This window comes from Anas platyrhynchos, chromosome Z (assembly GCF_047663525.1).
Source record: "Anas platyrhynchos isolate ZD024472 breed Pekin duck chromosome Z, IASCAAS_PekinDuck_T2T, whole genome shotgun sequence".
Lineage (NCBI taxonomy): Eukaryota > Metazoa > Chordata > Aves > Anseriformes > Anatidae > Anas > Anas platyrhynchos.
Genome location: NC_092621.1, coordinates 53,984,418 through 54,127,500, shown reverse-complemented (window position 1 = coordinate 54,127,500; position 143,083 = coordinate 53,984,418). Strand labels below are relative to the sequence as shown.

At 40.6% G+C, this 143,083-nt stretch overlaps 3 protein-coding genes across 12 annotated transcripts in view; 2 read left to right on the top strand and 1 right to left on the bottom strand.

The window, feature by feature from the left end:
• Positions 1–8,372, top strand: part of LOC119714436 (transcription factor JunD) — a 10,852-nt gene extending 2,480 nt beyond the window's left edge. Inside the window, exon 1 of the mRNA XM_038170526.2 lies at positions 1–8,372. This exon is cut by the window's left edge and continues 2,480 nt beyond it. The gene's annotated coding sequence lies outside the window, so the exon portion shown is untranslated.
• A 21,373-nt stretch (positions 8,373–29,745) lies between these two features.
• On the bottom strand, positions 29,746–54,747 carry RNF170 (ring finger protein 170). Of its 7 annotated transcripts, none has more exons than XM_038170799.2 (9): positions 54,613–54,747; positions 53,643–53,699; positions 45,917–45,987; positions 44,340–44,483; positions 39,781–39,856; positions 38,565–38,676; positions 37,486–37,559; positions 35,094–35,198; positions 29,746–33,395 (listed from the first exon to the last, which is right to left on the bottom strand). In XM_038170799.2, exons 4-9 carry the CDS (start codon positions 44,474–44,476, stop codon positions 33,126–33,128), a joined length of 774 nt encoding a protein of 257 aa, XP_038026727.1. In that variant the 5' UTR covers positions 44,477–44,483; positions 45,917–45,987; positions 53,643–53,699; positions 54,613–54,747; the 3' UTR covers positions 29,746–33,125. The 7 variants fall into 7 exon arrangements, with proteins under 7 accessions (XP_038026727.1, XP_071887552.1, XP_038026729.1 ...); XM_072031451.1 differs by having other exon boundaries at positions 38,565–38,673; XM_038170801.2 differs by having other exon boundaries at positions 44,402–44,483.
• A 50-nt stretch (positions 54,748–54,797) lies between these two features.
• On the top strand, positions 54,798–141,717 carry HOOK3 (hook microtubule tethering protein 3). Of its 4 annotated transcripts, XM_038170794.2 has the most exons (23): positions 54,798–55,003; positions 69,712–69,797; positions 77,991–78,063; positions 86,717–86,767; positions 90,408–90,540; positions 92,683–92,750; positions 99,936–99,998; positions 101,063–101,146; positions 102,400–102,563; positions 103,159–103,299; positions 106,447–106,648; positions 110,039–110,149; positions 113,009–113,096; positions 113,704–113,773; positions 115,343–115,483; positions 117,506–117,593; positions 122,821–122,855; positions 123,682–123,764; positions 125,871–125,971; positions 128,741–128,845; positions 128,957–129,028; positions 130,533–130,669; positions 139,199–141,717. In XM_038170794.2, the coding sequence occupies exons 1-23, from the start codon at positions 54,947–54,949 to the stop codon at positions 139,212–139,214; spliced, it is 2,169 nt and encodes a 722-aa protein (XP_038026722.1). In that variant the 5' UTR covers positions 54,798–54,946; the 3' UTR covers positions 139,215–141,717. The 4 variants fall into 4 exon arrangements, with proteins under 4 accessions (XP_038026722.1, XP_071887548.1, XP_038026723.1 ...); XM_072031447.1 differs by lacking the exon at positions 110,039–110,149; XM_038170795.2 differs by having other exon boundaries at positions 130,533–141,717.
• The last annotated feature ends 1,366 nt before the right edge of the window (positions 141,718–143,083 follow it).

The window sequence follows — 143,083 nt, the reverse complement described above, 5'->3', positions numbered from 1 at the left end:
GTGCTAGAATGTGAAGTGAATTTCTGGCTGGGAAGAACTGACGTGCTTTATTTCTTTGTCAAGATTTTACTAGCCGAAGAGAGCGGCACAGGAACTTTTTGGGTTTTGTGTGTGTGTTTTTTTTTTTCCCTCCCTCTGGTCGATTAGACATAATCCTCAATAAGTTCTCTGAAAGCTGTAGATCCCTCGCTCGGTCCTGCTGCCTGCCTTGCTTCTGTGGCTCCCTCCCGCGTGGTTTTGAGCATCCCTCCCCGCCCGTGCAGCGCTGCTGAGCCCTGTGGATGGTGCAGAGGGAACGGTCTGTCGGAGCGTGAAGGTCACCCGCCGAGAGCACAGCTCCTCCTGAGCAGATCCGGCTGCAGCTCGGACAAGACGTGAAGCTGGTGAAAGCAGGGGGCTGCGTGGGGAAGCACAGGGGCTCGGGCATCCTCAGGTGTGTCCCGGCTGTGGCTCGGCTCTGTTGCACCTTTCTGCAGCCGCTGGACGTCCGCCTCGCTTCTCCTGGAAGGCTGCGCTCCGTGCTTGGAAATCCAAGAAGAGAGCCTGGGATGGACTCGTCATTATTTTATTTTATTTTTTCTATCTTTATTTTTGTGCTCTCGTTAGTGACAGGCGAGCGCTGCTGTCTGTTGGGAAGGTTCAGCCGTGGTGGTCCTGCCCCTCCAGCTCGCTGCCACCCCTGCACACCTGGAGGCCGGGGCGCTGGAGCCGAGATGCGCCGAGGAGGTTTCTTTTCTTAATGCATATGCAAATCAGGTAGAAGCCATATTAATCATTCTGTAACTGTTTTAATCACGTCACCGGAGCCTGTTTTGGGGGGGTTTAAATGGTCGAGTGTCACGGTACCTTCTGCTGGCTGGCTGGTAGAGCTGCTTTAGAAATGCTTGGTGAACAGGGACAAAATAATTCTGGTCTTAGCGTGGGTTTGAAGAGTTCTTGAAGGCATCCTGATAGCAGTGCCTGCTGCATAATGACCGGGTAGAAAGCAGTTTTTACTATGTGGCAGACATCACCTGTCTGCAAAGTTGCTGCAAGACTGGAGAAACTGATAAAGACTTTTTTTTTTTTTTTTGGCCACCCTTGATGTGCTTTCCCTGGTGGGAGAGGCAATGCCACCTGGGGAAATCCGCTGATGCGAGGTGCTTGTCTTTACTGCACGTGTAGCGAGTATAACTTTTTTTTAAAGAATCTCGGAAAACACATGAAAATTACAAGTATGGGCAGCGCAGTTTCAGTTCTTGTGCTTGAGGATGAGTCTGGGGCTAGGTAAAGACCCTGTGGCAGGACACAGGGCAGACTGTGCTTGTTCTTTGCTCTTTGGTCAGAGCAGGTTAGCGATGCCCAGGGAGACGTGGGTGAACCCTAAAACACAGCAGCCCCTGCTGTCTCCCTTCCTGACCCCAGGCAGCGTGTCGCTGCCAAAGCCAGCGAGTGCCACGCGTTGCCTCTCAGCTTTCAGCATGAGCAGCCCTCTCAAAGATCCCGCCCGCAAACTTTTTTTTAATAGCCTGCTTTACGCCCTGGCTGGCACGTGTTGGGCGATGGAAGTGCTGACAGTCCGGCCCTGTTAAACTGGTGGCTGACAGGAGGCTGCTGCTGGGGCTGCCTGCTCCACCCGGCCCTCTGCCAGGCTGGGGATGTGACCAAAAACTGAGAATAGTGTTTTCTTAATTCTTTTTTTTTCTCTTTCCCCTTCTGATTTTGCAAGAGGTTGGTGATCCCCAGCAGGTGGGCGAATGGACAGCCTGAACACCTAGCAGATTAAAACAATACAGCAAGGCTCAGGAGTGCTTGCTTTCTGCAGCTGCCAGGCGTCGTTGCTTCAGGTTTTCACTTCTTCAATTACTGTCCTCTAAAATGTATCAGTACTCTGACTGTCACCTTGTAGTGTCCCTATCTTTAATTATGTCTTCTTTAGGTTGTACTTTTTTATTTTCTTTAATTCAGTTTATTGCAGAGTTTTTCTTTTCTGTATCCTTGAACTTCTGTTTTGATATTCAGCCTGAATTTTTCATCACTGTGAAATGCTAAAAGTGTGATACCGGGTAAAATTTTTCCAGTCTGCTTGTTTGGTTTGGATCAATGTAGCTCATTTTCAGTAAGTGCAGGTACATAGGGTGCGTACAAGTCACTGTAAAAAATCGGTTCAAGTTCACTTGGACCCTCAGAGCTCTTCTTTTTAGTATTGTTTTCCATCCTTCAAACCTAGACCATGTTTTGCTACGCTTGTGTGTGTCCCTACAAAGACTCTCATAGTGCAGGTTACTCTCATGCCCTTCTGATCTGGTTTTGTGTTTTAGGTATGAACCTGTGACAAATGAGCATTCCTCTTGGTTTCCTTGCCCCAGGTGTAGCCTCTGCTCTGGGGACTGTGCTGTCCCTTCCTTTATCTGTCCTGGTTGTTGGGACCTTGCTGCTGTGTGCATTTGGCATGCTGCTCGTCAGCAGACTTTGAAGATGCTTGATGTGTTGGTCTGGATTTGAGTTGCCTTCCTGTTGAGGTGCTACAGCAAAATGGCTTGACCCATAAATGACTTTTGTTTCCTTGAATTGTTAGCAGATCCCTTCTGTCTTGGTGAATAGGAGTATTGGTGGTTAGGGTTCACCCTTCCTGGGGCAGAGGCTTGGGGCAGCTACCACCGGCACTGCGCCTCCTTTATGTCCATGTGGGGGACGTGCCCTGCTGCCGCCACATCACGCAATGCCATCGCTAGGAGGTGATGGATTTGCTCCCTCCCCGGTGTCCATCGGTGTCTCGAGCTGCCCAGGCAGGTCTGTGTGGTTGGTGAGTGGTTCTGACAGCTCCCACCATGGCTCAGGGGAATCAACCCGGCAGGCCTGGGGAGCAAAATCCCCAAAGATGAGTGCTTCACATGCCCCGAGAGGTGTGGGCCTGTGATAGTGCCGCATCCCCGTTACTGACTGGGCTGAGTCTCGTGGTGGTGGCAATTTTCTCATGAGCCTCTGGTAGTCTCAAATACCTCTAGGGATTTGGGCTCCTTGCCGCGCATCATAAAACGCTGTTGAATTTCATGCAGTCTCGAAGAACAAAGAGTGGCCATACAGCAGTCCTCTGTCATCTGGGTTTGCGTTCGTGTCATGACTGAGACAAGTCATGAGATGCCCTGTTGTTTTTCTCCTGTAGTTGTCCAGCTCGGCGTGTCCATCTGACTTCTGAGAAAGGAGCAGTTGCCCAAAGTTAAGCCTCAAGGCGATCTGCAGGAGTTTGAAGTGGAATTATAAATACCTGTTGTTGCATAGCGCTGTTCCGTGGCGTTTGAAGTGTGGAGGCACAGCAACCCGAATTGCTCGTAGCGCTGAAAATAGTGGCTTGGCTGCTGCAGTGTGACTCTGAACAGCCTGAGTCCTGCAACTTCGTAGGGAACCTTTCTCTGTATCCAAAATTAATACACAAGAAGAAAATCATCTGCTTGTAACATAAGTCAGTCTTCAATGTGCTTTTGTTGTCCTTCTGGATTTTAAGCAGAAAAAGCAATGATTTACTTTTTTGTTGTTGTTTATTCTTGTGCAGCTGCAACTGCTGCTGACCAGCTTTTGTTCCTTCCCTACTTGATTCTCTAACTTTCTATGTTTAGCAAGGACAGAAAGTGGAATGTGACATCTCTGCATATGCGTTTGACTTGTACAAAACCACTTCCATTTTCCAAGTAATTTATTTGCAATTTTACTGTAACCGGGAGAGCGCTGGGAGAATTCCTCGGCTGCTCTGCCCCTCTCTGCTCACTTCCTCTGGTCAGCGTTTTGTGCAGTGACTGCGTGCATTGCAGCACAGGTGGATGGTAACATCTGTCACGGGCCCACTTTTTAAAATACTTCTCTGCATCAGCAGAAAAAGCCTTGAACAGGAAGGTTTCACTGCGCATCACAATCCTGCACGTGGCTACTGATCTTTTGAAAGCCATAATTGCTTGCTGGGGTGCTGCATCAGGATTTACTCTACCTGGTTCCATAGGAGAGATGTAAGATTCTGGATTTTGTCAAAGGAACATTTCTTATAAACCTTATAAAATCTTGCCACGCACGGCGAAACTGTACTGAGAAGGTGCTGATTAATTAAGTCTGAATTTAGGAAGATTTAGGCCGCTGTGGTGCGTTATGGTAGATGAGAGGTCTTGTTAGTTCTCAGTTACTCCTGCCCGCTTGTTTCCAAGGTCTCTCTTTCCCTGGGCTGCTGACGAAGAGGCTTGCAGCTGTTTATGCTGTGACACCTCTCTCTTCACGGTGCCTGTTAGTAACTCAGAGGTGACTTCTGCATGGAGTGGCCGCGTGTGACAACCTAAATGTGGGTTTCAGAGAAATTTGGTGCACTGTGGAGAGCCTGCTGTGGTCTGCATGCTGCTAACAGTATAAAATCCTCTACATCTAAAATTTACAGCGAGGGCATCTTTCCAAGACGCCACCCTGTTGATTTGCAGCATGCGTTGATCCCCACTGCTTGCTTCAGGCTGGCAGCACCGTTGCTCAGCTCTGGCATGCCAGCAGGCTTGCTCTCCTCATCAGTGCTGTTGCAAACTGGATCTCAGATTAGAAGTTCACACAGTCCACTGCATGTGTGGCCATCTTCTGGCTGTTTCCAAATGCAGATTTCTTTTGAGTAGTCTTGTAAAAGTGTGTCACCGATGTGAGAGCGCTGCGTGAAAGCATCTTGTGTCTCCAGTAGATGTGAGCCCTTATGCTGGGGTCCTGCTCTCTGTGGTGTCCTCCCAGCTCCAATAGCAGCACTCATCGTGGTATGCCACGAGGCACCATCATTTTCATTGCAGGGGCTAAGTTCTCCCAGAAGAAAACTAAGCCACAGCAATGCGTGTGATCGCAAGGGGATTTTTTTAGATTGCCAGTCAAACTGGAGGGACTGTCAAATCCTGCCATGTTCAATTAATGCCAAAAGATCACCTACTTTTAAAGTCACATTTAGTCGTACCGTGATCTGAAGTGCTGCAGCTCGTGTGCAGTGATTTACTGCAAAGTGAAGGGAAGGTTGCTATAAATAATGATTGCAGGGGTTTGGCCCTGAATAATTACCTGCCTGCCGTTTGCTTTTGTGCCTGTCGAAAGGTCTGCGTCTGTATTGTGGCTAGCTGTACACTGAACTTTTCTGTGGATTCTCTACTGGAAAGAAAGATGGTCCAAAATACTGCCAAAAATCCTATGTGCTGGCTAAGTACCTTTCCTGGAGAAGTTATGATTTCTGGAGGAAGGCTTTGGAGTGATGGTGGGCTATGGATGTGACCAGTTCTCTGTGCTCCAGTGCGCTGCTGGTTCTGATATTTAGTGAACTACTGAGAAGACTTAACTTCTACTGCCACTTATTGGTTTAAAAACGAGTTCAGAGTGGAATAGGCTGTGCACTGATCTTTGTAAAAATCATAACCAGGAGCTTGCATGTGGTAGAAGTGTTTGGTAACATTTTCTTGTCCTCTCCAGAAAGCTTCCTGCACCTCAAGGGGTGCACGGCCCTTCAGCCTGACACAGGGGGTTGGCCTTTAGGGATGAAGAGTCTATTTAAAAAAAAAGAAAAAGCTTATACAGATAGCCTTGTGGCTCATGCTGAGCCTTTCAAAGGATAGCGTGTTGCGCTTCACAGCCTTTTTCCTCTCCTCTGTTTCATAAACCACCAGGTTTCCTTGCAGTGCTGGACACGGGCGGCATGGTGGCATAGAGTAAAGCTAATGGGCTGCTCAGGAGAGCGTGTTCAGGATATCCTCCCTTTCTTCCCTGGAAACTTGAAATGACACTGGTAGAAAACTTGCCTCTCTGAATGAACAGAGTCGACAGCTGAACTCTTGTTCTTTTTCCAGTTTTTACCATTCTGTGTATTAATATCCATCATGGAAAGGTGCATTGTAGAGAAACGGTGGGAAGACACTGACTTCCAGAGAGTTAAACTCATCTTGTTATATATAGCAGGTCACATAGGCCTTAGGGACCTAGGACACCTACTCTACTTACAGTCTGCAAGGTGACACCTTCAGCAGAGCAGGGCTTTCTAGCATGCTGCCCAAGTGCCAGAACGTCACCAGTTCGGCCCATTTTGTGCCAGTTACTGACATGGTATTGTAACTCCCTGTGGTGTTTTAAAGCCCTGCGCACACTGTGGCTGAAATCACAGCGCAGGCTGGTGTATCTGTGGTGTATTTGTGGTGTGCAGTGAGATGTCACACTCCCAGCAGGCCAATAGTACCTAATACCAAGTACATTTTTTATCCCTTTCCCCATGGTTATAATTAGAGATGTTAGCTGTAGAAAGCAAGGAATCCAGGGAAGGAATAAAAGTTAACTACGAGAGATTATTTAATGTTGATATCCATTGTATGTTGAAGTGGGGGAGAATTAATATTGCTCTTCAGGATGCTTTTCATCTTGTTTTGTTTTAATATTATTGCCTAAGTGTCTTCTAAACTCGTCTTCTCTGGAAACCGTGCCCCTCCCTGTTTTGCCCAATGAGTGGTAATTTCACACTTACCCTTATTTATTTAAAGCCATGGTAACCACCATACTGAAATGTCATCAAGTAAAGTCCAGGTCTGAATGCTGGCTGATGATGCAAAGGTCTGCTCTCTAATAAAATGAGGCTCACGAAGGACAAGTTCCAAAAGGCAGCTACGCCCTGGCTTCAAGCATTTGCTCTAATTTCAAGGCTTTCCCATGTGGTGTTGCTCAATATGTAGCAAAACAAGTTCTTGCGAGTCCCTTGAGCATTCCTCTCTATGTAACAGATTAGATATTCACGCTTCATTAATTTCTGTCCTCCGTCTTCCCCTCCACCCCCCCACCCCCCCAAAAAAAAAAAAAAAAGCGGAGTAAAGAAGCCAACACGAGCAAGCCTTAGGGATTTGTTTTGCTTTGTGACGATGCACAGTTTATTGAGACACCTGGCGCAGTGCTGGCACTGTGCTCTCTGTAAACACTGATTTACACGTGCAGTTTTGCTTTGGTTGCAGTAGGGGACAAAGAGAAGGGAATAAGTGTTGCAATGTAAGTGTTGTGCAATTCCTGGCTTTCAAACTGAAAATGATGAGCAAGCCTGCATAGGCCTCTCGCCCACCGAAATCTGGCCGCTGCTGCTTACCACACCCACTCGTCTTAATTAGGAATGGGTCTACGGGCTTTTTAAGGTCAAAAGGAGTGATGTGTAGAGACATTAAGAGAAGGCAGTATCAGGGCTTTTCTGCTGCGAAAGCAAGGAGCAGGCCTGCTGGTCCTTGAAACAAGCTCAGCTGTTAGATTACCTCCAGTTTATGCTGTCTGAAGGTAACCCTTAAGATCCCCGTGCAGGTTCTTACCAGCCGGATCTCTCTTTCTGAACAAGTCTTGCTGGTGGAGTAGCTCCGCAGCTTCCTTGTTTTTCAGTATGGGGACTTGGAGGTCATTCCTTCCAGGGCAGTTTCTCTTTTTTTCTGGAGCCACTTGTCTGAGGCTTGTTTCTTCTTTCCGCAATTTCTGCCTAGACTGAAAATCTGTCTGAGGTGTCGGAGACCACGAATGTGCCCTTGCAGTTGTGGTGCTCGTGGTGGCCCATCCTGTATCACTCCAAACAGATCTCTGTAAGAAAGGAGCAGCTCTGGACAGGTGCAGGCTAGGGAAGCAGAAATACATCCTTCTCTGAGCAATGTGCTTTCAAGACCACTTGGCTTCACCAGTTGTCTCAACCTTCCCTCAGCTTGGGCGGTGGAGCCCAGCTTTGAGAGCTCTCGGTGTTTTCTGGCGTCTGGTCCTCGCTGAATGCCCATGATGTAGAAAATGCTTAATGATGCACAGCGCCCTGAGCCTTGCAGTATTGCCTGCTGGGGTGGCTGCTGGGGTCACTCATCCCCCGTGGCCGTCCCTTGCATGATCAGCAGACCCCGGGGATCTCTTGAAAAGGAGAAGCAGCCCCTCCCTGCCGGTTAGCCACCAGCACCCCCAAGCTCCGTTTCTGTCCGAAAGGAGAAGTGTGAGCAAACTGCCACTTCCTACAGCGCTGAAATCCAAACTGGTTCTTCCGAGGCCCTGGGGCAGGGCACTGCAGCTCCCTCACTTGTCCAGGAGAGCTATTCAAAAACGAAAGGTGGAGACAGAGCAGCTCAGATTTTGCCTCCGCTCTTGCAGCAGCTTACGTGCAGATAGTTGGTGGGTGGCTGTCTGCCCATGTGCTTCGCCGGGTTGTTACGAGTTGGGTTTATGTGCACCTTCGTATTCTGCCTTATTAAATTGACTGGCACAGAGGAACCCTCTGAGGAGCCCTTCCAAAAATCTCTGCTTCAGGAAGAACTTCTGAAAATTAACAGTATTTGAATAGATGAAAAATAAATGCAAAAACCTGCTTTGTGTGGATTCAGAAATACTTCTGCTTTTTTCTTTTTTTTTTTTTTTTTTTAAAAAAAAATGATTATTTTGGGGAACTCTTCAAACGGGTGTGCTGGCCAGCATATTGCGTGCAGACCGAGGCAATAGTAGCGAAACAAAATTCAGTAGCTACTGACTGGCTGGATTTGGTCAGGAGAGGTTTATCAAGGACACCTCTGACAGCTTTTTTTCTTGGTGTGGTGATTACTTTTTTTACATAAACGGAAGCTACAGGGCTTAATAATATACTACAACTGAGGATTATGTCCATTGTATTTTTTTACGTTACTTTAACAAACTATGTAGAACTATAGTCAAAACGCTTATTTCTGAGACAAAGTGGACAATATTTGGTTGGCAACTTGCACTTGATTAAATGTAAAACATTTTCTTAATTTAGTGATGTGTTTAGGAGAATACTGTAACTTGCTGAATATACAACGGTGATAACTGTGTTTACAATAACTTTCCAATTCCTACTGTTCCGCAGTGGCCAACTTGTTTAAGAATTAAAAGTTAAGGCGTACTGCAACTGGTAATCTTGGAAAAATTAACGCAATCCTGCTACCACTAAATACTGTGGGGTGGATACCATGGATATAAACGGCAGCAGAATTGTATTCCAAGTCTCTGTCTTAAGTGCTTATGACTAAAAGGCGACTTGCCTTGTGCTCATTTATGTATTCCTGTGTGTAGTACATCAGTTATGAATCTGTTAATGGTTGATTTGTAACACTAGAACCTTTATGGGGATCACAATGGGATTTTTGTTTGTTTGTTTGTTTTTGTTTCTGATCAGAGACTTAGACATTTTGGAATGTACAACGTTTATCCTTGTGCTGGAATTGTTTACATGCAAAAAGGTATTTATGATTTTTTGCAAACTGCAATGTGCAATTTTGTACACGTGTTTTAAACTAAAGAGTTTATAAGGAAGATATTGTATGTACAATACTTGGACATGAGTATTATTTCTTTGATATAAATATCTAGAGGAAAATTAAAGTTGCTTTATATTCATATTTTTGGCTGTTTATTTTTTTTTCATTATTTCAGCAGCAACTTTGAAAGCCATCTTAAGGCATAATTCTCACTTTGATGGAAAATCAAAGAGCTGGTCCATCTAGGCTTTTCCTGTAGTGTCTTTTTATCATGCTTAATGTGCTGCTCCTTTCAATCAGCGTTTTGAAGTACAAGGAAGGAAGGATTTCTTCGGTAAAAAAAAAAAAAAAAAAAAAAGAAAATGCTGCTCTTTAGGACAACTTCCCTTTTCAATAGTGCAGACGCAGCTCAGAAAGTGAGCTTTTAAAAAGAGGAGAGGCAGAGAAGAGAAAGCTCCACTGCTGTGACATCAGATCCCAGGCCACTCTCTGGAGAAGAGAGCAGTGTCACAGCAGAATGAGGGGTGGTAGGAGCTTGCTCTGAAACCACATCTGCAACAAATCTGTTGAACAAGGCGGCACTTTTTTTTTTTCTTTTTTTTTTTTCCTCTCTCCCGTGACCATTCTCATGCCTGTAACTATATTTCGACATATTCCCACGGGAGGGCTGCTCGGCAAACACTGCTGCGTGCTAGAAACACCCCAGAGGTTCCGCTTGAGAACTCGGCTGCTCCGGGAGGGCAGCCCTACCTCCCGGATCTGTCTTCCCAGCTGAGTTACTCGGGGAACCACGCAGTGCCAAGCCTGAGCAGGAATGCTCGGAGGATGCCAAGCTCAAGCAAAAGCTGAGAAGCTCAGCAGTGGCCGTGGAGGTCAGGACACCAGCCCATAATACAGCTGGATCCCGGCTACCTCTGCAGAGGGGCGGGGGACAGAATCTGGTGTGCAAGAAGTTAGACGGGGGGGGGGAAAAAAAAAAAAAAAAAAAGAAGCTGCAAGCATTGTCATTCAAGCTGTTGTACATAGCCACTTACGTTTTATGGCCACATAATCTGTTTGGTGGGGGATTACTGTGACTTCTAAATGGGAACCATGCCTCCTTCAGCACACCAGGAGTTATTTAATGTGTTTTAATCTTCGTGTTGTGCATGGCTGCAGACTGTATTTCACACGTGCTAGCCAGACCACTCTGTACAGATTTCCACTCCACTTCAATACAGATTTCTTCCTGAGAGAGTCCACAGTACTCTTGCAACATCCTTGATGCTTTCCAAATAAGATACAGAGGGGGAGAGCAACAAGCAGGTGAGAGTCCTGAGTGCTTTGAAAGATGTTTGAGGGTACTGTTTATAATTTTCGATGACAGTTTGAGCTATAGAGCCCACTTACACAGAGGTATGTCTTTAAGCATAGTATAGGAACCACGCTCCTTGTTTGCTCCAAGCGCTCAGTTTGGGCCTTGGGTGTCTCACAGAGGTGCCCTCAGAATCAGAAGAGCTCAGCGAGGAAAGAGCTTCGTCTGGTTTCGCTCTGTTATCTGATGGGCATGGAGTAAAAGCTGGGTGCTTCGCATTACTTGCATGCTAACCTGCGGCATCATGTTAAATTTTATTTTGCCTCTGACGGCCCTTTTCCCTTCACCTTCTGTCACCAGAGACCTTGCAAGACTTCCAAAAGCAGTATCCCATGGTGGTAACTCTGCCTGTCTCTAGGCTTAGAGGTGCTGCCTGAGTCCTAGACCAAGTTTCTTCCTCAGTCAGAGCGACTCAGGTTGTGATGTACGCCCTTCAGGTGGATCTGGCAATTGCATCAGTTGCCAGAAATCAAATGGCAGGTGATGCACAAAAGCGGGGGACCTCTCTCAATGCTCCTGGTGTGGGCTGATTGCTCCCTGCTTCACCTTCAGATGCATGAGACAACCGCCCCTCAGCTGAATTACAATCATTTTCCAAAGTTTCCCCTTCTTTGGTGTGACGTAGCAAAGTGCAAGATATGACACAGAAGTTGCGTTGGGTTTCCCCCCACCAACAGTAAATGAGATCAGGAAGTGCAAATGGCAAACCCTCAGCACATTTGGGCAGATGTCTCACCATCCGAGCCACCCTGACACGTCTGAAATTCCTGCTTCCCTCACTTTTGCTCTCAGATGCCAGCTCGGTGCGGCCCTGGGAGGGTTTTGGCTCAGGGAGGTGGTCAGGCAGTGGCTGCTCCCCCACATCGACCTGCAAGTCAGGCAGGCATGAGGGCCAGATTCCTGAGGGTACAGGTTACAGGGACCAGCTGCAGCTCTTGGGGTGCCTCTCATGTCCTGTGGTTTGGCTGTGGGAGCTAACACACACACACACTCTTCCAATGGTTCGGTTTTGGAAAGTATCCAAAACCTGGGGTCAGCTGCCCCCAGAGCTGCGCTGCAGTGCCTGGCTCCTCTGCTCCAGCCTGCTGTCTCCTCAGAGAAACCACCACCACTCTCGCTCTGAAGGAGCTGCCCTGCACTGCCTGAGCTATGCCAGCCTAGGAGCACGCCTCCAGCTTTTGCTTGGCTTATTGGTTATTCTTTTGTACCAAGCAAGGCATTTCCCTTTGGGGCCCAGCAGAGCAGTCTGTCTGCTAGTAAATTTCCAGTACCCGCAGTGAACACCTGACACAAGTCCACCTGATGCTCTGCAAGCCTTGAGGCTTTACACACAAACAGAAACTCTTCGCCTCCCTCTCCACCTCTTTTCCACCCTTTCTCCATGCCGCATCTCTCCTTGGGGCCCTGTGTTCACTAACCCCAGCGCTTTTTCTGCTACCCCTCAGCCCTGCAGCGCTCTGAGCCCAGCCGCAAGGATGGGAGCGCTCACCTCCACATTTTTCATACAGTCATAGAATGGTTTGTGTTGGAAGGGACCTTAAAGACTATTTAATTCTGCCCCCCTGCCATGGGCAGAGACACTTTGCCTTAGACCAGGTTGCTCAAAACCCCATCCAGCCTGGCCTTGAACACTTCTGACTTTCACCTGTCGATTTGCAACAAAAAGCAGAAATTTTCCATTCAGTGAATTAGCAAACGGGCTGACAGCTGCATGTGCAGAGGAGAGACACAGCGCATCATGCCAGCACTGTGAGCATGCAGGGTCAGTGCTTCCTTGCTGCCCCATGCTGGGTAAGACCTGGGTACAACTGCGGCAAGAATGTTGCCCTAAAAGCTAGGAGGGCTTTGCAGGTTTGGCTCTCAACTCCAAGTTGCTCCTAGACAGCACTTCTGGCAAGGTTCATGCTCAGCACGATTCAAAGAGGGAGAAAATCAAGGAAGATCCTGGAGAGAGAATTACTCAAAAAAAAGAGAGCAATATAAATGCTTGAGCATAAAATAAATAAATAAATAAATAAATAAATAAATAAATAAATAAATAAATAAATAAACAGCATTAGGAATCTTGTAACACGAAACTTGTAACTATTCCCCAAAACACACATTAGAAAATTGGCAACCTCCAGACAAACAATAATACATAACAAAGGTGCCAGATTACCTCTACTGCCTTTCCCTGCTCTCCAGAGTTCACAGCTGGGGATTAAACACAAGCTGCTGGAGGGGAGGTCTTCCAGTTTGCCTCCTCACTGAAGGTTTTTGGGGAGAGTCGGGTCTCTCCATGTGCTGGCCATCAGGGCTGATCTCAGGACATTGAGAGCTCTCCCTCTTCACCTTCACCTTCTCTCTGTCACAGTGCAGGTGTTTGTAGTGGTAGGTCAGCAAAATAGTTCCTCACTGACTACCCCAAAATCTGTTTCCAGACAGTCTGAGAGCGTGCCCTGTGGGTTAGGTCACTTGAACACCTTTAACCCCAGCATCCCCTTAGGATCACTGCGTGCTGTCAAATGTCACTGAGGCCCCACTGATCACTCTTTCTGGGGGTGTCAAGGGACATTCACACCTGTGGGTCATGGGCTGAGAGCAGCCAGGTGGGCTCCCCGGCGCAGGCTCCTGGGGATGACTTGTGGGGAGAACTTCCCCAGTGCTTGCCCTTTGCTCCTTTCAGTTTCTTCGGATGAGGCACAGGGTGGGTGTGACTCATTGCTGCTTTCGGGAAGTGGCAGGGGCTCACGGCTGTGCTGCTCGTCATCAGCATCCTCCCCGATAAGGCTGCGCTGGCTGCAAGGCTGCAGGTAGGCTTGGCAGGCTGGGCATCTCTGGGCTGTCTCTTCTTCCTCCTTGCCTGCCAGCAAGGCACATGCATGGGAGGGTGGGATAAGGAAGCCTGTACCCCTGCAATGTCATGCATGTTCGAGAACCTCGGGGTATATGGATGGGGAGAGTGCGATGTTGACGGCGCTGAAGTAAGAACCTGGGCAAACAGGAGTGAGGTAGCGTCTGGGACCACAGAGCAAATATTTGCCTGCGAAGCACTTCGGCAGATAACTGAGAGGCAGCCAGCATGGGGCGGAGGTGTCCGGAGGAGACAAGGCGCTGCTTGTTTGCTCAGCAGTGCAGAGGACGGGAATGCAAAGCCCGGGTGACCCTGGCCTCTCAGGCAGTGGCAGAAGGTGAAAGACAAGAGTTGGGAGGGCACGTGCCCAAATGCCCTCCCAGTACTGTTCAGGGATGAGAAGCTACAGCCAGTCAGCAGCAGGAGTCCCCAGGAAGGGTGGCTGCCCCCTGCAGACCTCCACCAGACTGCAAGTGGTGCCTGCTGCCACCGGGACGTGGTGGGCCTGGTCTCCAGCCATACCCTGCCCTTGGTCGCAGGCCCTGTGTATAAATATCGCTGGCAGACAGCAGCAGTCACGTCAGGAGAGAATGAGGTGGGATAAAAGATCTTCCTCCTGCACCCTGCACTGCTGTCAATGACCATTAGGAACTTGTGGAGGGAGAGGTCGCTCTGGGACCTTACCTCCTCGTTCAGTATTTCTCACAGAAATGCCACAGATTTGTTTAGAAGCTTTTGGAGACAGAACAAACTCCTGACTTCTTCAAGAAGAAGTTAACCATGCACGATGCGGAACAGCCTGTCCTTGGGCTGACTTTCAGGCCTCTCCTCTGCGAACATCATGAGGTGCCCTCAGGCCTTGTGCTGCAGGGGGCTGGGAGAGGTGCTTCCCTGCGCACATCTCCCATTCTAGTCCTGGTTTCACAGAATCACAGAACCATTAAGGTTGGAAAAGCACTCCAAGATCACCTGGTCCAACCATCCCCCTAAGCCCTGTCATCCACTAAACCCTGCCCCAAGCACCACGTCCAGCCTTTCCTTGAACACCCCCAGGGACGGTGACTCCACAACCTCCCTGGGCAACCCCTCCCCGTGCCTGACTAAATGATGATGTTTCTTAGACCTCTGCCATTTCTCCTCTGCTCTGGGTGTTAAGAACCCTACTGTCTTTTCTGTTTCCTCATACGCAGCTGTTCCAGTCATCCTGCTCCTCAGCCTCCTTCCTGGTTCCCCTGCAGCCATTTGCAGGTGTGGAGACCAGAGCTACACGGAAGGCTTGTGGTGCGGACACACCAGGGGCTTATGTTAACAGCAATATTTCTGGTTCTTTATTTCATTCCTTGTACTACTTGACCTTTGATTTCCAGTCCTGACCCCTCCTGAGCACACCAAGCCATTCTTGGCACCTCCTGGGTCTCTTTGTGAGTGGGATCTGTCATCATGCCACCACAGCAAGGGTTGCTTGAGCCCTATGCACGCTACATGTATGCTGCATTCACCAAAGCTGGGTTTCATCTCCCACTTGATTGCCCAGTTACTTTGACATTGAGGAAGCCTTGTGCTGTCATCAAGTAAAAGGATAGCTTGCTAGGCACCTGGCTGCCAAGTAAACCTTGGAAATGTAAGTAAGGGAGCAAGGCCTGTGAGTTTTCAGCCTCTGAAACAAGTGTGTAAAGGGTATGCCTTACCTCATCCCCAACTTAGCCACCATTGCAACTTGTCAAAAAAGCAGAGAGGAAGGATTGATATGCAGAGATCTACCCTGTCCAATCTTGCCTGAGTTGTTTTCGTTTTGAGGCAGCCTTTGGAGCAGGTTATGCCTTTGGAAAGTCAAAGGCTGCTCCAAAGCCTGGCTTGCAGTTCAGCACCCGATGCTGTTTCTGGGGAATGCTGACTTTCCCCACGGCAGATGGAGCACTCATGTGACACTCTGTACACTATGTATCATCTATTTACATCTTTTTTTACATTAGCAACAGATGGCTTGGCATAATTATTTTTTTTTAAATTAAGGGTAAAATACATCTAAAACTTCACACATTTTCTGGAGCCTATGTTTTTTACTTTTACAGCATTGGTGCTAAGGTCTTCATCAGAAGGACGTCCCTTACCCTTCCATTAACTTCCTGAAGAGGTGTCACACTAAAGATGCAGGGAGAGGGTACAACAGTAAGTAAGCAGAAACTCTCTCCATTGTGCAAGGGAGACAGGAAAAGGCAGCAACAAAGCAAGAAAGACAAAAGTGAGAAGAAACAGACTTAAGGGCAGTAATAAGAGAGCAGGGGAAGAAGAGAAGCAATAGTGCTGACGAACACTAGCCTCAAAAGCTGATCTGACTCAGGTCCTTCAAAAGCTTGAGACTGCTTTATAAATACAAAACTTACCAAAGCAGGAGTTCAACAGTTGGTTTTTGTCTTGTTCCTCTTTTGGCATACAGGGCTGTAGGCATTGGTTCCTTGCTACCGAATATTCTCTGGAAAAATGAGGTTTGAAGAGGGGGAGGAGGGTTAATGTAACCCAGGACTTCTACATGCTCACATGACTCCCAGAGTTGGGGGTGTAAGTGAGCTGCCAGCTTGGTTTGACCATCAGCAGTGCTGATGCTGTCAGAAGAAAAGAAGAGGAGCTATACATGATAGACCAAGAGCAGCCAAGGTACTGAAATATCTTTATCAGACTACATTTGCCTTGAAAGCAAAAGGGCTTTGAACAATTAGGGAGGAAAAAAATCACCAAAGTTGCCGTGTGGAAACATGATACTTTTGCACAAAGTCCAGCCTTGCACATGGTCAATATGAAAAGCTGCTGCCATCTGTTGGGAGGTGGCTGGGGCATGGTGGGAGAAGTCTGCCAGAGAAGGACCTGAGAATCCAGTTGGGACACAAAGGATTTAACCTCCATCCTCACTGCAAAGGACCATATCCAAGGGAAAGGAGCTCTCCATGGGGTATCATACCTGCCCACAATCTCAGCAGGGCTGTAGTACTATGACTAGGCAAGGTCCTAGCATGCCTTGTGTCGATGGGCTAATAGGAATGAGTACAGAGCAGTTTGGGATGGAAGATTGTTTTGATTGTATGAAACATCTCTCAAGGGAAGGGCCATGCAGGGAACACCAAGATCTGCAGACAGAGTTCAGGGCAAAGGCTGCAGGACCTCTCGGTGGCCAATAGGCCAATGGTGCACTGCATTTATGAATAGGTGTGTCCCAGCTTGGACATGTACATCTTTTGGCTGAGATACCACTCTTTTGCTAGATTTTGCTAGATTATTTTGACCCATGGACCTTCAATGCAGAAAATCAGATGATGCGCCTACTGTTTCTTGCTTGATGTTTCTTAGCAAGCAAACATGGTACGGTGGGTGGATGCAAAGCTAGTTTACATTTTTACGCTAGTTTTACTCCTCTGTAAATCCTACTCAGTAATGACTAATCCCCAAGTTGATTCCCCTTTCCCATTCGGATTATTTTATTTTCACTAGATTTTGATACTTAATACAGTTTAACCATTTAGAGTCTACCTGTTATGATTTTTCAAGTGCTATAAGGCTGGCTCTAGGGTAGTACCCTAATATTGCTTACTTGTAGTAGTGAATACCAGGATTGTGATAAAACCAAAGGCAATGGAAATAATAAGACACCAACCCTCTAGAAAAAGCAGAAATACTTGAAGGAAAATGCACTGAAAAAGCAGATTGCAAAATAAACTGTGGCAAATGCCTATGAGCAGTTGAACAAGTAACCAAGGACAGAGGAGCCCACCCACCCTGGGTTTATTCATGAATCTTCCCATAACAGCAGGAGCAGCTTGGGCCCTGCAGCCTCTGCTTAGCAGCTCTCATTTTTTCCAGGAACAGCGCTATGCAGGACTCATTGTGCTGCACTGAAGCCAGGAGGATGCCAGCAAGGCAAAAAGCTACGCTACTTTGTGGAGAGTTGTGCAAGTAATTCCTGCTGGGCTTAGGCCAGTCTGCAGAAGCTCAAAAACGGCAGTGAGTCCCCTGGGTACTGTGGGGTACACTCACCAACACTGGGACAAGTTGCCCCAGCTGCATCTGCACCCTGCCTTTGCTTTTGGCTGCCTCACAGTGCTCATGGGATCACCACAGGCCCCTGCTAGGACCTGATCTCACCGCCCTTTGCAAGGAAGTGTGCCTCAGTCGGGGCTGTTCTTTCAGGCATTTTCTGGTGGGTTGGTGCTACCCTGCCTTCCTTTCTCCTCCAAAGGGTAAGGATCTACCCACTTCCTTCTCCCTTTCCTTGGCAATGAAGCCCCTGTAGCACAGTCTCCTGGTTTATGGGGAAGCATTTCAGCTATTCCCTATGTCCTTCTGCCCCCAAATCTACCATGGCATCTGCAATGCCCCCAGCAAGTCAGCGAGGGGCTCAGCAGGGTAGAGCAGCCCAAAACAGAGCACGAGGTAGCGCAGGGCTACTCTTTGGGGCCCATGTGGCTACTTCTGCTGGTGAGTTAACATCTACGCTTACTGCAATCACTTCATTCTTCTGAGCAAGATGAAACAAATCAATAGCAAAGATCCGAATCCAGGAAAGGGTTTGCCTAGCAGGACAGAAGGGGAAGTTCATGGGATTTCCAGAGAAGCAGCTCCGGTGACACCATGTTGACAGTCCCTGTGGTTTTAATCATGTGACTTATATGCCAATTTTATTTATTTTTTTCTGGAGCTCTTGTAGTTGTTTTACTGAGTTCTCCTTCTTTCCCTTTCTTATACAGAAATTTATTTATTTATTTATTTATTTATCTATTTGTTGGAGGGAGCTGTGAACAAAATGATGAGAACAAAAACTCCAGGGGCTCAAACTACCTGTATGCAAATAAAGGGTGACACCACAGAGCTTATTTTCAAAGCAATGCCTTGCTTTTCTTCAATAAAAGAAAGTTGCACCCAACAGCCTCAGTGACAGAGGAAACCAATCTTTCCAGACACGACTGAAACTTTTTGCAATAGCTCCTCGGTGTGTGGGCTCTACTGCAGCCTCCCAGGTGTGAATACAGCCCTGGCTGACAGCAGGTCCACTTCAGTGCCATGCCTCTGTTTTTTTCTTTGGTTTCAGTCATCAAACGAAGGGCATCGCTGAGAAACCTAAACCAAAAAGTTTGCTGGGATTCAGGTCCTTCATCCTTCATGGGGAAAGGCAGGAGGTGAAGGGTGCCCAGCTCCGTGAGCAGGGAGGAGACGGAAGAACGGGGCTGCCCGTAGCTGTCTTCTTCCAGTTGCTGCAGCTGACCTTTTAACGAGACACGTTTCTCACCTTCCTTGCCGATGCATGACATGTTGAGGGGTAGGCAGGAAGGTACGTCTGGGGATAAGGCGCTGAGTATTGTGAGATAGGAGCAAGTGATTCATCAAAATTTGCTTTGTGATATTTACTGTGCACCACACTAAGAAAGTGGGAGGGGAGAGATACAAAAATGTGCAAAAGAAGAGAAAAATGACCCTAAAACAACTTCCGTTTGTTTTGTTGGATTCTGAAGACTCTAGAGAGGATGAAAATATCAGCTTGACTTAAACCAGCTCACTCATGAGGCATAGTTTAATAGCTGGTTGGAGTCAGCTTGCATTAAACAGAATCCCATGAATTTCTGTGATGATCCCAGGCACGAAGGCAACAGCAGCAGCAGGTAACAGAGCCCCTGGCACCCAGGGGCTGAGACAGTGGGGGGAAGGCAAGAAAGATCCGAGTGTGACCTCGTGCTTTAGAGAGCAGCAGCACATCCCAGGGGAGGATGGGAAGCGTCTCTTTCACAAAGGTGGTTTACTTATAGGTGCTTGCTCTGCATAAAACGTGGTACAGGTTGTTTTCACGTTCTGCTGCCTCCCTGTTTTGATATTAGAAGAAGTAAGTTTCCAAAATGAAGGCAGAAATAAGGGGTACAGGGAAAAATATTCTTGACTGTGAAGCACAACATATGCTAGTGTGAAGCTGAACAGCTTTCCATGTAACATATTCCAGCCAACTCATTCGCAACACCTGATATACCCATGGCTCCTCATTAGTTACCTGCCAACAATGAGCAATTGACTTAATATTACCAATTGTGTTCCTTTCCCCTCTCCTTCCCTCCCACCAATTAAGCATCTGTTAGTCATGAGAACTAATCCTCTTCTTGGAAAATAATGGGACAAACAATGAGTTTTTTGTAATAAAATTGAATATTATTGTAAGTAGTCATTAAGGTGTCCTGAAATAAGGTGGAGCCACATTATTACCTCAGGGCTTTTAAGCACTGCAATTTAGCAAAGCTCCTAGGTAAAGGCATGCTGGTCAGGCCTGCTGGCTGTTGTGTACATGTGTACAGATGAGGCTCGTTAGAAACACAAGATAGACTTGGTCAGATCAGGACTTCTCTTGTCCCATGTCTATTAAGGCCCAGAGCCAGCTACCTTGAAAACAAACTTTTTTCATTCATCTACCTCTTCCTAAGGCAGGGCTAGCAGTACAGATGCCAGTCTCAACCAACGTGAATCTGAATTTGCCTTTAGAAGCCTCCCAGCAGAGTTCCCACCATTGTCCCAGACAATATCCTCTGCTGGTTCACCTAAGCAAGTTTGTTTTTCTAATCTAAGCCTAATTTGGTACAATTCAAGCTCAATGCCACTTTCTCTAGTCATACCAGATGTATAGAATAGCATTTCTTTTTAACATAAAGACAGTTCTCTTGTCATCCTCAGTCTACTTTATAGACAAAACACCAGTCTCTTCAATCTGTCTTCACTGTTGCGTTTTCTAGACTTTTTGTAATTAATGTGCTTTTTACCTAGTATTACATAATGAAAGAACTACAAGGTACCCACTTGTCCTCATAGAGGGCTATAAACTAAAAATAACAGTAGATCACAAAATTATATTTATTTATTTATTAGGCCCTTTTCCTCTTCACCCCAACCTTTGTCATCTCGCTGTCCTTTGATTTAGTCCACCCAACAGCGAGGCCCTAACTCTTGTCGTACAAGTTGCAGTGGAAGTTCCCAAGGCAAAATCTGAGATTACCGAGACACGAAGAAATCCGAGCTATGACTGACAGACTCCGTGTGTGGATGCTGACGAGACAGACGTCCTATGTAGCGCATTAGCACCCTAGATCTCAAAGAAACAGGGATGGGAGTGTGACTTTGTGCTCTGTCCCCTCAGAGCAAACGCCCATGTGGCTTCTGGGGTTGGTGACTAGCAGGCTGGTGGTTGGTAGCAGAAAACCTGCCTACAACTGCATCTGAATTATAGCTTCAGCTCTCCTAAAAGAGCCATCTACTGTGACAGCCTTGTCCAGGGAACACTCGTCTTCAGCCGAGCCTCCCACAAGCAAATGTAAATGCAACAGACAAAAGGACAAGTGTGTACCATCAAATTTTCAAGTTTATTTAATAGCTTTTTACCAGATACATAATTAAATGTGTTTCCATAAACACCGTGTTTCCATAAACATGGAACCGTGTACCAAAACAAGCTAAAAAGTTTATCACGGAGTTTACCCTTGGCAAGTTTGCAGATGACACGAAACTGGGGGCAGTGCCAGATACGCCAGGGGGCTGTGCTACCATCCGGAGGAACCTCGAGGGGCTTGAGAAGTGGGCTGGCAGGAACCTCGTGCAGTTCAGCAAGAAGCGTGAAGTCCTGCCCTTGGGGAGGAACAGCTCCAGGCACCACGTACGAGGTGAGCTGTTCCCTTCTGTGCTGCGTGGGTGACTGAGCACTGGCACAGGTTGCCCAGAGAGGCGGTGGAGTTTCCCTCCCTGGAGATCTTCAAACGCCACCTGGACATGGTTCTGGGTAACCTGCTCTGGGTGTCCCTGCTTGGGCAGGGGGTTAGACCAGATGGCCTCCTGTAGTGGGTTTAGGTGGCAAGGTTTTGGTAGCAGAGGGCTAAACGGGGTGGTTTCTGTGAAAAGAATCCAGGAGCTTCCCCAAGTTAGGTAAGGGCCAGTTTCATCTGCCTCCAAAAGGGACAGGCTGCTGACCAGAACCGAGCCAAAAAGTGATGTTGTTTGTGCCTCTGGGAGAGTAGATTGAAGGGAGGGAAAAAACAAAACAAAACAAAACAACAACAACAAAAACTGTTATGCCATAGCAGCTGGGAGAAAGGAGTGAGGCAGTGTAAGGGAAGCAGCCCTGCAGCTCCCAAGAGAAGTGCCGCAGGAGGGCAGGAGGTGCTGCAGGCAGGCAGCAGCAGTTCCCCTGCGGGCTGTGCAGGGAGAGGCCCCTGGTGGAGCAGGCTGTCCCCCTGCAGCCCATGGGTCCCCCATGGAGCAGATCTCCACGCTGCAGCCCCCCCATGGGTGGAGGAGCCCCCGCTGGAGCAGGTGGATGTGGCCTGGAGGAGGCTGCGGCCCATGGAGAGCCCCCGCAGGAGCAGGCCCCGGGCCGGAGCTGCAGCCCGTGGAGAGGAGCCCACGTGGAGCAGGGGCAGAGAGGGACCGAGAAGGAGTGGTGGAGATGAAGTGCTACAGACTGACCACAACCCCCAGTCCAGTCCCCCTGTTCCCCTGCGCTGCACGGGGGGAGGAGCTGGAAGAGCTCAGATGGGGGGAAGGAAGGTGGTTTTGGTTTCTTTCCTTTGGTTCTCACTTGTCTAGCCTGGGAGTAGTAGTAGTTAGGCCGGAAATCTTCCTGTCTCCCTATGCTGAGTCTGCTTTGCCCATCACGATCCTTGTTGAGCGATCTCCCTGTCCTTGTCTCAACCCTTGAGCCCTTTGCATCGTATTTTCTCTCCCTTTCTCTTTGAGGAGGGGGAGGGAGAGAGTGGCCGTGATGGAGCTCGGCTGCCCACCCACCGAAAAGCACTGCAGCTGCAAAGTACTGGAAAGGTTTTCAGAAGCAACAAGGTGTTTAACAAGGAAATGTATAGTTTCCTTTTTCAGGCTTCCTAAATAATTGGGCTTATTTCATATTCCCAACTCGGAGGAGGAGAATTGTTGATTTCACCTTCTTTTTTCTTCCTTGGAAATCAAAGGTGAACAGCCCTAAAAGGAAGGGGAACGTATCAGAAGCAAGCTTTTTTTGGCTTGTAATCCTTTCTTAAGGAAAAGATTTCTCACACACCTTCCCCAGATGTAGGGGGGCAGAGAATAATTTTGGAACTACTCCAATTCAAGTCAGCTTGGGGAGAGTGGTACTTCTCTACTTGTTTCTGAGACATTCGCATTAGCAACAGAGAGTGTTGTGTTGCCGCTGCCAGGGGCCTACGGTGATGACTTCAGAAACAGAATTGAATGATGTCACTGTGACACCTTGGGAACAGCTGCCTCTGAGCAAGTTGAGCGAGGAGGGACAGAGAAGTCTGCTGGATGAAACCACGTGAGGACTTGTGGATCCCACGTTGAGGTGCATCGAGAGGGCCCACCCTTCTGTAAGTGTTTGGATGCTTCATTTTAGATTTCTGTAGTTTGTGTCAAGTCCTTTCACAAGCATGAAGTTTGGTACTTTGGCTCAGTGATGTAGCTGCACAGAGTGACAGGTGCAACATGTGGCTGAGGGCCTCTGCACGTTCTCTCTTTCCCACACACGATCAAGAAAGAAGGGTAGACAAATAAGAGTGTGCTGTGGTCCTGCCATAGACCTCAAGTACTACAGCATAAACAAGAGACTTAAAAGTAGCCCATCACATGAAACTTCAGGACAGCAATGCACTTCATCAGCTGGGCTGGCCTGTTGAGTGGAGTGTCTCAGGATGGAGTGTATGAAGATGCACTCCATCTGCTTTCAGATTAGCACCTGCAGTGAGCAAGCTGCCTGGCCTTAACATTTTTCATTTCATTTTTCACCCGACTTTTGCTGGTTCTTCTTGGTCTAGGAAAATAAATAAATAAATAAATAAAAGTGAACTCAGATCAAAATAGAAGGATTTCCTTTTCATTAATTCCATGTTCTTAACTTGACAGGTTTGGTTATTGACGTAGAAGGGACATATCTGGCCTGACTGCAACACCCATGCTCGCAGTGTGGGACAGTTCTCATAAAGGTGATTCAGGGTAGTTTCTGGAAACGAAGACATCAGATGGCAAAGGTAATCTCCAAAATTTTTTTTTATTTTTTTTGTGTGCTAATGTGGGAAAGACAAGTAAGAGTAAAAGTAAGAGTCCAGATAGTGTAAAAAGCAGCAGCTGTGAAGGAAACTTCCTTCTGGCTGATATGGCTCCATATCTAGTTGTGGAGGTCATAGTGCAGGTGGAAGCATGTTCTCGTCCAAATACTTAGCTCTCTGTTTTCACAAGAGGTCGAGCAGCAGAATGTCTTTGAAACAACTGTGCCTATGACCAAGTTCATGCATCGTGGTAGACAAGGTAAAAGCTCTGGACAAGCAAAGGGGAGGGATGGATGGGCATGCAATACGATCACTTCAATCTTATCTCTCTAAGAAACCTTACTGAGAAAACAAAACAGAACAGAACAAATGAAACAAACAGCTAGCTTGCTGGAGACATTGTCTGGGAAACAGTGAAAACACTTGCAGACAAAAACATATCCAAGGACTAACTCTTTGAGCTTAATTCTAAACCAACATCCTCATCTCCAACTCTTGTTTATGTTCATTACAGACTGGTAGAATAACATGTCACATTTGATGACTTTGCAGCATAGATGTCAGGAATGCAGCTTGGGATCACCTGCTTCTACTTAGAGTTCAGTCTGAAGGGATGAGCAAGTAATTGTTCCTGGGCTGATGGAAATCTGTTCTAAAGTCTGTTTTCTAACACTCTTCTAGATGCTTCTCTGTCCATCGCTCTGACCTGCCAACTCTGGTGCAAGTGTGCAGTTGTGGCAAGAGGGATTTCCTAGTCCTGATTTGACCTGGTGGACACCAACTTTCCTAGTCAATTGCCGATGTTGCTGAGGAGGCAGCAGTATCAAAGCCCTTCTTGATGAAGATAGAACAAGTTTGGGGAGGCTTTGGCATTTCTGCACAATGCTGCTTCCTGATTGTGACCCAAGACGCAGATTCTGAACTAGGCAAAGTAAGCTAGAGTAAGCTAGACTGCATGTCCTGGTCATTTTCTTTTCTTTCTTTCTTTTTCATTCGTCGCTTGTAAGAAAATCTAAATCTTTCAACCATTTGTTTGAAAACACAGTTTTATGGAAATGATTGTGGGTGTGCTCCTTAACCTTGTTTGGAACCTGTTTAACCTCGCTTCAGTTAGAGGAGACCTGTGCTCAAATTTATGCTTACCATGATCAAGTGGCATCCTTTTTCCTTTTGGTATTCTTGACTTTGGCACTTGCAAGTGAGGTTGAAAAGAGTTCTCAGGATGATTCTTCTTTTCCTTTGCAGTATCCCAAACTCCAGATTACATCTGATCTTCATCTCTGATCTGAAAAGCTTCGCAGGCCAAAAGAGAATTGAGATGAGGAGTGAAATACAGAATGCTGGTGAATCTTTCCAGTTGCCACCCGTAAGTTTTGTGAGAGAAGCAGGTGCGTTGCTGTAGTGGTAGGAAGTCAATAAGATAACGATCATGCCCTTGAAGGCGAGTAATGGTAGAAAGATGAAGAATGCAAGGCCCTGGTTAAAGACAGTCTTTAGGCTGCTTCTGGATCAGCAGTTTGTTTGGTTCTTGCACAGCCTCATCTCCACTTGCTTAGAAGCTGTGAAGATGGGAAGAACACTTGGTGTTTTTCATCCACTCTCAACCTCATCTCCATTTCCTCCGAAGCTGTGAATATTGGAAGTACACTTGGTTCTTCCAATGATGTGAAGAGCCAAGTTTCTTGGGTCTTCCATCAACTCAGAGATATCAAGAGAATAAGGTATTTGCTTGATAGGACAGTACTTAATGTAGGTATTTATGAAGTGAAGAAGAACGCTGAAACCAGCCAAAGCCCTATCAGACATGGTAAGGCCATGCTTCTGTTAGGAAGTAATTCAGAGTGCTTCCATGGTGTACTTTGGACAGATGAACTCTGGTCCTCTGGACTAAGCACCCCCAAGGGACAATTCTCTGAAAAATCTCTCGGAATGATCTGTCCTTATCTCTTACACTGTAGTCTCCATGAGGAAAGGATAAATATTCATTGCCCATGTGGAAAGGAGCTCCTCATGTAGTTGTTTCTAAGCAAAATCTCCTTCTTGTGTTCTGTTGACAGAAACCACTTGGCGAGCCAAGCCAAATCACCGAAAATGGAAGTAGTGGAACTACTTCCAAACCGTGCTGCTGCTTCTAAACCAAACTGCAGTGTAGGTGGGGACAGAGCAAGGGGACACAACCCAGCCAGGGCGAAATTGAAAGTCACCTGTCTGAGCCGCAGAAGGAAGTCAGCGCTTCCCAGTTTGAGACTGTTCCCTGACTGGTCCCACAGCAGCTGGAACGCTTCCGATTGCTGCTGATGGATTCCCATGGATCAGCCAGTGACACAAGCTGCCAGAGCGACTGAAGCGATGTGGAGTTACGCTTCTCCCCCTTCTGCGTTCAGATCCGTGAAAGGAAGCAGAAGAGGGGAGAAGAAGAGGGGAGAAGAGAAGAGAGGGGGAAAGAAAAGGACAAGAAGGGAGGGAAAGGGAGGGAAGGGGAGGGAATGGGAGGGAAGGGGAGGGAAAGGGAGGGGAGGGAATGGGAGGGGAGGGCAGGGCAGGGCAGGGGCATGTAGGGCATTGTAGGGGAGAGTAGGCTAGTGTAGGATAGTGTTGGGATAGTGTAGGATAGTGAGGGGAGTGTAGGGGAGTGCAGGGGAGGGGAGTGTAGGGGAGGATAGTGTAGGGAGGGGAGTGCAGGGGAGGGGAGTGCAGGGGAGATGAGCATAGAGGAGGGGAGTGCAGGGGAGTGTAGTGTAGGGGGGTTTGGGGGAGTGTAGTGTAGGGGAATGTAGGGGAGGGGAGTTTAGGGGAGTGTAGGGAGGGGAGTGTAGAGGAGGGAAGTGTAGAGGAGCATAGGGGAGTGGAGTGGAGTGTAGGGGAGTTTAGAGGAGTGGAGGGGAGGGGAGTTTAGGGGAGGGGAGTTTAGGGGAGTTTAGGGGAGGGGAGGAGAGTTTAGGGGAGTGTAGGGGAGGGGAGTTTAGGGGAGTTTAGGGGAGTTTAGGGGAGGGGAGGGGAGTTTAGGGGAGGGGAGGGGAGGGGAGGGGAGGGGAGGGGAGTTTAGGGGAGTGTAGGGGAGTTTAGGGGAGGGGAGTTTAGGGGAGTTTAGGGGAGGGGAGGGGAGTTTAGGGGAGTTTAGGGGAGTTTAGGGGAGGGGAGTTTAGGGGAGTGGAGGGGAGGGGAGTTTAGGGGAGGGGAGTTTAGGGGAGTTTAGGGGAGGGGAGGAGAGTTTAGGGGAGTGTAGGGGAGGGGAGTTTAGGGGAGTGTAGGGGAGTTTAGGGGAGGGGAGTTTAGGGGAGTTTAGGGGAGGGGAGTTTAGGGGAGGGGAGGGGAGGGGAGTTTAGGGGAGGGGAGGGGAGGGAGGGGGTGGGTATTGGTGGGAAGTAAGGAATGGGCCTGGGAGGGAATGGGAGGGGAGGGGAGTGCTACCCTAAATAAAATGGCCAAAGAAGTGACATTTTGGATCTGGAGCCAAATATGTATGTTGTCATTCATTCCACAACGCGATTCATCACTGCAATCTGCGTTTTGCACAGTGCCATTAAGGGTTTGGCATGCACAGAGGTGACTGAGTATTTTCAGAACTAACTTTCCTTCCGAACTGATTTGAGACTTTTGCTGGTGTCATAAATGGCTCAGTCTTGCAAATAGGGCAAGAATCAAAGTTTACCATGTATGAAAGGAACGCATTTCCCTTCAAGCTCTCTATTGACACGAATTGCTAAAACCTTCCTCACACTGGAATGCAAAAGATCAGGTGATTGGTTAACGTCGGGTTGGCAGCTGAGCAGGGGAAACATCTTCAAAACTTCCAAATATTTCCCCTATGCAGAACTCCAACTCCTTCTTCTCTGCTCTCTGGTTGTGAAAGTTTCTGTCACCTGCTCAGGAAGCAGAAGCAGTCAAATGGGATTTCGAGGGATCCAGCTACAGCATCAGTGCCAGTTAGAGGAAGCAATCAATTCCCAGGTAGTCCAGGCTTTGAAGAGAGTTTAAGCAGCTTTCCAAGGAACATGTCCAAGTGCAAAGCAACCAATTGATCTGACTGTCCAGTGAAAGAAAAGGAAGTGCAGAGCAGCAAATGCTTGAGAGAGGGAAACCTTTTTGAAGCACAGCCATTTTGGGCCGAGACCTGTTCATGTGCTAGGCAGTCCCAGGAAGCGTCAAAGTGTGAGCCGTGCTCTCCATCCGGCACTGGCGTCCTGCACTTTCTGGAGGTTCTTGATTCTGTAATCAGAATTCCAACAAGCTCCTCAACAGCGTACAGATCCAAAACCCACAGACCCAGATCAAGCAGCCTCCCATCTGGTTGTATCATTGTCAGGCATGCATTCTTTTCTAGTATCTGGTCCTTTCTTCCTTAGTTCAGATCAAACACAAATAACAAAATTCAGATGACTCCTAAACTCTCCAGACAGCTCTGGTGTTGCTGTAGGATGGAATACAAGTGTTTTCCTTACAACCCCCCAGTTATTTCCATGTCTGTTCTGGACCTTGGGATCTCTTTTGGGAGCTACATTACGCAGAGAACTACAACAAGGCTGAGATCACCGCTGCCTCAATGTAATGCAAAGGTGAAGGCCTTTAGGACAGCCAGTTTGGAAATGAATGCAGCCCCATCTTGTCAGCATCAGAGCAGAGCCAGCTCCAGATGGCTCCAAAAAGGAGCTGCTGCTGGCCAGAACCGAGGCAGGGAGTGCTGCTGGGTGGGCTTCGGGGGAGCAGATTTAAGGAAGGGGGGAAAATACTGCTGTGCAACAGCAGCCGAGAGAGAGAGGATTGTGAAAGTGTGAGAGAAGCAGCCCTGCAGCTCCCAAGAGAAGGGCCGCAGGAGGGCAGGAGGTGCTGCAGGCAGGCAGCAGCAGTTCCCCTGCAGGCTGTGCAGGGAGAGGCCCCTGGTGGAGCAGGCTGTCCCCCTGCAGCCCATGGGTCCCCCATGGAGCAGATCTCCACGCTGCAGCCCCCCCATGGGTGGAGGAGCCCCCGCTGGAGCAGGTGGATGTGGCCTGGAGGAGGCTGCGGCCCATGGAGAGCCCCCGCAGGAGCAGGCCCCGGGCCGGAGCTGCAGCCCGTGGAGAGGAGCCCACGCAGGAGCAGGGGGTCTGGGGGGAGCTGCCCCCACCCGTGGGGGACCCGTGCTGGAGCAGTTTGCTCCTGGGGGATGGATGGATGGACCCCGTGGGACGGAGCCGTGTGGGAGCAGTGCTTGGAGAGCTGCTGCCTGTGGGCAGCCCCTGCAGGCTCAGTTTGGGAAGGCTGGCATCCATCGGAGGGACCCCACGGGGAGCAGGGGCAAGGAGGGACCGAGAGGGAGCGGAGGAGACGAAGCGTCAGGGACTGACCACAGCACCCATTCTCCATTCCCCTGCACTGCTCAGGGGGAGGAGGTGGAAGAAAGAAGATGGGGGAAGGGTGTTTTTTGGTTTCTTTCCTTTGTTTCTCACTTCACTAGCTTGTTATTAGTAGGCAATAAATTTTACCATCTCCCTACTCTGTTTTGCCTGTCACAGTAACTGGTGAGTGATCCTCCTGACTTTATCTCAGCCCTTGAGCCCTCTGCATCATGTTTTCTCCGCCTTTCTGTTTGAGGAGCAGGAGTGGGTGGTTGTGGTGGAGCTCAGCTGCCCACCTGAGTAAAACCACCACACCTCCAGAAATCCCTTCCGCCCTCAACCATTCTTTGATTCTGCAAGCCCAGAAGACCTTGGCCCAACTTGACCTTGTGCTTCCCAGCTAAGACTTGCAGGTAAGTTCTTAGCAGAACAGATCACATCTTCCCAATAGCCAGGGGCCACTCATGACATGAATCATGAAAAGCATGGGATTGCAGCATATGCTGTTCACATCCAGTTTTTCTTTGTCCCACAATGGCCTTCATCTTTCCCTTAAACCTACGGAGATCATTTTCTATTTGCTTTGATTTAGCTTACCACCTAGATTCTATCTGCCTGCTTCATGCTTGTGTTTGCCTGGAGCACTGACATATGAATGTGCTAAATAATCGTCTGTACTGGTTTGGCATCCTGAAAGCTCAGTGCCTACGGACCTGAAGGCACTAGTTGGACTGTTCAGTGAAAAGACATTTACTGTACCAATATAATTTTGGGACTAAAATCTCAGATTGTAATTCTCATAACGGAAATAATAAAGATGAAAAGCATTGAGTTACTGCCTGTGGACAGGATGCCCAGACATAAGTATCACTCAAGACTGGAGCAGAACTATTTTAGGCTTGTGGAGGGGGAAAAGAAGGAATAAAAAAAGTTCCCATCCAGAAAGCCAACAAAGTAAATCACAAGAATCTCTCACTTTAATAGCAATTTATTATTGTTAAAAGAAACAACAAGTAGGTTTAAATCCTTTTGTTTTAAAAATCTAGTGTAACACACAGGTCACTGTTACAGTTCTATGAAATCTATGGCAAAATTGCATCCCCAAATTACACCATTTTGCCTCATCTTCATAGGCGTCCATGGTGTGTGTCACAAACATAGAAACAGACTGCTTTGTACAGCGCTTGTGATAAGGGTTATCATTAGGCCTCGAGATGCTACAAGTTATTCTGTAAAAACTATAAAGTATAACTTTACTTTTCCTCTTTGTTAATATTGCTGAAACAATCAAATATTTCACAGGTTTTGGTGAAGCCATAAGAATCTAAGAACTGTCTTTCCCCCCCCCCCCGTATTGCTTCTCTTCTGCTGAAGGCTTCCTCTTCCCCCCCTTTAGTGATATGGCTGCCCCATTCCATGCGGCGAAACTGCAGCAATGTTTGCAGTTGCTCCCCAGACAGCATTTCTTTCACATTCTGAAGCTAGTGCTCAGGTCTAGCACTTACCTTGAATGTTGCTAACAGAATAACTTGGCAGTAGGTAGTTAAGGAATACTAAATGCTCATGTATTTATCTCCAGCTTCGTGGGAGCTCTGCAGTTTCAGATAAGCTCAAGATATTAGCATTACTCAAGACAGCTAACTTAGAGCTAATTCATATTTGCCTGAAGGAGCAGCAGCCAGACACTGCCGGACAGCTGCACCTGCACATTGCAGCTGCTCAAAAGAAAAGCCTGAACAACTCATAATACTGTTCATCAGTGCCTTGAAGGAGCAGAAAGAAACCCAAAAAAGTCTCCACATGCAAGCACACATGGTGGTGAAAAGGCAGGATGGTCTTAATTCTGTCAAGCATTTACTGTGCTGAATTAAAGCTTACAGTCTTACTCAATATTCAAAAGTAAGCTGAGGCCTCCGAGTGAAATCCTGCTGGCTAGCAGAAACGTGGTGAACAGAACACAGGTAAACTTTACGTAGTTACTCAGATGTGGCTTGTACATGATTTCAGATACAACAGAAGATCTGTTCTTTGGGAACAGACTCCTTAGAAGGGCTTTTCTGCATTAACTTCTTCACAGTATCATGTGGAATTTGGGAGCTCAATGAAAAATCACTAAGCAGTTTCTACACCAACTCTACATCTAGAGAGTCATGGGGAAAAGTATACCCACAATCACAGGATAAATGCATGTAGGAGGTACTAGATCACCAGATTTTATGAACAGAGTCCAGTTATCCTACAACAGCAGAACACACAGTTCTCTAAGCAGACCCACAAGCTAAACTCTAGGCTAAAAAGGAGGTGTTACATTTACTTGATTATAAATACTTTTTTGGAGTTTGCTCTCCGCTGAATCTCTTGGAAAAACAAACAAACAAACCATGCTTAAAGCAAAACTGCAAAATTCTGTTTATTCTAAATCACTACCTTGCTTCGTAAATATGTCTAACAGCTTATGAATATCCCACACTTATTCAATAATACCTTAAAGACTTAACTGAGGTAGCCACTACACCATCACCATACGTTAACAATACCAAAAGAGAGTTAAGCTCAACTAATGTGCTCAAGAATGGCTGGTTTGCCAGAAACAACAGTATTTGCTAATGAAAACATCATTTTCTGCCCTGCTCTTCTCCCCCTCACCCTTGTTTCACTTCCTGTTTCTCTTCTTGCCCATCTTTAACACACATAGCAACAAGGAAAAATTTAGCCTTCCAGTTCATTTGGAAAACATCGCTGGACTTTCAATAGCAAATTTCCTAATGAGGAATCAGTGGATTTACTTGTAAATGAATATAATTTCAAACACAGAGGGACAATCTCCAGCACCAACCATAGAACGACACATCAGGTGCCAGGTACATCATCTTCCTGAACATGCCTAGGTACTAGAAGCTGTGGAAAGATGCCAACATAGGCAAAACACACAAGTGGTGGAAAGGTCCCTTTCATTTTAAGTCTCATCCAATACAATGTAAACATGCAAAGAATGTTTAATTCTTTAATTCTGTCTAATCGCTATCTTTCAAGTACTCAGGAAGTTAAAGAAAAATGGCAATCACCTTTCCTCAAACTAAAAGTACATAGATATGGAATATTCTTGAGCTTTCTAGTGGCATTCCCTTACATAAAATGAAAGTACTTTCAAATGAATTCTGTAGCTATGATAGTCTATATTGAAATCCAACAGAAAAAGAATCAACTTGTAGGATAATTAATACTCTGGTAGGTTTGAAAACATTTCCAGATGTTAAATTTTTTTTGGTGGTCCCTATTCACAGATCTTTTTCAAGTTAATTCAGAATACCCTCTGCCCACATCCAAGTCAACCAGCCAATTAAACAAGAAATCCTCAAGTGAAAATCAAACACCCCCACATCTAAGTTCTTTAATATTAGTGTTGCAAATATACAATCAGGTAAAGTTCTGTAAACATCCAGTTCTGACTTCTTTTCTTTGATCACTTTCTAAAATTCGAGGGTTCTTTCTATTGGCTAGATTCTTGAATGCAGTTATAGGGATGCAAATGTCCAACACAGATATACTGCATTGACCTGAAGCGGCACAAAAATGCCACTTCCAAGATATGTAACCCACCAAATAAACAAGCTGAAGAGCAAAACCATGCTCCCATTGAAACACAGAGCACTAGCCAGTTTGGTGTGCATAATATTGGTTTCTCCATGTAGATCATCTGGTGTGTGCATATTACGAAATATAAAAATAAAATTGTACGAATTGCATGCAACCGTACATAGTGCAGCTTAAGCAATACTGAGGTGTTCTCCTTGTTTTTGTGAAGCAAGTGGACAGCAGCAAACTGCAGGTTGATACCTGTAATGCGGTCCTTGGGTTTCTTCTTCCACAGAGATATAACAAGCTACTTTGATTTTAAAAAACTCTAGCCCATAACGGTGAGACATTAAACAATTTAGTCATGGTAACTGTCCTCTGAAGAATTTCTGAAATTTCTTTATACATGTCTAAAGTACCCAAATGTATTTTTTCTTAGAAGTTCTTTACCAGAGCTCCCTTTTCACAAATCACACCCCAAAAGAGGTGTTTTCTGCTTTGACTACATACAATTGTTCATTAGATATAAGCGGATGAAGGTAGTTTATTACATTATAAAACTAACCTCATCATTATGAAGCTTTTGTAATACACAAAGATTCCAGTTAAGCATCACCACATACTAATTGTTCATATTTGTATAAGATGATCAACTAGAAGCCATGACATTGCAGTTACTGAAGCTGTGCACAGGCACCTCGCTATTGTGTACTTATAGTCCTCTTTTTAAAACATTCCACAAACACCTGTGCATCTGGGAGGTTTTCATCCATTTCATCTATTCAGCCGCTGTGTTACCACTTCTCGGTACATGATGGAGATGTATATCAGCAGAAGAAAAATGACAAAGAAATCATCCAAGAACCCCAGGATTCCAAAGAGGGCTTCAGGAAGAAAATCCAGAGGTGACGCCAGGTAGAGCAAAGCTCCAAGCAAGCAGAGAAATATTCTGATGCGAAACATCCAGAAGAGGCCCCCAACAGAAAACATCTCCCTGAATGCATGCCGCAGTAAAGTGGGCAGATCCATAATTCTTTCCATAATCTATGAGGAAACAAAACAAAGATTAATATTTTGCTTTAGCTACAGGTCCATGCTAAATATGTCTTTTTTTCAGTATGCAGTTTCTATTACTACATTACAGCTTTGGTATCTCTTCATTTATAATAATGAAAATAAACTAACAGTAAGATAACACTCTCTGGATTTAATTTTGCTAGGTAAGAAGTTAGTTTTAGAATATATATGTTTTCAGGCAACAGTCAAACTGTATAACTCTATACAGTAAAATGTACACTTGCCTTACCACAAAATACTTTATTACCTATTAAGAAAGGAAAGCAGTGACTATTAGAGGAAAACAAAATATGGAGAAATTATGAAACAGCACACAGGGTAATTGGAATGATACATTGATCAGAAGGGGAGAGAACTAGGCGTTCCTCGGAATAAAAGAAATAATAGCTAAATTAGAATACGTAGAATTTATTCAGAAACACATTGCTTGCCTCTCCTATGGCATAGGATGTATGCCTCTCCTATGGCATACAACCAGTGATTCTCATAAATCACCAAGGACCAAACTTTAAAGTAAAATAAAGAACCTTTAAATGAATCCATCCCTGACTTCTTCATTTTTTTTCTTTTCATTTTTTTGACTATGATTCTGTCATCTTGAGGGACTGATCAGCAGAAAATATTCAAGTGTTCGTTGTGAGGCTTGGGGAGGGATGACCTTTGAATTTTACTTTATATTTTTAGGTATTGATTCCATTTCTACTGTACACAGAGCCATGACATTAAAAGGACTTATAATCAAGGCTGAAAAAAACCTCTAGAAAGGAATGCTGTATGTGGTTAAAGCACAACATTGTGTATAAGTCAAAAACAAATTATCTAATTCAGGTTAGGGCTTTAGTGCAGATGTCCGGGATGACCCTGGACAGTTACTGAGGAACAGACGCAGAGCCCAGAGAGGTCCACTGGAGCCTAAAATGTAGTTTCAACCTATTCTGGATAAAAAGCATTACTGCTTTGTGCTTTTGAACATAAAAAAAAAACAACAAAAATCCCTTCTGACAATTTTTTTTCTTTTTGGATTGTAATTTTTTCTTATTAATGTTTTGCTACTACATACAAATCCAATGAACAGCTGAAAACAAACTGTGTGTCAGAGTTACTGCTATTCGTGTACATGCATTTCACTTTCCAAATCAGGCCGTGCACACAGAATAAAGGTGTACGAGGTTAATTTTTTAAAGTTCATAGAACTTCAACCATTTTAACTATTCATCAAAAAAATCCTGTTTTCTTCACTGAGAGGGCAGAATAAAGACTGTAATATAGTCTAGCATGAAAAAATACCAAAACATCATACAGCTTGAAATCTGAAGAAGAAAGGCAGAGTAGAACTTCAGCTTCTTCAAATCAGTTTAATGAGATTAATCAAGTGAGTATTCTTTCCTACAACTCACTTATTTCATTAAGTATTAAGAAAAGGGAACTCGAGATTATTAGCAGTTCTCACTCACAACAGAAATAGTAGTTTCCATATAGCAATTACAAAAATATTTCAAGCTTGTGGGCTTGTATTATCCATAAAAGCACAAGTTTCCTAAAAAAATCCTGCAGTCCCATACATCACAAATAAAAAATTCACATTCCATGCAAAAAATGTCACCAAAAATGCTGTTCATCACCCCTGATATCACTGACGTCCACCCAAATTTACCCCAAACTTACAGATCTAGGTTGTCCTGAGAATCTCCGATTGTAATCATTAACATCTTGCAATACTTGGGTTGCATCCTGCTGATCTTCACCGAAGAGTGGTAAAAACAATGTTACCTAGGCACAGCAGGGATTTTAGAACATATGCAATTAAGCACAGATATTGTCAATTATAAATGAGTCAACAGTGATGTTCAGTTAACTATATAGAACAAACTTTGTTTTAGTTGAATATCTAGTAGCAAAATAAAATGAAAAATATTAATATTTAATACGTGGATACTGCTTCTAAGTTTCAACAAATGTATTGCTTAAAACTATTTAAAGAATATCAATGCATTTTTTTTTAAGTTTGCAAAAAATGAGCAACAACAAACAACCCACCTTATAAGAGTAGCTTACAGCAAATTTTTCTCAACACCAAAATCTTTTATGTTTTATAAGTGATTTGGAGAATAAAGTTAATTTCACAAATTATCTAGTTTTGTTTCTTAAACTCAGAATCAAGTAGAGCATTCACTGCCAGCTTAAGAAGGATGTTGCATTTCAACAAACAAGCAACAACATTCATGCTTCTTGTTATGGGCGGTTGTAAGAAGACCAAAGAGAGTAACAGAAGACAGTGGAAAAAGATAATAGCCTTCAGCTCTCTGGTAAGTACTGAGAATTCCCTTATGTTCTTGGGTTAATTATCATGCAAACAGAAACATATGTGAAGTCATATTCAAATATATTTTATCTTTCTGCATAGGACTTTCTGGAAACCTAAGTCTTGCATTTGGAAATATGTTTAGTTATAAAATGCATATTATCAGAGCAAGCAGAAAAAGTCTTTATTTAAATTGTAACTGTTTTTGGAAGTTCCTTCTGTACCTGCCCAGTAAATATACATCTTCTAAGCTTCCAAAACCAGCGTATAGCTCCAATGACGGTTACTTCCTAACCCCATTTTAAATTAAATAGAAAAAAAATAGAAAAATCAACGTTCAGAAAGAAGTTCCCCTCCTTTCTCCCAAGCACAAAACCAATACTCTGTAAGTTGTACGTTGAGCAATATTTATTTCTGAGCTAATACTAGATTTAAAATGAAGCATTTATTACATTTCATGTCTAGATGTAGAAGCTTACAAAACAGAGCTTCTTTAAGCTTTCTCATATTAACTTGTCTTTATCTGTGGAATGCTTCAAGAGACTGGACTTTGAAAAGCTTTTCAGAGCATAAGGCAAGGGAGGATCCTGTAGGAGTTTTTACAGCAGTCACACTTGGCAAATAACAGCACAAGCAGATCTATATTCAACTTCTAGCCCTGCCACAAACCTTCTGCGTGACTCATGTCGTTCATGTATATACACTTCCATTCCCTGTTCAAGTGAGACCTCACTTTTCTTACCTCACAGGGGGTGAGAATGAATGCATAATCATGCAAGCAGTTCTACCCAATGTACTTATTACTCAGAGGAAGACAGAAGACCATCCATCTCCAGATAAACATTAAAAAGCACTTAAAAACATCTTATTTTCCTTTTTTCCATCTTTCTCACCCTTATTGTCTGCCTCTCTCTCTCGTCACTGGCTGTTGTCTAAACCAATTCATTCTCCCTCTAGCCATACATATTTTTCTTTCCTTCATCTCTCCTATGGTCACTTGACATGCTGATACACAGAATCAAAACAGGATTATAATGTATGGGCAAGGGGGTGAAGCATGTTAGTAACTTCCAATGAATTATATAACTCTGTAATTTTACTACTGTTGAAACACAGATGTACTTTTGTTAAAACAGACTGTGAGGCTCAGATTGAATGTTAATGAATTGCAAGGACATATTTCAAACTAACAATGTAAGTAAATTGTGTAGGAAGGAAGTAATATGCTTGCTCTATAAAACTCAAATTAATAAAAACTAAAAATAGGAACAGAATAAGAAATTGACATGGATAGTTTTTGTTTTGGTTTGTTTTTCTGGCAGGGAGAACAGATGTACTTCTTAGAAACCAGTCATATTTTGACTACTGGCAGTCTTCCAGAACAGCCAGGTCTTTCAGATTCAAGTTCTAGTTAAGAAGTTGTATAACATCACAACTAGGAAGCAGGGAAGAACTATAGTTAAGGTCTCATGATTTTCTGTTTTCATATACTCCTTTACAGAAAAACGGCTGAGTTATCAGTGCTGTTCACTTAAATTTGAATTGCAGGAACAGTCTTTATTTTTTTGATTTATCTGGCAAAGCAAAACATTTAAGAAACAATGTCCACCATCTACGTCTCACATATCCATATTCTTTCAGCTTCTCAGATTCCCTCTTCTGTCACTCTTACTACCGCAGTTCACACGTAACACTTTTTTGGTAAACTGTACCAGATGGCCAAACCATCAGGTCCACAATTACTTGAATTATTACCGTTTGTCTGCAGATTGGACAACGGATTGCACCAAGCCACGATCCATACCTCCAGTATGCAATAATGCAGGAACCTGACAAAAACAAGTCACAGACGTTGACACTTCTGATCTGAAACAATGATTATATGAAACAATAAGCTAAGCACCAAGCAAAACAACAAAGATGTGTATTTTTGTATATGGCACTCATCGAAGATACCAAGAACCATATTCAGCATGATTAATGAGAAAAATCCTGAACAGGTTCACATGCATTATTAATTTTAAGAAATTATTTCCTAAAATGACATAAAACTTCTTAATCATTAACTGAAGAAACAAATAATTATTATTTTTTCCCAGTTTAAAATTCGTAAGTGACAAAATATCAAGACATGTAAGATTTATCCTGAAAACCTGGCTTTATCATCAGAGTTTCAATGTATGAAAATCTTGCTCTCCTTACTGTTTTCCACATTTATAACTTTTGTCTTTTAAATGACCGGTCATGGTAAGCATGATACATTCTGTAACAGTAGACAACTGCAGTGAAAGAATCCTACTGGGAAAGTGAAGGAGGGGAAGCAAAATGATCACAGTGATCATAGAACACTGATAATATATATTTACAAATTTGATCAGCCGGGCCTCAAAGAAAAGAAAATATTTTAATCATTGTAAGCTAGTAGCAACTCTAGGACTTCTAAGAAAAACAAAATACCTCTGTAATAATGAAAACACCAAGCAGGTTTTTTTTGTTCCTTCTAAACCAGCTTTTTATATGGTACATTTCCAAGTGTATTTCAGCCTCTTCTGTTTTTCACTAACAGGAAGTAAATGATACTCTCTGTCCATAATATATTTAAATTAAATGCATTTCAAGCCTGATACCACAGAAAAAAATCCAGCATATTCTGAGAGTGACTATTTATTAACATTCATTTTTTCAACAAATTATATAGGAAATTATTTCTAATGAACTTATAGATAAGCAGTTAAAATCTAGCAAAGCTTTGCACTAGGTTAACAGTACTATTGCCAGAAGTTTGTATTTCTGTTCTGGTTTTATCTATGGGGTTTGGGGTTTTTCTTTCTTACCACAGAAAAGATGTCCACAGTTTGTTTCTATAGGAAATGTAGCTTGTTGCAAACAGACTGGACAAGACATATCTGTATAGAAGCGATGTCTATCACCAGCAGAGGCATCCTGCTGGGACAGAAGAGAAATGGAAAACATTAAAGATCCTATTTCTTATGAGAGAAGTCTGCTGAACTTAAGTACATAAATAAATATATATGTTACCAGAAGTCAAATACTCGAATTCAAAAATACGTGAAATAAAATAAATTAAAAAAAAACACTTAAATGCAAAAGTTATTTCACCAAGCAACTTTATTTTTATTTTTTTTTAGTGACAAACACATTATTTTCCCCTAATCTAAGTATGTGCTTCAATCCAATTAAAGACCACAAAAGAAGAGCCTCCCCAATCCTTCACATTAAGTAGGATCCCTTATATCAGACACACTGAAGCACGAGTAACACCTTAGATCTAGACTTTTACTTTATTATTCTAAATAGCTCTGTCTCAAACCAGGTGCCTGAACTGTATTGCTTACCAACTGCACTAATTAGGGTTCCCAAGGCCAAACAGCAACATCAGTTTGTTTATTTCACTGTGGTGAAATGTGTTTTCCTCCCCATTTCACCATATTTTTCCTCCACATAAATAAGCATTCTGGTCACAAATCTGTCATTATTTCAAGCACTACTATGATTAAAGACTCTTCTGAACAGTCTCCAAAAAGCATGGGTTCTCTCATTCAAGGGCTGGGACTCAAAAATTATTGCTAACATGGCCTAAACATTAGATTCTCTCCTACATGTCAGAATTGGGTGCAATTCCTGTTGCCCAGCTCCAGCTGTTGTGCCATTGTTCTGCTACACAGTTTATCAGTTTAAACATCTAACCCCTGTCCTGTGGCAGCAAGCTGTTCTCCAGATTCCTCTTCCTTTACCACTAAGTTCCCAGGAACATTGCAGGAAGCACACAACACAATCTAACATACTCCACCTTGTGGCAAAAGCTGGTTTGAAAAAAGAACCAGTCAAATCTTCAATTGTAATGACTTGATTTATCCATTAAAAAACAAAACCCTACATCACTTCATTCTTAGATAAATTTTAAGGATGCCTCTGAACATGAAGTAAGGTCCTGAAACTTTCAACACTAGCTTCTTCCAGACCTTCAGAAGAGAAGTCTACACTACCCCAAACCAGATAGGTGAACGATTTCAACACGTAGCAAAGTACCTGTTCAGTTTGAAGCTGCTGTCGAAGAGCTCTTACTAGCTCTTGATTTTCTGGGTGTATGTTCTGATGTTCGTTTCTGTAAGAGGAAATATAAGCAGTAAGAAAAAACTGAACACTGTGAACCAACACTGAAAAATAATTGAATGGAAAACAATGAAACATGAAAAAAGGAGGAAAAAAACACTCTTTCCTGCTATAAAGAATTTTAAAGGAAGTACACAAATAATTAAGGAAACAGTACATTTAGTGTAGATCCTAAAATTACTCTGGCCACTTAAAGCTCCACAGCAACAAAATTTTTCATATAAAGGCTCCATAATCAATCACTAAACCGTATTAAAACTCAATTTTGACATGAAAAAAAAATCAAGCCATTAACCTGCAAAAAAGTCAAGCTGCTTTAAAGATATATTCATCATGTAGAAAAAGTTTTATTTTTTCTCTCCATTCCAGTTTTTGTGTTGTTGTTTCACTTACAATTTCTTTTTCCCCACTAACTACATAAGCTATCATCGAGTTGAAAAATCCTTACAGTTTCAGATTTATCTGCTATATGAAAGATTAATCCACAAGATTTACATAAGAAGGGGTAGGCAAACTCTTAGCTTTAGAATGTTGACTTTATGTAACTATCAGCAGCTTGGATATAAAAAGAAATCACTGCAGACTCTACTGGCAAGAAAACTACAGGTTAGAAACACCAAGATAAAAAGGAATCAGAGGGAAGGGACTCACTGAAGAAAGGAGGCTGGATATATTAAGAATTCAAAAACACAATGGGAACAGGATTGGAATTAGAAATTATGCTGACAACATTAAGAGATGTTGAATTACAATAAATATGAGTCAACAACATGTTCAGAACTGCAAATTTCTGTGTTTTATTTATTCATATGGATTTAACTGGTGATAAATTCTGCTCAGCACTGTTGAAATCTCAGCTGGATTCTGTCTTCCATTTTGAGCTAAATGCATAAAAACATGTAGAGAAATTGGAGGAATTCAGAAGAGAATTATAAGAACTACTGCCCACATAGTTCAAGCATTAGAAAAAGATTGAAGAACTGGGAGTTTGTATAGAAGACTGCTTATGGAGAGAAGTGGGGACAGAATAAGTCTTTCGATCAATAAATACGAGCAATTATTTTCCACAGTTATCCAAGGTTGGTGAAAAAACATTTCTAACTACGACACGTACAAGGCCAGAAAGCTTTACCTCAGGGTACTGTGACCTATCTTTGACTAAAAGTTAAATTGCAGAACAGGTTACTCTGATTTAGGGATGATCTAGGCAGGATGAACCTGTATCAGAATTAAATGGCTGAATTTTTAAGACATTTTCTGGCTGCAGATCTATTTATGTAACTTCCTCAGTGGCTCCAGGCACATCTGCAATATTTTCCTTCATTTGATGTGAGCAATCACAATACTGCATGCTGCTGTCTTTAATGTTTTGTCTTCTTCATTCTTTTTTCAAAGAGGAACAGAGAAAACCCATGTTTTCATGCTAATAACAACCTGATTATCTGCAAAAAGTATATTTATTTAGCAGTTAAGTGGCTGTCGTATGAAACTTATATGATGAGAAGCTTACATTAAAAACTTCATTGTTCTCCCCTGGTTCTCCACAAATCACATCTTGTGAAAGTTGTCTGTGGTGCAAGTTATATGTTTAACAGTATTTTCCTGTTTAGACTCTATAAATTAGTGTGCTTTGCACCTTCACTTTGCCAGAACTTTGATATATATTGAAATTCAATGCAAATCACACACAAGTGGAAGGTGTGAATTATAAGCCAGTTTATCCTGAGTCCTTTATAAACAACTAATTGCAAATTTCTTACCAGATTGTTATCTAAAAAAAGTAGACAAAGTTACCAGGGCAATACTGGCATATCATCCTTATGCAAATATTACACATACGTGACTTTAGTCTGGTACCACACATTATGCTCAACATATGAGAGTGTTTGTAGAGGTACAGTGTCTGCTACCCATGCATAAGATGGTTCAGAAGCAGAATGCTATACAATGTCCAGGAAGAGGCAGGCATAGTTCAAGACATATCCCATTCACAGCTTCTGTTGTGCAGTTAGTGTGAGTAAGTAAGTTAGAATAAATGAGAAACAGTATAGTGCTTTGTAATTACAGGCTTTTTTAATATTTTTTTCTGGCCAAACACAAGCCAAAAAAAAAAAGTTTAGTAAGCACTTTCCCTCATTTCTGAGTGTTAGCACTCTGTAACTTGAGGAAAGAAATCCCATGAGGTGGCAAGATTTTACTATGCCTCATGAAGGACCACACCAACCTATCACTACCAGGAGAGGTAATGGTACCTACTCAATCAGTACGTACGTGCTCTCTTGTAGGCAAAGTGAAGGCCAGCACCTATGCAGACTGGAGTATCACTGCACAGTGATTGACATTGTTCTTTTTCCAAGGACTAAGATCTGACTTCTGCTGACAATACTTACTTAGTTTTATAAACAAACCTCAAGTTGGAACAGGAAAAAATAGACAAAAAAAAATATCTAAAACTACAGATTCATAAACATGGGTTTGCTAATTCATGTAGGACATGCAGGGAGTCTCTGATACAAAACATTGGAGGGTCAGACTCTCTTTAACATGTTTCATAAACTAAAGTTTCACAATCTCATTTGTAATGTGGTAATCTACTTATTTTTGAAAGATGATGAAAAAAACGGACTGCATTTTATCAAAATGTACAACCCAGAGACATTAAACAAAGTGTCCTAAAGAAATACTGAATTGGTATCTCACTGAACTAAACACCTGCTACTTGAGATATATGTTAGTTATCCTTAATAGATTTCAACACCAAAAGCTCAGAGACCTTCAGCTCATGCCCTGATGTGATGCCTCACTGCATTTTCCCTGCTACAAAAAAGTAGAGCAACCATATCCCTCAGCAGTTCTTTTCATATTCCATTTTTCTCCCCTCCATGTTTATCTGCTTTTTCTCCCCTGCCTCTTGTTCAATGCTAAGTATTACTGTTCTTTTTTACTGTACAGATTTTCCATTGTACTGTACAGATTTTGATGGCAACAATACAAAAGAGGTATGGGGAAAATGCTGCTTAATACAGACAATTTTCAAAGGTTCCAGAAGGCACAGTGGGTATCTAAGAAGATGCTGGTAAGACCTTCAGGAGTCAGTCATACTGTGTGAAAATAAGCTGTTTCTAGACTTCTAAACTATGAAAACTTTGTGTTCAAGTTTGTTTGCCATTCCAGAAAATAAACTGTCAAGGCATGTAACAGGATCCACAGATCTTATTACAGCTCATTCCACTGCACTGGTAAGATCCAGCTAGCCATTTTCTCCTCCCTCAAGTAACTCTTCATCATCAATGTATCATCTCCCTGAATGCCCATCCTGAGTAAGCCCCCACCGATCTTGCTCAATGCTGACCCTCCTTGCTCTACTCACTTTTTTTTTTTTAATGTTAACTTACTTGCCATTATGAAGTTCAAAACCAAAATGTTTAGTATTTAACTAAATGCTTCAAATTCAAGTCACATGTGCTATAAAAAGTAAACATAAGAGATAATGACAGCACAAGGGGGCAGAGAAAAGGCAGCTGAGGGAAGAGAGGAGTCCTGAAGTCATCTGAATAACTGAAACAGGCTTGGCAAGAAAAGCACTTTGATGTGCATTCAATCCTCTGAGGTTCCCGTGCTATCTCTTTGGTGGTGAACAGTAGCACTGCCTTGCACTTCAACCAGGCTTTTCCAGTCCCGGTGTCTTTCATGGCCTGCTCTCAAACACACCCTGCCCCACTAATACTTCTTAAAAGGACACATTCTCCTCGGTAAGCTTCATAATGCTGATGCATCATTAAAATTTAGTTCTCTCAGATATTAAAACTGCTTCTGTATTCAGAAGTCCACAGAAGTGTTAAAAAAAAAAAAAAACAAAACAACAAATATACAGCAAAACAACAAAAAAGCCATCGTGAAGCTCAGATTTATTCTCCCCAAAACACATAGGCTAAAATATTTGTTAGATTGCAAGAAAAAACATTGGAACTACAAACAAGCTTTTATTAATTGACCTTTAAAATTCTTTAATTTTGAACTTAGCATTTTCCTTTATGGACAGCATATTAAAGTCCATTGTTTTTCAAATATACTCATTTATAAATTTTATAAATAAATCAGTCTGCTCTTTTTTTTTTTTTCTTTGCTTCAACTAGCAAGCACATTGGAGGATTCCATCTAATCTTATTTGTGGAGTCATTATTGATAAATCTTCGCTCAGCAACCAAATATGATGCAACAACTGAATTCAGTCATTTTCAGTCTTCGGAAAGGATGAACGTATGGAAATTTTACTTTATTTTTGAGAAACGCATCATTTAACTCTAACTGTGAATTAAATTATGAACTCAGACAGTTAGTTAAAGAGAGGAAGTGATCAAACAATCATTTCCTTAACATCACAAAACAAGTTTTGTATATGCAACAATCAGTTAAGAAAGTTAGAATTTGATAAACTCAAGTACGTTGATTAATTCCCATCAACATATTCTCACCTTAAAAGCGTATATACCAGAGCAGCAATGAAAGTGAAACTGAGCACAACTGCCACCAGTACCTGGTCACTTATTCCTTCTATGACTGAATCATTATCTAGCTTCAAACTCTGAACTTCTGCCTGGTGACTGGCCATCACAGCTCTAAAATGTAAAAAGAAATATATATGTATACATGTATATAGAGAGACATACACACACATACATTTTAAACTGTTACAAATAATATGTATATGTATCTATTTATATGAACAATAAATTCTTGAAGCAAAAGGTTACTCATTGCTGGGAGAAAAATGGTGAAAAAGAGGAAACATGCATTTTACCAAACAGCTTGCTGCAGAGGACTACAAAACATTTGTCTTGCACAGTAGCAATGACTGCATTGTGCTACAAGGTCTTCTTTTTTAAAACAACAACAACAACAACAACAACAAATCAGTCAGATCCTTTACCTGAAAATCTTTACCAGATATCTTGCTTAGGGACAGGACACCCTGCTGCGTTTGACATATTCTAAGGATAGTCCATTTATAAAAGTATGACTCAACATTATCAAGGTTTTTTGTTATTATGTAACACATCATTGCTGCTAGGCTAAAACAATGTACATTTTAGAAACCTAATTTACTCCCCTTACCTACATGAATAAAGAAACAAGAATATTTGCATCACAGCTTGTTTTAGAGTGTTAAATGGCCATTTCGATGCACATAAACTATCTGATGAATTTCGTATTTTATCTGCCTCTCCTATGGTTTCAGCTGGAAATATGGGCAAAGCTTGAAAGAAAAATAGTACTTTCAGGCTTCCCTAGTTAGACTTATTTGGCTTATATTCGTTTCACATATACAAAAATCAGAATGACTTGCCAACATTAATGTCCATTAACCTACAGCTGAAGACACAGAAAATAAAATAGTCTGCAACATGCTGCTAAATCACTCCTGTTGCAATCAGGAAGTGAAATGAACTACAGCTGTGAATATTATGAAACCAGGGAAGTGAAACTAAGTCTAGGAAAAGGTAAAAAAAAACAAAAAGTCATATTAAAGATGTGTCCATACACATTGGAACTATTTTTCATACAGATTTGACATAAAAGCTCAGCAGCATTTTAGAAAGTCAGGGAAGACTGGTATCATTTACTTTACTTCCTACTCCAGTGTGGGTGCTTTAAGCCTGCAAAGTTTCATCAGTGTCTTTTCCTAGTTCATAGCTTGTATGTGATTTTTGAATTTGAACCCTGCTGTCTAACAAGCATCACTACAAAAGACATTGTCTGGTCCTGAATTAATTGCAAAAATGAAAGGGAACACAAGTCATGGGGATTTTAGAACCTTAATGTAATGCACTACCCTGGCAAGATTTCAACACACTGGTCTACTGATAACAGAAAAATGTCATCTTTTCCATAAGATGACTACTCTCACTCTCCAGATCTGTTCTTGTAGGAGTTGTAGAGCTTTTTCCAAGCTTTGTTACATTTGTGGCAGCCACCTCTGCAGCAGCAAGGCAAGAGAAGCTAGTATATTCTAACATTACTATAAAAGGGGTAAGTGGGTATAATTAAGTACCATAATAGCAGAGAAAACATGGAGCATGAAGGGTAGACTCCTTTCATTGTTCTTATATTTTTGGACTTCCACTGCGAAAAAACAAAATGAAATAATGAAGCATATATGAAGTGGAACATAAACCAAGTTACCGAACCTGCGTCTCAACCTGAACTGAGACTATTATTCCTGTAACTATAGTCATAATTTTTGCTAATGACAGCTTTTCACCCGCAGCAGTGTCATAATCTAACTACTGAAATGTTGATTAATATTTAGAAAGAATAAGTTTTCCTAAAGGTAGAACACCTATGACTCATCAAGAGCCATGTTTGAAATAGGTCAATATTGACCCAGATTTCATACATACTAATGAATAAACGGCTGTATCTTTGTGGAAAGGTCTTATGCAGGATCATGACTCCTACACACGAGGAGCTACAGCATTTCTCTGTGTGGCTACTTACACAATTAGATTGCTATAGTTAAAGCTGTGAGGCTAACGTGTTGTGAATGTCTTCTGATCGCCCATTCCTTGGTGCTGAGGGTCTGGACTTCTAGGCATACTGTCATGCCTCAGCTCAGCATTCCCAAACTGTACACTTTATTTCTTTTAAATATTCACTCTTGAAGAAGCATCTCTCTCTTACAATACATCATTCTGGGATACCCATTTTCCACAACTGTGTCTCAGGCAGAGTGCTGTTATTTTAATGTTTTCTCTCCTTAAGTACCATCATCACTGCAGTAACCACTGTTACACTGTCATTTCTGGGTTGACCACTCCATATACTTACAGACGTAAATGGCAAGGAACTGGTATGCGATAATTTCTCCAGCTCTGTCAGAATAGACCAACACACTAACAACACCACATTTTGTTAAGCACTACTCATTTTTTCAGAAATACATGCTGTGTTCGAGAGACATACAGATGCTCTGATTGCCCAGCACCTTTGGAAGGTAAGTGTTTCTCTCTCTGACACCTGAAAGGCTTCCTGTATCAGTGCTTGCTTCATGTACTCTGAATCTGACAAATACAAATTGTCAGTATCACACAAAACGAAAGGAATTTTCCTGAACAGCCTCCAAGGCTTCCACTCTAGAGCTCCCTCTCCTTCTCTTCACGCTCCTTACAACAACATATTTAATCCTTATCTGTTTATCATCACACTGGCTACATCTTAATTTCTGCTCGTGCACTTTTACTGAAATACCTAACTGTGGTGCCAGGGTTAGCAGGGGGAAATGAATATGGAACAGAGATTCTCACTTTCTCTTCCTGACCACACACAATCCAATTATTATCTACTTCGGATGCTCACTTATCACATATGACTTTCCCAATGACCATTTTAACACCAACTTACTGCCCAACAGGAATTCCTGCACAATTTTGCTTTGCTACATAAAAGGCCACTCCTCAAAACACGTTGTCTTCACTAATGTATCACTACTGTCAAGATATATGGGGGGAAGTGGAACCTCTGCCTCTTAAGTCTCTCCCCCTGCTGCTTCTATTACTAAATTACAGGAGTGTTGCCATGTCTGGCTACAGGCTCTTCAGAAGGGACAGGCAGTATGGAAGGGGTGGTGGTGTGGCTCTCTGCATCAGAGAGTGTTCTGATGTCGTGGAACTTGAGGCTGGGAATGATAAGGTTGAGTCCCTGTGGGTTAGGATTGGTGGGAAGGCCAACAAGGGAAGCATCCTGGTGGGGAGCTGTTATAGACCCCCGAACCAGGATGAGGAGACGGATGAGGAGTTCTACAGGCAGCTGACAGAAGTTGCAAAATCATCGGCGCTTGTTCTCGTGGGGGACTTCAACTTCCCTGACATATCCTGGAAGCACAACACAGCCCAGAGAAAGCAGTCTAGGAGGCTTCTGGAGAGCGTGGAAGATGCTTCCTGACGCAGCTGGTTAGTGAGCCTACCAGGGGAGGTGCCCCGCTAGACCTTCTCTTCACAAACAGAGAAGGACGGGTGGGAGATGTGGTGGCTGGAAACTGTCTCGGGCAGAGTGACCATGAGATGGTGGAGTTCTCCATTCTTGGAGAAGTCAGGAGGGGGATCAGTAAAACCACAATCTTGGACTACAGCAGGGCCGACTTTGAGCTGCTCAGGACACTGGTTGGCAGAGTGCCTTGGGAGGCGGTTCTGAAGGGCAGAGGAGTCCAGGAAGGCTGGGCGCTCTTCAAGAGGGAAACCTTAGTGGCGCAGGAGCGGTCTGTCCCCACGTGCCCAAAGACGAGCCGGCGGGGAAGAAGACCGGCCTGGCTGAACAGAGAACTGTGGCTTGAGCTTAGGAGAAAAAAGAGGGTTTGTAATCTTTGCAAAAGAGGGCAGGCCACGCAGGAGGACTATAAGGATGTTGCGAGGCTGTGCAGGGACAAAATTAGAAAGGCCAAAGCTCATCTGGAGCTCAATCTGGCTACTGCCATTAAAGACAACAAATGTTTTTATGAATACATCAACACAAAAAGGAGGACTAAGGAGAATCTCCATCTTTTACTGGATGCGGGGGGAAACTTAGTTACAAGAAATGAGGAAAAGGCTGAGGTGCTTAATGCCTTCACTGCCTCAGTCTTTAATGGCAACAGCAGTTGTTCTCTGGATACCCACCACACTGAGTTGGTGGAATCACAGAATCACAGAATCGTCTAGGTTGGAAGAAACCTCAAGATCATCGAGTCCAACCTCTGACCCAACACTAACCAGTCCTCCACTAAACCATATCACTAAGCTCTACATCTCAACGTCTTTTAAAGACCTCCAGAGATGGTGACTCCACCTGCCTTTCATAAACCCATGCTGACTGGGCCTGATCGCCTGCTTGCCCTGCAAGTGCCACGTGATGACTCTCAAGAGGATCTGCTCCATGAGCTTCCCTGGCACTGAGGTCAAACTGACAGGCCTGTAGTTCCCCAGGTCTGCCCTCCAGCCCTTCTTGTAGATGGGCGTCACATTTGCTAGCCGCCAGTCAACTGGGACCTCCCCCGATAGCCAGGACTGCTGATAAATGATGGAAAGCGGCCTGGCCAGATCCTCTGCCAGTTCTCTCAGTACCCTCGGGTGGATCCCATCCGGCCCCATCGACTTGCGCACATCCAAGTGCCGTAGCAGGTTGCCAAACATCTCCTCATGGATTATGAGGGCCACATCCTGCTCTACATCCCCTTCCTATAGCTCTCTACAGGTACCTTAAAGGAGGCTGTAGTGAGGTGGGGGTTGGTCTATTCTCCCTTGTACCTGGCAACAGGACAAGGGGCAACAGGCTAAAGTTGCGCCAGGGGCGATTTAGGTTGGATGTTAGGAAGAACTTCTTTACTGAAAGGGTTGTTAGGCATTGGAACGGGCTGCCCAGGCAAGTGGTGGAGTCACCATCCCTGCAGGTCTTTAAAAGACGTTGAGATGTTGAACTTAGGGATATGGTTTAGTGGAGGACTGGTTAGTGTTAGGTCAGAGGTTGGATTGGGTGATCTTGGAGCTTTCTTCCAACCTAGACAATTCCGTGATTCTGTGTGATTCTGTAAATTCTAGAGATGGGCTATTAATGTTTAGGGGTCATGTTCATGTTTTAAGTTACTTTCTGCCTCTGCACAGCAAATGAGTGCTGTGCACATTCCCCTCGTTACCTCTAGCACTTGTTCTGAATCAGACCATTGCACAAGAGGGCTGACACAAATCGTGTAGACTAAGAAATATAAAGAGAAGCTTTTCAGTTCAAAAGATCAATACATGCTTTCTCTGATGAGTCATTTAAGCCTCAGTAGACACAGCAACAATCTCCTCCTACTTTATCTCTGTGTGAGCATGTAATAAAACAAACAACAATGACTCCAAGGAGAACACTGCTGAAATACACAATGTGAAAACTGTCTGACTGAAGGAGGAAGGAATTTTCTGATCTCAAGCCTGTTTACAACATTTTCCAACAAAATGCACAGAACTGCAAGCTTGCAGTTCACGTTTCTTCGAGTGCAACCACAACAGCCCATGAACGCATCTGTAGTGGTTTGTATGCATGATAGACTAGCCAAGGCCTAATACAGCTGCTAAAGAGTCTTGCCTTCCAGAGAGTAGATCTAGAAGCAGTGGTCTTTCAGTCAGCACAATTAATTAGCAAGCTACAGGAGACTTAGTCTGAAACAACATAATGAAGTTACCTTTTGTGACAACCAATGCTGATGAGGACTAGCGACTGAAGTTCACAAGGAAGACTTCTGTAAGAAAAAACTTTACCTATCTCTCCCAAAATAATATGCACCAGTAAGTTGATGCCATATAATAGCAACTTGATGTAATTCGCATTTAATTATTTTCTTCAACCTGTTTACTTTGATCCATTACATTTGTCTGGTTGTGCAAAAATAACTGTATTTCCTCAGCCTGTTCAGATCAGTCTTCGAGACCGCAGGCTCTTCAGGCATTAAATAAAGTTGTTCATTTTTCTCTATAGATTTATGCTACTTCTTTTTTCCTTTCAATAATTACAAAGGTTTGAAAATTTTCATGCTGTGTCTCTGTTCTTTCATACAATAAGTTAGTTCTTGTCTATTCTAGCTTTCTATGAAAACTGTCACGTTAATAGAATGACTTCAGTTAAAACAGGCAGTAATAAGAAATAAATTCAATTTTAAGAATTGACCTTTGCTTACACGTGGAATTATTTTCCTCTTTTTAACCATTTAGCAGTGAGGTAGCTTTCTTACAAGAGGGCATAACCCCACCTTGTCTTCCAATTAAAGGAAGAAAAACAAACATCTAACATCTAGTATCATCTAACAATTCTAACAATTCCAATCCCATTAAAATTGGATGGTATATAATCAATTTCAAAATGACAAAAGTACAGGTTGCAAAGTTTAAAAATCCAACAAAAACGCTTGGCCTGGACATCAGGAAGAGGTTCTTCTCTGAGAGGGTGGTTGCACACTGGAACAGGCTGCTCAGTGAAGCAGTCACTGAATTTAAGAAGCGATTGGACTGTGCACTTAGTCACATGGTCTAAACTTCTGGGTAGACCTGTGTGGTTCCAGGAGTTGGACTTGATGATCCTTATGGATCCCTTCCAACTCGGGATATTCTATGATTTTCCTACATTCAATGCTACAACAGTAACAAAACAAACAACAAAATTTTCAGCTCAACTTTAAACTAGTGGCACTTACTTAAAGTAAAATACTCGGACTGCCTAGTAAGGAAAGAAAGATGAGTAGTTATTCCTCTCTTCCACTTGGCTTAGCTAAATTACAGCTGGACTTGGCAGCACAGTGCTTAGATGGGGATCAGATTTGGGATCAGATGAGAATCCTGATCTGCATCAGGATTCTTTATGGTTACAGGATGTAAACCACCTGAAATAGACTCATCTGGCCACAGAATGCTACAAAGTAGAAAGGAATGAAACTTTGTAAAATCATGCCATTTTGTTTGTAAAAAAACATTTCAGACTACCCACCTGCACATAAAATCACCTTGCTTGTCCTGTGTTTTGATGAGACTGATTACAGACAGAAAGCAACGCTAATTTACAAACATTTCAAATAAGAACCTGCAGGCCTTGAAAGGTACATTTCCTCCCACCTGATGGTTAAGTATGAACAATACATGCAATTTTATGCAAAAGAAGCAAAATCATGAAGAGCAACATTGCAATTATGGTGGTAACTTTTATTCTTGGAAACACATACAGATAATACTGAAATGTGGGGGCACAAAGACCCATAATTGTGTGGATGTATTACCTCTTTTTTTTTTTTTTAAGATTTTAAAAGTATTTTGAAGGCTTTTTTTGTACTACATACAGCACAGTTAGAGCAATACCTACACTACGGTTTGCAAACAAATGAGAAACAGTCCTGTGTTTGCCACAGTACAATGCATACTTTTTGTGAGCTAACCAAAATCAGAATATCCCCATAGATTTTCTGTAGGAATTGTATTTTCCAAGTTCAACATGGAAGTACCTAATATACTCCCCAAAAGACACAGGACCCACTACCAAAGGAATATGCTAACTTAGAGAACCGAGAGGCTCTCTTCATCTCTGAGAAGTAAACAATGAGATAACACACAGGCAATACTGCTGTGAAATACTGATTAGTAACCATGAGCAACATTGACTTTGAGAGCAGGGTACAATTTGCTCAGCATCTGAAAAATATGTTGGGTAACAACATGCCCCTTCAGGGATGGGCTGGGAGTGAACTGAGTAAGAACAACTGTTCTACTTCATTTCTATTTCTGCTATTTTCTTCTTGTTGCAGTACTGACAACCACCCTTGTCAGTTCATTTATAAATGAAGACACTGGTGGTGCCCACCACCATCAGAACCTGCAATACTGATTGGCTGTTTTCTTTTAGTAGTAGAACCATTATTCCCTTTTTCCTTGCAAATGCTTCTTGCTTTAGAGAAAATGTGCAGGATATGCACATTTCTGCAGGATATGCTAATTCCTAACTAGTAAAATACTACCATGAAACACAGGCTTATAAAATGGAATTCTTGTAAAGTACAGGTTATTCCTGTGATTCTCATTTCTGTTAAGTCTCCAGAATTTTCTTCCATTGTAAGAGGAACTAAAACCAAATAAATTGATTTCATTTGTATCACCAGTTTTCCAATAAGTGACCTGCTTTAATAACAAAATCACAATGTTTAATAGTTTAAAAGTAGTAAAATTGAGCATATTTATTCTGCAAAGCCCTCCCCCATGAATATTAGCTTATACTGAAATCTTTAAGGCATGAGTTTATCTCTTTTGGTTTCACTGAAGAGAAAAACAGACACAAGATAAAGACAAATTAATAATTGCTAGGAAGCAATTGAGACCTTTCTTGTCAGAAGTTACCCAACTACTTCCAACTTCATGGTAGTAGTAGCTCCTGGAAATTGTCTGTAGTTGAGAACAGGACTTTTCTAATGGATTTGATCTACCAAGCTGGATCCTACAGTTATTTTCACCCTCTTTCATGCAGGATCAAAGGGTATGGCTACATTGCATTCAGGAAGTGTAATGACAGCATGTATTACACATGTCCAATGAATGTCAGCGAACCTACAAATAGTATTGAAAGTACTTTAAAGTTAGTATACTGAAGCTGGACTTTTTCAAAGTCCAGCAGTGGACGTATAAAGTGTTTGAAAACAGAAATTACGTAATGACGGTGGGTGTAATCAGAAAAAGCTGTTTTGATGACGCCGGATTTATCAGCTTTCCACTTTTGTGAACGCACTCTTATTTGCAAAAAGCAAAGAATAATCTCTAGTACTAAGTATCTCCGTAAGCTTCAAAAATCAGGAGGAGACAAACCAAAAGGCACAAATGCTAAGGCAAATAAAAAATAACAGAAAAGCGACATACAAATTGACAAGATGTATTGTGAGAAGGTTAAAACAAACTCAGGAATATTTTAGTAGGACTTCATGCAGCCTGTTAATACTGCATTATTATGGGTTAGCAGCTACTTTGGAGTCATGACTCTGCTTAGCTGGTACAGCAAAATTATAGCCCAACTCAACTGTATTGTGTTTAGTTATGCTTTCATTGTCGACCACCAGTACTTACAGAACTATGCTGAATACATTTACGTGTGTACATAGCCATTGCAAAACAGAAAGAGAAAACTTAAACTGTCTTGATAGATTTAGTTTAATGCCAAAATAGCCGACAGGGCAATTTCAGGAGGGGAATAACACACATTTCTTCATTATACATTAAGAATTGCCCAACCAGGGCACTTGCCTGATGAAGCAGGTCTCTGCAAGGCTGGAGGTCAGCAGCGCCTGTGGCACATCTTTCCTGATAAAAAAAATAAATAGGTAATTTGCTTTTCCTGCTGGAATCCCACCTTGCAAGTTAAAGATGCAAATTCCATACAGGAATATACTCCCAACAGGGCCTCCAAACATTTTCGTCTGAGCCTGAAACTGTGCAGCACTCCTATTTGGAGTATGTGTCTGGATGACGCATGACCTGTGTCAAACAGTCCCAAACCACGTCTGGAACTTGTGCACCGGGCTAAAACAGACGGAAAGGTATGGAGCTCTGAGAAACACGGGGGGTTTAATTGGGTTGACGTGTGGATGGGAACTCGAGGAAGAGCCTGTGGGTGCCTTCAGTTGGACAACTAAGATTCCTGGATGAGAAAGGAAGTAATGTTGCTTAATTATAACACGTTACTGAAATATGGTATTTCAAATAAGGCTGGAATGGTGTTTTGTTTTTTTTTTTCTTTTTTTTTTTTTTTAACTTTAAATGGTTTGAAAGTGCCCAGGCACACTTCATGGTGGAAAGCAGTGCTTCTGCAGGCAACCTCACACCCCCAGCAGCACGACAGAAAGCGTCAGCCTGCCTGCTTGCGTCAGCGACACAGAAATCCGAAGTCGCATGTCGCGACAGCTGACAAACCGGGGCGGCACATCGTGGTGGGGGAGGGGGGGTCACAGCCGTGCAACACCGCTCGCCCCCACCTCCCAGAGCCAAAACCCCAAGGGGCAGACTCGGAGGATGCCAAAATCCCGTCACGCGGAGCCCGCTGCGGGCCGTGCCGAGCCGCGGGGCCCGCCACCGAGGGCTGGGCCGTGCCCCCCAGCCCGGCCTGCCGCCGCCGAGCCCCTCTCCGCGCTGCTCTCCCCCTTTTTTTCCCCCCCCTCAGGCACCGGCACCCTCCGCCCCCACCGCCCCGTCCCGCCCCGTCCCCTCACGGCGCTACCTCAGCTCCCGCCGCTCGCCAACGGCCGCCAACGGCCGCCAACGGCTGCCCCGCCCCGCCCCGCCCCGCCCCCTCGCGGCGCGCCGGGGCCCGGGCCCGTGTGGGCTCGGAGGGGAGGGGGGGGGTGCGCAGTGCGCATGCGCAGCGGGCGCTTCTCCCCCTCCCTCCCCCTCCCCTCCCCGTCAGGCGGCTCTGACGTGTCTGCGCCGCGGCGCGGCCCGGCCCGGCCCGGGACAGGAGCGCACAGGGCGGGGCGGGAGGGCTGAAGGAGGGAGGGGGTCGCCGCCGCCGCCGCCGCCGCCACCGTTGGAGCCGAGCCCTGCCGCGCCCCGCCATGTTCAACGTGGAGAGCCTGGAGCGGGCGGAGCTGGGCGAGAGCCTCCTCACCTGGGTGAGTGCCCCCGCAGCGCCGCGCCCGTCCTCTGCTCTCCTCTCCTCTCCTCTCCCCCCTGCCCCCCCCCCCCCAGCCCCTCCGCCATCTCCTCCGCCCCCGTCCCCAACCGGGCGCTGCGGGGAACAAAGGGCCCGGCGCGGCCTCCGGCCCCCCAGCACGGCCGCGGGCAGCCCTGCCTCGCCCACACCGCCCCCGGGGCTCGGGGTGCCCGGCGGTGGGGATGGGGATGGGCGGGGGGGGATTGGGGGGGGTGGGGGGCGAGCAGGTGGCCCAGGAAGTACGGCAGCGGCATGAATAGGGGTGTATACGGCGTAAATGTGTGTGTGTGTGTGTATAAAACAGCATAAAGGTACATTTATACGGCATAAAGGCATATAAAGCAGCATAAAGGTACATATATACAGCATAAAGGTGTATAAAAGAGGATAAAGATACATATATACAGCATAAAGGTGTGTAAAAGAGCATAAAGATACATATATACAGCATAAAGGTGTGTAAAAGAGCATAAAGATACATATATACAGCATAAAGGCACATATATACAGCATAAATATATGTGTGTATATATATAAAACAGCATAAAGATATATAAAATAGCATAAATATATATATATATATATATATGTATATACACCTTTATGCACCTTATATACACCTTTATATATATATATATGTATATGGTTTAGTGGGGACTGTTAGTGTTAGGCCAGAGGTTGGACTCGATGATCTTGAGGTCTCTTCTAACCTAGACGATTCTGTGATACATACAGCATAAAGATACGTAAAACAGCATAAAGGTTCATGTATATATATGTGTATATATATATACACATAAAACAGCATGAAGGTATATATATACAGCATAAAGATACACACACACACAGAGCCCTGGCCACACCGCGGCGTTACGCAGGTCAGAAGGAACAGCTAAACTCCTCTTCTGTTTCCTTCCTTCACGTCCCTGCCAGCCTTTGTGCGTGCACCGTGTCTGGCCCCTCGTCCTGCTGCAGGCTTCCCGTGCTTCGCTCTCGCAGGCGCTGGAGGTGGAAAGACCTGGAAGTGGTGGTCTTTACGAGGAGGTGGCTGTGGCTGCAAGTCCCAGACAGGAAGGGCTCAGAGCAAGGAGAAGGAGGTTGGCTTGCTGGGGGTGATGGAGGAAGATCCGCCGATGCGTGTTGCTAGTTTATCTGTGTGTTTTGAGCTGTTCTAGATGTGCTCCGCTGGTGCTCCCGGGCAGTAAAGCAGCTGTGCTCCTGGGAGAAGCATAAGCGTAAATGCGTGCCCAGCAAACGGTCACGTTCCCAACACCTCCTGAACTCCCCAGGTTCCTGAGTCGCCAGCAAACCAGGTCTTTCCTTTGAGCATGAGGCTGCTGTGCAGAAACACGTGAGCTGCTACAGAATTTTCAGTCAAAGAGGTTGAATTTTCTCTTGTATGGTATTGGTCTATGGTGATTTGGACTGTTGATCCTACCCCTTATCTAGACAAAATAATTAGACTTCAGAGTGTTTTTGAGGTGTAGCATCTCCAGAAATCTGTGTCAAGTCTGAAAAGACTTGAAAACAAAAAACATTCAAATTTGAAGTTATGTAAATACGCCATTCAAATTTCATCTTTAGGTGCAATTACTTCTAAAATCTTGTAATGCTAAGCTATTGGCTAGCTAGCAAGGGAAAGCATAAAATGCAGAGAGACAAGGCAGCGGTTGCTTCCCTCCTCCCCAAAAGAATTCTTTGTGCAACCAAATATGGTACCAAGCAGCGGCTCGTGTGTGTTTTGAAAGCTTGTCTTGTCAACTTCTGCACATGTTCAGATCTAGTGGGAGCTGGATTATTTACTTTGGTAGAAAGTAAAGCAAGAGTCACCAGCCCTTGTCTGTGGAGACCAGGAGGACAAGTATATCGATGCAAAGTCTGTGCCACATTAGTAAAAACTAATACAGATTTTTCTTGCGTTATGGTAAAAGCCTGTGAAAACTGCTAGCAATTTCTTTTTCCATGCTACATTTGATATTGCCACTTAACAAATCAATTGCCTCAATTGCAAAACTTCATTGTTACCCTTGAAGATAATTTGCACTTCCTTTAAAATCTAAGCCATGGAAAACAAAATTACCTTGGGGCAGAAAACTGCCCTGAAAATGTAGATATTTCTCTCTCTAACCTTTCCATTTGTGTTACTACAGTGGGGAAAAAAAAGGTCTTGTGGAGTTGACCATCTATAGGAGTTATTACTCAGCCTTATAGCCATATGACGTATTTGAGCAGTAGTTAGCATTTATTGTCTTTGGCCCTGAAGTTGCATCTATCAGTGAGGTCTATGGTAATGGTCCATGCAGATCCCTTTACGTTTCCACCCTTTCTACCCCATTAAATACTGGGATGTTCAAGAAACTAACTGCTGGCTTTTTGTTGAACAGAAACATTAGTAAATACTTCTTAAGAAGCACTGGAATTAGTCAGCACATTTCTTAAAGGAGTGTATGGGGTTGTGATATTTTTTGGTAATTTCAGTATTTTTGTATGAATGCGACACTTTAATTGGTTCCGTTTTGTTTTTTTTTTTTAAAAAAAAAAAAAGTAGTTTCACTTTCTTCCAAGACAGGCAAAACTTGCAGAAAGGAAGAAAAAGCGATGAAATGTTTAGCCCTCAGTGAAACTAGCTGTATAAACAAGGACTTTTTTTTTTGCCTGGCCTTTCTCTCAAGTCCCACAATGATTCTTGGGAAACCGCTCATTTAGATGGGAAAATAGATCTGTCTTAATTACCATTTACGCACTGGGTCTTTTCCATTGTGCCAGGGAAGTTGTCTGTTCTTAAGAACTGGTTTAACCTCCCAGATTGCTTGCTTCACATTCACATAGAAGTACTTGAACTGGTTTGTCTGTGTTTTAAGTAGAGCAGATAAGGCTTTCCACAGGCCTGAGAACCTGTTCAGCCTAAACTGGATGTTTGCTGGCACGGACACAGGTGAGATGAAACTGCTCCTCCTGCTGCCAACCTGTGATTTTAAAGATCGGTGATGTCCGTCATGTCTTTCACCTTGTGTATCTGAGATTCCTGTTGTGGTTTCTCTAAGCTGGACCAAACTGCTTACCTGTAAATATGTTTAGGTTTATTCTTTAATATTTCACTCCCACCCCCCTTTTTGTGTTGCAGCCTAGCTGGGCATGTAATTCTCAGACTTTTAGCTCTTTGAGAGCTTTGCCAGGTGTGTGCATGAATCATTTTTGTTCAGAATTTTAAGGCAGGAGAGGTTTTGCTTCCTTCCATTTCAGCAGGTGACCGTGATGATCCTTTGATGCAGCCAGGGCAGTAGCAACTAGGGTGAAGCCGAGCGAAGGACTGGGTCCCAACTGCTGGTATCTCAAAGTTGGTATTTATACTTCAGCAGTTTTTGCAGCCCGCTGTAATTGCAGAACTGTTACCCTACCAAAAATCTCCCAGAAGCCTCTTCTGAGACTATTCTAGGCACTGTGGTGTAGTTACCCAGGCAGTGCTGCAGCCAAAGCAGTCTAGAAAAATGTGGCTGTGAGGTAAAGCTGCAATGATTTTAAAATTGCTTCAGCATATCTAATACAGATTCACACCATCTTTTCTAGTCAAAACTTGTGACAGGTCCGCATGAGAACACCTGGATTGTTTTGCTTTCTGTGTAGTCCTGGGAGTGCTGTTCACTCCGATGCATCACTGAGTCATGTCTTAAAACACAAAGAGCTGTCAAACATGCATGTGGCAGTTGCACTGTAATATGCCTCTAGCTGAGATCAGTGATGGGTACAGGCTTTTTGCTGCAGAATCTGGTAAGTTTTCTTAAACACAGAGCTAAGGTCCGATACTGAAAAGATTACTTAGCACTGGTAGGTAAACAGCATGACTCCCGAAGAGGTCATTGCTGGGCAGTTACAAGTAGCAGGTTGCTGTAAAAGTATCATGAACTTTCTTTCCTTCAGGATGGTAAGTAACTCTTATTTGGCCATACACTGCCTCCACCAAGTTGCCAGCTTGCCTGCTTTCCTTCTCTTCTCAAGGCCAAATATATATGCTAGCAAATATATATATGCTATCTGTATGCTGGTAGACATGTTAAAACCTTATAATAAGTGTGAATTTTGTAGATACTGTACAAGGCCACTGTTTTTGTTTCCTATATTTTAAAAACACATCTGCCCACTTACGTGGCATCACTTCTTTGACCTTTCTCCTTTTTGGCTGAACAATCCTCTCAGTACAGCGTATCTCTGTCCTCTGCGTGTTGCCTTTTCCCCATCTGGAAGAGTTTGTCTGTGCTGGTTGGAAATTTAGACACCATGTAAACAAGTGCAGAAACAGATTTTGCTTCTTCAGGAAGGCTGCTGGTAAATGCTGTTTAGGCCTTCTTTTCAGAGAGGATCAAAGCTGCCAGAATTTGCTAGTGAAACTCTGTTTTCCCTTCCTGTTCAATTATCCCCTTTTTTTATACTATGCTGTCCTTGATCCTTGTGCATCTATGCTTTTAAGTACTCATCTGATTTCTTACGAATGCAAAGATTGCTGGAAACAAGTTGGGCCTGTTTAAACTCTCTTTCAACCCTTGATGATTGACCACGAAGCTGTAGGGTTTAATTTTCTTCTGATGATATCATCGCATCAGCATCACTTACCTGTTGAAGAAAAACCGTCATAGTTCAGGAGTGGTTGATTATTCTGGTGGTGACAGCAGATCAGGAAAACAGTGAGGTTTGGAGATGTGACTGTTTGGGCAGAGGATGGAAACACTGAGCTTGCCTTGCCAGCATTTGTGGAGCACAGGCCGAGGTATCTGGCAGATCACAGCCCCTCTATCTGCTGCAGCAGACCAGTAGGTTGGGCTGCCTTTCTTTCTTTTGATGACCTCTCACGAAGATGTCAAAGAGTGTGTTGTTGCACTCTTTTAGGTGTGGTTGTCTGTGAGACTCATGCTCTGAGCGTATGGTTTACAGTGTTTGAAGGCTCTGGGGTATCTGGCACTGCTGCTGGGTGATAGGGATTTTTGGCCTGTTGTTGAGAGATCAAGGAGGGGCAGAACAACTTCCCTTAAAGACTGCTGACAACTGATACACAGCTGATAATGTGTGAATATCATAATTAAAGATGATAAAATACATTTTGCATGTGTTACTTTTTTCCTCTTTAGTCTCAAATGTGTCAACAACAGGAAGACAGGGTAAACACAGCATCTGGGAACTGCAGACATTCTTCGTGCATGCATTTTAACAGTGTTAGCTTCTGGTTCTTCATGGCCTTGTCACTAATTCTGCCTTTTTTTCAATTCATTCCTTTCTGAAGAGCTATTGTATAGTGGTGGCACATTCATAACAATCAGTGGTTCTCTGGAAGGAAAAAAACAACACAAAACACACAGCATTTTGGTGTGATTCAGTATGTGCTCAGTTTCAGTTCTGCCCCCTCACTTTTCCAGGGGGATTGCGAGATGCTGCTAGGAGAAGAAGCAGGTTTTTCTGCAGAGAACCGTGAACCTTAAGCAGTACAAAGGACACAACTGTTAGCTTGTTAATCTTGAAGTGGGAGGTGAGGAGAGGAGCTCGTTTCCATCTTTTTGAAATAGTTAAACGGTTAATTGGTGAATATTTAAGCTGGGAATTTGGCACAATTGTCATTGTCTTTATTCCGAGACTGTTTTAAGGCTCTTGAACTGGATGATGAATATTCTGAGGCTGTGTTCTTCCTGAACAGAAAACAGAAAGAAGTCTTTTCTGTGATGTGTTTGATGTTGGTAGAGCAATTGCAGATAGAAATTGTGGAGCAGGGGAGAGGGGAAAAAAAGGGGCCCAAGACTCAAGTGCACTTATTGCTGCCTGTGTTTTTGGGTGGGCTGTGGCATTGTGACAGTTCAGAGAGACTTAACCAGCTTTGGTTGTCTTCCAACTTCAAAGTTCAGGTTTGCTTGAGCAATTTAATTCGCAAGTCCACTTTATGAATTAAAAACAGCAAAAAAAGTTTGGCCATACAAAAAAAGTTTGGCCATACAACAGCTTACACTAGCACAAGGTTAAGGCAAGAATGCATGGCTGGAAGCATGGGGAAGAGGGTAGCAGTGTCCTTTTTGTGGCTTCTGTTGCCAGCAGCCTGGTGGGCCCTGCCACACAGGGAAGGGGATTAACTCCTTCCCCAACCTGCTGGTGATGGCTTTCTGCCATGCAGAGCATGCACGTGCTGTTCTCTTGGCTGTCTTGCTTTGCCATATGTGACTTATGCATTCCCGTGAGTTCCCTAGTGCTTCTTGCTCATAACAATGAACACAAGATAACATGGAAAGGATGAGGAGGGCTTTGATGGAGAGAAAAGCTCTCTGAGGTTGGGGGATCTATCATTACACTCCTGCAAGTGGCAGGCAACAGCTTCTGAATTGATACAGAGCTGGAGTTTGAATGAGCTAGCTCAGGCTGTAAAGCAATGGCAGCTCCACAGTGGAGGCGTGCAGGAAATGGTTATGGGGTGCTGGGTGTAGTGGAGCAGGTATTGCACAAGTGGATGCATTATAAAGCTGATGATAATATGCTTCAACCCTGAAATTGGTAGGGCTTTTTCACATCATTTAGCTGCAAGATTATTTGCAGTGCTTCGTGTCCTCTGCAGAAGTCCTGTTGGCTGTTCAGAGCTACATTTCTCAGGGTGGCTAAGTTTAAGCTCCTCAGCTAGATACCAACTGTGCATCCATACCGTGCGTGAGAGGCATTAGAAGGTCTGGGAAATTAATTTCACTGATTCCAGAGCTGCAAAGTATTAAATAGGCCTTTCTTCTGTTCTGAGGTTGCATAAGACAATGCTTTGAATTACTTTGTTCGCCATGGTATCAAGGTATCCACAGTTTCGTTTCAGGGTAGAAATGAGCACCAATATGTTTATGTTTAGCTGCAACAGATTATGATTGTTCTATCAATTTTAGTGCCCCTTTGGTGCTCAAAAGAAAACAAACAAGCAACAGGACTTCCACACTGAGAAGTGTTTTAGCTGATTTTATTTTGTGGACAACACTGAAGGGTGGCAGCTTGTTCCACAGTGACTGTGGTCTTTCTTGAGGGATCATGGAACTGGTGCAACCTCTGACAATACTTGTTACGCATACCTAAACAATCTCCATGAAGTCCAGGGGAAAGTTTGCTGAAATAAAAATCCTAAAAACAGAAGAGACTTGAACTGTGAGATATGCCAATTTTAGTGGTGTGCTATACATCTGTGTTACCAGCTGTAGAATCTGTTAAGTCTGAAATTTTATCGTGATGAAAACTTACAGCAATTTCTTTCTGAATCCCATCTTTTAGGTGCTAAGTCACTCTTGTGATCCTGTGAAGACTGTGTGTTTCCACACTGATCAGAAAGCCTGTGCAGATGATATTTCAGTCCAGCTTGGTACTGTTGAATTCATCTTCTGTGCCTTTGGAGGAGAGCTTTTTATTCCACTTGTCAACAGAGACAGCACTTTTCATTTAAATTATAGCTGCAAGAAGGTGGAGTTGCGGGCTTTAAATAGGTATTCTTCTTTCCCTGTATTTTGCAAGGGGAAAGCTGTCATTATGTTCATCTATTTTTTTAAATAATACTAGAAATGTGTATAAATCTGGACTCCTAGTATGCTAAGTTCTTTTGTCTACCATTGTCCAGGAAGCTAAAGGACTTTGCCTTGCTGCCTGTGCTTTATCTTAGTAAGGATCAATTCGAGCATTTTTGCCTGGTGCTATTCAGGTCTCTAGTAGTCTATCAGTCTTCATTTAAGACAAAAGGAATTTTGTCTTTTGCTCATGGAACATTCTGCTTTTAGAGAACAGTTTCATTTTCCTTCTTTCATTAATCTTAAGATACCACCATTCTATGGCATGCATCATCACACAGGCTTCTTCTATAAGTCAAGAGTGCTAAATACAGAAGATATCCTGTGCTTCCTGTGCTTGGTTGTTAATGCTGTATCGCTGTTTTCAACTCAAGGTAGTACAGAAGTGAGCCTTTACGCTGTTTGCCAGAAGAAACTGGTGGCTGGCCTCCTTCCTATAAGCCTTGCCATCTATATTTCTCCATGAGAAGGTGTTTCTAGTTTTGAGGCACTTTTTTTTTTTTGAGTTGATAAGGTTCATTGGTGCTCGGTGGAGTGTGAATGTGTGTATCCTATAAATCTGAGTGTCATGGTCATGTTCTGGCAGTTCAGCATTTACTAATCTAATAGTAAATTAGATTGTATAGGTTGTATCTAAATAGGTTATATTTTGTGAAAATAATAAAAATCATAAATGGGTAAGTACTACTTTTAAGTAAAATATGATAAAGTTGGTGGAAGCTCAGAAAAAATGTTGATTTAGTGTACAATGTTAGGCCTTCATGCTAGGTCTTGTATTTTAGTTTTATCATCGCAAATGATCTCTAGTATTCTTTTTTTTTTTTTTTTTTTATCAGCTAGCATGTTTAGCTTTGAGCTGAAAACAGGGATATGTTCCTTTTTTCCCTGGGAGTTCATAGATCAGTTTTTCTTCTTGTGCATGTTTCTGAAATGGTTAAACCAAACATCATTCAGACCTGAGTTTCTGTTCACTGTGTCTTAATGTGTCAGACTTGAATGTTTGAGTTCACACTATTTTAATGTCAGTGGCAATATAGTGCAGTAAGAACTGTTTCTTGATATTATGGCTCACCCATCTCACAGTGCTTTAGTAAGTTAGCTTTAGTCAGGGTATCTCACCTACTTTCTGCACTGTCCCGTCCCCCGTCCCCCCCCCCCCCCCCCCCCCCAAAAAAAAAAATAGTTTCTGTGGAAAATGTAAGCTGTGTAGGGAGCATTTTTGGTGAGTTCTTTCAAAGCTTTGACATCTGACTTGTTCAAGTATTAGGCATCCAAAACTGTACATATGAGAAGTGATTTAATAAAAATAATATTCATCTCCCTGGAAGAGTCTTAATTCTGGCCAGTGTACTGGGTTTACATGGTAAGGTTTTGCTAGCAGGGGGCTGCTGAGCCCAGCAGCTGCCCCATGTTAGCTACAAAAGGGCCCCGCTGCTGGCCAGAGCTGAGCCATTAAGTGATGTCGTTTGTGCCTCTGTGAGAGCAGATTTAAGAAAAGGGGGAAAAAATGCTAGGCGACAGCAGCTGGGAGAGAGGAGTGAGAAATTAGAGCTATATCCCTGCAGCCCCCAGGTGAGTGCCGCAGGAGGTGCTGCAGGCAGGCAGGCAGCAGCAGTTCCCCTGCGGGCTGTGCAGGGAGAGGCCCCTGGTGGAGCAGGCTGTCCCCCTGCAGCCCATGGGTCCCCCATGGAGCAGATCTCCACGCTGCAGCCCCCCCATGGGTGGAGGAGCCCCCGCTGGAGCAGGTGGATGTGGCCTGGAGGAGGCTGCGGCCCATGGAGAGCCCCCGCAGGAGCAGGCCCCGGGCCGGAGCTGCAGCCCGTGGAGAGGAGCCCACGTGGAGCAGGGGCAGAGAGGGACCGAGAAGGAGTGGTGGAGATGAAGCGCCAGGGACTGGTTTCAGCCCCCATTCTGAAGGGAGAAAGTAGAGGAGGGTGGATGGAGGGAAGGTGTTTTTTGCTTTTAGTTCTTACTGTTCTAGTCTGCTAGTGACAGGCAATAAATTATATTAACCTCCCCATGCTGAGTCTCATTTTGCTCTGGTAGTGATTGTTGAAGAGTCTCCCTGTCTTTATCTCAAGCCATGAGCTTTTCATCATGGTTTCTCCCCCTGTTCATCTGAGGTGGGGAAGTGGGAGAGCTGTGTGGTGGAGCTTGCCATCAGTGTGAAATTACAACAGCCAGGACTGTAAAGACCTTGTTTAGCTATTTGAGTGCCTAACATAAAGTTGGTTTGCAATTCTTTGAGATTTTAGTAAATAGAGTTCAACAACGTAATAATCACTAAAAACATACCAAAATCTAAATCTGTGAATAAAACTGCTGCTTGTCTGAGCAGTCTGCATAAAGCAGACAAGGCTCTTCTATCTTGGAAAGCAAGAAAAGATAGTAGTGTATGGCAGAAGATAGCAGTGCTGCCAACTGGCTGGAGAAAAATGGGTGAATGAAGAAACCTTGCTGAGGTGCTCCTGAAGCACTGTACCAAGTTACAGGATAGGAATCCCGTTCCCCTTCTGACAGGTATGGCTCAGTACAGGAATTTGGAATTTGAGCAGAAGCTTCCTGTATCAGGTAATTAGCTTACCGTCCTGAGAAATATTGATCGTCTGTTTTTCTCCAGGCATCGAGGCTGAGTGAAAAGTGTTTAAGTGGGGTACTTGCAGATCTCACTGATAGTACTGGGTGAATGTGTGGGGAAAGAAATACGCAGCTCTCCTCCAATTACTCTTGGTACTGGCTTGTGGAGATCTGTATCCCTACCACTGAGATGGGTTCTTGTCTTCCTCTTGCTCATTTTAGTCACTTTTTCCATCTTAGTTGTGTGCTTTGTTTCATTTGTGGTGATAGAGCACTGATGTAGGCTGTATAGTGCAGCTAGTTGTAATCTTGCATAGGCATTTCCAAAAACATAGTTGTTAATGGATAAATAGTTCTAAAGCAGTGTTGGAGAGTACTCTGCTCTGAAAAATAACTATCTGGAAACTGGGGATTACCTTTTGTTGCCTTTATGTATAAGGTAACCAGTGTTTTTGTGAGCTAAGTACCTCTGATACAGATTTCAGGTATTACTACAGAAGAATACATGACAGATTTATTGTGCAGATGTACCAGCAATAAAAAACAAGCTATGGATAGACCGTGCAAGGAACAGGTCTTTCATTAACTCTAGCCTTGAGAAGTGAAGGGTCCTAGAGAGCTTTTTTTGTCTTTTTGTTTGATTTGGTTTGTTTGTCCTGTGTTCGTCTTCTTCCTGCTTCATGAGGTGCTGGATATCCCATCACAAATTTTATCCTGGTCTTCAGCTAGTGTATTTGAGAATCGAGTGTTTGTTCAGTTCTCTGACCTTCATGTAAGATTATTTTTTCATGAAACATGTTTCTCCCTCCTATCCCTGGTAGCTAACAAATCCTGACTAGCTGTGTGTGTAATGTGGAACTGCAACTCAGGTCATCCAGTGTCCTGAGTTTCTGCAGCAATTATTTACTCCCCAGTTACAGACCCCTTTGCACTGAAACATTCACCTGCTACTCTTTTTCAGTTTTGTATAAAAATTGACAGCACATGCTCATGGCCTAGTGAATTGGTGCCCTGGTTTAATATTTTTACCAAGGAAAAAACAACTACCATGTAACAAGAGAAAAGGCTTATGGAAAATGTGAAGGCCTTGCTGGGGCAGCTGCTGTGATACAAGTGGTGTTTTTCTGTTTGGTTGTTTTTGTTCATTTGTATTTTTTTTTGTTTGTTTGTTTTCCCCCTATCTGTCTTGGCAGTTAGTTCACCTAGTTTGTCAAGGTTCCTTAATAGTGGTACAAGATGTGCGAGGGGGAAAAAAAGAAGGATCGTAATAGGGAGTGGGAATGAATTTACAGCTTTGGGGAGTAAGAAATGAGGGCAGTATTGCAAACACTCAAGAAGAAGGAACAGTTCCAGCAGGCTGAGAGAGAAGTCTTCCAGGGGAAGCACATTACAATGCACAGGAAGGGCAGTGCGTCAACATCCATTGCTGAATAGCTCTTTAGAGGCACACAAAAAATTACTTGGTTCTCTCTCTCTCTGCAGTTGGACTCCGCTTCAGCATTGCCGCATTCTTGTCATTCTTCTCCCTTCTGGAAAATGGATTCTGCTGCTTCTTAAGAGTGCCTCAGCTTTTTGCAGAACGATCTGAGAATGGACTAGGAGTTTAAATTTGACACAAGTGTTTAAATTTTGTGTAGTTTTGGAGGGAAGAAAATACGTTCCTTTCATGTATCTGAAGGATATGAAAAAGATAAAGGGCTTTTTAGAGCCAAATACAGGCTTTGTAGTATAAATTTGACACCTGAGTTGAAATATTATGCAGTGTATTCCTTTCCTATGCAAGCAAATACATTTTAATTTTGTAAGAAATATATGTGAAGAACTAAGTTGGGAAATTATTTTTAAATTTTCTTTCTGTTCTGTGCCATCTAATAAAAAAGCATTATTGTCCTCAGTTCCAGTTATGCATGCATGAGTGTGGAATAAAGAGTTCGGACTGGAAACCTGAGCCGTTCTGCTCCTCACTGAGAGTTTTGACCTTTTCTTACTTATAAAGTATGATGATAAAATTAGTTACAAAACTGCAGAGATTATGCACCTTGTTGTTCTGTCTCTTAGAAATAGGCTTGGCAACCTCCCTTCTTGGCTCAGAGTGGTACTATCTCTCACCTACACTCCTTATTTAGTCAAAGAGGTATTTCATATGTCAAGATGCAAAATTAATTTCAAGAAACTAAATTCATTTGCAGTACTTGTGAAGACCACCTTAATGTCAGTATTTCTTATTTGAAAATATTGTTTTACTTTGTCTAGTTTCAAAAAAAAAAGCAGTAAACTTCTTAGGTTAATTTTTCATTTGGCGATTGTACAGCAGACTAAGGATTGAAATTTTGGTAATTTAAAGGAATAGTATAGAAAACTTGGAACAAGTTTACATGTTTATGCTTGAAATTTTTACCCTTATAAGATCTTGAACTTCATCAAGTATAATCATCCACACAGTCATTACAACCTCTTTCACTGGAGCGAAAGTGTCATTTCCTATTTTAAATTATTTGTGGATTTGGGCACAGAATTGGCTCTGTGTTGCTTTGATAGTGTTGACATAATTCAGAGACTATAGGTAAGCTGAAGTTTCTGGCAAAATAGCAGTTTGATTTTATATCCTATTGTGTGGTGTTTTTCATGTTGCCTTTTTTTTTTTTTTTTCCAACCCACCCACAATGATTTTTGCCTTATGTCTAGTTCGTCTATTAGGGCTTCTGGATTCTCTGGAGGAGAAGTGACAAAATGTGTACTTCAAATCAAGCTACATAAAAATTGACTTAGTCTGTTTTGGATGCCATACTGTAGATTTTGTTCTTGTCGTTTTGGACCATGTGCATCATTCATGACTTTTCACAGGTAGCTGCTTAGCCTGGTCACTGAACATGTTCCAAAAGTTCACTGGTTTTGGCCCTTGATGGACATGATTGCTGCTTTTTTCCTAATGAAATGTTGTGTTTTTTTTTCCTTCCTGAGCAAAGGGAAGAAAGGAACACACACTGAGGGGCTCCTTCTCCAAATTAATTTTAAATGGCAATGTTGCTAAAGTGCTTATTTTATGTTATGAGAATCTGGATATTGTGCTTTTGATTTTTGAGAGCTTTCTCCACAAAAAAAAAAAAGGTCATACATTATTTCTTGTAATGTGAATTGCAGTGTATTGTAAGATATGTATTCAGAGGGCTTTTATTGGGAAATGGCTTGTACCAACATTAGCATTTCAAGTACCACTGAAGTGGGAAGGTTGTACAACGTGTTCAGGAAAAATGGTCGGTATACCTAATGCTTATGTAGCCTGAAGTTGCAAGCTGTCTTGTAGGCTTTCTTATCTCTGACACATGCAAGTGGTGCTTCCTACGAAGAAGCCCAGGCTTCCCTGGAAGGAGAATAAAAGCAGAGAGCACTAAGCAGATATTCTCCAAATGTCATGTCACAAAAACCATTTCCAGAAAATCCATCTGCATCCCCAAAAAATAACGTTCATGTAAAGTAAACGATCAGGTAACTTAGACCAGTTGAAAAGACTGTGCTGAAGCGATGTCTTTTCCACATCAATGGAGAAAGGGAAAAAAGAGCTTTCCCTGGCATTTTTGTACACTTTTTGCTGCTGTGGTGGGGGGAGGGTTGCAGATAGCCTGTAGGCTGTATGCATGTAAATGGAGCAGAAGAATAGAAACCATAAAGAAATTAAGTGTATCGATGAGTGGGTTTTTTTGTTAAGAGATTGCTCTTGCTCCTGCATAATTCCTTACTTCTAGAATAATACACAGCATCCTTACAAAATTAGATTTGTCTCAGTAACTGTGTTCAGCGCACAGTCTGTAGGGGCAATTTGTTATGAACTAGCTCATCTTTAGGCGTAAGTAATTCTGTCATCGAACAGCTCAGTCATAATGGCCTTGCCATTCCCCTTTTATGCTTCTGAATAACAGCACTTCTGTATCATTGCTTCCATCTGAAGATCAGAGGCTTCTCATGATATGGACTATAATGCCTGTCACTGTGTTAATTAAATGCACTGAAATAATTAGAACGCTAGTACTCTATGGACCTGCCAGGGCTTAGCAGCATTGTGCTTTTCTCCTTTATCTGATATTAGGAGCAGTTAAGTTTGGAGTATGTGTGTCTGTGTGAATTTGGTCTTGTGGCTGTGGAGAACCTGGGAGAATTTTGCGTAATTAGGGTTACTTTTAAAATACGTGATACTTACGTATGTTCATTGGGAGGAAGTACTTGAATATATGCTCCAGAAGGACTTAAAGGGGAGACAGTCCAAGTAAAATGCTGTGGGAAAAATGCCTTTTGGGGACTGTCCTGTTGTCAAGCAACATTTACAGCATTTGTGCTTACAAAAACAAAGATGCTAAGCCATGTCAGTAGTTCATTTCTTTAATTGTGATTAAACCTAAAGTTTCACACTCTTTAATATATACACCAAATGTGTTGAGTTTACTCTGCCTGTTTGCTCTTTGGTAGCTTTTTTTTTTTTAGTTTTAAAAATTCCTTGACATTGAAGTGAAAGAAGATAACTTTTTTTGTTCTCCCTCAGATCCAGACGTTCAATGTCGAGGCACCATGCCAGACTGTGGAAGATTTAACGAATGGGGTTGTGATGGCGCAGGTTCTTCAGAAAATGTAAGAAATAATTTATCTAATTATTTAAATACACATGGTTTTATTTTCTACATAAATTTAACTGGTGTGAATGTATTTTAGTTCAAACGTGGCCGGTATTTCATTAGGACCTGTCTATTCCTATGTTTAGATAGTAATTTAACCTGGAACATGTCTAATATGCTTTTTTTTTTTTTGTTAGTTTTCAAATAACTATCTTAAGGGTAAAGGAAAATATATTAAGTTTTCTTTGAGGAAGGTATTTATTCAATTCTAATCTTACTGGAAAGTAAATTGGGTTAAAGGTAAGCTTGGAAGTTCAAAACACTTTTTTTTTGTAAAAGTTGGAACCAGTGCAAGGTAACGTATTGACTCTGATCCTTGCTTGAAAAGCAGTGTACTGGTAATGTTAGAGTCAGTTTCAAGCAAGAAAACTTCAGTGATAAACTGAATAAAACTGTCAATTTGGTTGTTTGCAGAGATTCTGTATTCTCAGGGGTAAGTGGAAAAAATAATAGTCGTTGCACTAGATAATGGTTTTGTTTTCTTGAACTGTAAGGTCACAGAGGATAAAACGTGTTAGTTCAGCATCTCGGTGTAATGTAGGATGTGTTGGGGGACTACAGGTAAGAATCTAAAGTGTAGCAATTTATATCCAGATTTACTTATTTTCACAGAAACACAACTTCTTATTGCTGATCAGAAGCTTTAGCAGCACTTACCAAAGACAGTAGTCCAAATTGAGTATGTCAGTCCTACAGACCTTTTTTTGTCTTTCAAAAAGATAAGTTTTATTTCCTTCAAATGTTAAGATGCTGTGATGGTTTCAGTCCAATGGACAACTAAACTCCACCACAACCATTCTCTCACTCCCCCCTCCTCAAAGAGAGAGGGCAGGAGAAAATATGATGGAGAAAGAAAAGGCTCATGAGTTAAGGATAATTTAATTACAGGGAAAAGAAAAAAAAAGCGAAGGCTTTGTGGGAGCAAACAGAGGAAACAATTATTCTCGGCTTCCAATCAGCAAGTGAGGTTTGTCTACGTCTTGGGAAGCAGAGCCTCAATCTGCATCGTGGTTGTTCAGGAGGAGAGATGAGAGCACCCCTTGGGTTACATCAAAGAGTCTGGAACAGGCAAAGTTGGAAGGCATCTCTGCAGTGCCTGGACCAGCCCTGCTTCTTGAAGCAGCATCTGCCAGAGGAGGCTGCCCAGGACTGTGTCCAGTTAGGGATTTGAGTGTGCTGAAGGAAGGAGACTCCACAGGTTCCCTGTGCAACCTGTGTAAGTGTCCAGTTGTCCTCACAGCGAGAACAGTAACAATAGCAACAAAATAAAATAAAAACTCCTTACTTTTAAATAGGAGTTACTGTCTTTCACTGCCTCTTGTCTGTTTGCTGGATGCCACTGAGAAGGTTCAGGTTCCTTCTTCATACTCTCACATCAAGTATTTATATATAGGATTGATGAGATTCCATTGACCGTTCTTTTCTTGAGGCTAAACAGATCCAGCTCACTCAGCTTCACCTCCCATGACAGATGCTTCAGTCCTTTAATCATCTTAATGGCTCTTTGCAGAGCTTTCCTCTGTGTCCCTGTCTCTCTTACTGGTGAGCCCAGAAATAAGGTTTCGGATGTGGCCTCACACTGTGGTTTAGCCTGGCAGGCAGCTGAACGCCACAGAGCTGTTTGCTCACCCCTCCACCCTCACCCAGTGTGAATAGGGGAGAGGATTGAAACGTGCAAGAACTTGTGGATTGAGATAAGGACAGTTTATTAAGAAAGAGAACAAAAAAGGAGAGAAGGAAAAGGTGGGAAAGAAAAAGCAATAACAACAAAGAGAAGAAACAAATGCACAGTGCAGTTGCTCACCACTGCTGACCAATGTCATAGCTAGTCACCATGCAAAGGCAGATCATTGGGCTAAATCCCCCCACTCCTTCCAAACACTCCTTCCAGTCTTGTGTTATCTGAAAACTTGCACGCTGTTCTATCATCTAGGTCCCTATTAAAGATGTTAGGGCTGACCCTTGGGTGTGCTGCTAGTGGAGTGGCCTCCAACAGGGATTCATGCTTATAACCATTAAAGGCTGGCTGTTCAGCCACTTTGCAGCCCACCTGACTTCCCACTTACCTATCCCATGCTTTGTTAGCTTGTCTATGATCAAAGTGTCCTGATCAGATGGTCTGTAGCAGCCATGCATAGCACCTGTGGTTGTCTGCCTGGTCATGTTAACCGATAAGCTTTTAGCTGGCTCATCATCCATCCCAAAGCAGAGCACATGCATTCCTGCTGCTCTGTCACATTAAAGGCATCGCCCCCTCTCTGCCTTCCAAACCTGTTCTTCCTAACGAGCCTGTTTCTATCCATGGCAGCAGTCTAGTAGTGTGAGCTACCCTACTGTGTCCCCATGATCCCAATGAGACTGTGGCCTTGTAATTTTCCTGTTTCCTCCTATTTGTTTTCAATGCTGCATGTATTAGACACTTCACATTGGCAGACAGTCAAGCTGATTCCCAAGAACAAGTTTGAGAGCTTTCACTGTAATTATTCTCTGTAGACACTTTATTATTCGTGTGATTGGAGTGACCTGCATTAGATGACAGGTCAGTCAGGAGATGGGGAGGGCCTCCATTCATTGCAGCAGGGGGTTGCACCTGCTAATTAACACTTATCACATCCCTCCAGAGCTGCTTTGTGGGCAATGTGTACAGGACACTCAACTAGTTAATGGTCAAAAGACAAATTTACTGCCTAGACTGGAGAGAAAAAAAATCTTAAACTACATTATCCTTGTTCCATTGAGAAGAATAAGCTGGTGCTTCTGTGCAGCATGATCCATGAAATTCAGGTGTTTTTCAGCATAGCTGCTCCTCACCTTCCACCACCTTTAGGGTTCTCCAGTAATGTGTATACATAAAGGGGAGAGAATTTTGGCAAGTTTTATAGGAAATGTCCTGATGCACCCAAAAATTCATGTTTAAAAGGTGACTGAAATAGCAGATTAATGCACCAAGTGAGAATTCCTCCCCAAAGTTCTCAGGGAATGAAGAAGATGCAGGTGGTGAAGAACACAAACTGAATGAGGCAGAGCATTGACAAAAATTGAGGGATGTTGTTCTTGTCCAGTCCTGTGGTTATATTTCCATAGGAGAGTAAGGGTAGCTTTTCTTTTTAAAAAAGTTCTAAAGTTTGAGGGTGTAAACTCACTATTCTTTCTATTTTTCAACCTCTACCTTCATGTGAAGTTTCCATTGGAACTTGTCATGGCAGGCAGTAGTGAAATCATGACAAAATAAAGTCACTAGTTTATGATAAGGAAGAGTTTCAGGGAATAATTTTAATAATAATAATAAACTACCCGTACCTTGTGTCATTTCTTTAGAAGAAGCCAGCAGTTCCTTCCATTTTGAAGTCAGTTTTTCTTAATATTTTTATGCTAAAGGTGGTGTCCCATGTTTGTAAGTAAGGACCATTGAGCAGAAATGCCAACGTACATAACAGATTTTTTTTTTTTTTGCAATAAACCTGCTGGAAGATGCTGTGAGAAGGAAAGGATAGAGAGGCAATTACACCTTCAGAAGCTTTTCAGAAATGTAGTGTGTGATAACATATGACAGAAATTTGAATTATGTGAGCAAGAGCAAGCATTTTACTTACAGATTTGGGTTTTAATAAACAGGTTGTGGTTTAAAAAGCACAACAAAATAGTGAAAGACATCGTTCTTTTTGTCATAAAGCCTTTATCGTTAAATTTCAGGTTAAAGTGTCATTGAATGGAGTTCTCCAGTGCTAATAAGTTTCTTCTAAGAAATACATTCAGCCTATGTTTTAGCCTGTATTTATTGTATTATTCCTTAATATATACTGTTCATATGAGTTCAGATAGGAAAGTTACTGTTCTCTCTGATTCAAATTGTACAGTAAGATAAGGTAAGTAAAGATTGGAAGCAGAAGTGGGTGGTTCAAGTTGTCTGAGTAGGCTGTCTGGCTAAAATCATGTTGCTTATCCAAGCAGATAGAAGTGCCATAGCTGGCTTCCAGATTGCATCATCTTTTTTGGGTGGATTTTTTACCACTAATATTGCTCATCTGTTTCTTACTGTCCACTGGTATCCCCAGAAAAGCATATTTCTCTGTTTTATACTACAGCTTAAAATTTTCATTTCATCTCTCTCTGAAGACTGTTCAGTACCAGGTGTTCCTCTTCTTTTAGTTCTTTCTTTTTCAGTCATTTGGGCCTTGGTAGATATGGAAGATGGTATTTGTTTTCATTTGTCATCTGAGCATTGTGCCCCCCTTAATGAATTATTCATTTATAATATTATTATACATTGCAGCATGCTGTGTATGTTTTGACACATGCAAAAAGCAAAAGCCATGCTTTTATGTGTCCCTAGTGGAGAGATCTCTTTGTAAACAGACATCTCCTAAAGCAGCTTACTGTACCACTGTTAAAATGAGTAATAATCATGTGTTATACTACATGTTCAGTGGGCTGGTTTTCTTTTCTTCAAAAGAATATTTCTGTCTCTTGGCATCTATGATTTGGAGAGATGATTGCTTAAATAAAGGAAAATTTGCATACAAAATAAGATGGATGTGGTTTAAATGAGAGCTGCTGAAAGCAACATCACATGAAGTGATACACCATTGACAACAGGATAAGTATCTTGTGCTCCGAAGAAAAGTCCCAATTACCTGCAGTGCTATTCAGAGACTAGGCAGCAATCAACTGATGCGCAGATGCTTTTATAACCTTGAAAGTTATCAAGTGCAAGAGATTCCCCAACTTTGAATATAGGCTGAGGAACTTCATCACTTCAGAATGCTGAGTTCAAGCAAGTCATCTCAAAGTATTGATTATGCTCCAGTCAGTTTTCTGCTGACCTTGTTTAGTGCAGTACTTCTTCAAAATGAAGTGGAAGGTTTTGTAACCACAGCTGTGCAGCTCTCAACCACACATTTTTCATATTTGCTTGGGTGATGCTTTTTCAAACATTACTCCAAGAGATGACAGCATCTTTCCTGGTGACATGGACAAAGGGAGTTCAAGAGCTCTGAGAATGTGGTTGAGTCATGATTCCCAAAAATGTAGTAGAGGGAAACTCGTCTGCAGCAAGGGCTGTGAATGAACTAGTGCAGCTTTTGGAGGAGGGTCTGGAAGCTCTTTTCAAATGTATTTCTAGAAATTCTGGTGGAAAGCTTCTGATTTGAGATGATTCATTCCATTGGCTCAACACGGAGAGAAACCATTACTGTTAATGTAAATTCTGAACCTTAGTAAGGATTTTGAGAACAGAAATTAAATTAACCCAGTGCATTAGGAATGATTCTGAGGTGACTTTTACATGAGGAAAATGGTGATCATTCTAGATTTGCTTGGTGTTGATGCCCACCTTGTTGCTTTTATGCTTATATTGCTGGCAAAACGTTTTTTGCAACTACTACTACTAGTTATTCTACTAGTTATTGTGTAAACACATTGAGATGCCCTAAAGAGAGCTGTTGGTATAGTTCTAACGACTGCTGTGTGTTAATGATGTACATGTAGAGTGGCTGGCTTACTGGGTGCTGGACTCTGGATACTTCAGTGAGACTTGTATACTTAAGAGAAAAAAACAGTGAAGTCTCTGGAAAATGAGTGCCATACTTAGTTTAGGTTTAATTTTCAGCAATTTTCTTTAAGTTTGTCTGATGATCTGTATAAAGGTGCAGGTATCCTAGGACTTCTATCAAGAAAGTGAGGGGGCATTTTCTGTTCCATGTGTTACAGTGAATGCATTCTAAACCTGATATCTTCTATTTCTTCCTCAGTTGATGCCCTTATTGTTGAAATGGGGTATGCAGCATTAGCCTGCCAGTTGGTCCAGACTTCTGCTTGTGGACAGTTCCTTATGCTTAGTTATTTACAATCAAAATGGTAAATCAAGAGTTGTTACATTGATGGCACTGCAGCCTTGGAGTAGCTGAAGGTGTTCATGACCAACTGCAATCTTTAAATTAAGATACGGTCCTTAAGAAAGTCCTGATGGTCTTTTTTTTTTTTTTTTGCTGTGGAGGCACAGGTAGCTAGTTATACCCGCTTTCTCACTGAGCTGGGTAAACGCTTGGTGAGCAAGTCTGTGAGACACCAGTCCTGGTGACACAAGCCTGTGAGCAAGGCTCACTTGTGTTTGGCAGAGTGCCCCATCCAGAAGATAGATACCAGGCTGCTTTCTCAACTCCAGACTTCAAACAGAAGCAGTTCAAGTGGGTCTCCTTGTTTCCAACTAACAGGTGGGGTTTTTTTCACTGTTCTCCGGATGATTTTGTTCAGATTGGTTGGAAGTTAGGCATACCAAGACCTTCTGCAAGGAGGGACAGTTATTTAATATAAAAACTGAATGTGAACTTTTCATCTGTAGTTGATCTTGTATGTTCTGGAATCAATTTCTGGCTCAGATTTACCTGCCTCTGAGAGCAGAAGCCATTTGACAGCTATTTAGAAAAAGTCCATTTCAAAACCAGTTAAAACTCTGGATAAGATGTTGCTTTTTCTGTTTCACGCTTCAAGATTTTGTCATCTGTGCTAGAACTGCGCTGTTTTTGAATGGGAGCAATTTGGAGTCATCAGCTTAACTAGTAATTAAAGCTGTTCTTCCAGCTATATGTTTGCGGATGCCATGTCAGAGGAAAAGAAATATGCCATAATCTTCGCCAGTGTCTGTAACAGAATGTGTAAAAATAACAGTTAAAATGTTTCAGTAGAGAAATGTTGCTGTTTATGATCTCTCTCCCCTCCTGTGTGTTACATCATGGGCTGCTTGCAGGCATTGGAACATTGTGGGGAAGATACTGTGGGGAAAATGGAATAGAGGAGGGATAATGCATCAGGAAAACATGTGGGTACAAAGAATATGCTCTACTATAACTACTGTATAACTACTGATACAGGTGCCGGCTTGCAACATATATGACTGCAGAGATACCGTGTTAATCTCCAGAAATACTCATGATTTTTTTTAGCTTTTCCCAAAAGATTTCATGCAATCTTACCTCCTTTTTTTTTTTTTTTTTTTAAAAAAAAAGAGGTAGGGTTCAGTTCAAACTCTACAATCTTCAAAGGATGCAGCAGTAAATCTAAGAGTACATGATAGCAAATGCAGCAGTATACTTCTAGAAATTAGAGTACTTCCTGTGCAACTCTAATGGGGCCTACCATGCTGACTCAAGAGCCTTGTGCTTATAAAAAGTTTTTCTTCCCTGACTATATTAACTTTTGTTTCATCTGAAATATGGGCCTTTCCTTATATTGTGTTGTCATTCTCCTTTAAAACTGACTAGTTATAGTGCATTCCCTCTCTATTTCTGAGGATAACATTGAAGTTCTGTATGGTAGAGGAGAGATTTTACTTAAGTATATAGTAGAAAACATTAGCTTTTAGGTGATCAAAGAACTGATGGCAAGAGAGTCTTATGAGTTGTGTTTAACAAACAACCAAAGGAAGGTGCCTGTGAGAAAAAAAGGAGAGAGGAATTTTAGGGAAATAAAGGCATACTGTACAAAAAGTTGGTGTTTTTATTCTGTCCTTACCTTCATTGCCTTGTCAATAGCGCAGAAGATACGAAAAAATGTTAAGGAAGGGTGTTCACAAAAAGATGTGTCAAAGATTACTGTGAAAAGAGATTTGCAGAACCTGATAGTGTTTGGTATATTAATTGTGTTCTCAGTAGAAAACACTTAGCTGCACTTAGGCTTTTTGATTGTTGTCATTATATAGAGATAATATATGTTTTCCAGTCTCAAGTTTCCCGTTTAGTAGGGGAATATTTGCAATCAGTGTATAGCAGTATGAGTCCACAACATGTGAAAAAGTAATAAGCTTTTGTAACACTTTCAAGTAATGCAAACATACTGCTCCAGCAATAGCTGATAACTTAAAAGAATTTATAGAGGAAGGAAAACTGACAAAATACATTCCAAGTACAGCAGCTTCTTCAAAAGTATTAGCTACTCATGGTACACAAATGAAGCTGTGCTGCAAGGGTGCAAGGGCTTAAAGAAGTGGGTAGTAATGGGATTCTGAACTACTGTGTACTGGCTATATATATAGAACAAAGATATAGCCATTTAAGCAGCCTCAGCTAGAGATAGGAGCTTAATCACACTAACATATCTTAGTTTCTGGAATCAGTTTTTAACAAATGCTCTTTTTTTTTTTTTTCTATTTCAGAGATCCAGCTTACTTTGATGAAAACTGGCTAAACAGGATCAAAACAGAAGTAGGAGATAATTGGAGGCTAAAGGTATTGGACTTTATTTGCTTCTCTGCAGATCTGTGTTTCTGTTCTTAATACAATGTTGCGTTTAAATATTAGCATATTTCTAGATTAAGACCTTGCTTTATAGTGCACTAAGTTGAATTCAAGACAGTTTTTAATTACACTTGCTTGTTTTTTGTTATTATAGTCCTGCATTGTTTAGCGAAGAAAACCCATTTTGAGTTTTAAATGGGTTTCAACAATTTAAAAGAATATTAATAAATATTAAAATAAACATAATGCTTAAACTACCATTTGAAAAACAAAGAAATGTGAATAAAACATCTTTTGTTTTTAATGCAAAGTGTGAAATTATGCTTTCATACAGAGGAAAAAAAAAAGCTCCAACAAACAACTGTGTAATAACAGCAGATTAATAGCCAGTTTATTTAAATAAAAATGGTAAAATGTTGTTTCATTTTACTTTGCCAGCTCTGCACAGCTAGTGAGTTTTAGGAGAGGAAGTGATGTTTTTTCCGTGTTGTTTGTACTCAGCATGTTTTTAACCACAGCCTATTTGCTGGGTCATTTATGTCACTTGGTATTCTAGTGCTTTCTCTGCAGATCTTAAAGGTAATAGAATTTATGCTCGTGCAGCCATGGAGCATTTTGGTTTATAAAACCTGAAAAACACAATTTCATATGCAGATACTAGGGTAGTTTCTGACCAGAGAATGATACATGTACCTTTCTGAATTGCTGTTTCCAGCCTGGTTTCTTTCTGATGATTTTCATTAGATAATATTCCATAAACACATTCTGTTCTGGCTCCCAAAAACTTTTCTAAACGTCTGTGGAAGGGCTGCAACTATGGAAAAACTCTAGTGTATACCATGTTATCAATGTTGCTGACTGAAGAGGGGGTAGACACAGTCAAGGGCTACCTGAGGAAAGGACAGAGCGTGTTGTTACATATGTTGTCAGCAGATCTGTCAGCACGGTATGTACAAGTCTGGACTGTCTAGAACAGCTTGTCTAATAGTCTTACCAGCAAAGTGTGGGAACATTGTTGAGGATATATCTATCGGCTGGTAAAGAAAAGATATGGTTCCTAAAAAATAAAAATTAAAAAAACCTGCTGGTTGTAGAGCAGTTAATTTTTATTTTTTTTTCAAAGAAGCTTATGAAATTGCAAATGAACAGCCAGATGCAAGGTTTCTTTTTTCCCTAAAATAATATTGTGGCTTTTTTCCTAAGGAATATTGAAGTCTTGGTTGTTAAATTATAAGAACAACAGTCTGACAACTGCTTATTATAATAGCATTTTAATCAATTAAAAATGGAGCAGCAACTTCTGTAAGTCGTACGGAGCTTGAGGAATATTTTTTTTTCCTGTCTCTCCTGCCTGTGTGGCAAATTCTAAGGCTTAACAGGTGTGAATAAAACAGAAAGACTGAGCAATCTAGTAACTTCATTATGTGATTGAAGTCTGGAAAAACATCAACTCAAATTTCAATTTCTCGCTGATGTCATTCCTTTTTATTTTTCACATTTCCATGTAAATAAGAACTAAAGACTGGTGTTTTGTTCTTGTTTAAAACAAGTGCATATTACAGCTTTTTGTGTATGTTTTTGTATGCCCCTTCCTTTAAAAGTCACAAATGTGGTATTTTTACTCCTATTCTTTAATGAAAGTAGCCTTCTACTATGCCAGCTCCAGCTGTTCTTTTTGTGTACATGAACACCATTAGTAGTTTAGTTGTTCAACTGTTCATCCTTCAATCAATTATTCATAGTCTTGCTCATAGGAGTGTTTTCAATCTGTGCACTTATTTTGGTTTGTCATTGGATTATAAATGTAGGCAACATAGTCATGTGTGTCTCCTTAATATGATTTCCCTTAATATTTTAAGAAGCACCATGAGAAACTATAATTAGGATAGTTTGGTACCTCACAAGTCATGATAATGAGCTGAAGAAAATTCTTGTTGCTAAACATGGTTGCTCTTTACCTCCAATATCATGTAGTACAATAGTCACTACTTGTGCAAGCTCTCTGTATTATGAAGCACATAAAGAAACAAGTCTAATAGGGGAAGTAGGTTTAAAACAAAGAAAACATAATGTGCCTGTAATTCTTTGTGAAGCAGTGGTTCAGAGAGATGTATCAGACCCTCCTAACCACTACTGAGAGAGTTATTCAGAAAATGATGCACTGCATCATTGGATACTGTCCTCTGTGGTATATAAACAAGAATATATGGCTGAGCTTTCATTAATTTTCTTGTGTAGCAGTTCATGAAACTTAGTTTACTTTTGATAACTGCAGGAATGCTATCTTATTAAAAGTATTTTTCCCATTGCTGTACCAGTTTAAAACGAAAGTAAAAATTCATACGGGTGTTGTTATGCTCTTGGTTTTGGGGCAGGTTGTCTGACATTAGAGATTGAGCAATGAACAGGATAGAAAAAGGGAAATGTTAGAGCTCTGGGGACTTGCAGAGTAGGAAGTGGTCAGCTAGCATTCTGTTTATTAAAACAGACCAGATCTGTTTGCCTACTGTGTTTAATACAGAAACATTTTGTTACTTAGAGTTAAAATTTCTGGTGCACAGCATATATCAGCATGCTTCACAGTCAGTTTTTTCTGTTGTGCAACAAAACCCACCATTTCTCACTCCTGGCCTAACAGCAATTATATGTTGTGGTTTAAGAAAAATCATAAAAGCACAGACATCTATTTCCTGATATAAAAATGAACACTTAAAAATTGTTGGGGTTTAAACTGTGTACACACTAGTGTTTCATGCTGAAGAAGATGACATTCTGAAGGCAAAAGAGCCTTCACTGAAACTGGAAAGTGGTGTGGAAAATAAGTTTATTGCCAAAATGTTGCAGGAATGAAATTCCCTAATCAAGAAACAAGAATAGTTCCATATTGAGTAGTCCAGGAATATCAGTACCAAAAGCTTAAGCAGTTAATCACTTGCTACACACATCATTTATTTTATCCGTGTGTGTAGCAGCAAGCTGTGTTTGTTCCATTCCTGAATAGCACATTTAAACAGCATGTGCCACTAGATTTTCTCCAACAAGTACTGTTTGAATGCTTTCTGTTTGATGGAATATTGCAGGGTGGACTAATTAATGAAATTAGAGTGCAGACTATTTAGTGTTGTAAAGCAAGTGAACAAACGTTCTTCGTGAGGATTAATTTTGACTCTAGCAGTAGTACATTTATGCTCACACTGATTTATTCCAGTACAGGCTGGGTTGACTTGAGTAGTACTTAGGAACCTAGTTTTCTGTGTATGGTATCCTCCTTCTGCTACTTTCATATTCTTTGCAGAGAAGGGAACACTTATTCATGAAAAGCCTTTTAGAGTTTGAGGGTTGTTTGTTTTTTTTTTTTCCTGATAAAGATAGAAGCCTATCTTGTGAATGTTCTTCTACAAGCAAGAAGTGGAGATCAGGCATTTTTATTAGCCAGCATGTATTTCTGTCAAAAAAGATACTTAGCAGCTGATACATTTAATTCTTTTTTTTTTTTTGTATCCTTAGTTCCTAAGTCAGCAATGTCTCTGAATATAAGTTTAATGTGGGAATACTGTTTGTTCAGAGCGACCTTTTAATGATTTTTTTTTTTCCATTTAACTGGAGGGTGTGTCTGTATCTGTTCTTCCTGGTATTTCTTTTTGCAGAAGACAGGTTGGAGGGGGATAACTCCAAAGCTAATAGTACAGCCTCTCTCTAGGCCCCATTTATAATAGTGAAGAGACAGGATGCAGTTCAGAGCAGAAACCTAATGTAATGGGAACTATGCATACACAGTTTGTTTTTTTTTTAATTTGTGTACTCTTCTTGGCTGCACTTGAATTAGTCATATACCTGAACCTGAATGATTAAGAGTTTTCCTGCAAGCTGCAAGCCTGTCCTAGCAACACTTCCAGAGGTTATAAGGTTGTTAATTATAACCTGTAGGAAGGGAAATAAGTCTATGCATAATTACCCAGGAAAGATACTGTAGAATAACATTTCAACACTGGGGTTCCCATTTAGACAGGTGAGTACCTGAAATGTACAAGGATAAATTAATTTACACAGGGTATTCAGTACAAGCAGGATTTCAATCATGCATATGATAAAAGGGTAAATGGAAAAATGAGAAGTGTCTGTTTGACAGCCATTTGACTGGCTGTCAAAATGTTAGAGTGAACAAGTGGTTACATAACCCCTGGTCCCTTTTTGTCAGTCACCACAAGCTGAAGAGCATTTCTGCTGTCCGTTACATTAGGCTTTCCTTTTGTTACTCTGGTATATTCATAAAGAGAACAATCTAGACAAACTATTCTTACAGATCCTCAATATGGAATTGGTGTTTGAGCTGCAATTAAATAAAAATAGAGATTTCATATGACAGGTGAGAAAAAAATTTAGAGCAGCCCCAACTCCCCCCCCCCCCGCATTAAGGTTTACTGTGCCAGATCATGTGTTGTCTTCAATAACCCAAGCCAAATCATATCTGCTTTCATTCTAGTCTGTTTATCAGGTTAATGCTGTAGAGTAAGGGTCAGTCTAATTACATAGTGTGTGTTAACTATGTAGAATCTTAGAATCAGTATAGAAATATAGAATCATTATATCAATATAGAAAAGACCTTTAATAATATCATTACAGAAAAGACCTTTAATATCATCTAGACAAACATTTAACCTTGTACTGCCAAGTCCACTACTAAACTGTGCTACTGAGATCTACATCTACATGTTTCCTGAAGACCGACCCCCAGGGATGCTGACTCAGCCACTTCCCTGGGCAGCCTATCCCAATGCCACACAGCCCTTTCAGTAAAGAAATTTCTTTCAGTGAAGAAATTTAATATCCAATATCTAATATCCAACCTAAACCTCCTCTGGTGCAACTTGAGGCCATTTACCCTTGTCACTTGGTGCTTGGGAGAAGAGCCAGATCCCAATGTTGATACAACATCCTTTAAGGTACCTGTAGAGAGCAATAAGGTCTCCCCTGAGCCTCCTTTTCTCCATATGAAACACCCCCAGCTCCCTCAGCTGCTCCTCATAGGACTTGTTCTCCAGGCCCCTCACCAGCTTCGTCACCCTTCTCTGGACTCGCTTGAGCACCTCGATGTCCTTCTTGTAGCGAGGGGCCCAAAACTGAACACAGTACTCGAGGTGCGGCCTCACCAGAGCCGAGTACAGGGGGACGATCACCTCCCTAGCCCTGCTGGTCACAGTGTTTCTGATACAAGCCAGGATGCCGTTGGCCTTCTTGGCCACCTGAGCACACTGCTGGCTCATATTCAGCCGACCGTTCACCATCACTCCCAGGTCCTTCTCTGCCTGGCAGCTCTCCAACCATTCCTCTCCCAGCCTGTAGCTCTGCTTGGGGTTATTGCGCCCCAGGTGCAGGACCCGGCACTTGGCCTTGTTAAACTTCATGCAGTTGGCCTCAGCCCATCGGTGCAGCCTATCCAGATCCTCCTGCAGAGCCTTCCTACCCTCGAGCAGATCAAAACTCATGTCTAACTTGGTGCAAACTTACTGAGGGTGCACTTGATCCCCTCATCCACATCATTGATAAAGATATTGAAAAGAAATGGCCCCAGTACCGAGCCCTGGGGGATGTCACTAGTGACCAGCCTCCAACTGGATTTAACTCTGTTCACCACAACTCTGAAGAAGGGGAATGATGGATGGAAAAGATACTAAAAATGAATTGAGATGATGTTGAAAATGAATAGAGATTCATCTAGAAACAATCAATTGTGAGTTGTAAGTGCTTTAGCAGTGTAATGAAGTGTAGTTGTTACTATTTTTTTAGTAGGTTTCATGTCTTTTCCAAGTGGTTATGGATGTGCAGAAAGGATTATGAAAGGGGTTGGGAGGGAAGCATATGTGCTATGTATAGAAAAGGAAGAGGTCAGGTTGCTGGTACAACCAAATAGGGATCCCATGTGCTCATGGGCTTATCTCCAAAGGATTATAGAGCACTTTCTAGTCATAATCCACCTTGGAAATTGTATCTGTTGTGTTCTGCCATTGCATGACATAATGGTTTTTGTTAACTGGTTGTAGTGTTGGTTTTTTTTTCCATGTGTTTAAGAAAAAGACAAAAACATCTGATAAACCATCGCCTGCTGTGGTTTAGAATTCTATATGTAATCAGTTGTCTTTAACAATTTCCTGTGCTTTTCTCTGTTACATCTGTTGTTCATTTTCATTCATCTCTGTTTGAAGTCTTCCTTGTAAGAGTTTATGCTATGACCTGGGAAATGGTAATGGGTCCTCTGAGCTGAATCTCAAAACAGACAACGTTTGTGGTAGTTTCCCGTGATGATTCTCTGCCACTGGCAGTAGAACCATCTAAGTGTATTCATTGCACGCTAGTGAAAGAGAACTCCCCTAGTAATACTGAAGGTCGTTGTTAAGTTTAAGGCAGTCTATAAATATACTGCTTTAGCTTTATAATTGTCTGATTGTGCTCTGAATACAAAGATGGTGCAGTTAACTCCTGAAGGCAAGTTATCCCAGTACTGCTAATGGACAATGGTTGACACAAAAACAAAAAAGTAGGACCTCAAAGACAAGATTATTTCAGTTTATTTGCTGTTTTCTTTTTCTGAAGATGCTGTCCTATCTGGTATTTTTCTTCACAGATTTTGATCAATACTGATTTTATTCCAGCATCTCAGCTCTAAGTTCTATGAACGTTACGTGGAGGAAGATAACTCTATGCTTTTAAGAGATTTTAATTTAAACAATGCTCACAAGGAAAGGGGAAAAAACAGGTATTTTCTAGGCTAGTACATTCCATTTTGTTTCTCATTTCTGGGATTATGTTCAAGTTCAAGGTTCCTCACAATGTTCTCATCGGTAAACTGGACTTAAATTCTACAGCATGGCCCTTGGGTTTCTGCAGCAGATGCAGGTAAATTACAAGCTGGAAGATTTTAATGAATCAATTATGAAAATTATATTCCAATCAGTGCAGTATTTGTTATGGTGATTTGATAGAAAAATCAAATGATTTATATTCCCTTAAAATCTTAAATCTGTTGCAGACTTCGGTTATGATCATTCATAGCCCTTGAAAGATGGTGGTGATTGCTTTTGGGCGGACAGCTAGGATGTTGTTGTAGATTTTAGAGATGCATTAAGTGTTAACATCTGTAGCCTGTTCCTTTGTTGAGTTTCCTCCAGAAAAAGAACTGCATTTTTCTTTCATCACTTCATTTTGTCTGCTGACTGTTGGAGTGTAGAGTATGTCATTGGGCTTCAATCATGCCTCCAAACTGCTTTCTGCAATGTTTTCTTAGGCCTTTTGGAAGGTAGGTAGATTCTGTCCACTGCCAGAAGTTCCTTATTGGATATTTTCAGAATAATAAAAAATACATGTACATACGTAACTGGCAGTTTTAAGGCAGCTGGGATTTGAGAGTTTTGATTTTTTTTCCCCCTCCCTCCATTATAGTGTCATGGTTTGCCACTTTGGCTACTATTGTCAGCAACATCAGTTTACGAATCCTAGTCTGAATCCTAATTCTTACCCTACTTGTGTCTAAGATGAGATGAATAGAACTGGGAAGTGATTACTCAGTTCTCTAACCATCCTCTCATTTCTGCTTAGTCTTTATAGAACCCATTTATGGACTTCCTGTCATAGGAGACAAACGCACTGCTTCTGTTATCTCAATTTCTTGCTTATGTAGATTGTTGGGATTCTATACCAGTTGGTGTGAATCCGTCACAGTTATTTTCAAAAAAGATGTCTTTTCTAAGCATCACCTATGAGATCCATTGGCCATTTAATTTTATTTTTTTTTTGCACAGTTTCTATCTTAGAGACTTGTTCTAAGTCGTGGGTAGTATGGTTTGTGTTTTTTGTTGTTGTTTTGTTTTGCCAGAAAGGGAGCTGAAGAGCTGTGGTACAGATCCTGTACAGCAGGAGACGTGTAGCTGATGTCATTGATTATAAAAGTGGAACAAAAACTATCTTTGTTTGGCATGGAAGGCATTGCTAAGAAATGCAAATTTTGCCTTGACACTGTAAGACAGACATTTGATTGTGAAGAACTGGGTTAGGGGGGATCAAACAAAAATGGAAAAACAGGAGGATTAATTAGTGAGAATGCTAATAAGTTAGCCTTAAATAGGTTTGGTATAAAGGATGATATCAAGCAGTAGCTGGTTTTGGTTTGGAAAAAAAGGTTTACTTCTACAAACAGTAAATCACTAGCATACTTTATGACAAGAAGGGAGAAAAAGAATGTTTTGACTTACAGATAAAAACGCGTATATATACATATATATAATATATATACACTAAAATTCCTAAATATATATATACATAGTATATATATACACACTAAGATAAACTTGATGCTTTGAAGTCTGATCTAGAGGCCATCTGAGAACATGTGCTGATCTTCATAACTTTAATGGGTTATGTGAATTCATAAAGACATGAGATCAGGTCTAGCAGTCTGATCACAAGGGACTGTTGTATACTTTCCATAATTCTAATTTAAACTATTTAAACAGAAATTCTCATAATGCAAATTGATGCAATTGTATGATTCTTTAATGTGATTCTTCTGTGATTGCCGGCTTTATGATCATGTTTTTTGAAATTTATTCTTTGCATTTATTGTATTTCCTTCTTCTTCTTGTCAAATAGGTAAGCAACCTGAAGAAGATCTTAAAAGGGATACTGGATTACAACCATGAGGTATGAATATTTTAAAGTAGCCTACGTTTATGTTCTTTTTGTAAATATCTTACTTAACATATTTAATGTAAGTTATATTCTACTGATTCATTGACTTCTGGCTTTTTCTTCAAAAATGTTTTGACTCAGGGTGTTTCATGACCTGTTCTCAGGTGTTAGCCTGCTCTAAAACTTTTTACCTGCATTATCAAACACTCTAAGAGCTTTTAGAGGAATATGACATGCAAATCCTGTCATACAAACAGTAGATGTCTTTGCTGACTATGTTCTGATGATGGCCTTAAACCGTACCTCTGTTCAGTATTTCTCTTCTGTTCCAACTAAAAACTGCATCTTTTTCCCCCCCCCCTTTTCTTTGAAGAGAGTAAGGAAAGAGAATTTCTATCATCTTACATTACGGTTTTTAATCAATTGCATTAATCCTGGGATAATAGAGTCTGCACATAGTGTTCTCTGTTATGAAACTCAGAATTTAACCACTCTGGAGAAGAAACAGAACGGTATTTTTCAGTGGTGAATTTTCTGTTGAAATTTGCTTTTAGCTTCAGTGATGTTTTGAAGCAAATTGACTAGTACAGAGCGCAGCACAAAATCCATAACTTGTACATTCTGGACATTGCTTGTCCCTCAAAATACAAACAAAAAAAACAGTATTAGCTGCTTGGAAATACTTCTTTGAGGAAGGTATTTGTTAATAAATGTAAGCTTATACAAAGAAACAGATTTCCTGAATGAAAATGTTATGCTCAGAAGTTCAGATTCAGTAAGTGGCCAGATGTCCAAGCTGAAATTAATTTTGAAAATTGATGGTGTGGTGGGTTGACCTTGGTTGGCCAGCAGGCTGCTTGCTCACTCTATCTCTTCAGCAGGACAGGGGGAGAAAATACAATGAAAAAATATCACAGATTGAGATAAGGAAAGAGAGATCATTCACCAATTGTTATCACAATCAAAACAGGCTCTACTTAGCTAAGATTAATCTAATTTATTACTAGGAATAACAGGCAGAGCAGTGAGAATTAAAAAGAAACTAAAACCAACTTCCTTTATACCTCCCATCGTCCTGGGCTCAACTTCAGATTCGGCTCGTCTGTCTTCTTCCCCAAGTGGCACAGGGGCACAGGGAGGGGATGGAGGTTGTGGTCAGTCCATAAGGATTTGTTTTTGCTACTCCTTCCTCTTCCTTCCTCTGCATCATCTTGGGACTGGCATGCACAGTCTCACAAACTGCTCCAGCACATGTTTCCCATGAGCTGCAATTCTTCAAGAAGTGCTACAGCACAGGTCCATACAGTCCTTCAGAAAGAAAGCTGGTTCATAGCAGACCGTTTTTGGAAATAAATAAATTTGCTACAGAAAATTAATATCACTATGACAAAAGTGATGCCAGCTTCCTTTTGGATAGTTGGAATTTATGATGATTAAGTTTCTAGTGTGAAAACTTCACTGCTTCGATAAGCCAGCAGGTTTTGACCTGATTAAGTACGCAAATTTATACGTTTAACTTTATTTGGTTTGGTTTCTTTTCTTTTTCTGCTGCTGCGATGCTTGTAATGATATTGGGGATTATCTGGATTCTACTATGAATCCTGGTTATGTTTCTCTTGAGCCTGATTTCGCCCTCCTAGCAGTCTTCTTCTATAGTCACATCTATATTGCAAAGAATTTTACTGAATTAGCATAATGATACTTCAAAGATTTTCAGCTAATTTTTCTGATTTAAAAAAAATTAAATATTCATACCACATCCAGTAGGACAGTCTTTCAATAGCTATCATAAATTGCTGTCTTTGTTAGTTATAGTAAGGAAGAACAAGAAGTTAAAAGTACCTATTTATAGCTTGCATGCTTTCTGATGCCCCAGTAATTTTGCTGCAGAACTCTGCTGCTCTAGAATTTAAGCTTCTATTCCTTTTGTAAAAGAACTTTTTACAGTATTTTTAAAGTATTTTTATATTTATTTGGGAATAAAAAGGAAAAATGCCCATTTTCATCTCATGATACTTATTCCAGAATTCATTTTTCTGTTTATTTCATTGTTTTTCTTATTGCATTATAATTATATCTCATGTTTATTGCAAAATCCTCTATTTTCACCTTTACTTCCTTGGTTCCTTTATCATGTCTGCTGATACACCTCTTCAGCTTTTTCTCAACAGAAATTATACTGTCCTTAAGTATAAAGCAGTTATATTATTATTAATATTAATCTGGCACTGAATTTGAAAGAAATTCCAGAAATACAGGCCAATATGTAAACACATTATCAGACTTGTATCATTCAAAGAATATTGTGTTTTACTGTGTTATCACAGTCCATATACAATGGTAATATTTTCTGTTGTGCTTAATGCATTCATAGAATTGTTTTCTCACCAGAAGGACCTAAAGGAAGTCTTTTCATACAAGATTATATCAGAGTTCTTTACAGTATACAAAGATTTCAGTTGCATTGGTTCTCACTCTTTGAGGAGATTGTTAGTAATAATAAAACAACCACACACACAAAGAAACCCAGAAAAAAAGGACCCCCAAAAATACAAAATAAGAACAAACCCAACCACAACTCCCTAGCCCTGGGAAACTTTTTAATGGCTTGATTTCTGTGTTCTTCATATATATCTGTTGAATGTTTTTCATAAATACTTTTACTTGCTTTTCTGTTTTTCTCGTGTATTAAATCAAAAGGAGCATTCGGCAAACAAATGACTGATTCCCTTGGTAGTCATTGTTTCTTTATTGCACCCTGCTTAAGAAATGACAGTTTCTTTTTATCTGCAATTAATGTGTCAGAGATGTGTTTAATTCCACATTTCATATTCATATTTTCAACCCCCTGAAAGTTCTTGGAGAACAATCTAAGAGAATTGTTTAATTCCTTCTACTGACAATCATTAATGTAAATCCTTCTTAATTATAAATCAGATTACATTAATTATAAGTCACATGTTTTCTTTTTTCTGTTTTTCAGTATTTTTTTTTATTTCTGTGTGTGGGTTGTTTAATTATATATTGTACTACTACCTTAAATTCTTTTCCATTAAACTATTTTTTTTAGCTCTGGGAATTGCTAAATATGCTTGAATTTTCTGGAAGTGTGAGGTCAAGTGATCAAGTGTTTTACAGTCTTAAATTTGTCATCCATCAGTGCTAGACACATGTTTTGTAAAAGTGAAATATCTTAATTTCTGCCTTTCCAGTGGTATGAAATACAAGACCTGTACATAATATCTTATGCTAGCTAAAATGTTTTTAGGTATTAGACTTTTTTAATTGAAAGCTTTGCTGGAAAAAAAAAAGTTACTCGCATGCTGTTGATCATGTTTGAGCCTGCCTTTGTTACCTTTCTTATCTGGAAAAAATCTTACTAAACTAAGTTTGAAATGACTAGCTTCTTACTTATTGGGATGGGTTTGTGTTTCACCAAATACTAGTTGTTTCAAAGAATATGGATGACTTACCTCTTGGAGGTCTGTATATAAAATGGTGTTAGACATTTGTTTGCTTTAAAGTTGGATTGAAAACCGTACTAAAGTGAAAAGTGAGCACTTGTTGACTTCAGATCATGTTTGTCTGTCGAAATTTGTGGACCTGTGTATACGTAGTGATACAGACATGTATGTACTGGGTCTTTATGCAGATTCTGGGACAACAGATTAATGACTTCACGCTTCCTGATGTTAACCTGATTGGAGAGCACGCTGATGCTGCAGAACTTGGAAGAATGCTTCAGCTTATTTTGGGATGCGCTGTGAATTGTGAACAGAAGCAAGGTATTTCATTTTGAAAGCATGTATGCTTCAAGACAGTGAATGAAAATCCAGCTTACTGTATAATCACTTAGGGGAAAATGATATTTCTCAGGTTGCCACTAGAGACAAGTAAGTATCGTTTTTATAAGTGATAACGTTATTTTGTCCTACAGATAAGAACTACTGTTTCCCTAGTTTTGCACTCTCAAATTGTGGAACTGGTTTCGCTATCAACATATGTAGTTTCAATTTTTGTTTGCTGAGCTAAAAGGGAATTCCAAAAAGGAAAATTCTGGGGCCCATGCTTTCACCATTTATGAGGTAGCTCTGGGTAGTTAGGGATCAAAAAATACGAGTGGTTTTAGGAATGCATTCTGGCCACCTTCTTATTGCATGGCAGAGAGCAATCACTATGACTGGAAGCTGTTTTGAGATATGTTTGATGTGATCTGGGACGCTGTAGTTTCTAAGAGTTTTTGATGAGATTGGCAAATAGGAGTAATGACTGCTGGTGACCATGGCCTTCTCAGCAGGTGCTGGAGACTAAGCATCAAGGACATCCAAAATGGCACTTAGGGCCCTCGTTAGGCGATTGAATCCCATATCAGCAGTCACTGAAAGACAATTCTGATTCTTTTGACTCCTGTGGTATCAACTGTCTATCTGACATGCACAATTAAAATAGGGACCCTTTCATTTTTCCTGCAGATGCTGCAGAGGATGTAGTGGACAGTGGAGACACTAGTTAGTGTCCCAGATCTCTTGCTCTAAACCACCCATATCCTTGGGTGTTGCTGTGTGTCTTATTGTTAGCCAATTACCTTAAATTACACTTATTTCAAGCCATGTTATGATAACAAAGCAACCACAATTTATTCTTAATACATAAAGCAGGGAACATAGAAACATAGTTAATAAATACACAGGTGGATAAATAAAATGATGTTTATTTATTTACATTGAAGTTGTGTTGAAGATCTGTCTCTTTGTGATCTCACTTGTTGCAGTTTCCTTTCTGGCAAAATGGCAGCTAATCTTTCAGACCTTTTGTCTTCCTCTTGCATATTGCATCTTAGCTTTTTAAACTAATTGACCTGTTCTAGTTTTCTCAGGTGTCTAAATTACTTTTATGTCTTACTATGAAATTGCTTTTATACTTTCCTTGATCAGGAGACAGTCTGGCTAACCTATTAATTAAAGTAGAGGTGATTTTCTTCCACAAGTGCAGAAATAACTCCTTTATTAGACCGTCTGTCTTTTCTGTCTTATGTAAGATTCTTTCTTCCTTTTAGTGATAATTCGGCATCTTCAAGTGAGAAGTATATCTTATTCCAGTATTTCTTTTAATGTTCAGACTGATAGAGTAAGAACATAAATAATCAAATTATCTGAGCACTCTAGTTATGTGTTTTGAATGAGATTTGGCCTTACACGATTAATCACTTTGAGGTGACTGATCCCCAGCATCTTCCTCTTTGGCAAAGAATGTAGGTGGCATGTAAAGGTGATCATCTCTGACTGGACACCATACGATACTGGGCAAATTATAAATCCCTCACTTTGTCTAAACATCAGAGTTTGTCATTCTAACCATTGTCTCTTTTTGCAAAAATACTTACAGAGTAGCTCACGTGGACTTACAGGTGAGCGAGGATAAAGTGGAGGGAATTTAGTTGTGATATAGTGTAAAAATTAAAACGGAAACTAAGAACAGGCATGGAAATGACTTGAAATGAGGATGTTGTAGAAAGGACATTAATCTTAAATTCACAGAAAAGGACAGTCTCTCCTTGGACTGTGTACTTGTGTAGCCTGAATAGTTTGGTAACAAAGTTTTAAAAAAAAAAAAAAAAAAAAGAGTATAGGTAGAATTTATACGCAAATTTCAGAATTTACATCTTTAAAGAGTGAGTTGCAAGAAGGAAAAAAAAAGATGATAATCGTTTAGTTTTTTTCATTGTTGCAGTGTTCCAGTGCACCTGGATTTACATCTGATCAGATTTTGTGATAAAGTCTTGTATATTTTCTTGAGGTGGGACTTAATTGGCAGTTATGCATTTGTATGTCATCTGTGATACCTAGTCAGTTTGTGGGAAGGATACAGCTTCTGACCTCATGTTTTGTGTGTAACATTCCAGAATGCTCTTTTTTGTTTTTTTCCAGAGTACATTCAGACCATAATGATGATGGAAGAGTCGGTTCAACATGTTGTCATGACAGCTATTCAGGAGGTATGCTGGAGTACCCACAGTGTGCAAAAGTTCAGCTTTTCACTGAATATGTTTTCACAAACATATACTTTTTTTGTTTTTAAGTTGGAAAAATCAGTTAAAAGTAAATAAAATAAGGGTAGAATAGGTTTTGCCATTTTGCATTGAAAAATATCATCTAATTTTTCCTTAGAGACACAAAGCAGTAAAGTTTGCTTTATGTCATGGAACTCCACTTGAATGTCCCACTTTTCTTTAAATCTAGAAGACTGAAACTTCTAGATGTTTTTGATACTGGGTTCCCTTTCCTATACCTTTCCTACCCTGTGTGTCCTGAAGTACACTAGACTGCTTCTGTATGAGTTACAGATATGATAGAATTTCATCAAAATTTGTACCTTGTAATCATAGAACTGCATGAACTAAAGGAGTTAGTGTTTTCTTTACTGGACAAGAAAGAGAAATTTATAGCAGAGTATTCTTTTGTCAGTCATAGTGTTATGAATAAGGTAGTGAAGGTATTTGTGATAAATACTTTTTTATGTGTTGGGAAGTATACCACTGTGTATTTTGTAAAAGTGCTGTTCAGTAGTAGGAAACTTGATTTGCTTCTGAGACTGCAATGGTTATGGTGGTTAGCCTGAAGAGTTTCTTTATGTAGTGAAGGATGTCATGGTCATCTATCAGTGCTGAATTGCATCAAAAATACAGATAGGCACATCAGAGAAGTAAAGTAAACCGGTGTGTTGATTACTACTGCTAAGAAGCTGCTCAATGACTTCTAATGTGGCCAAAGTGCCCAGAAGAGACGTGCCTATTAGTCTTTACAGATGCAGTCTTTACTGTCTGGAAGGCAAGTAAGGAAAGCAGGAAATCATTGGTTATAACCTTTCATCTGAGCCTGAATGAGAAAAACTACATTCCACGTTGAAAACTAGGGTAGTTTCACTTTAATGCCTAAATACACTAAGAGCTATCATTGAGAGCTTATTGGAACTCCAACATCAATTATTACTTTGACCAATGCTGCATCCATGCAATTCTAGATCTTGCTGGCTCTGTATGGACTCATATATGTAATTTTGCAGACAGAGTGTTTGAAATGGGTGTTAAAAGAATCCTTATGCTAAATCATCTTTCAGTCACTGCTGCCAAGAGCAGGCAAGAACCAATTTGACTGAAATTTGAGATATTTTACTTTAACTTTTTTTTTAAGCTATGAGATAACATTTTGGTGGATTTTCTTACCTCATTAAACTTAGCTTTTAGCATCACTTTATCCCTTAGTGTCTTTAGAAAAGCCTCTCTTTAGAAAAGCCTGCTGTTAAAAATCTCCTGGATGTTAATTTGATAAAATAGCTGGATCTGAAATAGCCTATAAGTCTTGGCATTTGATGAGTAGGCACTGAACTTGTTTGGTGTTTGTGCCCTGTCTCAGAGAATAAGAGTATCTGTTCTGGAACACATTTTGAAACTCAGTGAATCAGAAGGCTTACTATTCATGGACTGGTGCAATTCTGAGTGATTTTAATGCTGCCTTCTAGACTGTGACTAAAAATGTAAGATATTTGGACCCAAATAAGGAGAACCTGAGGTGCTTAACCAAAGAGGTCAGAAAGTATCCTCAAAAACAAGATAAGGTTTGAAGAGACCTTTCAGAGCTGTCTTTGACTTCGGAGGGGTGAAACTTCATTCTATTTAAGGGTTTTCTCTATTTCTTGGACTTGGAGCAGGTCTCAGAATCCAAGTGACTTGGACTAAGCAGTGTGTAGGAGATACCAAAATAAAGTGCTTAGGAAAGTAGCTATATATGCATATTTGAAAAGTTGATATGTCACCTAATCCAAACATTTCAAAGCACTTGACATGCAGTTACACTTTCTTCAAAATTAGGTATTTAAAAAAACCTCTCTAGGCTTTATCGATGTATTATGTAATTCATTTTTTTTTGTTTTAGCAAAGCACATATAAGTGTCTTGATACTTTATGGGTTTTCGTAGATCATCTTAGTCATGAAAATAGTTTTGAAAAGAAGCATCTGCCTTTTTCCTTTTTTTTTTTTCATGAAAAGCTGTTTTTAGATGGAAAAATGGGCATTTTGTTTTAAATTTTATTTGGTAAATTTATTTCAATTTTTAATTGCTTGTGATTTTTCAGCACTTTGCTTTCTTATGTTTAAAATAAAAACATTTATAATAAAACATGGCTAGCACTTTAGAAAGGTTTTATGAATTTAAGAATGCTTTGCTGGCACTTCTATCAGTGAGGTCAAATTGATTTGGTTTATTACCACCACTTATTTTCTTAGATTCCAATCTGCAGATGTGTGTTTCTAAATGCAGACAGTGTACAAGGTAGAGGAAGAGCAAGAATTATATATCTATCAAAAATATTGGCAAAAAAGTATTATATATTATGTGCTATGTGTTATGCAACATATTCACATATATTCCATTTGTAGTGTATTTTAATTTATTGTTACTTGCAATTAGTATGTTATATTGTATATAATATGAAATGTATTTTTAATTTCATAATTGGCAGATTTTTTTCTGAAGGCAAAGAATCTTTCCATACAGAAATTATTTCAGCTATTCTGTATTTCACTTTTCTTGACATCTTTGCAGAAAATAACAGGAGAATTGCCAAAGCCTTCTCTTTGGACTAAAGCAAGTCTGTTTTCCCTTTTTTGTGCAGGTCAAGTTGAAAGTCAGAGTAGGCTCTTTACAGCAATGTACTAGAGATTGTCAAAACTTGTATGGGTGCATAGTAAAAGCCCTGCCTATCTGGATTAATAATGACAGTGTTGCTTCCAAAAAGCAGAAACTTTTGTCCTTTAAATGTGCAAAGGTAACGGGATTTTGAACAGATAGAAAAATATGTTATTGGGTCTGTTAGCAGGAAGGGGAAAGTCATGCTCCATTAAAGAATACACACTATATCTTATAGTATTATTATCTTTAAAAAGTAAATAAACAAGAAAGGGAAACAATCTCCTGAATATAGAAGCTGGAATATGACATTGTTTCATGGGCTTTTAACTGAGTTAGTACAATATTAGCAATTGCAGAAGAAGCTTTTCAGATAAGGCAAGTATTTTCAACTTCTAACATTATCAACTAAGTGGTATAGCTGCACTTGCTGCACAGTCATGTAAATTGGGTGTTGGTGAAAAAAAGCATTCATAATTCAAGTTATTCATGTCTGTGGATTTTGTGATAGTTAAACTCTAATTTTCCCTAATATTTGTGTGTCTATGACAGCATGAATTGTACAGATTTCACGATCAATGAACTATCAGTTCTACAAGTATTTTTTTAAGACATTTTGCCAAAGCTGTGAGCTTGGAATTGTATAGATACAAAAGAGTAACATGAACAGAATAGGAAATAACAATTGCTTCTCATAAAAACCAGACTAAGAGTTGTAAAAATTGTCACAGTGCCCAGGTTAGTGTGCCATATAAAATCCAGAATTAGCTCTTTACCACAGAATAAGCTCTTCTGAATCTAAGTAACATTTTGATTGTTTGAGCTTGTGCTACTTTGTCTTTATTCTAACGTGGTAAAATAAACCAGAAAAAAAAACAGCAGGGAAATAAATGTTAGATGCTTGCTTTGTTACCATGCACAGTGCTTAAGAAGACTGTTCTTTTACTGTAGAGGCCTAATGCTTATTGCTGGGTTTTGCAGGCACTTCTTTCATTTGCCCTTTTATAACCTTTAAAATCTCTTCATATCATTGTTCAGTAAAGGTAAATATTAAAACAGATGAAAATAGTGTATTTAAGCTAAATTATGAGGTGAGAGCTGAAAGCCAGTTCTGGAGCTGCAAAATTGAAGACCTTTGTTCCTACCTGTAGTTTGCTTGTCAAGAAAACAAGGCTTGCAGCTGTGGAGGGAGAATGAGAAGGCCACTTTCCACTGCATTTTGTTCTCTTGGGTCAGCCAGTTCAAATACTTGAAACAAATAAAATATTAAATGGTTTCCACACTAAACTCAAAGTATTGGCACTGACTCATACGTAATAAGACTGTGTGGTCTGATACCACACTTAAGGCTGGATGTGAAGCTGTAAAACAGCAGCAGTATTTCAGGAGTTAGACTGAATGTGAGCATGAAAATAAAGGAGATATGGCAGAACACAGTAAGGACGTTTGCGTTTAAAATTAAAACAGTGTATTAGTAATAAAGAATCCAGAAATGGTTAATATGCCATCAAGCAGTTAACTGTTAAAATGAGCGTTTAGGAGCACTAACCTTCTCTACCATCAGAGATTGGTGATTGGCTAGAAACAATGTGGATAACAGGAAAAATTAGGCAAACCTGTTATCTTGTATTTCTTTAGATGGACAAAGTGTAATATGTATTCTGAGTTGACATATACATGTATGCAACTGCATGAAATTGTAAAAATACAGCATTCAATAAAACACATCTTGAATTTTTCAAGAAATCTTGTAGAAGTTAGTATTGGTAGTTAGAATGGTGCTGTACAAGATGTGCTGCTTATAGTAAGATGTTTGCTTTTAAGAGAGGAGAAAATAGGAAGAGGCAGTCCAGAAGTAGAACATAGCCAGGACATCTGCTTATATATACTTTTGTCCTCTCCTATGTGTGGGAAAATGTGTTGGGAAAAGGTAGAAAAGCTCCTTCCTCATCCCTGTTTACTTTCCCTTTTCATTCCACATTTCCACCCACTTCTTAATATGAGTGTATTGTTAACTAACGATGAGAAGTCAGATTTGTATATTATTTGTGAGTAATCTGTTGGTCTCATTCCCATTCCTTGTCTGGACACAATCCAGCTGCCTAATTCCTTAGATTTCATCTTTAGAATACCCACCATGTAATATTGCAAGAATGCTTCCTGTCTTTCTGTTGTTGTGTTTGCTCAGTCTCCTGTTGTGTTTGCATGTCTCCTATGGCTCTTGACTTCAGGGCCTCATGTGCACTTCCCATGACATTTTTGTGCCCCAGATTCCTGATGCACTCCATGGAGGAATTCACTTCACAAATTTAGTTTAACATTCATGCTACACCCATACCATGTATCTCCAGTACCCAATTCTTCTCTAATCTGTCAGCTAATGTAGTTAGTGTCATCCCTAATTCTCACTAATTTTCCCCTGATTCTCCCTCCTTGGAAAGACATCTGGATGTGGCTGTGAGCAGCCTGCTCGAGTAGAGGGTTTGGACCAGATGACCTCCAGAGGTCCCTCCCAACCTCAGCCATTCTTTGATTCTGTCCTTTTTTTCTTCTGGATGTTTATGCAAGGGCTTCTCAAGTAGAGGAAGTTCTTGGAGAAGTGGCAAAACATGCTGCAGAATTAAGGCATTGTATTTATTGGCCTCAGCTTGTTTCCTTTACAGTAATCTACAGAAGGGAGCAACATCACAGTGGCCACTAGTAGGTTGTACAGCCTCTGGTATTGCTCCCGCATAACTCTGGAGCAGGGCTGTAAGCTGGGTTTCTGAAGTGGTAGTTGTATTGTGTCCAGAAGGGGTATGTTGAATGTCATGGGTATGTTACTGTCCCTTACAGGCTGCATGCAGCCTGGGTCTTGCCAGCTGGAAACTACTAAAAAGGCTTAAAGGGTAGTACTGACACAGTGTCTGGAGCACGGAGGGAGCGTGGTTGTGAGCTGTGTTGTTGGGTATGGAGCAGGGTGAATAGTTCAGCACATGGTTAGTCTTCACATCCCTATTAGTCATCTGGAAAAGCATTTAAACAATAGATAGTGAAATGGAGCAATTAAAACAGGCATAACAACACTAAGAGAGGGATTGGAAATTCTTGTTTTGGATGGCAAAACAGCTTCAAAAATGTGGCCTTGAATTCAACACAATTTTGTAAAGCCACTATATATGGTAATGAAAAAGGCATGTGATTTCATTTTTCAGGGCAGCTCTGAGGCCAGAGACTTTCTAATTACTATTGCAGAGAATGTGGGCTTCATGGAAAGCTTCATTTCAGGGTTGTTTGTCACTGTAAAGATACGGATAAAATGGAAAGAATTCAGCAGTTAGCAACAAACATGGTCAAGGTCTGAGGAGGACTTCTGATGACAGATAGATGAGTTTAAACATATAGTATACAGCTAGATCCCAACTAAGGAGATGGGGAAAGGAAGAGAAATGTAAGTGTATAAATATTTGAGTAGTGTAAATGTCAAACAGAGATTTGCTCTTGTGTATGGTGGTATAAACAGAAAGGATGTGGAGGAAACGCAAACCCTATGCTATACACCAGAAGAACTTTGCCAATGGAACCAGTTCCAAAGGCACTGGGTTCTGTAAGGAATAAAGGAAGCCCTGTCTCTGGCAAGAGCAGCCAGGCTGGACGGGAGGCCTTGAGAAAATGGGGGAAGGGAGGAGATGAAGGGGGTGGGGGAGAACGAAGAAATCTTGTGATATTGGTTAGGTTCAGCTCCTTTTGTTTGTAACTTCTGTGAGTTGTGCCATAGGAGAAACAATAAAAACATTTCATGTTTGGGTAGAATCACAGAAATGACAGTTATGTTTCTGTAATGCCTCCTTTTGAGTTAGCTATGTAGTATTTCTTATTTTTTTAACCTGATTTCTTATGTTACAGCTAAAAACAATGTTTTCCAGACTAAAATTGCTATCAACCATTGATCACTCAGTATACCAAGAATTTTATTATTTATTCTTAAGAATAACATTTGTAGATTTATTTACTTATTTATTTTGCAAATTGCATGTGACTCCAGAAAATGAAGTTTGATTGTTTGCACAATTAACTGAAATAGGTATATCCCCAACTTTTGTCAAATAAATAAATAAATTGGTACAAACTTCCAAATGATCAGAAAATGAAAACTATTGGCAGAGAACAATTTATGGCGAGTCTTTCAAATGCTGATAGCTTCCATCATTCAATGCCATTTTGGTAAAATGTTCTGCACGATATACTGCAGGTTTCATTGTAGATAAGGATGTGCTTTTGCAGAAGAAAATGGGATGATGTAAGATTTCATTTATATTGCTTTAAATGTAATAAATTTTGAAGGTTACTTTCAGTAATTTTTTTCTGAATGTCATATAAAAATGAAGTGGAAAACTTCATTGTTGTCAGAATGAAGCTCGCAGAAGTTCAGATCAATTTGGTATTTCATTGAAGCTTAGCTTTTAATATAAAAGTAAATCTTTGCTTTTTCTAATCCACTGTAATCTAATTGCAGTTGATGAGTAAAGAGTCTCCCGTCTCTGTTGGAAATGATGCTTACATTGACCTTGATCGGCAGGTATCTAAGACTAGATGTTTCTCTTCCTTCAATTATAGTATATCAGTGCCCAATCATTTTGCTTTATTAAGAAGCCTGTCTTTGTTGTAGAGTCATGAAAGGATTTTGTGGGAAATTCACGTAAGGAACAGAAAAATGAATTTCAGTATTTTAAGTCATTTTGCTTTATAAGTTGAGTTTCCCATTTGGGGTATTTAACAGAAAAAAAGTCATTTTGGAAAAAAAAATAGCTATGTGATGTAGTATAGCAAAACTGCAGACTGGTGTAAATTTCTGGGTAATGAGAAAGAAGAATAAGAATGTTTGTAATATTCATCAAAACTTTTTTTTTTGCCATCTCCCACTTCTAAAATTGGCTAAAACAATGTATAGATTTGGTTCAAAATTCTTAAAGCAGTCCTGAGTACTGTTACAACTTGTAAGAGAGTTAACTTTACAGCATTCATATAAAAATGCGGAAGGTATACATTTTTGAACATAAAACCCTTTATGGGGATTACCTGAATATTTCCCACTACTTAAAAGATTCAATGTCTTTTTTTTCCAGAAGGGGGTAGGGCTCTCCATCACCATGTTAATTGTAATCCTGTCATGCAGTTTCAAGTGACTAGAGAGATTTTACCCTAATTGTCCATTCCCTGTATTCCACCTTCCAATCCTTTGTGTATTTAAAAAGTAGATTCAAAACCGAAATTACCCACTCTTCGCATCTGTAAAGAAAAGTGGTATTGACAATTTTTTCCAGTGTGTGCACAATTGACAAGGTCTTCAGACCCAAGTTCTTCAGGATTTTTAAAGTCTGTTCATAGAATAAATGTGGTAATTCTAATGCTTTTTTGTAAGACCAAATACTCTTAAATATGTTTACTTCTGTCACACAAATTAAACACTGCTCATATCTGCTTCTTTATTTCTTTTTAAGAGCAGAATTGCCTCACTTTCAAAAAAAAAAAAATTAGTATATATCCTAAATGTAGTAATAATTGTGCAGTCATGTAGTTCAGAATTTTTCTACCTGCTTTACAGAGAGTGATTAAACTAAAAATATTTGTTGTTTATGGTAGCTGAAGAAAACTACGGAAGAATTAAACGAAGCACTGGCAACAAAAGAAGAAATTGCCCAAAGATGTCACGAGTTAGATATGCAGGTAGGTTTCCTATATTGTATCTGTTAGTAATTACTGAGGAAGAGACTTAAGAATTTTTAGGTAGCTGAAGACAAGACATATAGTATGGAAATCTAATTTGTACATTGGAGAAGAAAATTGCACGGTAATTCTTTTGCTTTCCTTGCACTAGCAGAGTGAAGTTTGTTCTCTCATTTTGATGCAATGTTACCGTAACTAAGATGATTCATTCTAACAAAACTTTTATTCAGATAGGAAGGAACTGAGCTGTGTGGCTCAATGCTTGAGCTAGAGAACTCCTAGGAGTAGTGCAGCTGTAACAATTAGTTTCAACCCAGTCAGAAGTTACTTTTGTCTACCAGCTCTTTATGGGTTTAAACTGAGCCTTACTGTAAAATTGAGCATATGTAATCTGGAAGACATGAAGAGGGTAATGAGGGAGCCTAAGCAGGCATTGTCAGTGAAAATTCTTGGTGCTATAATTCAGCTTTTTGCCAAGCTGTTCACTAACTGTTAGAATTAATGAAGTTGTTTGCCTTGATTTGTGTTTCATGGTGGATTTTATTTGATAATACAAGCTCTTAATGAAGCATTTCCTTCTGTTGAGATCTTCATATTTCTTCTCTTGCTCTCCTCCTCCTCTTGCATATTTAATAATAGCTCCTATGCAGCTTACTAATATATGAACTCATGCTTCAGCTGCTGTTTGGAGCACTTCTGGTTCTCTCTTCACCAGTGCTTGTTTTCACAAAACTGTTGGAAACTGAGCCATCTTGGGATTTTGTTCCTGTTTCAGATCTGCTTACAGTTGACTTCTGGATGAAAAAATAAATAAAATCAGAAGGGCACAGCCATCGCTTGGATATCCAGAGCTGGATATTCTATGGAACTGATAGGCATTGTTTCATTTGGAAGTCAATTTTAAAAGCTTTAATATGAAGTGCTAATTTTACTTGTTTGGAAAGTACGCAGACATCAATATACTGAACTCATTTTCTGTGATAGCTAAGACTTTTTGCCTAGATGCTTCTGAGAAGTACAGTTAAAATTACATTTTATGAGTGGTAAATTCTACCCCTAATGTTGCCATATGTTGTTACATCACATAGCAATTGAATACCTATTAAAGTTACAGTTTGTCCTTTGTGAAATGTGATTATTGAAACCTGTGCATTTCCATTAATGAGTTGTTTCTACTGTATTATGCACACAAGAAAATTGCTGTATAGAGCTGGATGGCTCTATTATTCCAGTTCCTGTATCTCTTAAAACAGGTTGCGGCCCTTCAGGAGGAGAAGAGCAGCTTGCTTGCCGAGAACCAGATTTTGATGGAACGTTTGAATCAATCTGATTCTATCGAAGATCCCAACAGCCCTGCAGGTCGTAGGCACTTGCAGCTGCAGACACAGCTAGAACAACTCCAAGAGGAAACATTCAGGTAGAAGAGTTGCATATGGGTAGATGGTTTGTTTGTAGCTGGTAGCAGACATGACTATGTGTTTGCTAGTTGAAATCCAGGTAACTAAATGAATGACTTAGGAACTAAATGAATGTGCTGGACAGGCTTTAAAGACAAATAAATAAAAACCACCTCATTGAGAGCTCCACAACGTTTCATCTGATAATCAAGTTAATATTATTGAATGTAAACAGCTGAAAAAAATCCTAGGATAAAGACATCATGTTCAGACTCCGTACTCCCTGAAAAAAGAAAAAAGGTGGAAATTTCTGCATGAACATTGACTTTTTTGGATTATTATAACAGAAGAGAGTTAGGTTATCTTTCCATTAAAACATCACAACATTGGGATGTTCCATGTAGAAACACTGACATCAAATAGAAGGCATCACAAAACTTGATCTGCTTCTATATTTTTCAATAATCAAAGCATTTGGGAGTGTCTGCAGTGCTGCACACTGGGCTGCTGTTTTCCTTTCTTGCATAAGAAGTCTGTTTCTAGCATTCTTAGAGAGGATGATGGTGAAGAAAAGTAACTGTTTCTCAAGCTGAGAAATCTGTTTCATTTCTACAGATTAGAAGCTGCCAAAGATGACTACAGAATACGCTGTGAAGAACTAGAAAAGGAGATTGCTGAATTGAGACAACAGACAGAAGAGCTTACTACATTAGCAGAAGAGGCTCAGTCTCTGAAGGATGAGATAGATGTACTCAGGTACACACCACAAAATTCTGCTTAAATAAATTAATTACTTATTATATGCCTAATCAGTAAATATTAGCAAATTTAGCAAATTTATACCATCTAATGGCCATAACAAGTTATGTACTGGTCTCTGAGTGTAGACTATTCTATGCTCTTCATCACCTTCGTGATGTGGGTGTCCATTCCTGTTGGGAAACCTTTTCCTTTCATGGGATTGTTTGGACTTGTGCTTTGGTTCATCATATAATATGGACAACATCTGTTACAGCTGTCTTTGCCACTGAATTTTTAGCACCCATAGTTGTAATGACTGACAATGGTAGGGGTTTGTAAGGTGGGACAGCCTCTTTTACAACATCAACATAATCCTTCAATGGTGGTATCTTACTGCCATGAATTATTCAGAACTATTTGTCTGCCACTCAGCTGTATCTTTTATTCTACCAATTCTAACATGATTCCCTTTAATACTGACTTTTCTAATTCACTAGCTTTCTACTAAAGACATTCATCTTTACCTTCTCTGTCATTAATGTAAGGAATGAACCCAACATACTGCCCAATTCTGTAAATGATCTGTGTGGGAAGTTTGGGTTTGAAGAGTAATTCCTTGCATCAGAGAGAGTCTCTGTGCTTTGCTGGGGGTTATGGAGATTTGGGTTGCCCCAGGATCTCATAAACTGACCACCAGCAGGGGTTTTTCCAGATTTCATAGGAAATTGAGTATGTAAATGAGTTCCAAAATGAAGCTGAGGAAACTGTAATAGTTGGGAATAGGGAGGAGAGAGGGCAGGGACAGTGCCATCCAGACAGTGTTCCAGGTTGTTCATTATGGGTGCTACTATGTGAACTTTGTCATTCTTTGAACCAGAGGGGTTTGTTGTATGGTGTTCATTTGACAGGAGTTCAGGACTCTGGATTGTGCCATGTATCTCTGTCCCCATCATCGTCATACATAGCAGTCATAACTTTGGGTCTGTTCTGTCAATTTGTAGCAGTTGTTGCCGTTGCTGCTAAAGTTCAGTGGGGAATTGGGGTTGTACTTTATTTTGTAGGTATTTACTCTGTGCTTACTGTTGTTTATTGCTGGCTTTGTGTCATAGTGCTTTTGGAAAGATTTTGTTTCTCAGCTTCTAACAAATAAATTTTAGCTTGTTTGTCTCTTATCATGTCTACCATAGCCATCAAGCAAATTCAAAGGAACCATCATAATCCTGACTTGCTCTTTCCTTTATATGACTTTTATTTTTCTCTCTCTCAAACCCTGATCATATGTTCAGTACAGTTTTTCCCCCACCTATTGAGTAATTCAATGCAGGTTATTATATCCTAATTTCATAAGCTTTTGCCTTCCATCTTTCTATCCAGCACATACTCCTGACTTAAACCCCATGTTAGTGGTCCCAGTAGTACTGGTCTTACGGCTCCCCAGTGTTACTTAGTGTGACTCACAAGGTGAAGTAACACTAAGCACTTTTTTTTTTTTTTTTGCTGATGTTGGTCTGCCAGAAGGAGCATATTGTGAATGCCACTTCAATGTCACAGTCCTTTTCAGATCCTCCAAATGAGTGCACAGACCACTTCTCAATTCTGCTTAAGTAAATCAGTTACTAATTACATGCCTAACATTTACTGATTAGATAGCTTAGCAGTATTACGCTATCTGATGACTGTAATAAGTCACTCAGCGGTATCTTGAGTACTTTCCACTCACCTATGCCACAACATGAGTGTCTACAATCATCAGGGAGTTTGTATACTTGTAGTCTGGTTACACGTAATACAGATTCTCCAAATGCCTGCTACTGGCTTTGTTTATATTTTCTAGTTAAGTGAGGGTGGCTTGGACCATAAACTTCTCAGATCCCTTGCTGTTCACATGAACAGTATGCAGTATGTGCAATGCTGTGCCTCAGTTGGTATTCTGGAGTGTCCGTCCTCTGTGTTCTGGAACACCAGGATTTCTGTATTTATCTGTACCAGATAGTGGAGGGACTGAGACTCCATTATTTCTACTAATCACAGAATCATAGAATGGTTTGGGTTGGAGGGGACCTTAAAGGTCATATAATTCCACCCCCCACACCATGTGCAGGGACACCTCCCACCAGACCAGGTTGCCCAAAGCCCCATCCAGCCTGGCCTTGAGCACCTCCAGGGATGGGGCATCCACAGCTTCTCTGGGCAGCCTGTGCCAGGGCCTCACCTCTCTCACAGTAAAGAATTTCCTGCTTATCAGTGTAGAATCATTACTCCTTGTCATGTCACTACATGCCCTTGTAATGAGGCCATGGAGCCTCATATATTGCAGTAAATATGGAGGGAACAAAAAGTGGAATATGAAAAGGTCTTCCGAGGGATACGGTTGCTGTACTTTTTTATAGCTGGGAGAATGCAGTGAGGCATCACATCAGGGCATGAGCTGAAGGTCTCTGAGCTTTTGTTGATGAAACTTATTAACAATAACTAACATATATACCAAGTTGTAGGTGTTTAGTTCATAAGATACTTTTGTTTAATGTCTCTGAGTTGCACATTTTGTAAAAATGCAAGTCAGATTTTTTTCATCATCTTTAAAAAATAAGTAGATTACTACACTGAAAATAAAATTTAAACTTTAGTTTATGAAACATGTTAGAGAGTCTGACCCTCCAGTATTCTGTATCAGAGACATTCTTCATGTCCTACAGGAACTAGCAAACCCATGTTTATGAATCTGTAGTTCTTGATTTTTTTCTTTTTTTTTTCTATTTCAACTTAAGGTTTATTTATAAAACTAAGTCAGTATTGTCAGCAGAAGTCAGATCTTGAATCCAGCAATAGGTATAGCTTGCACATTTGACCTTGATGGGGAACAGTTGACCACACTGAACAAATGTGAAATGGGTACTGTAGCCTTCAAAATGATACAGACCTGTGTTCAAACAGTACTCTTTAAAAGTGCTTCAACAGCTTTTTGAGGTAACAAATGGTGGAAGGGAAGCAGACAACTTAGAAGCGAAAACATCTTGTAATGTAAGAATATGGTCACTTTCTCATGTTCCTCATGATGTCTCATAATGTGTTCTGCATGAATTCAAACTACAGAGGAAGCTTCAGGACATACAATTTTGTTAGCTTTCAGAATATAAACCTGATACAAATCTGTCCCTCCAGGCATTCTTCTGACAAAGTAGCCAAGTTAGAAAGCCAAGTTGAGTCGTACAAAAAGAAATTAGAAGACTTGGGTGATTTGCGGCGGCAAGTGAAACTCTTAGAAGAGAAGAATACGATGTACATGCAAAATACTGTGAGCCTGGAAGAAGAACTAAGGAAGGCTAATGCAGCACGCAGTCAGCTAGAGACGTACAAGAGACAGGTGAGAAAAAACGTCATCAGTGCAGCAGTTCTCTGCATTGTTTAACAATTCCTTGTCATCACACAGCTAATACCTCAAAAAAGAAAAGATGAACAGACAGCTCCATGTGTTTAGGAGAGTTGCTTGTTTTGTGGGCGCTGCCTTTTTATTTCTTTCCTGCAAGTCTTATCATTGTTTGAATTTTACCTTTGTTTGCTAGTATACAGTATTTTTCTCCTTTCAAAAAATCAACAAATGTTAACACTTTTCTCAAACTATTCCTAAATCGTACTCAGTATTGAGGTTTGAGTTACAGCCTCTTCTTTAAGAAAAAGTATCCACTTTTCACTTAGAAATTTCCAGCAGTAAGGAGCATAACATAAATCAGGTAAGTTATTCCATTGCTTCATCAACTTTTTTATTTGAGGTTCTAGTTGTGCGTAGATGTAAAGAGAAAAGGATGTATATCACCCTTGTTGTTTATATGCGCTCAACAGAGTACAAAATTAATCACCACCACTCTCTCTGAAGTGAAAGGCATTTATCTTGCTTAACAAGGCACTATGTGATCATATTTCTGTAATGGTGGAAGATGTACTCAGTCTTCTCTCTGCTTCTGTGCTACACTGATATGACATCATTCTTGGACTCTTGTTACAGATCAGACAGAGCTGGGTTTGTTAAAGCAGTAGTGCCCACTCAGTATTCCTGTCTGATTGTGAACTCCGAGTGGTAGTCATGGTACAAAGGTCCCTATATATCAGCTTACAGCAGAGTAAGAATGCAAAAGCCACCACCAACTACAGTGCATGCCCTCATGCCAAGTGTAGCCTGAGAGTTGAGAACTTTTTTTGTGTGTATGTCCATCTTGGTTATCAGGACAGTGAGCTTCAGCCTCTGTGGGCTAATCGTAAATACAGTCCAAGTGATTCCACTAGAAAAGAACTTGGGCAAGGAAAACACTGAAATAACAGACAATCAAAGGGAAAAGTAAAACCAATGGCCTTTCATACACAAGCAGTATTATGTTAACTAGCAAGAAATATTCCTTGCCTTTGAACAGTTCAGCATGTGATATAATTACGTAACTTTGGCAATCTGCATTGATTGTTCTCATTTTACCAATGGTAAGGATTTTAGAAATCTTGTCCTGATTTTAGACAGTCCTGTCATTTGTTCTGCAAGAAGTACTCCTTTTTGCTATCATTCCCCATGCTTTATAGCAGGGATTTCACACCTAAAGAGCTGTTGATTTGTACAAAAGTGGTCTGCTTTGTGAGACTGAAATAAACCTCAAGTTTCTCATGTGACAGGTGTGCGTTCCTTTCACCTAACCACAGTGCCTCAGAATGAACACAGTGTATGTACCTTAAGTGTCTGTTTGTTTGGGCTCCTTTTGAGATCTGCCTCTGAGTCATGAACTGTCATTAAATTAATTCCTATGAATCCCAAGTTCTGCTATAAAAATTAAGCCAGATAGAAAAATTCAGATGTTATACCCTTGTTGAGCTGTCCATAGCATGCCACTGTAGGGCCATATGTCTGGTCTGTTGTGTGGAGGGATCCAGTCGGATTTAAAAAGATGTAATCAGAAGAGTTACTTTGATTTAGAAGCTCTGTGCTGTGCAGGTGTTGTGCAGAAATACAGTGGTGTATAGCGATCTCAAGGAAATTCCATCTTCATCTTACCTACTTGTTTCTGTGAGATGATGTTGGTGATGGTATACTGTGCTGGGAGATGCAATAGCATTTAGTTAGGAATTTATGTTCACTGTTCTGAAAGTAAGCCTTTTATTGCAGCATGAAGAATTAAAATGTGCAGATTCCAGGATTGCTTTCTGTAATTTTAATTCAGTCCCTTTGTGCATGTGCATTCTGATATATTTTTAACAGTATGTCCTTTTCTTTGCTGCAAGATGCCTGCTTTACTCATTCCACATGTCAAATAATGCTCAGTAAATGTGATGGCAGTTCTTTTTTTTATTTTATTTTAGTTTTCTGCATTACCATGTAGCTGTGTATCTGTCTATACAATCCCAAAGTCCAATTCAAAATAATTTATTTCCTGCTGTATTTTTCTACATAATTATGGAACGAGTGATTACAGACATTAATGCATATTCCATGTGAGGTGGGAATATACCTTCTTTACAAGAGGGGACAATCACAGGTGAAGGCCTTCATTTTTTAATATCCAGAGGGATGGAAGTCAAATCTGAGAAATTCAGTATTTTCAACTCTAGCATTTTGATTTATTTTTCTGATAATCTCAGAAATAACATGCCTGTGTTTTTTTCCCAGCCTTTAAGAACAACAGCAACAATGTCCTTCATTCTAAAATTTAAGCCTATGCAGCTTTTCTGGCCCAGTAGTTATTTTGTTATAGCTATACACATTGAAAATAAAAGGCAATTGGAACCACTAGGTAATCTTATGTAGGTATGGCTGCTGTTTTGCTTCAACAATTCGTTAGTCACTCTCCCTGTAATCTGAAAGTCATGAAAAGCCTTCTTATGAGTTGCTTCAGAAGAAGCTGTATGTCTTTAGCTGAGTCATCATTCAGCTTATGTATTTTCAGGTCAGTCTTTTTTTTTACCATCTTAAATCTTTTTGGATTAGTTGCTTCCTTGCTTTCTGCATTAGGAGTGTTATTAATGTCTGGGGATGAGGTTTTGCTAGTAAAGGCTGAGACCTTTGAAATGACAGAACTTCACTGACTTACCTTCTGCTCACTGATTGTTTCTGCTCAGCTTTCAGATTTCTACTCATTTCATTAATTGCTTAGTAATTTGTAATTGAAAGTATATATGTGACACTTAGCAATGTATTTCCTTCTGAAGTAAAGAAAACTACTTATGAGCCTATGGGTGAATCTTTATATCAGTGTATTTTAAAAAAAGGTGAGGAAAATCTCAGGTCAAGAGATATTGCCTGACTACAAAAACTGGTGGTTGAGTTCTGAGCAAGACTTGTGAAACAGAGTTAACGAAAGGTTGAAGTTAAAGTGGATTTCTTCAGAGATTTTTCTTTTTCCTACACTTCTGAGATAGCAGGAGGATTTTTCTACTTTTCCTAAGCTCCTTGATCCATAGAAATATATAGCTTTTTTTAAAAAAAAAAAAAATTCCCTGTAAATCATGCTTGGACGTAAATTCCTGGTTTTAAATATACAGAACATACTTTACAATTTTTTGCTCCTTTTGTTTATGGTAAAACCTAATATTTGAATGCTTTTAGTTTTGCTTGAAGCTCAGAACAACTGATGAAAGAAGGTTTTAGTATGTCCTATAGGTAAATATTTCACTTGTTTTACAAAATGACTTGTGGTGCATGGTAATTGGCTACTTTGTCTTGTGTATTTTGTTTTAATATTAATATTTGCGGACAAATTATTAATTCTTGTTCTCACAGGCAGTTGAACTACAAAACAGGTTATCTGAAGAATCCAAGAAAGCTGATAAATTAGATTATGAATGCAAACGGCTGAAAGAAAAAGTAGACAGCCTCCAAAAAGAAAAAGATGTAAGTGCCAAGGTGTTACTTTTTTGGTAGTAGTAAAAACAACTTTGTGACTTTTATAACACAGGCATATGATAATGAAAACTAGATGTTTACAGCAAGCTTTTTAAATTAGAAACTCTTTTTTCACATAACATTTCCTCATGTGTGTTTACAAGATTCTTTTTAAATCTTAGAACTGTACAGCATAGAACAAAGTGACTGTACAAAAACATCATCAACACATTTCTAAGAGGAAGAGCCTTCACAGTTGTGTTCTGAAGTTGTTTCTTGCCCATTCACCATGGGAAGGTTAATAAACACCCTAAGTAATTGTCATGTTTTCTGAATAACTATTTAAAGTAGGAATTTTTGCAGTATTTTATCCTAGTACTGAACTCCTGTTACTTTTTTTTCCAAGAGCTTTCTTTGAGGTACTGTCTGCATGCTTCTCTTTGTGCAGTCACAAGCACTGCAGCAAGTCTTTTAGGAATCTTACAAGACCTGTCCTTTTTCTTGCAGTCGTACCTTTTACAACAGTTCCTCATTGATCTGTCTTGTAGTGTCAACATGGGATACAGAGGATGGATACCAGGATATTCTGTTCCTCTCAGTCATTTGCTACTAGTGATTCTGAGATCAGTTGCTCTGCCTTCTTTTTACTAAGACCGATCCTTCAGATTTTTCTTTCTCTTACACAGCCTTGTTTATCAGCAGTTTGTTTCTTAGGAATGCATTTGCAGGTGCTTCAAAGTACCTGAAAGCATGGCTGGCGCTTTTGAGTTACAGATTTCTCAGGCTTCTTCAACGTATAAATCCACCTGTCCATCAGCCAGAATCTTTGTAGGCATTTCCTTCAATCTGTCATATTTCCTATTAAATCCTGTCCAAATTTTCCAGCCCCTCCACTTGAATAGCACTTGAACTGAAAAATCTCAGTTATTTTCTGTTCACAGATCCTTTCTTTCCTCCATATTTTGTTAAATTTTCTAACTACTGTGAACATTTGACCTTGTTATCACTTCCATGTGCTCTTCAGCTGAGATTGGAATGCTCATAGTAATCATTTTCATATTGTGCTTTGGCTTTCATCCCTGCTCCTTATTTAAAATTTGCTTTTCTAGTTTTGTTATGTTTTACAATGGTAAGATTGTGTTTGTGACTTACCTGTTGCTTGCTGGACCATTTTTTCTTGCACAAAGGATCTGAATTGCAGGTCATTGTCATATGGTTTTCTGTTTTACTGCCTGGCAAATAGCTTATTTTTTGGTGGATGTGGGTTTCCAGGACATTCTTCTGAATTAACATACACCTGTGAGAACTAGTTTACAGTTGAAGAAGATTCTAAATGTTTGGATTAGTGATTTGCTGCCTGTGTTATGTACTCTTTCTTTTCCTTGTTGTCGCATACATTATCACTAGCATTGCCCATCACAGGTTACAAGCTAAGTAATGAATGGTATTTTGTCAGTAATATTTTGGAGATAGCTGTAGAAATCAGTTTTGTCCTTGTCTTTATGTTCTGGCAAAGTGTGGTAGTACATTTGGTATCTTCCGTAGCTTTGAATTTCACTTCTGTGGTCTGTTTTGTAAGTGCTAATACAATTTGTTGAGTTGGCTTTGTCTTCAGTGTACAAATGCAGACCTAGAGCTTCTTCTATTCATTAAAATATTCTGGCATTTAATTAATCAACTTGATGTTTTCTGACTGACAGTAACAGACTGCTGAATCCTTGCTTTCAGCATCGTGAGTTTGAGCACTCCTCTGTATGGCTATTTTTCTGTGGCATTTGTAGTAAAAACAGTTTATAACCTGTGGGGTTTGTGAAATGGTTTTCTATGCTAATAGAATGCATATTTTACCCAAATTGTAATAGTTGCACCAGAGTTCACCATGCAGGATTCAGAAATACAGCAGAAGCCTCTGTCACACCTCAACAAAATGTTCTTTGTCAAAGCTATTCCAAGTTATGAATCTATTTAGGCTGAAATATAAGATACATTTGAATCAAACTGTAAATGGAATCAAATTCAAGGAGCTTGATAGCTGATGCCAATACGACTTTACCTAGCTGAGGTCTGTCTCAGACCTTTTAGTGGCACTGGATATTTCTGATATTGGAGCAATTTACAATTTGGATCTTTACATAATTGCTGTTCTCTACTTTCATATTTGACTCTTGGGAACTTTCTGGACTAAGACTTGATGTTACCTGTAGATTCCTGTTTTTTGCCAAAAGGAGATTTGTGCAAAATGGGAGAGTATTTACCTGATGGTACTGAGGAGCCCATCTGTATAGATCCCCTGGGATGGGCCTGTCCTGTTCTTCAGTTCTCTTTGGACTAAGCCTCAAGCAACTAGTTTTCTTAAATATCTGAGATGCTGGTGACTGGCAGGGCTGGTTAACGCATGTCAGGAAGAGGTGGTAGAACTGCTGCTCACCCTTGCACTGTTGAAAGAGAAACAAAACTAAGTTAATTCAGTTTGTCTGTTGTGTTTACTGTGTATCCACATGCCTTTTATTTCACTCTTGGCTAAATCTGTGAGAGAAACATCTGCACTCTCATCTCACTTCACTTTCCCTTGGAACCAACCCATGGTGAGGGGGGAAGGAGGATGATTTAGTGGTCCCAGTACATGCAGTTTACTACCTCGTACCAGAATTTTATTGACAGTATTGTTGACACAAAATTGACTGTGTAAGTTTATACCCTGGTATTTTTGTCTCTGTAAGTATATTAACAGAGCAGCAACCATTCATAAAAATAACACTGTTGGTGTCTTGAAAATTATTCTGTTATAAAATAGACTGAAGATGCCTTAATTTGAAAAATAACAAAGTAGTGCCAAGATTCATATTTATTCTCTTTCCAATTATTCAGAGATTAAGAACAGAAAGAGATTCTTTGAAAGAAACTATTGAAGAGCTCAGGTGTGTACAAGCACAGGAGGGCCAACTCACCACTACAGGTAAAGGACAAATGAGGAGATTAAATGCATCTTTTCTAAAGTTCACAGGACTTATCGGAAGAGTGCTGAATGTGCTTTTGTGTAGCAGGGAATAAATTTAAGCTCCTCTGAGAACAGCAATGAAAAGCTGCTTCTGCTTGCTACTCATAACTTTGCAAGTATTCAAGAACTTTAAACATGGTTTCAGTCGATCAGAAATTTTAGTCTCCTTTCCTGTGTGTTAGTTTTTCTGTAATTCTGTATGTATATCTGTATGTATTTCTGATTTCTATGTAGTTGATCTCTGAAGAAAAATATGTAAGTTTTCTCACACATGTATGATATTTCATGTGTTACAATTTATTTTTGTTGCATTGCACAACTTTTTAGGTAAGCTAATGAGTAGAAAATACATCATAAAATCACTTCCACCAGAAAGAAGACAGAAATAACGATTATTCACCAAATGAAACTGCTGTTGCCTGTCTTGCTGTAGTCTGACTTTGTCTAATTTTCCATTTACTAGCATTACTCTAAAATTACAAGCTTGTAGAACAAAGTTTGTGTCTGATCTTTTAAAAGAAAGTAGCTGGTCTGCTTCTTAAATTTTTTATTTTTCCTGACCCAGGATTGATGCCCCTAGGAACAGAAGAACCTTCAGACAGTTTAGCAGCAGAAATTGTTACTCCTGAAATAAAGTAAGCTAATGTGTGTCTTTTTTTACTAATCCTTACAGTGTACCCTTAAATAATCACTTCATTTCTTAATCAGTGCTATAAAGTTTCAACAATTAATATATATATAATATATATTATATATATATATGTCCTCTTGTTTTGGATTTCTGCACAGCAGGAGCTTAGAACAAAATTCACTTGATCTCTTGAGTTTTTGTACTGTACTCCAGGAGAATGATAACAAACTCTTTTCCTGCACAGAGTTCATGTAACTGCGGTTTATATGAGAGTTAACAGACAAAATGCCAGTGGAACTTGTAGTTGTACAAGGAGGAAATTAATAAAATTGTTATAGAAACAGTTGATTTTATAATCTACTCTGTATCATTGCAAATGATTACAGTCTATGAAAGGACAGAACAGCCACCACAGAACTGAAAATCATAGTTTAAAAGGTTGCAGATGGTGCTTATCCTTGCCTGTGTGCTCATTATCACTGCAACCTGAAATTTAAGTTACTTAAAGACAGTCACATCTCAGAAATCTATTGACCCTTTAGGAATTTTATTCTTTCATTTCTACAAAAACTGACATTTTTTAACAATTGGAAAGATAGTTTTGGGGTCAAAACATAATTTGAGTGGAGAAAGCTAACAGTAGAAAAGAATTCTTCCAGCTCTGTTGCTGCACATTACTCCAAGAGCAATTCTTCTAGATTTGTTCAGGAACAACGAAAGAATGCTTTGATGCAGTATTAGTGAATTATGGAGTTATTACATAAACCTTTCTCATGACTGCATGAGAGAGGACAGGAAGCATAAATTCTGTAGATACTCAAGGTTAGACATGTGGTTTCATTATCTCTTCATCTTCAGCTCTTGAAGACGAAATCTGGATTTTATGCAAGCATGCATCTATGCAGTCTGTTTGCTAAATTTGTCCTTCTTGCCTGCCTCAGAGAGGGACTGTAGCAGTGGCTGCTGTAGGAGTACAGCTGCTTCCCCTGATGACAGGGGAAGACTGTAAGAGCCAGCTTACCCGCTGGAGTAGCTGCTGCTGCTCTCTTGTTCCCTGTGAGGTGACAGAACGTGGATCTGTACTCGAGCACCATTTTCCATCTCATGGATATGACAAGATGGGGGATTTTTCAGCAGGCAGGTCTGGTCTGCGACCTGTCATTTGCACCTGAGTAAATCAAGAAGTTAAGTGACATGAGGGAAAACAGACCAACAGAGTAGAAGTGACTTCCCTAGGTTCATACAGGAATTCAATGACAGCTGAGACTACAGCCTCCCTTGACACTTGTCACCAAGCTTTGTGTTCTCCACATTCAACCTATAAACCTGTCCTTCTGTACTCTGAGATCTAGTAGGGGCATTCAGGCATTTTTTTCGTGTTATGCTTTCTACAATTACAGTTCCTTTAATTGGGTTTGAATTTGCAGGTTTGAAGACTTAATTGTTTCATCTGTCTCTCTTAAATAGGTAAAGATGATCTTAATATTATCTTTACACCTTCTGTTGTAAACTGTTTTCTTCTTTAAAGAGATTAGTATACTATTTTCTATAAAACTGTATTTCTTGTGTTTAGGGAGAAACTCATTCGCCTTCAGCATGAGAACAAGATTTTAAAGTTGAACCAAGAAGGTTCTGACAATGAAAAGATTGCCTTGTTGCAGAGCCTTCTGGATGATGCAAACTTACGGAAGAATGAATTGGAGACAGAGAACAGGTAAGAAGTCTTGTCTTTCAACTCCTCTGTCCTCTGCTTCATTGACTTTTCTGACAATGCCATACACTTTTGACAGTACTGTGCCAATATCAGGTTCCCTGGCACAAAACAGGCATAGACTTAACTATAGTGAGCTGAGTGAAGGGCCGCAAGGATGTGATTACAGAACAACAACATCTTTCAGAGATTCTATGTAGGCAGGAAAAGAGGAGACTTAGGGGGGATGCTATTAATGTTTGTAAATATCTGATGGGAGTATCTAAGGGAGATGGACTGTTCTCAGTGGTGACAGGGGAAAAGGCAACAGGCACAAACTGAAGTACGTGAAATTCCATCTAAATGCACAAGAAAATACTGCGAGGGTTTCTAAACACTGTAATAGGTTGCCCAGAGAGGTTGTGTCCATCCTTGGAGATACTCAAAACCCAACAGCACATGTTCCTGAATGTAGACATTCATGGCACCAGACAAGGATGCATCTGAGGGTGCTAAGGTAGTTGGCTGATACTGCTGTGTGGCTGCTTTCTATCTAAATCTTTGACAGCTGATGTTGATTGGCGAAGGTTTCTGAAGCTTGGGAAAATGTAAATGCCACAGTCACTTCAAAAAGGGCAAGAAAGAGGATCCAGGCCTGTACGGATTGGTCAGCCACAGCTCATTTCCTAGGAAGCTCATGAAGGAAATCCATCTGGAATGAATATCCAGTTGCAAGAGGGACAAGAAAGTAGTTGAGAAAGGCTGATATTAATTTTTTCGGAGTAAAGCATGCCTGTCTAAACTGATAGTCTTCAATGAGATGGCTGCCTATGTGGAAGAGGGTGAAATACTTTAGATTACCTCAGATTTGGCAAAGCCTTTGGCACAGTCTCCTGTGATATCCTCATGTTCAGAATGGCTACATACAGGCAGAATAAGTGGACAATAAATTGAGTGGAAAATTCAGTCACAGTGAATAGTAATGCTGTCAACAGTGTAGAGAAATGAGCTGATGGGGGCCTGTCCATGTCTGGGAGGAGACTGGCAATGCAGGCTGGTGTTGGTAGACCAGGGAGAACAGCTCTGATGCAAAAGCACTGGGTATCCTGGTAGGCAGTAAAGAGAGTGTCTCAGCTGGGAATCCTGCAGCCCAGGAGGCTGACTGTGACCTGGGCTGTCCTCATGAGGCTGTGAAGCAGCTATTTGAGGAATCCCATAATACCACGTCTGGATGTAGCATTCAGTTTTGGACTCCTCAGTACAGGGAAGACATGGACATACAGGAGAGCTGAGATGAGCGACAGTGGAGCACATGGTATGTGGGGTAATACTGAGGACTGGGTTTGCTCAGCATGCAGAGAAGATGTCATATGGGAGATGGTTCTGCGATCTACATCTGCATAACAGGAATCTGTCAAGAAGACAGAGATGGACTCTTCTCAGAGATTGACAGTAGAAGGAAAAGAGGCAGTGGAAACTGTTTGGAGTATGGGAGATTCTGATTCAATACAAAATAAATAAATAAAACAATTTAAGAAATTTTCAACCTCCAGAAGAGAGGCTCAGAAAAATTGTCAGACTTCATCCTTGGGGGTATCCAAACCTCAACTGAACATGGTTCTGTGTTACACAACTGCTCTAAGTGGATCTGCTTGATGGGTCTGCTTCACGAAGGAAGTTGGGTTTAGATGATCTCTGAAGATCCCTTCCAACACACGGATTTTTAGGGTTCTGTGACTGCGTAAAGACAGTAAGCTAGTAGCTGTCTCACAGTGAGTCAGAACAAGTTAGAAACTCTTGTTGCACGTATATGGAAGTAGTTCCTTGTGACTTGCATCTATGCTGTATCAGACTATTCTGGGAGACTACAGACTTTGATTTCTGGAACTGTTGTTCCCTCTCAGTTCTGTTGTAAATTTTTAGTGAATAAAATACAGCATTGCATCTCTTGTGTAGATGATCTGAAAATACTAGACACTTAAAAGTCTCAGTCATTGTCTTGCAGTTTTTTGCTGTTTTCTGAAAAACAAAATATCTATTTCCTAGATTGGTAAATCAAAGACTCCTAGTAGTGCAATCCCAGGTTGAAGAACTACAAAAATCTTTGCAGGATCAAGGTTCAAAAGCTGAAGATGTAAGTAGAAATGTGTATAAAGTTTACATTCAAGTAGTTATATTTCTTGGACTGTCCATTTTTGATAAACATTTCTGCTTATGTAGTGAAGTAATATGCAAATGAAGATTTCTGGTTGTTTTGCATATTCACTGTTATGCTCTAAATACTAAGTTGTGCTTCTCTAAATAGAGTAAAAGACATAAGACATTTGTGTAGAAAAATATAAAAAATACTATGCAGATAAAGTGACAAATTTTGCTTAATTAAATGTGTCCATTCTAATAGTAAAGTCAGCATTGTTTAAAGTTATTTAATTAGAATAGAGACTTTTGAAAGGCATTAAGGACATGTTAATTCTCCACATCTTAGTAAAATATCTGAAGTTATTTTTCTTTTGCTTAGTGGAAAGTAAACCCTTTCCTGACATTGGAAACCCTGTAATTGCTAGAGTAAGTGTATCTTGTAATACCAGGCAGGCCAAAACTAAAAAAAAGGCAAATGATTAGTTGATTAACATTTGCAGCAGTTTCTGTTTCCATTCAAAGAGTTAGCTTTATTTTTAATAGGAGAACACCCATCATGGCAGTTAGTGTGGAGAACAACTTTCAGTCTTCCACTCAAAAAATTACTTTGCCATCTCTTGTGTTTGAGACAAGAAGATCTATAACTTTATTGAAAGCAGTGATTTGCAGGAGGGTACGTGCACAGTGTACACTCACAATACCAGTGTATTTCCCTGCTAACTGGCAACAAGTTGTAATGTGTTGCTTTCTATTTTTGTGTTTTTGTTTTAACTAATTCATATAAAAATGAAAATTATTACTAGCTGCTTGTTTTCATTTAAAAGTGTATTTAATTTAGCTTGTCCACTTAATTTCCAGAATAAGCTGTATGAACCTAAAACAACATAGTTGGGTTCAGTTAAGGTTATTTTTCTAAGTAACATAGAATGTGTTTTAGAATGCATTGTAAAATCATTTCATACTATTATGTGATTCTGAGGTGTTTCTTGGTTATTGACCAAAATCAGATTTTCAAGGTGAACAAGAATATGAAAAAATATATATTCTCAGATATTAAGTATTGTAAATGGTCCCTATCTAACTGCATTCAGGTTTATTCACTGAAATTGTAATTCTGTCCCTTTTTATGGCTCTGGCTTGGACTGTAATCTAGGATATGTCTGTAGCTCACTTACAGGAGTAGTTGCAGCCTGTGTAGGCATCCTCTGAGGTGATTCTGCTAACAGCAAAATACCACCATCAGAACACCGTGGTATAGCCTCGTGTGTACCAGGCAGGCGTTGTCAAGCAGAGCTGAAATTCGTGATGAAGTAGCTGCTTTCTGGGCTTCCGTGTAGGCCTGACACTGACAGCAGTGATTTATATGCACAAACCCCATGGCATATTTTGCTGAGCTTAGAGTGTAGGCCTTGACTTACTCTCTTAATTAAGCAAGTTGAGTGTAGAATCAGAAATTAATTGAGGTTTCAAGCCCCTCTGAATGGATGGGACACCTCATCCAAAATCTCATGCAAAGCAGAGCAAAACTCAAACCCAACTTCAGAGGTAGATCAAGTTGTGCAGGCACATGCTGAAGTTATCTTTGATCTATCCTTAAAAAGGGTGATTCTTCAGAGGCACGAGAGAAAGGATAAGGAGGCACTTGGCATACAGTTCATTGTTTCATCATTTTGACAATTTTTTCACTACTTTTCTGTAACAATGCACTTTTTCATATTTTCAATGTAAGAGTGAACTTAGTCTAAAAATCAAAAGTCCAAATTAGGAATGGATCTGTTTCATTTTACACGGAAGTTGTGGAAGGAGGATGTTAGGAAGATGTCAGAGCCATTAGGCCTGTAACAGGCACTGACACATCATGTTGGGATGCATGATTGATTAGTCAGTCCATCTACGTGTTGCATTGCTGGACAGGGAATGGCCTCCCACCCTTATCTTCCAGACTACGGTATCAGGTCAGACGTGAATGGTGTGGTCAGAATAGCAGGTTTGATTTGTTGTCCTTCAGAACGTGTTCATGTGTAGGGCTGCTCAACAGGTACCCCAAACAGCTGTGATTCTTTTGCATGCCTTATTATCACTTCCTTTCCTCATGCTTGTTCTCCTTTTCTCTGCCCTACTGTACATGTATTCCTAAATAAAAAACCTGCCTTTGGTTACTTCTGCCCCACTGGACATAGTCCTGATAAATCTGTAGAAAATCTGGAGTTTCTCCTAACATTACATAGGCCATCTTGGCCTTATATGCTATTCTTGGTACAGCTAGTATGTCCTCCTGACTTGGCATCTCCCTAGAAGCCCCCGGAACTCTTACCTGTTCTGTTTCTTGTGAAGTTCAGCTGCTTTGCTCATTACTCTTAACATGTCTGTGAAATCTGGCCATCTCTCATGGTGCTGTTTATAACTTTTGTCAGGTTCTCACATCAAGAAATTTTCTCAAGACACATGCTATAGTTGCCCTCATCCTGTTAAGTTAGCTTAACCTCAAGCCAGAGTATAGTCATCTGCCTGCAGCTTTAACATGTAGAACAAAACCAAGCTTTGATCCCCAAAGGGGGAAAAAATGTTCCTTTTATCTCCTTTAAGTATATGAGTAATTTTCAATAAAAAGACTATTTTTGTAAGTTTCTTTTTGATGCAAAGGAAAAATAGCAAATACTGAAAGGGATTTCTGTTTTCTAAAGCCACCTCGTTAGTGGTTTTGCTAGAGTTTTGTAAATGGAACTTGTTAGCATTGAGGGGGGGGAACAAAAGAGCCAGTATGCATTTGCTGATATTTATAGTTTTATTATAGAAATAGTTGTCTATTATGAACACATGAAAGATTTGAATGAATCTCAGTGTGAAGCTATCTCAAAATTAGATAAAGCTTCATTTTTTTCCTGAGATTTTTTTTTAAGGTCCTTTCCTTCCTATCTGAGAACAACGATTTTGTTAATTACCTGTTAGGAGCACAGGATGTGGGATGTGGATATGTGACTTTGAAGCTGACTTAAACTTAATTAAAAAAAAAAAGTAACATCTGCACATTTTTAGAATAATTTATTTTAATTTTTTATCTATCTTGCTTTGAGTATATACAACATCTTTGGGTTGGCAAAATCATATGTTTTACGTTTTATCCTTTTTCCTAATCATGTGTCTTGGGTAAATTACTCTGTCTGGGTAGACTCAGTCCAGCTTCTCTTAATGGTGGTGTTGTGAATCATTGTTAGCTTCTTGCTTGTGAGAATTTATGTTCTATCTATATGGGAGGGAGATTACTGCCACAACAATGCTAGTACTGTGCGAGTAGCATAAGCGAACATATACCAGTTGAATCCCAATTGACAAGTGGTCATTGGTGTCTTTACCAGTCTACACCCAAGTGTAATACAAGCATTCCAAAAGGAAAGCTGAGTTCAGTTTTAATTTTCTTAAAAGCCTTTGAAAATAGTCACTGTTGCCAGCTTTCCCATTTCTAATCTAAATCAATCAGTAGTCACTCAGACAGATATAAGCAACCTTGCCAATTTAAATACTTTGTGACCAAAAAAGATGCGTGCAAACATTTATTGTTACAGAAGAGTTGGTGAAGCAGTAGGTTTGTTTTTCTTTTTTAGAGGATTGGGAACAGAAAAATACAAATGGTCAAAATCCACAGCTCTAAATTTAGCTGCTCTAAATTTCTGACTTTGAAATCAGTGGAGTCATGTTGGATTATTTTACATACTTCCCCCATTTATTCCACTGCAATAAGGAAATCCAATTTTGAAGTTGGCTTTCAGACTTGAATTTGGAAATCAAAAATGTGACCCAGGAATGTGGTCGAAGACAATATCTTGAAGTCTTTACACTATGACAAAGCTGAAAAAAATAAATTTGGGGTGCTCAGTGAAATTGTCCCTATTGGTTAGGTGTCTAAACCTGTGGTGAAAGACCACTGGAGGAAAGGCAATGAAGTAATTTTGTTGCTGTCTTATCCTTCGATGGTGTTCTGGAACATTAGTCACATGCTAGAGCTCCACTGTGATTTGTATTGGATAAATACAAAACAAAAAGGCAGGTTCAGTTCTAAGTACTTTACATTTGTCTTGTATTTGATCTATGTGAAAATAACACAATTCAGAATCACTCCACAAAAACACATGCATCTCTTTGTTATGGTTGTAGCCCAATAGACTGCACACTTTCTCCTGTTTGTTACTTGTATCATTTTTGTCTTAAATGGCTTTCCAAAACAGCAGTTGTTCTCCTTTGAAATTCTGGTTTAGATATGATGACTTACAAATGTGCTTCTTTACCATTTATGTATTTTTTTAGTGATATGTTTTAGAAAATGCTACAGGATGAAACTGCTGATGAGAACAGAGGAGAAAAATACGCATGTCTGAAAATACTCATAGCTTTAACTTTCTGTTTGTGACTTTCTAAATAGTTTATTCTGTTGGCTGCTGTTTTGCTTTATACTAATGTCATCTCTGTTTCTTGGCAATGGGCTTCTGCTCAAGGCTATTGTGAGTATGGCTTTCTATTTACCTAACACTACTTTCAGTTTAAAGACATTTATTGGTTTTGTTTTTTGAAAGATACTCACTGTGTATAAAGTGAGTTTAAGATTAAAATAAAATTTACTTTGAAGATTTTAATTAAAGAGCTTATCTAAATGTGATTTAACCAGAAAGTGGAACACTGTAAGTTGTATGATATTTTTTACATGTCTGTAGTCAGTAAAGAACAGAAACAGAAAAGTGTTAAATGTTCTGCTATACTCCAGTCTAAAACACTCTATTCCCTCCAGTTTCTATGGGGACAGGAATTTGCTTCAGCTAATTTATTACACATCTTGATACAAATTGCTTTGCAATATTGGTAAGACAGCTCTTTTAGCAAATTTTGCTGCACTTTCTAATTTCATATTAATTTATTAAGACTAATTACAAAAGTACTGAATCATGAAGAAATTAAAACTACCATAGAGCATTATCATTTATGGATCTTGCCTGTATTGGTCCAGTTCCTGGGGAAGTATTTGTGAAGTTTCAAAGCATTCTAATTTCAGGATAGTCACATGGCTGTGAAGGAAAGGATTGCTGCCACAGAGGATGGATTTATAATCTAAAACTGAGTGAAGTAAAAATGTGGATTTGGGTTTAAATGTCAAAATTGTCTTAAAAATAATTTTGAAATTATATTAAAGCACCCCCATATATTAAAATAACACATTTAACTTTTTGTTTTAGTCAATTCTTCTGAAAAAGAAACTTGAAGAACATCTGTAAGTATTTTTTTCCTGTTGCTTGCAGTTTGAAATTAAATGTTTTCCATACGATAGGGAAGGCAGACGCTCATTAATAATGTATCTGGAAGATATACTTCTAAGAGAAATGGTTTAGCACAGAAATGTTAGGGAGTCTGCTATTTGGATATTATCGTTTCATAGAAAAACTTTGCCAAGTAATAAGAGCTGTGAATAAACCATAATTTTCTGTTAGTTAGAATACCTTGCCTAGCGTTGTATAAGTCTTTTGTCAAGAGGAGTAAGTCATTTTGTTCTGGGGAAAACACTTGAATTTAAATAAAAATAATCAGTTTACTTTTTAGTATACCTTAGGGCATAATACATAACATTTTAGAACAAAATGGTAACACTTCGTATTATTCCCTTCTACTTCCTAAAATGCAAAAGGCTTCACTTTTCAACTCTCTTACAATACGTGTAGTTTTTGTTGCTTGTGGTTTTAGCTGTTCTTGCATAATGTAATCTCAGTTAAAAGTATTCATTTTAGGCATGCATTGTGTAATTTACTGTAAGTTCTAAAGCAAATTTGTCATTTTGGACTGAGAACGAGTCTGCTTGCTGTTACAGTTCTCCATATACTGTAATTCTTTGCTGTCATGTGTTACAAATATTTCCACGGTGACATTAATAACACCTGTCTTTTTTCCTCATCCCACGTAGGAAAAATCAGTAATGCTATTAGAAATATATTGCTGTTTGAGTTGTTTGTTGTTGTTGTTTTTTTTTTTAATATTGGTTAATGTTCATTCAAACTCAGTAAGAATATTTGGAAAACAATATGTGCCTTTATGATTTGCAACAGTGAGAAACTCCATGAAGCTAATAACGAGTTACAGAAGAAACGAGCTATTATTGAGGATTTGGAACCAAGATGCAATAACAGTTGTGAGTTTACTGATGTGCACTCCATTTCTTTTCTTTGTAAAGTATTTCATGTGTGAGGTCTCTAATTATAATAGCTATAGAAGGTGCAAGATACACAAAATGCACATTTTAAATGTCAGTGATAGGTGTTAATTTCTCTGAAACTATGGTGACCAAAAAGATTATTGTAATGCTTGAGAAGCAGGAGATTGCATTTTAGAGACCACCATAGTAAGAAATGACAATGCCTATAGAAATACCTAGTCATTATCATACCTATCTTTGAACCTCAACTGTTCAGAACCGTCATGTCTCCTACCACCTTAGTTTAGAAGATCCTTGCTGCCATCACCAGCTCATCTTTTACGAACAATATATATTCCTTTGCTATGTTTTCAGGTAACAGTAGAACTGCGTTGTAGTTTGAGAATATTTTTGGGCAATGGTCAACACAAATGTAGGAATTATGTTGTATAGCTATAGGTCAGATGGTTTCTAGAGACCAGAATCTAACTGTTAATGTTTGCTTTTTAGCATGGTAATACTATTTATTTTGTGAGAAGTACCACAGGAGCCTGATTATTGGTTTTGAAGCTTACTCATAATAGAACAAGGCAAAAGCTTGCAACCAATGTCAGCTTCTCTGGTTTGTGCCAGAACAATTTCAACCATAAGAGATCCAGGAAGACTAAAATGTAGTTTTACTATTCATTATGTAAATTCTGTATCCAAAAGGGATTTTTAGTTAAGTTGAGAGAGTATATCTCAAGATATATATATAAGATATATATCTATATACAAGATATGTATACAAGATGTATATATATCTATATACAAGATATATATATAAGAGTATAACTGAAGGGTATGCAATAAAATTATATGTTTTAGCAAATGTTAGTACACTTGGAAACGAAGGTTAGGGACTTCATAAGCAGCTAATAAACATATGATCCTGACATTTTTATAAGCCTCAGTGTGAGTGTAAGAACGTTTTTCTGACTCTAAGACTTAGTTAAATAAATAAATAAATAGTAATGTTAAAGCTTCTGTAGTTTTACTGAAATTACAACTTGCTTTTTAAAAATCTAGGTCTGAGTTTTGTCTTGATAAAATAAAAATGCTTGTACTTCTTCCTTTATTCTCATAGGCAGCATAAAAGGTGTGCAAGTTATTTCTTCAGATTCTTTTAGCTGTCTTGAGACTGGCCAAAAGGATTTGGTATTTTGCAAGAATCAGAGAACATTCTGAAAAATGGATTCTTATATTCTTAGAGACGAGCTGCTATTGATTCTCTAACTGATCAGTGAAGACTTTTGGCAGGACTTACTTTGTTGCATTGAGCAATGATCAAGATGACTTGATCCTGTTTACTTAGTGTTTTTGAAGAGCTTAGAGAGAAAAGTGTAGGATAAACATGAAAGAACATTTTAATTGCAAAATAAATGGACTGAGGGTTGCCAACTATAACCTTGTGTGAGAACCAAACACCACTGTTCTGTGTTTTTATCCAGAATGATGGAATTGACCTTCTTTGAATATGTATAGTTTGTGCTTTAAGTGATAGTGGCTCAGCATGTTTTTGTATTGACACAGGAAAAGCCTGTGTGAAACTGTCCTGCTGATCTGCATTGCTGCTTGAGAAAATGTGGAAAAAATGAAATTGACTATATTCATGTTACAATTCTGATAAATTATGTTCAGTGTTAAAATTGAGCAGGTCTAAGTAAGAATCATATACCTCTTATGAATCATTCCTCTAACACAGAATAAGTAAATGCATTTTTATCTGAGTTGCAATATGAATATAATTTGAAATTTGTAATTAAGAAACTATTTAATAATTAATTAGTTTTCTGAGTCTGTTCCATAATGGCAATGATTTATGATTCCTTTTTTCTTTCTTTTTTCATAATCTTAAAAACAAAATTTGTGCACGAAAGACAATCTCTTGATATCATGAGTACATTTCTTATGTTTCTGAGCTCTTGAGTAATTAAAACTATGGTATCTGCTGTATCACATTCCTTATGTGATAAGAAGTGCAGTATGCCTTAAGTGTCTGTTTAAACACACAAAAATAAACATAATTGTTATTTCCCAATGTGTGCACCTCCTGACATAAAGCACTCAAAATTGAAGAGTTACAAGAAGCCTTACGGAAAAAGGAGGAGGAAATGAAGCAAATGGAAGAGCGTTACAAAAAGTATTTGGAAAAGGCCAAAAGCGTAAGTATGTGTGTTCCATGTTAATTATCACAGAATCAACGAATGGTTTGAGTTGGAAGAGACCTGGTTCCAACCCCCTGCCATGGGCAGGGACACCTCCCACCAGACCAGGCTGCCCAAAGCCCCATCCAGCCTGGCCTTGAACACCTCTGGGGATGGGGCATCCACAGCTCCTCTGGGCAGCCTGTGCCAGGGCCTCACCGCCCTCTGAGGGAAGAATTTCTTCTTAACATTTAATCCAAATCTTCCATTTTTTTTGTTTAAAGCCATTTCCCCTTGTCCTACTACTACACCCCCAGACAAAGCGTCCCTCCCCAGCTTTCCCGTAGGCCCCCTTTAGGCAGTAGAAGGCTGCTGTGAGGTCTGCCCGGAGCCTTCTCTTCTCCAGGCTGAACAACCCCAGCTCCCTCAGCCTGACTTCATAGGAGAGGTGCTCCAGCCCTCTGATCATCCATACTAGGATTGGTAATGGAGAAATTACCAGAACAGCTGTGCTGTGCTGTTTCAGAATCAGAGCACCACTTACGTAAAACAATTCAAGGGAGGGAAGCTCGATACGCAGAAGTACTCCTTAATTGGCATTTGTGCTGGGGCTTCTGGGGACTTCCAGCACATCTTTCCTCTTTGTACACACAGATGTGGCTTAGTCCCACCAAGTGCAGGCACAATTGGACCAACAAACTCTGCTTTTATCAGCTTTTCTTCTTTTGGTTGAAGAATAAGAGGCAGAGAGGGAAGAGGAAGTTTGGGGTTCTCTGCTTCTCAGGTGGCTGAATCTATTTGTGTGTGCTTCCAGATGGTGTAGGCTTCTCACAGGGAGTCAGTAATGTCTGCCTTACCTGGAGCAGATAATTTTGATGCACCTTTTTATCAATACAGCTTTTAGCTGCTTCAGATTTCACTGAATTCTTATTGCTCACATAAATTGGTCATCTTTTTTTTTTTTTTTTTATGGGGCTTCTGACAAGTTCACTCAGTCGTAGTCCTTAGAGTTTACAGTCAGAGGTAATTACACATGTGGCAGAGTCATTCGCACCAATTTAAATTGTATTTTGCTTTCTTTGTTCATCTTTTGCCCCGGTTTATTTTTGTTCATGTCTTGGTTTAGCCAGTTGGTTTAGAAACCATTTTAATGTGAACTCTTTTTACAGATGCTTTTTCTACATAAAGTAATATTTTTGACTGAACTACTTACACAAGTTGTTAGATTCTCCTATTGATGTTTAGTATGGCTTTTTACCTTTACTATTGCATGTATGCTTTGGGCTAGAAGGTGGCTAATATTTAAATATGGTAATGAGGATGTGGATATACTACCAGCTTTAAAATGGCAACATTGTGGTCTCAACCATGGACCCATGTCTTCTATACTTTCTGTATTTTATTTGAGTTTATTGAAAGTATACTAGTGTTTTCATTCATCTGTTTCATCTATTCATGGTAACATCAAGATCTTTTTGCTATGTCTGGATTGAGTTAAATGGAAATCTGTAATAGGGTTCCTGATCTGTCAGAACTCTAGGCTTCCTTCCTTTATTTCTATGTAGTTTTCTCAGTGACTACTTCTAAGATGTTTCAAAGGCCTTCTGTAAAACTAAACAAATATTTTTTCTCTTTTTTTCTGTTTTCTCTTTTACATCTTATATTCTTAGAGTATCCTGGTGAAAGACAGAATCCTGATCTCCCCATTCAATAAGATTTGTTTGTATGATCTGTGTTACTTTACAGAGTGCTTTATATAACAGTAGAATTAGTTATTTTTCTTAGGTTAGCTTTTTGTGATCTCATCAACTTTGACTTCTTTTTGGTGAAGACGCTTACAATCATTATAGCCCTCCACTATAGAAATTATGTTTAAGTCTAGTGTATGTTTTATTAGAAACTTAATATACTTTTGAGTCTTCTTCCATGAATACTATTCCATAAAAACGACTTAGTAACATTTAAAGCATTTATATATCATTCTGAAGTGGTTAGGAAGACAAATCAGAGGTTTCTTCCTATATATCCCCAGCATGTTAAAAACTTGTCTGCTCTTTTCTATTATAGAGAGCTTAGGTATCTAAGCATTTTGCTGAATTTGTTCTTAGTTGAGCTCTGTGGTTGATAGCACTCAAATGCTGCCTGTGGTGGATGCCACACATGAACACAACTCGGTGTCTGCTCATCGTATTAGTAACATAGTGATCATGCATGTGCCACAGGATGCTTTTTCGCATAAGTTTTCTAGAAATAGCAGCACCTGATACCGCAGTGGTACCCCATGGCACCAGGTGTAATCTTTCCAGATTGAAGGGGAGGAAGTAACAGGGAGCATGTAAGTAAACCTGAGCTTTTTGAGCCTTGTAAAAAGTCTTTGAGAAAACGTTTCCACCACTGTGGCCCCACGGTAGTGTAACCAGAGGAAGGACCTGCATACGTGAGTCTGGTGTAGTGAATTTCTTCAGTTCTGCTTTTCCTATTAGTAGTTTTGTTTCGTGGTCACATGGAAGAGAACCCCATTCAGATTCTCCAACATACCGTGGCTGATGTTCAGAGGCAGAGCCTCTGTCATGCTGTTTAGCAAGATTGTGTCATGGGAGTCAGCCTCTTAAGACTGCACATCCCTCTGCTCCACATCTTGGAGTGTCTTTTCTTACCATTGATACGTTTTAAGTCACTATTTTGTTTTTGTAATCAGCCTTGCATGGTTATAATTCTTTGATTATTTTTTTCACTTAAATTGTTTTTGCAGTGTTTAATTTAAAACAATCTGTTTTTCTCTTACAGGTCATCCGCACCTTAGATCCTAAGCAAAACCAGGGTGCAGCTCCTGAGATTCAGGCTCTGAAAAATCAGTTGCAGGAACGGGATAGAATGTTTCATTCATTGGAGGTAGTAATCTTCACATTTCCTGGTAGATGTGTGTTATTCTTGTGTTTTTTTAGGTGTAGACTAATACTTACTGTACTTAGTTTTTAATTGTATGCTTTTTTTTTTTTATAGAAAGAATATGAAAAAACAAAAAGTCAAAGAGAAATGGAGGAGAAATTTATTGTTAGTGCCTGGTATAATATGGTAAGGAAATCCCAAACTTTCAAACAAACAAACAAAAAAAAACAAAGAAGGGATTAATATTAGTTATTTCTGGGTTGTTCATGGAATTCTTCATTTATTTACATTATTTTTTTGTTTGAAAATCATTTTCCAACACATAAGACATAGAAACAAATGCTTTTTAATCATTTTAAGTTATCGTTATGTAAGTCTATATTCCTCTGTTAACCTTGGGGTAAGAGAGAACATTTCTGTTATTTTTCAAATTTTAAGACCAGAATTGGCATTTTATAGAGGGAAGGAAACTTCAGATTGCTATCTTGAAATCCTTCTTAATTGAAATATCTTCAATTAAGCTGACTTACAGTGCTCAGATGTACTTTCTTTGATTCTGCAGCCTTTTCATTGTTTCAAACAAAGGGGCTTAAAGAAAGCTTACTGCTGCAGTAAGCACTCTGAGAAGCAACCTCTTTAACCTAGGTACAGGTTTAGCCCCAAGTGAAGGGTGAACACAACTGTGTGACCCTCCCATAAAATATTCAGAGTATAAAAAAGCAGCCACACAGCTTTTGCTGGGCATGTGTGCAAGGAGATTTTTTACCTTTAGCAAATATGTTCAAGACTTCTCTTTGGTAGAGTGTGGCTGCATTGAATCTGCTGTCCTGACAGAAGGAAGCCATGACATTCATGGTTCATTCTCCTTCACCATTGAGTTCAAATTCCTCCTCACTGTCTTTCCTGGGCAGAGTTTTCTTCCTGATGTTCTGTGTTCTTGTTATGTCCATGAATATTAAGGCAAAAATAGTACTTGGAGAGTGTTTGAATCCTTTAAATACTGAAAACATTTTCAAGTGACTCGTGCCCTTGACCAATTCTGTCGCATTAGTACCACTTATGAACAGAAGACAGGGCTGAACAGAGCTATGGTTCAATAGCTCATCATGAAATAAGTCTTGATAGCTTTCTGTATGTCTTTCTGTAATTAGCCTCTGCTTTTGTGCACAACTATACAACCCATCACAGCTTTTTTTTATTTCTTCAAATTCTCATTTCCTCCTTGCATTCATTCCTGCTGAAAACATATTTCCTCTCAAGGTGTGATCCTGCCATATGAGCTAATGCAGAGATGGAAAGAATTTGTGTTCAGAAGAGAAGTACTCTTCTGGCTCAGCATGCTAAAGGGGCCTGGGGTGGCAAGGGGAGGAGGCAATTTTGAAAAGGTTTGTCCAGTCACTGTGTCTATGTGGAGAAGCATTTTGTCAAATGTGGGAAACTGAGGGACATGCTGCTCAACAATGTATTCCAAACTGGACAGTGACTGGGGAGGGTGGGGGGTGGAAGAGAACATGGTAAAAGATCTGGAAGGATGTCTGCCTTAGCCTTGAAAAGGTGATGCTTTGTGTTTGAAATTCAAAACAACCTAGTAAGTGTTGCTGAAGAAGAGGAAATAAAATATAAATGAATGAAGTTGTTGAATGCTACATGTTCTATTTTTTTTTTCTAAGAAGTTTCTCTTTGTCCATAGGGAATGACTCTGCATAAAAAAGCAGCAGAAGACAGACTAGCTAGCACAGGCTCAGGACAGTCCTTCCTGGCTAGACAAAGGCAAGCCACGAGCACAAGGAGATCTTACCCTGGTCATGTCCAGCCAGCAACTGCAAGGTAGAGAAGCCTTGCTCTTAAAAAGAAAATTGCCCCATGATCAAGGCCACTTCTGTTGCAAGTGACAGCGTTCAACAAAAAGCAACCAGCATCCTTTCTCTCTCTCCCTTGTTACCATCATTATTTTACAGTTCAGGAAAGGGTTTTATTATGGTTTCCTTGTTGTTTTGTAATGCCCTTTGTTTATGGTTTTTGAAGCCCATCTGTCCCTTTTTCTCTCTCTTCCTTTTTCTGAATGTGCCAAAGTTTTGAAAACATCTAGAGGAGTGTTGTACAATAATGGAATCTTTTAAACTCGTATGAAGCCTGGTCCCTCACAAAAAGCCTCATATGGGCTGTGTAACAATGTGAATCTCCTGTCACAGTTGATACATTTGTGCCTATAAGGGTTGTGATGCTTTACAAGACTGCGTTTGTTAAAAGGAATTAGGCTTTTTATTTTTGTGCTATCCAGTTGCTTCAAAAAAAAGCTGAAAACTCATCACAAAAATTCAAAATTAATATGTTATTGTGAAATATATTTGCAGCTGAAACACTTATCAGTAACACGAAATAACAAAAAAAATCTCCTTTGTATAAAGTTTGCTCTTACTCTTGGCATTTAGTAGGGAAGCAGGATGATTTTTAAGGCTTTTGTTGGTCTGCTGGTTTTACGTGTTGCTGACAGAACGGAATATTTTTAAATGATTTGTCCCACTCTTCTAGATCAAGTGTGTGGTTAACATATAGTATAAAAAGATTGAAGAATATTTGAAATGCTTTAATACGCTACTGCATCGTCCATTTAAAAAAAAAAAAAAGCATTTGTGTTAATTTTTTTTATAATTATGGACTAACAAGTAGATAATGGATCAAGGCCTAAATTACTGTTGATGTTAATATGCTTCAGTTGTCATCCCCTACTAAGCAACTTGCTTTTAATATATTGATTCAGGGTATATTTGTATCAGTTGCCTTACTAATGGTACCAGTGCCTTCAGGTGAGCACGTTGCTGACTTTGTTGAAAACTGGCTGTAATTTGTTGTACTACCTTCCTAGCATGTATCTAGTTGATCATATGTCACTCTCTGTAGCACCTTCATGTTGATCAGTGGGGTGGCAGATGGTCCCTAGTATTAATTTAGGCCCTGGTCCTACAAAATTCTGCTTTTCCCCTGAGCGATTCTACATCCTGGCTATCACTTTCATCAAAGAATTGATGGACACAGAGGACCTGAGTATAGGTTGAAGGCTTCAATCTATTTTGTGGTGATTCTGTTTTAAACATTTTTCATTTTGAAACTGTTTGCCCCCCTAAATGCATGTTCAGTCTGGTTCCTACATTTATTCTTTTACCTTATTTTGATGCCCTTCCCAGTGAAGACGTTTCTTCATAAATACCTTCATAAAAAAGGCCTATTAGCATTTAGTAAGCATCTGAAGACAATTTAGTAAGCATCTTAATTCACAACTTCAGTGGATTGAACAAAGGATAGTTAAAATGAGTACACCTAGATTAAAGGGTAAGGAATAGGTGGATGGCGCTCGTAGGTATTCCTTTATCCTCAAGTACATCATCTGTTGTAATCTAGGCTAAGAATACTTTCAATATGTGTCTGAAAAATGTAGTTTTTTTTTCCAGTAATACAAAAACATATTAAGTTCATTAACTTCAAGTTAACTTCAGAATTTCTTCTTTTAGTTTGTGTTTTATTTGGAAGAAAAATGATTTTTCTAAAAATTCTTCTCGTTAATTCATGATGTGAGAAGTCTGGGCTATACTTGCAAGATAAAACTGAGACAGCAGAAGTATCTCTTTGTGTGGAGGAAAGTTAACAATGGTGGTTAGGCAACAAAGGCAGTTTAGGACAATTTCTGTAGTTCAGCGAGCTGATCCTTGTTTTGCTGTCTCTTACTGAGATACCAAATGCTAACAGATCAAAGAAGTCATATATTAGGTAGCAAGATGACCACAGTTTCTGTGTGAAATCTTTTACTGACCTTTTTGTGCAATCCATTCTAGTCCTTTGAACAACTCTTTACTGCATGCCGTGTGTGAACAGGAGCAAATAAGCGAATTTGATGTTCTTGCTCGAGAGTAGAGTGTTTTGTGTCACCCAGAGAAAGAATGTAAGAACACTGAAAACTCCATTTTTATTCTAATCTCACTGCCTTTGTCTGTTATCAAACTGCCAAAGCCTACTTGTGAAAGAAAGGAACACCAGGACCTTAAAGGGAGGGGGGGGGGGGGTTTCTCTTAAATTTATTTAATAATTTAATTTACTGTTGCTATTAGTTGCATATCTAAAATCACTTGAATATAATCTGCACACTAGAATAAAACTACTTGCTGTAATTATTGTAACATTTATTTTACTATTTTATTTCCAAAGTTCTGATGACAGACAAATGCCCCTGATGGTTGGGAGATGTGCAAACGCTGATTAGAAGCTTTGTCTTTAGGTTTTCTCTCGTGGCTTCTCTTCCCTCCCCTCTTTCTGGTTGTTGATTTTTGTTTTCTGTTCTGTAGGTTCTCCTTGTTCTGTTTGGACTTTCCATTTTCCCATAAGACATTGAGGCTTGTATTCAACAGAAGCTCAGAGCTTCTGTTGAAGACAAAAATCTAAAAATGTATTGCAGTCTTATACCTATGCATTTAAAGAGCACCTCCCTCTATCCAGTTCCAATAAGTCTTTTTTTGACTTCTAATGGTAGTCAACGAAATTTAATTCTGCGTTATTTAGCATTTTCCTTTGATTATCTGTTGCATCCAGCAATTCTTAGCTGTGTGGAGTGGAGTGCTCTGAAGAAATCCTGCTTGTTTTGTAGTTTTGGAAGCAGCGTGCTATTAAAAATCAAGGACTGAGAGTGTGACATGAGGTAATAATACAGAGCTAGCCAGCTGTGAATGCTGTCTATTCTTTGTATCTCAGTAAAAGAATATAGCAAAAAAGCCCCATAAAACAGAATTCTCTTAGTACAATACGTACTTCAAAGAAACTTCTAGGAAGACTTTTCTGGAGACCACAAAGACTATTGACATCAAAACTGTAGTGACAATGTTAAATTATAGGCTGTCTCGATACACTACAGAAAAAAAAAAGCCTGCAGACTGGTCTTAAAGGGAAAAAAAAAAAAAAGCTCTTCAGGGCAGTGATAAACAACTAAAAAGTTCATGAGAATGCATTCCTAACTGCTGTGCTGAGGATATTCCCAGAATAGTCCTTCTGGGAGATGTAAATTAAATGCAAACAACATGCAGCAGTTAAATGCACACACATGTTCGTTGTTTAGAGCTGAAGCCTAGTTTCTGGTCTGACAGAATGTGTGTGCAGTCCAGTTTAAGTATTTCCATGTTAAGTTGTTAGCAAGTGTGATCAGACACTGCAGAAAAGAGTATTCGTGTTCCCCAATTTTCTTAAAGCAACACTTAAACATTTGGATCCTAACATCCATTTTCCAAGTGTTCTGATCTAATTTAGGGGCTGTGTGTTCCATCCACAGTGCAGAGGAAAACAAACCGTAGCACACAGCTGTATATATTGTAAAATGAAGCACATACACATTGTCTACAAGGGGTTTTTCCTTTTATCTTTATGGAAATGACCAAATGGTAATCCTGTGCTGTTCTGATGATGTCCCTTGAGGTGGCAGCATTAACTCTGCAAGTTCTTTGTGGCCTTCTGTTCACGTAGACAGCACTGTCGGTTTTATATTCAATGTGTGTGAAAGAATTAATATTGACAAATCCTATTGCTGCTTTATCATCATCTTGATAGTACGTGGTATGTGCAAGCTATCAAGAAAATTTAAGGGGATTTGTAGATTTTAAAGCCCTTGGTATTTTGACTTATGCACATAGCTTTGTTTTTTTCAGTTCTCTAGTGCATGAGGCTGTCCACGGCTTCCTGGATGAGCTGTAGTGGGTTTGATTATCTTGATATGTTGACATTTTCTGTAGATATGATAATTGGAAAATATTTTAACTTCAGAACTTGTTTACTCAAGTTAGCAATTGCAGGAAGACCATCTTGAATGTGGCTAGTTTTTCCTTCTCTTACAAAACAAAACAGTTCCTGAATTTTATTCATTTTATAGATTTCCCTCCCCCCCGGACAGTTTGACATTTTGCAAGGATTGATGAGGGAGCTATTTTTGCACTCAAAGTCAGAGATGTAATACTGACTTCTTGTGTTTTTTGCACGTGTTTTAGGTAGAATGTGGATTCTTTTTTTTGCAGTAATACTATGTTGATAAGCTTGACATCTCCAAACCAAGTCTAGCAAATTTTGAAGGCATTTTCTCACCAGTATTGTGCAAATAAATAGCTAGAAGAGGTTTCCTTGACAAGAAATACTTTCCAGTGATGTTTTTTCCACTTGAAAAAAAGTAGTTGTGCTTCAGGTGTCACCTGCAGAATAGTTTGAAAGCTGGAGTATGACTGAAATGTGATCTCAGGAGGTGATTTGCTTAGAAGGAAACCTCATCAGAAGCCCTTCCTTAGAACAGCAGTGTTAGCTGACGCTGGCAGTGTGATACATGTAGTGTTCTGTTAAAATGAGAAGGTAAATCATAAACGTAAGAGATTAAATGTGAAAATCGGGTGAGCATGGAATTTGATGAATGAGCTCTTGAGCCACACACGCTGCACACAGCCCAGGCAGTCCAGCTCTATTCTGCACTGGCAAGGCTTCCCTGCTTTGTGCCTTTCATCAGGAGAAAGAAGTGGAGTCGTACATTATTGGATATGCTGGTACAGGAGCCGGCAGTGGCAAGGAGTGAGCCTCACTTGTGCTCAGAGCATCTTCACAAACCAGATACTGTTTCTGGGGTCAGGCAAAGGCAGATGTCAAATTGTGTGTCGAATCCTAGCCACATCTCAAGTTAGTCACTTCCAAGGAATCCAGAAAACTTCCTGGCATCACTGATTCTGTAGCTTTGCTCCTGTGATGTTCCTTCCCTCTGGAAGAACAGAAAAGGACCAGAAGCCTGTCAGTACTTCTGCAGAATATAATAAAAAATAAAGTTTGATTTCTTCAGTTTGAAGGTGGAGGAGACAGATAAATTCAACCATTAAGTACAAAAATCTGAAGAGCAGTGTGTCTTTCACAGTTCTGCCTTTTGGTGGTAGTTTAAAAACAGTGAAGTGAAATCTGAGCCTTTGGAGATCTTTGTTTTTCTAATTAATTTTGAATTGCAGTTGATGAAGCATTGGAGACTTTTCCGATGTCAGTAAAACAGAAACTGTCACTATCAGCATCCTCAGACTTCTTTAATCTTCTATAGCAAATCCCTGGAGATTTTGTCTCTGCTGACAATCTCACTGCAGTATTTGGAGATGCTGAGGATTTCTCTAGTCCTGGTCTCTGTTTTTGCATTTTATTTTATTTTAGTGGATTCACTGAAATACTGGGATACAAAGGTCATTTTTAAGTACATCATCAGCTTATTCTATTGATACATAGACCAGCTAATGAATGTAGATCAAAAATGAATGAATGTGTAGATAGAGAAGTCCTAGAAAACTTGACAAATACAGTCCCACGGGACATTGTACCAACACTTGGCACTGTCGCCAAGGCGGCTTCCTAAACAAATCGTTCTGGTATCATACAATACTTGCAATATTATAAGATAGTTGCAATAAAACCATTAGGTTATTTTTTTATTATCAGTATTTGAATAAAACATTCCTTATGCAGTACAGATTTTATAAAGTAGAGACTTTTAGTTCTCAGCCACCAGAAGTTGGTAACCAGGAGAATAAACCTGTTTCTTGGGGGTGTTGGTGGTTTTGAGGGATTTTTAAGTTCATATTTAACAATATCAATAAAATCTTGAAACAGTAATAAAGGGGATGTTTTAAGGCCACAATTCTTAGAATTTATAATCCACTTTGTATTCAGTGATAGTAAGAACAAAAACTTGAAGTGACATTAACACAGTTCTGAAAAGAAGAGTTAATGGGTTCTTTGAGGCCTAAAATCTAAAGGAAATGCTATGGGAAAAGAAAGAATAGATGCAGGAAAGAAAAACTTTAGCAGTAGAAGCTATTAAGTGATTTTAGAAATATTTGGGAAGAGTGTAGTGTTAGACTTGAAAGTAAGGACAGTACTAAGTAAGTACTGCCCATGCTTTCAGGTAAGTGCTGTCCTTAATTGCAAGTAAAGATGCGTTGCCCTGATGACTTTGGTGATTCTGTTACAAAATACTAGTTATAGAAAGCAGATAGCTACAGAAAGCCTCCTCTGTCTTAGGACTGAACATACACTGAATATAAAAGTAGTTCCTTAGTAAGAACATGGGGTTGGGTTGGGTTGTTTGGCTGTTTTTTTTTTTTGTTTTCTTTTTTATCAGGTTTGTCTTGTGTGAGCACTGTTCTGAAGTCAGTGTGTTGGTAGGTGTCTCCAGAGCTGGCCAGGTGAGTGAGAAGGAGAGGTTCCCATCCCTCCTGAGGCTGTGTTGTGCAGGAGTTGTCTGTCATGTCTGCATGTGGAAAAAACACAGGATGACAGAGAGAGGTTAAGGAGGTTTTAAGTCACTAATTAACCACTTAGAATGAAGTGGAGCTAATGAGATCTGGTGCTGAATATTGAAGGGAAATGTCTCACCAATAAATAATCCCCCAGGCTAACAGCAAGCCATCAGTTACATATAGCTGAAGTATTTTGTACTGATAAGAAAAGGGAAAGTCACTCCTCTATAGGCAAGTCCTATGCCGAATAAACTGTCCCATTCTGAAGGTGCCACAGGAATAGTGACAGGTCATGCTGAGTGAATTTACACTCACGTTTCTGTCATCTTCCGGAGTGCTGCTGCAACAGGTAGCTTCTGAAAGTATTGATTCATTTTGAGAAGTTCCTCAAGAGAAAGAAATTAACAGACAGTTATTCTGGAGCAAGGTAAGAATTTCAGGTTTGAAAAGGGCACTCTCAGATGAACTGAGGTATCTGTGCATCCTCAAAAGAGAAGAGAATACACTGTCCAGAATTTACAGGTCCTCTTTAAAAGTACTCATGTCCCAGGGAAAAACCTGCAATGTCATTTCTGCTTATGTGCTTCAGGTCACTCGGAGCATTACAAAACAGTAAGTCTGAACTGTGTAATAGCCAGGTGAGATTAAAGGAGTAGCCTGTATTCATTTATGCATAATAGAATAGGTAAATCCTTATATAGCTTGAACTTTTATTTTTTGACTAACTGCAGTAATCTTCATATAATTAATCCTGAGCTCTGTAACTTTCTGCATCCAGGCAGTGCAAAGCAAGTGTAGCAGCGCATCTCAGACAGACAGTAGTTACTCCACATACACTCCCAAGGTCTGCTTTGAATGTGTTCTTTTTAAACGTTTTCTGGGTTTGTTCCATTTGATTTATGTGTGTATCTTCCTGTTTTTCAACTGTTAGCTGATCAGTATTCTGAGCAGGAAAAAAGAGGGACATACAAGCTGCAGGACTTGCAGCAGAAAGACCTTTTATCACTCTAAGACCTTGAGTTTAGTTATGAATATTTTTCCTTCTGTATGTAACCTGGGTTTTTCCTGTCACAGGAGCTGTTCTTAGAACTGTGCTGGACTAGTGCAATATTAGGGAGTCAGAAATGGGGAGAGAAACGGTTTGCACAGTGTGATTTCAGCGGGGTGAAGCTAGTGAGGGACAAGTGGAAGTGAGAATGAGCAGTTAGTGCTCTGCCGTGCTGTGCAAGGGTGTTTGTGCTGCTTGGGGAACCTGAAAGCACTGTAGCTGTGTTAGTAAAGCATTCCACCTGTCAGTCCGCTGGCCACAAGGGAGAGTGTATCAGCTAGGATGGAGCAATACGCAGCCTATCCAGCTGTCCTCCAGACTTAGGTTCACTTCTGCAGTGTTGTGGTGTGGTCTTAGGGCTCCTACTTGGTGTGTTTTAACAAGAATATGTGTAATTTCCTTGTGATTAAAACCTGCATGCAATGAATGAGTAGCGCTTGCCAGTGTAATACGGCAGTGATGTCGTTTTGGTGTCCTGCACAGAATGATCTGTGATGAAATATCAATGCTTCAAGTTTATTTGCGGTGCTCAGAGCTTGAAGTCTCAGGCAGAGTCATTTTGACCCTGATGATTGTCTTTTAGTTTATAACCATGCACAGTATTGGACAGGCACCTTTCACTTTATATTGAGCTTGATTTTTTTTTTTTTTTTCCCCCTAGTCGTACTCACAGACAGCAGGAATGCCAGAGATTTTCATAGCTGTGTAAACTTAGTTCCCATAGCTATGTTAGCAGAGAGTGGTGCCCTGCAGAACGTCACTCAGAAGTGTTTAAATTTGTCTGAACTGTGTCTAAATTTTTATATTTGTTTGAGGCTGTTTTGTTGCTGTTCCCAATTCTTGGCCTATAATCCTCCTGTTACTTTGAAGCGCTGACCTGGCAAAGATGTTTTCCCCGTGAATTTGCACAATTCGAAGTAGAGACGGCCTTACTGAACTGCTTTGAAAATACTTGTTCTGTTCTCTGTTTTTTTAAATGGTGATGTGATCTGCTTTTTAACTTTCTCTTTATTCTTTTATTTGCAGTGATGTGGTTGCATGACCTGCAGCATTGTTATAACAGGGACTGTTCAGTGCATGACTTGCTTTTCTGTCCAGACTGCATAACCAAAACTTAACCAGTTCTACACTTAAGACTCATGGGCATCTGATTTCAAAGGGAGATCTACTTGCAGAGAAGCCTATCATCTTGGGAACTGGCTTTCCCATTTCCCGCTTCCATTTACTATTTATCTTCACAAAAAGTCTCCTATGAGGCTAACAGAGAGGAAATCCAGTATTCAGAGCTCTACAGGAGGCGTTCTGCAAACTGACAGAGCACTGTCAGCTCTCCATTTTACTTCTGTCTGTCCACTCCATTTAATTCTGATTAACAGCATTAACACACAGACCTCCTGCAACATTTTCATATACTGAACTATAAAAACCTAGTCTTAATGAGTTCCTAAAAATGCCTTTTGGTTACTGTTAAAATTTTAAAGCACCTGCACCCTTAAAGGATATACTTTGAATTTTAAATAATTAAAAGTAAAGCCAAGGAGGTGTTTTACCAGGAGAAATGACTAATGAATTGCTGCTTGGCCAGCCCATCTTCCTTAGAAAACCAGGCAAGGTTCGTCAGATAATCTCCGAGACAGGCAAACTACTGTGCAGTCCTTTGCTCGCAGACACTGCCTGCTTCCTTACTATGTATATATGCAGTAGTTTGTGGCTGTTGTATTTTTCTCTCTACGTTTTAGCTGTGTTGTCTGTTTCTTTCAGAAACGTTTGTTTTTTTTCCAATCTGTGTACAATTGTTAAACAATCTGAGGGAAGAACGTGAATGGAGATAAGTATGAAAGCTGTCGACACTTCCAGTATTATGCAGATTGTCCTTGCCAGTTTATAATTTGGGTTGTTTATATTTTACCTGTACTGTTTCTTTTCTCATTATTGCAGTCTTAGCTATTTCATTTCCAATTGCACTAGCTTGGCTGTTTCTTTGTATTATGAAGTTTAGCTTTGAAATTTGCAATATTTAGACAGTATAACTCAAAATGCTTTTGCCTATATTAATTTAAAGAGCTGCTTATTTAATATTCTTAAAAAAAATCTGCACATTTGTACTACTGTATCTTTGTTTTGTATTGGACATCCAGTACTGGCAAGATCCAGAAGGCAAGGGGGTACTGTAGTGGTCTAAGTGAAGACGTTTGTTGTACAGGGGCTGGCAGGGGAGAGGTGGGGAGGAGGCTGCCCAGCCACAGGCCGTGCCGCGGAAACCCAACAGGGCCTGGAAGCAGAGCACACCCCGAGCCCTGCGGTTTAAGCCCAGTTCTAGGGAAAACCCTGCTCTCGCTCGCCTGGATCCTAACCCCTCGGGGAGCACGGTGCCCTCGGTGCCCCTGCCCCAGTGCCTGGTGCCAAACCTGTTGCTTGGAGAAAGGCAGAGCGAGGCCCACCGCTGCCTGCAGCGGGCGGGTGTCCCCGCACAGGGGAGGCAGGATCCCGGGGCTGGGCTGCCCGTGCTGGTGGTGCTGCTCTGCCTGGCAGTGCCTGGAGGGTGAGGACTTCTCCTCCTGGCCCGGCAGCGCCTGTGGCAGCGCAGCCCAGGGCGGGCTGCAGGAGGCTCCGTGCTGCTGCCGGGCCCAGTCCAGCATCGCCGAGAGGTCTGCGTCTTCCCAGGTGCCAGCCATCGATCCCTTTGTTCTGTGTCAGGGCAAGCTTTATTAGACAAACCCCTTCCTTTGCGTTGTGTGTCCCAGGCATAGTTCGTCTCCCATTTGCTAGTGCCGCTTCTGCCGGGAGCGCGCCCTTCTCCAGGCCACGCTGGGAGCGGGACCGCCCAGCCCAGGGCCGCGGTTCCGCGCGGGGTGTGAGGGGATAGCTGCTTTTGTCACACCTGCCTGCAAGGGTGCCCCGAGCCGAAGCTTTGCTGTACCTCATTTATCCCAGTGGTCTGTGCAGTTTAGGAAACTATGTATCGGTTGTTCTTGAGCCTAAGACATTTATATGTAACTGTGTTTAGCTTGACGAAACTTGAGTTCACTAATGCAACAGAGAACCTGCGGGTAGCTTCCAGCAAACGGGCTGGCTGCTTCAACGCGGTAGCGTAGCACCTCTGCCAAGAGGTGATTGCGAGCTGCCGGTGCAGAGGTGATCTCCAGCATGTCTCTGATATACTAACTTCATTTATGCTGCATAGAAAACTCTCTTACTTTCTTAATAGCAGCTTGTTTGACAGTCCAAAATTAAGTGTTGACCAATTATCAAAGTAACTGTTTGTGAAGTTGACAGTGATATATTTTCTGTAAGAGAATGGGTTCCTAGAGTGTCAAAACATTAATTTCCCATTTCGGTTCATCTATGAAATGTGTAACTACCAGATTGTCATGGTAGCAGTATTAATATACATATCTGTATATAGACAAAAAATACCCGGTGATGACCATTAGAATCAAAAGGTTTAATATTTTTTCCCAGTCAAATACACTAATGCTTCCAAGGTTACAGAAGAGTGTACAGTTGTTAAACAAGTTGTAAATAAAGGCTTATATAAAACGCAAGTGCTTGCTTTGACTTTCTTTGGTGCTTGGTTTTAAACTGAAGCCCATGAAGCCAAGGCACAGTTGGCATTGCAGCTTCTGGGCTGTGTACATGTGAACATGTTTGGTGTCAGCTGGTCTGCCCCATGCTTAGACACACCAGAGGCATCGCGCCTCATTTCCCAAGGGCTTTGTGCAGTAGAACAAAGGGAGGGTGGGCAGCAACAGCAATTCAGCAGAAAATGTGAACCTCCTGAATTGTCTTGGAAAGTATCCACTGCAGCTGGCCAGCCCATCACTGCAAGAATTACCTCCCTGCTGTGCCTCCGGAAAGACCAAGGCTGCTGAAATAACACAACTTGGTCTCACTGGTGGAAGTGTAGCTGTAGAGGCAGCTGTATGGGTATGGAGAGGAAGGGGGGGTGGCTGACTGGGAAGGAGAGGAAAGGAGCAGAAGAAACCGGGTGAATATTCAGAGATCCTCTAGGAGCACTGCATCACACACAGTGAATAGGAAGTCGGGCAAAAATGCCAGGCCTGCAGGTTTGCCCAAAGGGAGGGAAGTGGGGCATCTATAAAGCCAAGACCAGCCTGATGGATGAGGGAGGAGCAATGGATGTTGTCTTTCTGGGCTTGTGTAAGGCTTTTGACATTGCTCCCCTTGTGAGCTCCTCAAAGACAAGCTGAAATACGGGCTGGATGAGCAGTGGAGTGGATTGAAAACTGCATGAATGACTGAAGCCAGATTGGGGCTGCCCAGCTGGGAAGCAGCTCTGCAGAAAGGCCCTGGGGGCCCCAGTGGACACCGAGCTGAAGAGGAGCCAGCAATGTGTCCGAGCTGCAGAGATTGCTAATGGTGTCTTGGGCTGCACTAGGCAAAGTATTGCCTGCAGGTGGTGGGAGGTGATCCTGCCTTCCTCCTCAGCACTGGTGAGGCCACACCTGGAGTGTGGTGTCCAGCTGTGGGCTCCCCCGTACAAGAGGGACATGGACATAACAGAGAAAAAGCTCCCATTTCTCTCAGTCCCTCCCATTCCCCCTGATCCCTACTACCACCTCTCTCCTGCCTCTGGCCATCGTGCTCCCTGATATCCCCTTGTTCCCCACCGCTGCCCACCTTTTTTCCTCCCCTACCCCCCGCCCTGTGACCCACCCTTCTCCCCACCCCCCCCTTCCTTCACTGCCTCTACAACTTTGATTCCCTGGGCCCCTGCCTGGCCTGCAGCACCCGCAGGAGGGCACTGGCCCTGTTCGCCAGCCCCGGACACATCCTTAGGGGCCAAGAGCCTGAAGTGACCTCAGAACAGCAGCGTGTCCCACTGAGCTGGCCAGCAGGGCACATCCAGATGTTAAACTCAAGGGTGCCAAGGTAAAGGAGAGGAAGAGC

What these genes read in the sequence shown, in the direction of transcription:
- RNF170 (XM_038170799.2), bottom strand. Translation starts at nt 44,476, where the DNA reads ATGGCCAGTCACCAGGCAGAAGTTCAGAGTTTGAAGCTAGATAATGAT. An exon ending in AGCAGCTTCAAACTGAACAG is followed by an intron (nt 38,677 to 39,780) that starts GTACTTTGCTAC and finishes CTTCTGTCCCAG; the next exon opens with CAGGATGCCTCTGCTGGTGA. An exon ending in TCTCAGGACAACCTAGATCT is followed by an intron (nt 33,396 to 35,093) that starts GTAAGTTTGGGG and finishes GTTTCCTCATAG; the next exon opens with ATTATGGAAAGAATTATGGA.
- HOOK3 (XM_038170794.2), top strand. Translation starts at nt 54,947, where the DNA reads ATGTTCAACGTGGAGAGCCTGGAGCGGGCGGAGCTGGGCGAGAGCCTC. An exon ending in GAGATAATTGGAGGCTAAAG is followed by an intron (nt 78,064 to 86,716) that starts GTATTGGACTTT and finishes CTTGTCAAATAG; the next exon opens with GTAAGCAACCTGAAGAAGAT. An exon ending in AAGAAACTTGAAGAACATCT is followed by an intron (nt 122,856 to 123,681) that starts GTAAGTATTTTT and finishes GATTTGCAACAG; the next exon opens with TGAGAAACTCCATGAAGCTA.